At 44.4% G+C, this 144,179-nt stretch overlaps 5 protein-coding genes across 18 annotated transcripts in view; 2 read left to right on the forward strand and 3 right to left on the reverse strand.

The window, feature by feature from the left end:
• LOC308508001 (pulmonary surfactant-associated protein A-like) overlaps window positions 1-5,279 on the reverse strand; it is a gene marked incomplete at its 5' end in the record, with an annotated part of 7,821 nt that extends 2,542 nt beyond the window's left edge. Inside the window, 5 exons of the mRNA XM_081074146.1 lie at window positions 1-1,681; window positions 2,882-2,959; window positions 3,704-3,823; window positions 4,105-4,299; window positions 5,120-5,279. The exon at window positions 1-1,681 is cut by the window's left edge and continues 2,542 nt beyond it. Coding sequence (XP_080930272.1) covers window positions 1,305-1,681; window positions 2,882-2,959; window positions 3,704-3,823; window positions 4,105-4,299; window positions 5,120-5,279 — 930 coding nt within the window. The 3' untranslated portion in view covers window positions 1-1,304. The remainder of the gene's footprint in view (window positions 1,682-2,881; window positions 2,960-3,703; window positions 3,824-4,104; window positions 4,300-5,119) is intronic.
• A 15,086-nt stretch (window positions 5,280-20,365) lies between these two features.
• On the reverse strand, window positions 20,366-35,101 carry MAT1A (methionine adenosyltransferase 1A; the record flags this gene model as incomplete). Its single annotated transcript, XM_081075429.1, has 9 exons — window positions 20,366-20,468; window positions 21,137-21,270; window positions 21,599-21,781; window positions 22,901-23,119; window positions 27,265-27,408; window positions 27,833-27,945; window positions 30,824-30,946; window positions 31,743-31,820; window positions 35,008-35,101. The coding sequence occupies 9 exons, from the start codon at window positions 35,099-35,101 to the stop codon at window positions 20,366-20,368; spliced, it is 1,191 nt and encodes a 396-aa protein (XP_080931555.1).
• A 14,566-nt stretch (window positions 35,102-49,667) lies between these two features.
• DYDC1 (DPY30 domain containing 1) lies at window positions 49,668-88,820 on the reverse strand (the record flags this gene model as incomplete). 2 transcript variants are annotated; one of them, XM_081074323.1, is made up of 5 exons in its annotated part: window positions 49,668-49,836; window positions 72,090-72,194; window positions 75,694-75,774; window positions 88,119-88,220; window positions 88,674-88,820. In XM_081074323.1, the coding sequence occupies 5 exons, from the start codon at window positions 88,818-88,820 to the stop codon at window positions 49,747-49,749; spliced, it is 525 nt and encodes a 174-aa protein (XP_080930449.1). In that variant the 3' UTR covers window positions 49,668-49,746. The 2 variants fall into 2 exon arrangements, with proteins under 2 accessions (XP_080930449.1, XP_080930450.1); XM_081074324.1 differs by lacking the exon at window positions 49,668-49,836 and adding an exon at window positions 69,627-69,760.
• A 3,360-nt stretch (window positions 88,821-92,180) lies between these two features.
• Window positions 92,181-102,564, forward strand: DYDC2 (DPY30 domain containing 2). Its single transcript, XM_081074731.1, is given in 5 exon segments — window positions 92,181-92,311; window positions 98,185-98,339; window positions 98,685-98,804; window positions 101,833-101,965; window positions 101,968-102,564. Coding segments are annotated over 4 exon segments (456 nt in total). The 5' UTR covers window positions 92,181-92,311; window positions 98,185-98,192; the 3' UTR covers window positions 102,024-102,564.
• Window positions 102,565-125,871: 23,307 nt separating this feature from the next.
• Window positions 125,872-144,179, forward strand: part of PRXL2A (peroxiredoxin like 2A) — a 22,845-nt gene continuing 4,537 nt past the window's right edge. The window contains exons 1-7 of one of the 13 annotated variants that reach the window (XM_081074961.1): window positions 125,882-126,045; window positions 126,578-126,764; window positions 126,964-127,179; window positions 137,020-137,182; window positions 138,885-138,976; window positions 142,193-142,333; window positions 142,997-143,161. In XM_081074961.1, coding sequence (XP_080931087.1) covers window positions 137,038-137,182; window positions 138,885-138,976; window positions 142,193-142,333; window positions 142,997-143,161 — 543 coding nt within the window. In that variant the 5' untranslated portion in view covers window positions 125,882-126,045; window positions 126,578-126,764; window positions 126,964-127,179; window positions 137,020-137,037. Of the gene's footprint in view, window positions 126,046-126,577; window positions 126,765-126,963; window positions 127,180-131,287; window positions 131,457-131,655; window positions 131,754-132,189; window positions 132,377-137,002; window positions 137,183-138,884; window positions 138,977-142,192; window positions 142,334-142,996; window positions 143,162-144,179 lie in introns of those variants that run through there. The other 12 variants (XM_081074971.1, XM_081074969.1, XM_081074968.1 and 9 more) reach the window with 12 other exon arrangements.

A 144,179-nucleotide genomic window follows, 5' to 3' on the forward strand; every position in this document is an offset into this window, starting at 1 on the left:
AGACGTTGTCTGCAGCTCCCCATTTACCTATACAATCTGAGGGAGAAGGGCAGGCAGTCCCTTCATGAAAAAAGGAAGCATAATCTAAGATTGAATTTTCCTTTTTTTAAGTTAAGTGAGAGCTCTGAGCTAGGATTCAATATATGCATACAATTACAGAAATGTGATGTTTCTTGGAATCAGAGCAATGGAAGCTGATGTTCACACATTCATGATTTATTACCCTTAAATCATTTCTGTTCAGCTAGATGGTAGGGCAGGTATGAGTGGAAGCTTCAGGTTGAGGTTCAGAGGGGTTTGAATCCAGTCTCTGCCACTTCTTCATGTAATAAAACTCAAACATTGGACTGCTCTAAGTTTCAATGTTCTCATATGAAAACCAGGGAAAGTAATGCTGGTTCCTTGGCATTGTGTAAAGATATAATCATATTTTATAAGATGTATTAGAAGTGCTTGTCAAGGTGCCTGGTACATAGTATGTGCTCGATAAATACTCAGGGGTGTGAGGAGTGGTGTGAACACATCACTGAGATCTGAAGTGGTATGGAGATATACGTCCACCAGCAGGAAGTTACTTGAGTTATTTCTGGGGTGGGTGGGTGAGATCATCCTCAGAGGAATAAGCTAGCTGATTTAGGTCAGGGAGTTATTTGGCCGCCCAAGACTCAAGGAAGTGAATAATGCATGTCAGTCATTGTGGTTGGGTTGCAACCTGCCTCTACCAGGTTGGGGCACCAGCTGCCCTCTGACCTCATGGGGGAGACTGACCAGGGTTGCCAGATAATCGCAAATGCTCCCTTAGCTTCATACATTTGGAATTTCCCAGAAGTTTGCCTGCTTCTATCATTATGCTTGGCCAGAACTGCTACGTCTTGATGAGACTGGGGAGGCAGGTGGGCTGCAAAGAAAAAGTAGAGGGGTCCTGGAAACCGGCACCCTATGTGTGATTATGGAGGGAGCTTCAATCCCAATACCTCACTGTTGCCAGCTATAAATGAAGGAGTTGGACAATAAGAGGAAGAAGGAAGTCTTCATGTCTTGGCAAAGGGCAAAGTTAGAAGTGGCTACCTAGAGTTCAGTGCTGAGAAGGGGCTCCAGGAGGCGTGTCAGACGAATTAGACATCATGCAAAGGAGTCAGGGCCCCTTTGCGAGTGGAGTGGCTAAGAATGCCTCCAATTGGAACAGCCAGAAATAAATTTGGTTGAAAGCAATGATAGTATTTCATAGATCGGGTGGATCCGCATTTATGGGGAGGTTGAAAGGCAAGGCAGGACCATATCTACCCTGTGGCCTTGGTGCCTGTTCAAAACTCACAGATGGCTAATCGGTACTGCAGGCAGTTCTTGTCATTCCACTGCCCATCTGTGTACATCTCCACACACTTCTCTTTGCCCCGACCCCTGGGCTCCCCTTTGTACCAGTTGGTGTAATTCACAGGGGCCCCATCCAGGTAGTAGAAGTCTCCTGGGGTGGGGCCCTCTGCCAGGCCCAGGTAGGCATAAGTGTTGTGCTTCTTCACGATGCTTGCGATGGCCTCATTCTCCTCTGGACTCTTCGGGACAGCGATGTGGCCTCCTGCTCTGGCACATGACTCTCTAATGGCATCAAAGTTGACCGACTGACCATTGGTGGAGAAGACCTTCTCTCCCACTATCAGCATGGAGCCCTGCACACTGAGAACTGAGAGCAGGGGAAAGCGGGTCAGGTCACTGACCTCTTTGGCAGGTGAAAGGCATCCTTTCATGATGCATTTCCCCATTGGTCACAGCCTCTTCCCAGACTTTCTGCCCAAGGAGAAGGTCAGCACTGAAATCACAAATGGTGGCTGAGGTTGACTTGGCTCAGAGCACAGCTCAGGGCAGTAGGGAAAAACACCCTTGTCTGGGAACTGAGGACTCTGGAAAACAGCCCCCTCTCAATCGCCTGAGGCCCGCTCCTAGTCAGGAAGCACTCATCTGCTGTAGAGCAAGGCCCTGAAGGAGAGCCTGGCCTTTCCTGAGACATTCCAGCCTCAAAACAATCATCTGTGACACACTGTCGCAGTGCAGGTGGACATAGGGAAACATGCTTGGGCCCCACTTCAGGCTTGGCACCAGGACAAGAAAGAGGTACGGGCAACCATCTGAGAACAGTGGATGCTGAGAAAGGAGCAAAGATTCTGGACCCAGCAGACCTCCATGCAATGCTTCCCCTGCTACTTCCCAGCTGTGTGCCAATGAGTGAATATCTACAATTCCTGGACCTGTGTTGACTCACCTGTAAATAAAATAGGTATAATACCCACACGTAGTGTTGGTGAGAGGTTGAATGAGAAGCTATATTATGAGAAAGTGCCAATCTAGCACAGGCCCTGCTATACAATAAGTGTTCACAAATGTTTGTTCTCTTCCACCCTCCCGAAAACCTAGAGCGCCCTGAAGAAAAGGGTGAGAGCCACGCACACGCTTATTCTCTAAGTCCCTTTACCTCACTTGGGCTCTCAGCCTTTATGCTCTCTCCAATCTCTTCATCTTTGCCTCTCTGTGTGTCTTCCCTCTCTCTTCCAGTGTTATCTCCTAAATTCTATTAATTCATTCATCCATTTAACAACTACCTATTAACTGTCTTAGTATGTGCCAGAATCTGCAATTTCCTGGGATTCTAAAGAAAGGAATACAGGCAGAGAACTTGCTTTCCCATGACATAGAATGCTAGTCTGCGTCTCCTCTGTCATCTCTGGGCCATCAGTGTCATCAGAAAAGGGAAGCACTTATTCGTTACCCCAAGACCCGCTTGTCCACACCTGTTTGTCAAGTCTCTAGGTCCTGGAGCCTGGTGCTAAGGATGAGGAGAACATATGGGTGATCCCCTATCCTATAATGCCCTAAGAGGTTCCCTTACCTCCCAATGACTGCAAGATTTTACGTCTGAAGTCATGGAGTGTGCTTTGGAGCTCCTCATCTAGATGAGCTGGAAGCCCTGTAGAGAGAACCCCACGCAGGAGAAGGAGTAAGCCAACAGAGACTCCTCTTCCTGCCACGCAGCTGTGATGTGAGCCACAAGCCTGACACTCTGCCCTCTTCCTTCCCACACCCACTGCCCATGCCCCACGTGGTAAGGGTCCATGATATTGGAGTGTGTTTCTATATCCTCCCACCCTGTCCTTTCACATAGCCTAGCACTTGCTGAGCCCTTCCTTACTTTCCTCTCCTGCCATATGTTTTACCGGCTCTGTCTGCCCATTTCTGTGGGGTTTACTGGTTTCTGGGCAGGACTCCCTCTTCCATCCTCGCCCAAGGCCAAGTGTGGTTCTCTCTGCACTCTCCTGATGGACCTGGATCACTACTCGGAGCCTCTGCATGTGGGGCTCCCAATCAAACATCTGCCTGGATCCTTGGTCCACATAAGCCCGTACACATTTCTGAATGCTTCCAGAACTTCAGCCCTTGGAAGGGCCTGCCCTGTCTCCCCATGCTGCTTTGTTTCCTACCTCTGACACCCTGTGTCTCCCCACAGCCGCCGTGATATGTGGAGCACTTTTAACACCCATCAGTCCCTGCAATGTGGCTTACTACCCAGACCTTTCTGATTTCTGCTCAACCTCATATTCTACTTAGGTTGAGCAATAAGCCCCTTGTGGCCTCCACGGATTTATCTGGTCCCCCTCATCCCTCACGTAACAGTGCCTGTGTTGCCCCTGCCCACCTGCTGTACCCTGCTCACCTGGAGGGCCCCTCTCGCCAGGTTCTCCTTTATCTCCACGTTCACCAGGGGTGCCAGGGGCTCCAGTCAGCCCATCACGCCCAGGGAGACCTGGCATTCCTCCAGGGGGGCCCATGGGCCCTGCAGAGAGAAGGAGACATGGATGTATGGTATCTAGCACTCACAACTGGATTAGACTCGTGTGACTGGACCTGTATTGCCAGCTGGGCTGACTCACCTGTCACTTCATGGGCACTTTGAGGAGTGACCCTCCAATGCTGCTCCAGTCTAAGGCCCCGGGAAACTCTGCCCTGTCCCACCATCCAGCTGACCCTTGGGCCCAGACCAGAGCCCTGAACATATGGATCTTCTGAAAACAGGTCACTGTCCCTCAGCTGAGAGTAGGGTTTCCCAGCCAGTACCTGGAAGTCCAGGGTCTCCTTTGACACCATCTCTGCCATCTCTGCCTGGCAGGCCGTGGGATCCCGGAGCACCAGGGATGCCTGCGCTTCCAACACAAACTTCCTTCACATCGCACTCCATGCCAGAGACCACCAGCAGGATGAGAGAGAGGGCCAGAGAGCGCAGCAACATGGCTCTTACTCCAGCTGCTCCTCCTGCAGAAAGGAAGGGCTGTCAGTCCAACTGAAGCATTTGCAAAAGTCTTCCCTTCCGTTTGCTGTGTTTTGTCAAGGTTCAGGCACACAGCAGGGCCTGAAGGCCAGTGACGGCACAGACAGGAACTCTAGAAAGACCCAAACTATCCTGGGAAACTTCTGGCATCAGCTGGCGTCTAACGTGTTCTCATGCCCCATGGCTCTGGCTTGAGGCAAGTGAAGAGTATGGAGGTAAGAGCTCTGGAGAGTCAGAGGACCTTTCTAGTGGAGTCTCTGTTTGTGTGACCGTGGGGTACTCACTTCACCACTCTTAACTTCAGCTGTAACTTCTGTGCCCTGGAGACAACCCTGACCCATTCCCCAGGCTGTTGGGATGAGGGATGTGGTCACTCACTCACTCCATCTGTCCCTCATACTCTCAGCCACCCTCTTTTCAGGCTCTAAGCAATCATGATCCTGAGGGTGAATGAAGATAACCAGGGTCCAGAGCCTGGCCACTCCATCGTGGTCATTCATGGGGAGACCCCTGCCCCTGCTGGGGTGTTCCCTTCTCATTGGTTGGCTGTTCCCTTCCCCTGGCAGGCCCTGCTGAGTTCCTAGTGGGAATGGACCTGGCCAAGTAGCCCAGCAAAGCATGAGGATATTTGCAAGCCCATCTGTCTGCATCCACAGTTATGAGCCTGTGGAACAACTCAGTGGTGGGTGGGGAGGCCTCCTCCTTCCCAATCGGGCCCTTAGTTAAGCCTGTGACTGCTGGGTTGGTTCTCCCTGTCTGCAACTCATGCACTGGGGAAGACCCAGGGGCTGGGGCTAAACTCACCCATGCAAACAGAGCCCATGGATCTCTGCCTCCGGCTCAGAGTGGAGAGGTGGACAGCACCATTTATATGAATGCAGGCTACCAGGCTCTCTCTCCACCCTGGAGAGGCTCCTGTCACAAGGACCTCTACTCCGAGGACTTCCAGGCAGGAAACAGCCATCTTGTTTACACAGCACATTTCCTCACAGAGCACTCAGGCTGGAGGGGCACTTAGGAAACCTGCTGAAGAGAAACTCCAGGTCTGTAAGTAGGGAAATTTCCTGTGGGCTGAATGTCTCCTACCGTCCCCAACCAGCTTCCCTAGCAGTGCAGGGCCCCATGGAGGGACCTGGCAGGGGAATCCTTCCCTTTCTGGGCCTCAGCCCCTAGTCCTGGCTGGTGACACATTCTCAGTCCAGGGCCACCAACCCCAAACGCCCACCACCAGGAGAGGACATACAAAGGCGGGGACTCTTTTCCCAGGAGAGCAAAGAGACAGATCAGCAACATAGAGGGATATGTCCACGTGACTCCTTCCATTCCAGCTGCAGAGCCTCTTTAGCTCTTGGAAGGGTCCGTGTGGTTTCACACAGTGAAGAGGCCCTGGCTCAAGCTGAGGGTGGTCAGGTTGATCTGGAATAAACTGTCTCTCATGGGATCATGGGATATACCTCAGCACTGAGCCCCTCTGGCTTCCCAGCTCCTGCTTCTGCAGCTTGCTGCAGAGTTGGGTGGGCACAGAGTCACAGGTGATGACTGTGGCATTACAGGCAATGCATAGTGGACTTTGCTCTGCACAGTGGACTCAGCTGTGGGAAGGCAGGGCTGTGCCTGGAACATAGCAAGAAAGCAGCAGTTTCTGTCTTTGGCATGGGTGATGTCTGACAACTAAGTTCATGAACTCATCCTAGAAAAAGTGCTACCTACCTCATTGCTGAATATCACTATGGTCACCTTCGAAATACTCCCCTTGGGAAGCTATGCACCAATGCCAGTGCCTAGTCCACTCTTCAAAGCAATTTTGTTTTTTTTTTTTTTTTTTTTTTTTTTTTTTTTTTTTTTTTTTGGGGGGGTCAAAAAGAACACAATGCTAACATCTTTTCATTCTTCTTGTCTTTTTTTTTTATGTTTTATTACTTTTAATGTGTATTTTTAAATATACATAACAAAATTTACCATTTGAACCATTTTTAAGTGTACAGTTCAGTGGCATTAAATACATTCACATTGTTGTATAACCATCACCACCGTCCATCTGCAGAACATTTCTGCTCTTTTTTTTTTTATTTTTTTTTATTTTTTTATTTTTTTATTTTTTTTTTATTAATTAATTTATTTATTAGTTTCAGGTGTACAAAACAAGGTAATACTTAGACGTTCATCATTTATATCCCTCATACTGTGAACCCCCCTCCCCCCATCCACTATCCCTCCGACCTCACACTGAACCATCACATTATATATATAAAATTATAGTTGGCATTCATTAATGTTTAGCTTCTGATGTACAATGCCATGATCAGGTATCCACAGTATCCCTGAGGTGGTCTCCCAAATAGGACGCATGTCCATCGGATACCCAACAAAATCTTTACAACATTATAGAATACCTTCCCCAAATTAATTTTCAAAAGAAAAACCCTGAGGCCATCTTGTGGTTACCAGCTGCTTCCAAATCCCTTCACCTTCAAAGCAATTTTGGAACTCTTTTTCTGGAATGGCCATCAGAGCTGTCGTCATATTACCCTTGATGTCCTGAATGTCATCAAAATGTCTTCCTTTCAATATTTCCTTTATCTTCGGGTAAAGAAAGAAGTCACTGGGCGCCAGATCAGGTAAGAAGGGAGGGTGTTCCAATACAGTTACTTGTTTACTGGCTAAAAACTCCCTCACAGACAGTGCCGTGTGAGCTGGTGCATGGTCGTGATGCAAGAGCCATGAATTGTTGGTGAAAAGTTCAGGTGGTCTTTTTCACGCAGCCTTTTCAGCACTTCCAAATAGTCAACTTGGTTAACTGTTTGTCCAGTTGGCACAAAAGTCATCATGAATAATCCCTCTGATATCAAAAAAGGTTAGCAACATCGTTGCAGCAATTTCGTGAACTTAATTGTCACCCTTTCGTATGAACCTCTAATTGATGAGATCCCCTATTCAAGCACTTGATTAGGAGGGAATCTCAAACTATAGGAATGGTAACAATGGGGAACCAAGACAAGAAAACATTGCCATGCTTTCCTGTAAGTGGTTTGAAAAATCTTGAGATCCTTAGGAAGTGTGGGAGGATTTGGGGTGGAGGGGGAATGTGAGCTCAGCGGATGGAACCCCACTTTGAGGAGCAGGAAGCCAGCCAGAGCCTACTTGGTGTGCTGAGTGCTTTCAGCTGCCCTGCTGCTGCCTGCCACGTGGTCTGATGTGGGTGTTGGGCCTGGCGGGATTGGGGCCAGGGCCAGGGCCAGGGCCAGGGCAGGCCTGGGGTAAGTCAGGGAGCAGTTCCATCAAAAGGACTTCAGCGTGGCTTAGGGGAGGGAGGCCCGGTCAGCAGACGAAGGAGCAGGAACAGAGGTGTTCTTGGGCAGATTTTGAAGGGTGGTGGGGGAGGGGAGGCCGCAAGGATGTCCAGGGCTGTGTGGTTTGTGGGGGAGGGTGTGGATTTAAGAGTCAGACACACCCAAGTTGCAGTTTGTCGCTGCCACTTATTATCCACCCGGCCTTGGTCAGATTAGGTAATTTTTTCAGCCTTGGTTTTCTCTTTTTATTATTATTTGGAAGCAACATCAAACTTATAGAAAGGTTGCAAGTACAGTGCAGATTTTTTTCTGAACCTTGTGAGAGTAGGTTGCCAACATAATAGTCTATCACTGCAAATACTGAAATTTATATTTCACACAAATATATTGTTCTATCTAAGCACAGTATGCTAAAAACCAAGACGTTAGCACTGACTCTGATGGTACCTTTATTAAAAAGTGATAGAGTACCACGAGGTATTTCATTATTCCGTTAGGTCACCTGTTTGTCTAATCGTTTAAGGCACCCATGGAGCTTAACGGCAATATACAACAATGTGTCGTGTAAAATTCTAATAAAATAACTATGGCGTCAGCTACCTGGCCTTGCCTCCTTCCGCATCCTGGGTCCCACCACTCTCCCTCTGCGACCTCGAAGAAGAGAATGATCCGAGCGCACAGCACTGAGTGGTGCTTTCCGTGTCTCTCTCTTTTTTATATCATGAGTTTTCTTTTGTCTGGAGTCTTCTGACTGTCCTTTCTGCCACAGAAAAAAAGAAAGAGGGAGACAGAGGGAGGGAGAAAGGGAGAGAGAGAAAGAGAGAGAGAAAGGAAGAGGGAGAGAGAGAGAGAGAGAGAGAGAGAGAGAGAGAGAGAGAGAATAATTATCCAGGTCTCCTGTAATCCACTTTAAATTCTGTACCATAATTAATATTCCCACAGTCATAGACGAGTGCTCATCCTACGTGTACCCAAAGACAAAGGAATAAACAAGTCAATTTCCTGCTTATACATAGATCCAGATCTCATTTCAGGAATCTAGGGGGCAGCTCAACAACATGAAGGAAAAGGGAGACTTGAGCCTGCTATTCCCTGACGCAGTCAACTCATTCAATAAATAAGTACGTGTCACATCGGTGCCTCTCCAATAAATGTCATTTCATTAAAAAAAGAATCACATAATAAATAAATCTATTCTTATTACCGAAGCATGACAATTCGTTTAAAAATTCATGTTACTGGTTTTCCTTTTAATTTTTTTTTTACCAACTTTTTTTTTTTTTACCTCTTATCTTTCTCTCCACCTTAGCATTTTCAAGACTAACACTGCGTGCCTTCCAAACTCCAGAGAAGCAGTAGGCTTTTTTTTTTAACCTTTATTGACGTATACTTGACATAACATTGTGTAGGTGTAAGGTGTGCAACGTGTTGACTTAATACGTATGATTCCTACAGTAGTATTAGTTAACAACTCCATCGCCCCACATCATCACCATTCCTCTTTTGTGGTGAAAACATGTAAGATCTGCTCTCTTAGCAATTTTCAGGTATATAATGCAGTTCTGTTAACTATAGTCACCATGCCGTGCATTACGTCCCCAGGACTTACTTACCTTTTAACTGGAAGTTTGTTTGCACTGTTTGACAAGCCTCTCTCCCTTTCCCCCATCTCCTAGCCCCCGGTAACCACTACTCTGTTTCTACGTTTCGGGTTTTTTTTTTTAGATTCCACATATAAGTGAGATCATATGATATTTGTCTTTCTCTGTCTAACTCATTTCATATTGCATAATGCCCTCAAGGTCCATTCATGTTGTTGCAAATGGCAAGCGAGCCTTCTTTCTCGTGGCTGAATAGTTGTTTATATGTCATATCTTCTGTATCCATTTCCACATAGACAGACATTTAGATTGTTTCCATATCTTGTCTATCGTGAATCGTGCTGCAGGGAACGTGGCAGTGGAGATATTTGTTTGAGACCCTGTTTTCACTTCCGTACCTGGACCATTAGACTAGTTCAGCTGCCCTGGGCACACCTAGCTCTGCTGTCCTCAGCCCATCTTTGGGGTATCAAGGAATGTGATCACTTTCTGAAAAAACTACGACAAGGTCAGGCTTGAAGTCAAATAGCCTTCCAGAGTTTCCTGTTTCCACCAAGGAAAAAGCCAAATCTTCCTGTGTTCACAAGGGCTTGGTTACCTGTAGCCGCCATGTCCCTCCTGCCTCATCATCCCTCAATGAAGGCTTCGTAGCAGAGGGGATAAGAGAGAAGGCCACAGAGAAAGTCCAGGAGACTTCCAATCCCAGGGGGGGGAGCCGGCAGGAGGAAGCAATTCCCTGGGTGGGGGAAGTAGGGGTACCTCGCTCAGTCCTCCCACATCCGCGCCCACTTGCTCCCGCTGTGGTCCAGCTCTGGGCTTAGAGCTGGGAGGACCAGCAGGGGACTGGCGCAGAGGCCCTGTCCTGAGGTGTGAGTGTGAGTGGCTATGGCAGTGGGGACAGATGACTCAGAGAACGGAGAGGTCCATCCAGCTTGGGGGTGGGGGGGTAGGTGTGAGGGCAGCATCTCTGAGGGCTCCTCGGAGGGAAAGACGAGCTGGACTTAAAATTCAAGAAGGATGCAGTACAAGCGATGGAAAAATGGGCCTTCCAGGGGGAGGAAGCAGCCCAACAAAGGGCTGAAGGGGAGCTCAGGCCCTCAACGCCAGTGAGTCAGCTCTGGGAGTCTCCACAGAACTCTCTAGAGAGCCTTGCTCTTCCTGGTCCTACGTCCTGGGTATGTTTCATTCCTTCTGGGCCGTGCCCTTCTGTGAATCCTGTATTTCATCAGCACAGATTACAGAAATAATACCTGAGTTTATTCTTCCTGGGCTTTTGATTGATGGCATTTCAGAAGGGACAAAAGCCTCTCTTCATAAAGGCCCCCATGCTCAGCCCCCATGTTCTGGGATGTTGGAGCAATATCTCCTTACGCTGAGATTTGGGGCCTAATATTGGCTAAGGTCTGGGTTTCATTTTCTAAATGACTTGAATGACCAAGAAGAGAGGAAGTCCTCTGGAGCTTTCAGCTTAAAGGGGCTGAACAACGAGGCATAGCAGGCGGTCCCGGCCCCACTCACTCTGGCATCCTGACGGGCGGCTGGACCACAGGCACGAGGTTCGTGACCTTGGCAAGGAGGCTGCTCCCATCCTCTGCTGAGATGCAATAGGACCACCCACGCTCCGCAGGCAGCAGATGCTCAGGGCTACCTAGATTTTTGGGCATCACTATTAGAAATAAAACAGAAGCCATGCATATAATTTACATTTTGCTGGTATCCACATTAAAATTAAAAAAAAAAAAAACAGGTGAAATTTATTTGAATGATATTTAACCCAACATATTCAAAATATCACTTTAGCATGTCATCAGTATAAAAGCATTTGTTACCTAGTTTTTTCATTCATTGTTTTCTTACTAGGTCTTCAAGATACGGGGTGTATGTCACACCTGTAGCACATGTTGGTTTGGAGGAGCCATGTTTCAAGTCCTCCCTCGGCACAAGTGGCTGGTGGCTACAGGGCTGAGCAGCACAGGTCTGCTGAGCAAGCCTTGGCCCAGGTTGTGTTGGCCGCTCAGGAAGAAGCTAAGTGTCCTGGGGAAGAAAATAACCCTAAGGGACCAATGAACTGAGACCTGCAGGATGAGAGGGAGGCAGCCATTTGGAGAGATCATATGAGCTTCACCTACAAACAGAATGACGTGTGCAAAGGTCCTGGAACAGGACAAAAGAAGACCCAGGAGGCTGGAGTGTGGTAAGTGAGGGGCAGAGGAACCCAGAATGAGAGTGGAGACATGGGCACTGGTCAGGCATATAAGGCCATGAATGTTATTCTGAAAAAACAAACAAACAAACCTTGAGTTTATTGTATCAGATATAAGAGTGATCAGATTTACACTCATTTTTCACTGCTCTGCTCCTTCCCAGATCATCAGTGACATCCCACTGATGAATCCAATGGGCCATGCCCAGACCGCCCATCATGGACCATGAGCATCATTTCACATTGGGCCCTGGACCCCTCTTTTCTGGAAACTCTGTCCTCACTTCATCCAGGGCCCCAGACTCTCCTTGATCCTCCTGCCCACGGGCCATGCCCTCGTAGCCTCCTGGTCTCCTGGTTCTCCCTCATCTGCCAACTCTTCACAATGGAGAGCACTGCAGTCTGAGGTGCCGTCTGCCTCCCTGAGACGGAGGTGCAGCATCTCCCAGGCACACAGACTTTCCTCCCGCCAGCACCAGCCTCCTCTCCAGTCAGGATCCCAGCATCTTGACTGCATCCCAGCAGAGCCCACCATTCCCTCCTGGAGAGAGACAGAGAAAGAGAGAATCAGGGAGGGAGACAGCCAGCCATGGCCATGTCCCTGCTCAAGACATGAAGGGACACACTGGGCCACGGACCCCACACTGCCCAAGGTCAGGAGCCAGGTCTGGAGGGTCTTCCAGAGCCGGCAGAGCCTTCAGGATTTCAATGATGGCAGGTGACTACTATAGGGGTGCAGAGACAGTGGCCGCTAGCCACGTCTGCTTTTGCCAAAAAGCCTTGTCCAGGCAACCCAGCTGCACTGGCCCTGGGACATGTCCCATCGACAGGTCTGTTGATGCCTGTGTGACTTTCGTGTCTGGGAGGAGGGGTGGGTGGGCAGCATGTGTGTATATCACCGCTGTGTGTGTCCACATGTGTCTCTGCCTGTGTCAATATAGGAGTGTCTGGATGTGTATCCTATCCGTGTGTGTGTGTGTGTGTGTGTGTGTGTGTGTGTGTAGGGGCCAGTTTGCTAGGGAGGACCGCTAGCCTTGGAAAGGTGGTGCCACCTGGCTACTCTGAGCCTCCCGTGCCCAGGAGCAAACGAGAGAGCAGTGGCAGCCTTGCTGTATGTGTCATGGGGACCACATTTACCTGTCAGCCCACTGTGATCAAAGTGGACAGGTCAGTCCTGAACTGAAGATTACAGAGCCCTGAAAAGTGGGAGGCTATGCCGTGGTGGGGACATGGGTTTGCACCTCAAGCCAAAGGGTCCTGGGCCCCACGCAAAGGTTGCTTCCCAAACCTGCAACCCTTCCCCAACAAGAGGATTATTTTAGACTCAAAAATACCTTTTCCCAGACCAGTAGAGCCTGATGCAAGCCACCTATTCTCCTTACACCAGAGATATCCAGCCATCCTCCCCCTCTCCCTTCAAGGGCACCAGCCATTATCACACCAGTGTGAGGGGGTGCACAGAGAATGCACACACACATCGAATTCCACTCCATGTTCAACTGGGGCTTTGCTCCTCATTGATAGTGGTGACCCTCAATGGGCCTCAGTTTTTACACCTGTAATATGGGCATAAGGACAGCTCCTAGCTGATAGACACTGGCTGCAAAGGACCTCATGGGACAGCATTCATGTACATGATCCTTCCCCCCTGAGAAAAGTACTCCCCTAATAAAGGAGAAAGAGGTCCCTCTTTCTCCTTTATTGTGCCCCCTAGAACAAGAGGGAGCACAGGCTCACAAAAAACCTGAGAAATCTGGTCAGACTGATATGTGAACATTTGTCTTAACTGTACTTTCCTGTTCCGGAGAGATGGAATATTGGGGAAAGAGTCCTGACTTTTCAGGGGCTCTGAATGGCCTCTTGTACCCATGATGAGAGATGGGGGTCCCTGAGTTCTGAGGCTCATCATCATTCCAGTGGAGCACGCAGAACTCCCAAGAGGGAGCCCCTCTATTCCACAGGGAATGTCTGCGTCAGTTCTGCCCTCTGGTGGCTGCACAAAAAACTGCAGCCACCTGAGGGGATGTGCAAAGGTGACACATCACTCTCCCTGTTCATTCATTCATTCCACCTTCATGAGGGCTCCTTTAATCAGGTGCCATGATAGGAGAGGAGACACAGTTTAATCCTCTGAAATCGTGCCCCCCCCCAAAGGCTGTATCCACAAGAACCTCCCCCTGCTTCCCCTGCTCAAGCATGACTAGTCTGATAGATACAGTCTGTCCTATGTGCCTCCCCTTGTCAGGACTCTTTTGACTAATTGTCCCATCCCTGTTTGTCTACAGAGGCTGGCTCAGGGTTACCCCTGCAGAAGCCTAATGCTAACCACTCTCCATTCCTGAGCCCCTGCTAGGTACCAGGCGCCAGCCATATCCTTTATATCTACCGTCTCTCTCCCAGACTCACCGGGAGACTTACTCCCTTGTAACAGAGACTTAGTGAGGTTCCATAACTTAGCAAAGGTGGCACAGGCTGCAGGCTCCAGAACCTGGTTCAAACCTTCTTCCAGCTGACCCCGAGTATCTTAGGCATGGTTTCCCTGAAGAGCCCAGTGCATTCTCTGGCCACAATGCCCACAGCCATGGTCAAGTCCTGGAAGGCTCCTCCCAGGCCATCACTCTGCAAGCTGGACCTCTGGTAAGTCTCAGGTCCCAGAATTGCTCGCCGTATCACCCACAGGCTCAAGCCTTGCTCTTTGGCTGTAACCCATATCCAGCCCTAGACACGATTGACGGTTAGGCACAATGATTCACACTTCAACCCCCCAGTCCCAAGGCTGCAGATGCGCCAGAGCTTGGCACAGGCTGCCCCAAGGCCCTTGGCACATGCATTGTGTGCATTCAGTGGTGACACTGGGGCAGGCTCTTCACTCTAGAAGAAGAGACTGAGGGCCCCAATGGACCAGATGCCCTGGTAAGGTGGGGAGCAGAGCTATGAATTCCAGCCTGTACTTGCCTTCTCCTGCCCTGAGTAGCCGAGCTCAGTCCAGCCCTGGCCAGAGCCCTGATACCCAGAAGGCAGCAGCTCTGCTGGGCCCAGACTACCAGGACGCCCAGGGGCACCTCATTCTACACACCTGCCCTCCATACAATCAGCAGAGCCCAGCCATGCTTTTATTTATTTATTTATTTATTTATTTATTTATTTATTTATTTAATTAAATTTATTGGGGTGACAATTGTTAGTAAATTTACATAATCAACTACTGTTCATGGAGACCGTGAAGTAACCTCCACTGTTCTCTTATCACTAAGCAACAGAGAAGCATCCGCAGAGAGAAAGTGTTCTGATATTTCTGATATCTCTGGTGTTTGAACTGCTCCCAGATGATAGAATGTTGTTTAAGAAATAGTGAATTGTGTAGCCAAGATATGGAAACAACCAAAATGCCCATCGGTAGATGACTGGATTAAGAAGCTGTGGTACATTTATACAATGGAGTATTACGCAGCCATAAAGAAGAAAGAAATCTTATCATTTGCAGCAACATGGATGGATCTAGAGAACATTATGTTAAGTGAAATAAGTCAGAAAGAGAAAGACAAGTACCATATGATCTCACTTATATATGGAATCTAAAGAAAAGACTATGAATGAACTAATCAGAGTCAGTTTTGGGGACGCAGAGAAAAAACCGAGAGTGGTTAGATGGGTGTGTGGGAGGGGGTTGGGGATAAGGGGAAAGGTGAAGGGATTTGGAAGCAGCTGGTAACCACAAGATGGCCTCAGGGTTTTTCTTTTGAAAATTAATTTGGGGAAGGTATTCTATAATGTTGTAAAGATTTTGTTGGGTATCCGATGGACATGCGTCCTATTTGGGAGACCACCTCAGGGATACTGTGGATACCTGATCATGGCATTGTACATCAGAAGCTAAACATTAATGAATGCCAACTATAATTTTATATATATAATGTGATGGTTCAGTGTGAGGTCGGAGGGATAGTGGATGGGGGGAGGGGGGTTCACAGTATGAGGGATATAAATGATGAACGTCTAAGTATTACCTTGTTTTGTACACCTGAAACTAATAAATAAATTAAAAAAAAAAAAAAAAAAAAAAAAAAAAGAAATAGTGAATTGTGTGATCAAATTAAACTCTAAGTTTTCTAGAAATTATAACCATTTATTTACTAAATGCTATCCAGAAGTTTATATTACTGAGAAAAAGTAAAATCTGAGAAAATCAGAAAAAGTAAAACACTTCTGTGAAAGATTTTTAAACTAAAAACATATAGATAACTCAAAAACATGTTTGAACAAAAGGAGAGATTACATTGGGCCTCGTGGTGATTTGGGATTTGGACTCGCAAGAGCCAGGAGGCCACTCATTTCCGTCTTCTGGATGAGGCTGTCCAGGGAAACCCCAGCCTCTGAGGGAGGATAAGGCAATGGCCCCCTCATGGGACACCAGCTCAGGGCTCCCCCAGGCTTCCTGGAGGAAGAGAACATCTGCCTGCCACGAACTTCTGTATAGAGCATATAAAATGTATTATAGATGTTGGATTGAGGTTTGCAAAACATGTTGTTTACTTGTAGGGACAGGACTATGGCCGCACATGTGTGAGACTGATAAGCGTGAAGTAAAAAACATGTTTTTGTGTGAAACTGAGCATAACAAAACTGAGTGATAAACTTGTTCACCAAAACAACTTTGGTTCTCACCTAAGAACTAAACAAGCCCAAGGAAAAGAGGAAAGAAGCAGAACTCCAGAGCAATGCTGTGAGTGGTCGGACTGGGCACTCGGCTAAGACCCCTGCAAGGCTCTGAGCGAGACACTCCAGAACGACCATCCGGGTCCATTCGTCTGAGCGATCTGACAGAGTCCCCTGCGAGGTGCAAGCCGTGATACTCCGGGCCTCTCTGAAGTTCTTCCTTGCAAGACCAGCTCGCCTCAGACCCGTCGTGGGCCCAGTCACCTCTCCTGGACCAGGGACCTTCTCCACCTTCATGGACTCTGGGACTTGGTTCGTTAATAAATTCTATTCTGTATAACCTTCTGTTCTTACCAGAGCATTGGCCTCTGGAGGAACATTTGTTCCCAAATAAAGCTGTGTTACTCTATCTGAACCTGGGCGTCAGTACTTTGTTCCCCGCTTGTGTCACAAGTTCCACACAGGGACGTAGGGCCCTGCCGAGGGGTTAATGTCCCCTTGACTTTCAGGAAGAGACTGAAATGTGGTGACTGCCCTTACAGGTGCTCGTGACAACTTCACATCTGGATTCACTGGAGAAACAGCCTTTGGGAATGGAGGGGAGGAAGGGGCGGGGCGGGGGCGGGGAGCCTGGCAGCCGAGTGGGGGAGAAGCAGAGGGGAGCTCATGCTTCCCGACAAATCCGCCCTCTGGATCTCAGCCGCATGAGGGAGAACCCATGACCAGAAGCTCTGGTTTAATCACTGTTTCTGTTATTGTCTCAGGCCTGTCCCTCCTGTCTGGAGGTGAGGTCGTTTCAGCCTCCTGAACCCTCAACCAACAATCATGAACTTTCAGTTCGAGGGACAGGATCTGATTCTGAGAAGAAACCGTTCTTTCTAGACTTCCTTCAAGATCTTTGAATCACTCTCTGTACCTGTAGATCCATTCTAGACATTGTCCAGGACATTGCCCTATGCAAAGATCCAATATCCGGGACCTTGGGCAATTCTGGGCTTTTTTCTTCTTCCATCCCAGGAAAAAGTTCGACGAGAGCTTTACAGTTCTCTAGAACTGGTGCTGAACTGCTACTGGCATGTTCCTTGTCTCACTGTGTAGAATGTCTTTCTTTCACTGCTTGAACCCGTCCATGAAAAACAAGAGAACTATGGCCATGACACCTACCACGATACCCTCCACCATCTCCCCATTGAAATCCAGAGAGAGTGAAACTTGGTCTCACATCGTCAGGTTCTTTGGCCTTAAACTGAAGCACCCTCTGGGTTCGCTGCTGTGACAGCCTAGTTCCCCAGGCTGGTGAAGTACCTCGTGGCCACCATGGTAGCTGGGCCACGGCACTGGGGAGACCAGGGTTCCACCCAGCACCAAACCTGAACCCATTCCTTTACCACCTTCCCCCAAAGGCAAGCATTCCAAAGTGTTTCACGGGTGTCTTTTTGTTTGTATGTGTTCTTGTAAAATATGTATTCTTTTCTAGGAAAAATATCCCATTGCACAGTCCATGAAGTGGCTTGCCAAGGCGTAGATTCTGTTTCAAATAAGACTGCGGGATCCTGCTGCCTTTGGTCTCTCCTCTTCTCTTTGCCACCTTCCAAGGTTTTTGCTATACACCTGCCCTTCCTGGCACCTCAGGTCAGCCTCTCTTGGGTCAGGGTCTCACCAAAGCCTCCTCACCTGGGCTTTGCCCTCAGCCTGGATGGGGCCATTCCTCCAGAGCTGACTCCTTTCCCCACCTTGTGAAAGAGAAATGTGCACCTATTCAAAGGCTTGGCTCATCCCTCTGCACACCAACCCCTTCATTCACTCACTTCACTTACTCAGCCATTTGACAAACACTCCCTGAGCGTCCACCTCGTGCCAGTCTTACTGCAGAGACTATACAGGATGGGGCAGAAGAATGAAACATAGGTGTGGACGGAGGGCAACAGGCATGGAATTCGAGTCTTGGCAGCCAGGTGCCCTTGGTCGCGTTCCTTGCCCTCTTTGGGCCTCAGGTTCTCCACGTCACATGGACTTCCTAGGACTGTCTGCCTCAGCGGAGCATGGAGCATGGTGAGGAATGAATATGGTAATGCAGTGACAGCACAGCAGCTGACAGGAGAAAACCTCAATCCATGCTGGGTGGGCCCCATGTGGACGGGAACAGAAGGCCCCCGTTTGGGGGACCGCTGAGGGGAGGACACCTACTTTGCTGGAGGATGGGAGAATCAGGTGAGGCCACTCAGAGGGAAGGTTTCAGAGGGTTTGCAGACAAAAATGAAACGCAGAGATTTGCAACTTGAGTCTTTATTCACTGTCTAAGCAGGAACTATTAATCAATAAAGGCTCTATATAAACAATGTGGACAGAAAAAAGATCTTGTTTCTCTAGGAGTGGGGAAAGTATTAAATTCTGAATTTTCACTTAGAATATAGCTCGTGTTAGAGGAACTCAGCCACCTAAAAGCTGTGCCTACCTCTCCTGAAAATAACCTTAGATTTCCTGGGTAACCGGAGAGAGCAGAGCTTTCATAGCATATGGTAATTTGGGCTTCTTTTTCCACCCCTGATTGAAAGAGGAGCCCTAGGGTCTTTGTGCTTCAGGCCTAGAGCCCAAACGCGGGCTCTCTGCTCCCAGGTGAAGCTTCCTGTCCCAGCCAGAACCAGCACCGTGTGGCCCACAAAGAAGCCCAGTCCCCCTGCTCTCCCAGGGCCCATGGAGGCCCCCACCTGAGCCTGTGTCTGGGGAGCAAGAGAGAAGGTAGAGATGCTGCTGTCAGAGGCCCAGGCTGAGGACAGGTGAGCTGGGTGGTGCTGGACATGGATGGAAAGGCGGACGGATGTACAGCTTCTGAGACCCTGGCACCCTGAGGATGCCTTAGGCCCCTTTGGAGTAGACCCATCCCCCAGAAGCCACCCGGCAAAGGCAGAACTCCTGTGATATCTCAGCCAACTTGTCCACCACTAGGAGTCAAGCCCTGCCACCAGGGTCACCACTGAACATTAGATATCGTGTCTTAGGACTGGCCTCTCTAGAACAGGGATCTGAGGGGCTCACCTACTTATCGTGCTGTTGGAATAAGTAGGTGAGCCCCTCAGATCCCTGTTTCAGAGAGGCCAGTCCAACAGCACGCAGACTACAGGGGGTACAGTGAGAGAGAGACTTGAAGGACCAGGCTTCCAGTCCCTTGTTTAAGGGGCTGGCCACCTGTGCTAGGACGAGCTGCTCCAGGGAGCCCAGATGGGACTGGACCAGACTTGGACCACTTACTCGAGGCCCCCACACCCTAGCCATGCATGTGCCTGAGTGGGCAGGGGCTAGGGTTATATGGTTGCTTCTTAATTTCAAACTCCAGCCCAGCCAGGAGAGTCAGCTCACCCTGAACTGTCTTTGAAATAAATGAGGCAAATGGAACAACCCTTTGGTTCTGTCCTGACTGCAGCTCACTGCCTAGAGCTCATCGAAAGCCGGTGGGTTAGTCCCCTAATTCAAAGCAACCTCAGGTCTTTAGGAGAGAGGCCACAGCCTCCCTTTAGTCTGCTTTGTCACTGCACAGATTTGTTTCTGGCACAAGATAGGGGAAAGGGGGGGGCGTGTCTGGGTTCCTGAGTCAAAGCTCCTTGATTCATGTCTAGGCCCCAATACATGTGGCTATAGGACCCTGTGGACATTACCTAGATGGTCTGTGCCTCAGTCTCCCCATTTATAAACGGGGACAACAAAGGTGTTACCTCATCACATTGTGTGAAGAAGAAATGACATCAGTGACTAGCTCTGTCCCTCGCTCATTGTGGATGCTTAGGCCACGAAAGCCCCTGTACTTGTCCTTGCCGGAAGCCCAGCCTGGGAGGCTTTGTGAAGGCATTGGCTCAGGGCTCTGGCTGGGACCCTGTGAGACCCTGAGATTTGTGAGACGCGCTGACCTTGGCACATGCCTAGAGACGGGGGGTGGGGGGAGCTGGTGAGGGTCCGGGCTATGGGGGAGGTAAGGGGATTTACTCCTGACAGGTGGTTTTTCCACTACATTAACATCCCTTGGTCTAAGGGAGAGGCAGAGGGACACAGTGACTGTCCTCAGGAGATTAGACCCTCAGCACCAGGAAGCCACCTGCCTCCTGCCATTCATGATGACAACAGCAGAGGGCTAAATCAGAGGGCTTTGCCTGGGATGGGATGGGGGCTTGGGGGGTGGGGGAGAAGGCATGCCCCTGAGGGCAGTCAGCAGCCTGGGGTCTGTGGGAGAAGAGAGTTGGGATCCTGGGGAGGAGGGCTGTGGCCGCACAGGTGGCCCTGGGGCAAGGCCGGCCCAGCTCCACCAGCTCTAAAACACAAGCTTCTTGGGAACCTCCCACGGGAACTCGCTTCTTCCGAAATGGCCGTAGCACGCCGTCTTCTGGTACATGGGCTTCTTCAAATCCAAATCCCTGCGTGTCCAACAGAAGAAAGGGTCATTGTTAATGGAAAAGGAGCTGAGTTTCTATCTATAATTTTGGGCACAGGAGTAATTAACAGACTGTGATCGTCTCTATGTGGAATGTCACCACTTTCCCCCAGATTTCCTGCCTACACCACACAGAGCAATTTCCCCCAGATTTCCTGCCTATACCACACCATGTCTTAGAAGGTGACAATCACTGGCTCTTGGGAAGCAGGCTCAGAGGTTCAGGGACAGCCTGATCACACAGGAACCAGGAACCAGGAACCAGGACTGCACTCTATACTTGAGGTGCCTTTCTCCTCTGTATTGCACGGACCTGACCCAGACCAACGTCAAGTGGCCAGGCTCCAGGAAGCAGAGATGGTGTTAGAAACAAGAAGAAATGGGACTGGACTTGCCCATGACTCAATTCTCAGCCATTCAGCCTTATCATTATTTTCCTCCCCACCTGGAGTTAGCGTCTGCTGGGCCAGCAGGGATAGTACGCAGCCCCTTCAACTTGAAAACCGGAATCCTGCATTGGGGGCGTGCCCTGTGCTGGGCCCAGAGTTTGCAGACCCTTGTGCTTCAGGGAGGCTGACAACACTTCCTGTTTCCCTTGCAGTTGGGTTGAGCATCGGGGTGAGGGAGGAAGGATGGCCTGCCTACTTTTACCTGACAATGACGCCAGGCCGAAGGTCAAAGTTCTTATGCACCACATCTAGCAGCTCTCGCTCTGTCTTCTGAGAGGTTCCGTAAGTGAAGATGGAAATGGACAGGGGCTTAGCCACACCAATGGCGTAGGAAACCTTCCAGAAGAGACCAGAGTCAGGGACCGAAGCCACTGTGCAGGGCTCTGCCCCTCACAGAAACCTTCACGTCCTCAGGAAGGGCAGCTGGACCCACACATCTCTTGCCCAACACACTCCCACCACCTGTCTGCCTAGAAATCCCTGCCGTCTTCGTAGTGGGCAGTTTCTGTACATGCCCTTCTCCCTGGAGGATTTTGTTTTCCCTCTCTCGGGTTTTCAGGGCCACCGTTCCCAACACGACACATACGGAGTGACATCCTCTGGCCAAGTGTGTGGCCTGGCCAGCAGAGCTGGTGGGGTGAGAGTGGGGTGGGGTCTCACCCACCTGCACGAGCACTCTCCGGCACAGCCCTGCTTTCACCAGGGACTTGGCCACCCAGCGCGCAGCGTAAGCCGCAGAGCGGTCCACCTTGGTGTAGTCCTTCCCGGAGAAAGCCCCACCGCCGTGCGCCCCCCAGCCGCCGTACGTGTCCACGATGATCTTACGCCCAGTGACGCCCGCGTCCCCCTGCAGATGGAAAGGAACAGAGTGGGGAGATGGGAACCAGAGCCCCCGCACCCCAGGGCTGGGAGGAGGTGCCAGCTAAAGCACTGTGGTGGCTGCTGGACTACTGCTTGGAAAACGTACCCTGACGCTGCCTGAGGACACGTTTCGAAGGCTCTTTGGCTAGGAGTCAGCCAGACATCCTGGCTCTAATTCCAGTTCAATCATCGAGCAGTTACAGAAGTCAGGTAACCTGTCAGAGCCTCACCAGAAAGCGCAAATGACTGGCCAGCTGGGGTCATAGCTGCTCCTAATGCCTTCGTTTTTATGAGTCAGTCATAATAGGGAAATCCAACTGCAGGAAGAAACTGCACTGTGATCAATATTCCCTGAGCTGTGGCCCTTACTGGTGCCACCCAGGAAACGCCATGCTGCCCTTTTCCTCAAGGGTCTGCTCTGTGCAGTACCAGTCACTAAAGATGTTTTAAAAGGGGGCACGGGCTCTATGTTAAATGATTTGAGGAAAGGGCATAGTATAGACCCCTATTTAGAGATTCACAATTCACACTCATGTGTCTAGCCTTTGAGAGGTCCTGCAAGAAAATACAACAAGCTTGACCTTTGCTTCATCCAGTGTTTCCGTGCTACATTTGGTGATAGGACCTGTTACGGGGGCTTTGCTTTGTGGCAACACAGCTGAGGTCCCCTGGCAGTGGTCAGCAGTCTCTCAGAGGTGCTATGCCAGTCTCCACTTCCTCACTCCTGTGGCACAGGGGGGAGGGGCAGCAGGTGCCTACAGGGCTTGGAGGTAACCTGTGGCAAAGACCTGGTAAGTGCTGCCTGGGAAAGTCAGGCATTTGTGATGATAAGGCAGCAGCAGCCTGGGCAAGTCTGCCGTCCAGTGACAGCTGTCTGGAGTGGGAGGGCCAGGCAGCCCTCGTGGGAGAATCCTGGGGGCATGTCCCCAATTCCTCAGGGACTGACAGATACACAGCAGGCCCAAAAGAGAGTGAGCCGACTTCACATGTCACCTAGGGCCAGACATGGCTGAGTCACACAAAGCCACCTCCTGCAGTCTTTGTGCTGGAGGAGGTCAGCAACTCCAATAACCAACCAGGGCCTCGTCCAGAGACCAGGGCGTACCTGGGGACCGCCAATGACAAAGCGCCCGCTGGGCTGCAGGTGGTAGATGGTGTGCTCATCCAGGTACTTGGCGGGCACCACGGACTTGATCACCTGCTCCTTCAGGGCCTGGCGCATTTCCTCCAGAGTCACGTCCTCGTTGTGCTGCACGGAGATGACGATGGTGTGGATCCGCACGGGGATGACAGCGCCATTGTTCTGCATGTACTGAACTGTCACCTGTCAGAGGCAGGAGGAGCCGGCGTGAGGCCCCGCCCCGAGCTGCCGGCCACAGACACCAGGAGGCCGGCAGGGCTCCCAGGGGCCCTGCTGGGGGTGGGGGGCTGCGGGGTTGGGGAGGCCTCCTCAAAGGGCCTTCAGGAAAGTTAATCGGAGACATTTTGGTATTTGCATAGTTGCCCAGTGCCACGGGATGACTGGGCATGACACAAGCTGTTCCCACCTGTGACCACCATTAGTGCCACACCGAGCCTTGGGGTTTTCTCTGTGACCCGCCAGACTCCTCTCCTTCTCCCCTTGCCAAAGCCCCCTTTGACCCTCTATGGCCCAGGACCAAACTATCCTGGCTCCTACCAAGGACCCAGGAGTCCACAGGCTACATGCCAGCTGTCCCAGCCCCTCAGCGGAGGAGTCTAGAAGCACATGGGGCGAGAGGACTTACTGGTTGTAGGGACAGGGGGAGAGGACTGAGACCAGGATGGCTGAGAGGGAGGGAGCTGCCAGCTCTGGGAGTTTTGGTAAATGAAAGAAAAGCAGAGAGCATTTTGAGGGCTCGAACCTGCCCGCAGTACCCTGGCAGATCAGGCTACGGGGACAGATCTAATATCATTTCCATCCGCGTGGGTAAGTTCTCTGTCCATTCTATGCAAGATCAGTTAATAGTTAAGCCACCCCAGCAAGATAGGTATTATAATCTCCAATTTTATAAATGAAACAAGTCTATGAGAAGTGAAACAACTTGTCTGAAGTCACAAGCTGGTCAGTGAAAAGCCAAAGGGCCAAACCCTGCTCTGCCTGATCCAAAAGTTTGTGTCATTCCAACAGCAGCACAGACAAAATGCTTCTCCCCCATCGTTTACTGACACCTCCATGAGTGTAAGAGCCCGATGTCACAGCCTGGTCTGATTGTAACAAAGGAGGGCAGCCTAGGCACCCTGGGCTTGCAGGGGGAAGGAGACGGGCAGAAAGGAGGAGAGGCTGGGAAAAGAAACTGACTGTATGAGTGCTATATGCTAGAAACCAGGCCAAAAGCTATGAGAAGCTGTTACTGCCCCCATGTTAAAGATGAGAGACTGAAATTCGAGAACATAAATGCCTTGCTCAAGGTCACCTAGCTGGTAAAGCTGGGCTGACCTGGAGCTGTGTGGCCTGGTAGCTGGGGCTCTGCCCAGCAGAAGGCTATCACTTAACACCCTGAGGGCTACGCTGGAGCCACAGGCCCCATTGCTACTCAAGGCAGTGTGGACCCACAAGAGCAGCGGAGGGGTTATGGGGTGTGTGGGGCCTGCAGGAGTGCAGCTGTGCTGGTGGCCCTGGTGGGGACCCTGGCTGGCAGGCACCGCACTGCCCTCTACCCTTGGGCCTCGACAGGACCACAGGGCAGCAAGCCGTGCCTTCCTGGAGCTGTGCCTGCAGCAGGGTCTCTGCCTGCCCAAGGCCCCTCAGATAGCCATCAAACACTGGATTTGTGTCAGAATTCCTACTGCGTGTACTTCCTCGTCCAAAGAGCAACAGCGTGGGGTCAGGAGAAGGAGGGAAAAGAACGCCGCCCACATGGTGCCTGGTCCTAGTGAGATGGGCAGATACACACCGACGTCGGTGGACTGAGAACACCCCTTACGGCTGGGCTGTGTGAGCGGGAGCTGCGGCCCTGTGGCCGGCTCTAGGACCAGATTTGCCCCGTGAGGCCTGAGGAGAAGGTCGCGCGTTCTGAGCCGCTGCTGAGGCACGTCCCCACTGGCCCCTGCTCCCTCACCTCCCACTCGGCCACAAAGCCCAAGGAGCATCCAGGCAGAACCACAGAGCTGTGGTGAGCAAGGGGCCCAGAGCATCGCTCTGATCTCATTGCGTCAGCAAGATGTGGGGCAAAATATACCACAGGAAACAAAACTCCAACCAGGTACAAAAATAGCCATCGCGCTGCCACTCAGTTCTCCATATCAGTAGCAAGAATTTGTTCAGGTGGAAAGACTCATCTTGTTCACAGTCAATACTGGTTAGATGATGAAAATCCTTCACCAATAGGGTGCAGAGAAGGAGTAGCAGCTGCTCCTGGCACGGTGCCCCCGTTCCCACAGTGAGCTGCTCTGTGGAGGTGCTGGGAGAGGTCTGTCAGGAGACCCACACCCGCACCCTCTCACCCTCTCTGCTGCCGTGCCAGGCGGCTCAGGGCCACCTGTGGCAGGGGAGCGAGGCTGACTCTGGTCTCCAAAGTCGCATTTTTAAGAGAATTCAGTGTATCCTTGCAGAAAGGGAAACCCTGAGTGAGCCCACCCCACCCCTGGCTGCGTTTAGACTGGGAAACCTATTACAGAGCAAAAAGAGAATCTTTTCTGTTTCAGCTGGGCCAACAGGTGGGTTCCAGTCCTCATCTCACAGAAGGAAAAGAAAAGCTCAGTCACTCCATCACTTCCTCCCATCCCTGTTCTGTCTGGAATTTCCTTTTCTGTGAATCTCTGCCCCACAGCACAGCTTGGACACAGGATGGGCAGAGCATGCCAACATCTGCTTGCCCCTTTGATGTGGCACCATCACAACCTTTGCGTTTGAGCTCTCCTGCCCCACGACCTCAAAGAACAGCTGAGAAATGCTGCCGATTCCACCCCAGCGTGGGGCACATGGATGACACCAGAAGCCCCAAGGAGGGGTTTCCTTCAGGCCACAAGTGTGCTTCCTTGCCCCAGGTTCAGCCACCATGGGCCCTCTGCCCTGTGTGGCCTCACACTTGGGGTGAGGAGGGTGCATGTCTGCAGCTGCCGCAAGGGATGAGTCACGTGCACTGTGCTGAGCTATAAAACCACATGAGCGGAACTCCTACTGCGGGGGCAAGAGAAGGCCCTTTTTGGTGGTGCCCAGGGAAACCATGAGGAGGTGGGGACTTCCCTGACCACTGATGGACGGGTAGGAACCAGAGAGAGTGCAAGTGAGGTTCAGGGTGTAAGCACAGGGGCAAAGCCCCAAGAAACAAGGGGAACACCAGTGAACTAATACAGATTCAGCAAAGACTGAGGGAGGGGAGGCAGGGGAAGGTAATGTTAGAAGACCATAAAAGGCTCTGAATGCCAGAATTACAAGTGAGGTTCTTATCCCCCCTCCCCCCCGGAAGCAGAAAGTTACAGAAAATTCTGTGCGGACGTTAGAAAATTGGAAGTGAAGCCCAAAGGGATTAACTGGAGTTTCCCGACAGGGAAAACCCTTGAGTGGGACTGGCACTGAAATGGGCTGGAACAGAGGGATGCTCTATAAGGGAGGGGGGCACAGGCAGAGTGGAGACAGGGGCACTGAGCAGGACGGGCTGAAAGGTGGCACTCCAGCACACTCTCTTCAGCCCAGTGGAGGAGACAGTGGGTGGCACACAGTGGGCTCTTGTTTGTAGGGTGAATGAGAAATGGGGCTGGCGATCCGGAGAGGCCTGCAGGGGGAAAGTTTGGGAGCTGAGTAAGCGGAGGTGAAAACTGGATCCACCAGCGTGGTTAGAAGGGGACAGAGTGTTTAGAAGTGCCAAGAACCTGTTAGGAGTGGAAGAGGAGCCAGGGATGGAAGCCCCAAGGAAAGGGGCCATCAGAGAATCAGGATTAAACAGGGCAGGCCGTGGGCAGTGAAGGCGGACAGGACCCCAGGTGTGCTAACACTTGCTTGCATCATGGCGGCCTTTCCACACCGCAGGAAGCAGAGAGGTCAGGGCCCAAGGGGACAGAGAGGCAGGAACAGGATAAAGTGGTTTCATGAGAAGCAAAGAAGGGCCCTGCTGAGAGGCAGATGGCCCTTGTTTATGCGGAGCTCAGGATGTAGCAAGGCAGTGACCAAAAGTCTGAGGCCAGTTTGTGAGTAAGTTTGTGGCGGGAATTGGGGAATCACATTACCAGCATCAACACATGCAAAGGAAGCCAAAAAAAAATAAAATCTAGAACTGTTCTTCCCAGTTTTGGGGAAGAACATTTTATTATTTTTCATAATAAAATGGAGGCAGAAAACATCTAGAGCTGAAGATTTTTCAAATAAATAGTTTTTTCAAAATCAACAATTCTTTGAGTGCCCAGACTGAACGTTTCGATCTTGACACTAACAAGGATGAAGAGGATCTGGGGTGCTCACAGTGTGTGCCTGGAGCTCCCAGACAGAGGAGGGCAAAGGAAGAGGCTGACCTGAGTCTTCGAGTCAGGCCTCAGCCAGGGGAGGGCCCCGGAGCGTCTCAGGTCCGCCATGCGGGCGTTGAGCTTGTGAGCGAGGATGATGGTGAGGGGCATGCACTCTTCTGTCTCATCGGTGGCATAGCCGAACATCAAACCCTGGAGCAGGGCAGAGGGCCGAGGGAGCAACATCCATTTTAGACACAGGCAACGCTCTGCAGATCTAAAACTCTGCTGCTCTCTGCCTGTACTGGGTGCCTCTTGCATGCAACATTTGCGCTGGGTGCTTGTGGAAGGGAAGACATGGTCCCTCACGCCCAACGCTCCACAAGGGGCAGATGAGCCCAAGCTGGCATCAGGACCACAGCCTTCCACAGCTCTAAGTCGCTGCCCTGAAGCAGGGATACCCCGCTCACTTCTGGCACGTACCCCGCCCCTGGCGTTCCTCTAGGAGGAGGCGCCACCCCCAGTGGGATTCAGCCATTGCTCAGGTGCCACCCCAGCTAGCTCCTCAGCACACGTCAGAGCCAGGATGAGCCGCACTGGCGCCCGGGCCCAGCGCCCACACTCAGTGTTCACGCACCTGATCTCCAGCACCGACGTCCGTTTCGTTTCTGTCTAGATGGACACCCTGTGCTATATCTGGGGACTGCTGCTCCAGGGCCACCAGCACATTGCAAGTCTTGAAGTCAAATCCTAGAGAAAAGGGAAAGCAGGACTGAGTGGGTGCACAAGTGGGACAGAGGTGGCTGCGAGCTACCTGGGGGACTGGTCATTCCTGACATGGCATGTAGTGGTGGCGTGGGTGGTCCCTAACCAGCTGGGCTCTGTCTGGGCCCAGAGCTGAGGCCCAGGATGCCATGCGTCCTTACCACCACCTGGAACTCTTCAGTCAAAGAAAATCCTCCATCGTGAATTTCACTGTATTACATTATATCTTGATTAGAAATATACAGCCTACACAGAACTGCAGTCTAGAAACTAGATAACAGTATGGCTGCTCTGGTCGAAGAGCAGGTGGGTGACTCTTGGCCTTGCCCCTGCGGCCCCTCCCAGAGGCACCTCCCAACACCCAGGTTGGAAATGGAAATCACTGCACTGGAAACCCAGGGTCCTTCTCACACTGCCATTCAGAAGCCCAGGTGCAGCCTAATCCAAGTACAGACGGCCCCAAACTTGTGACGTCTGACTCAGGGTTTTCTGACTTCACAATGGTGCCTAAGTGATACACACTCAGTAGAAACTGTATTTCAGATTTTGAATTTTGCTCTTTTCCTGGGCTATCGATACTCAGTGCTGTCCTCTCTTGTGATAACTGGCAGCATCAGCGAGCCGCAGCTGCCAGTCAGCTACGCGATCACGAGGGTAAACAACACACACTGTACCGTGGATTCACTGTATGAGGTGATTTTACGCAACTGCAGGCTAATGTGAGTGTTCTGGGCACGTTCAAGTGGCCAGGCTAAGCTACGGTGTTTGTAGGTTAGGTGACTAAGTCATTTTCGACTTAGGATACTTTCAGCTTATGATGGGTTTATGGGGACGTAGCCCCATCGTAAGTCAAGGAACCTGTGTACTAAACGTACTGAATACGAACTATCCCCAGAGGCCCCCAAGGCCAGCGTCCTCTGCTCCTGAGACGTGATCCTGAGGGCCTGGAGCCAAAGGGAAAAGCCACAGCTCTGGAGGCCGCCGCCGGCTGCCCATCCTCATAGCTCAGGCACAGAGGTGGAGGCTGGTGCTCCCAGGCCGGGGAGCAGGCTGGGGACCGGCCAGGGAACCTGGGCTCGCAGCAGCCCAGCCAAGTTGTCCCAGGAGGTAGTGCTACACAGAGAGCACATTCTTCTCCCTGTCAGTCCTCCAACTGTGCAGGGCTCAGCTGCGGGGACTGTGTGAATAAGAAGCCAAAGTGCACAGAGTTCCCCCCACAAGGTCAAGGATGACTGCCATGCTGACTGTCATCTTCCTTCTAGTCTATTCTCTTACCCGTGCTGCCAGAGTGGACTTCCTAAAGCAAACAAAGAACAAACAAACCCAGATGTAACCTATTGTTTGCATACATGCTTCAAGTGGGGTCCTACTGCCAAACGAAGTAAAATTGAGCTCCTCAGTTCCACCCAGCCCCTGCGAGACAGACTCCTTCAGCCAATGTGAACTTGGGCTTGGCCTTAAACGTGACATGCTCTTCTCCCTCCACTAGGCCTCTGCCTGCTAGCTCCTCCTCTGACTCCTCTTCTCCACACCCAAGCCGACCAGCTTTCAGTAAGTGTCCCTGGACCATCCCGCAGCTCTTCCTTGCACACTATGCCACCAACTCCCTGCTGGGCACCTCATGGTGCCTCATTTGATGCCAGGAAATGACCCTACTCCGGGAGCATCAGGTCACCTCTGTCCTCTGCTGCCTCCTGTTCCCAGGGAATGCTTGTGAATGCACAAACCAATGAACAATCTTTGGACAGCTGCCAAGAACTCACCCATTTTGCATTAAACATTTTGCATTTTGCCTAATCACCTGTCTAAATAATGCATCTTCTTAGTGCTGAAAGTCAATCAAGGGCTTCAAGTGATTTGGAAAAATGGAGTTTAGGGGACTACGGGGAGAGGCAGGGCTTGGAAAGGGCAGTGAACTCAGCAGGTGTACAGCAAAGAGCAGTGAGCAGTGGTGAGCCGGAGTCCTCGCTACTGCGGCCATCGCAGTGCACGGCGACCCTTTTGGCACAGGCACACGGATCAGCTCGGCATGTGATGTTGGCAGCAATGTCTCAAAGCACCACGTGACCAGTGTGCCAACATCATACGGCAAACGTGTGACGATAACACAAATGTCACACAGCCAGCACATGACGATTGTGTGAAAGTTATACAGCCAACAGGTGACAATCCTGCAATGTCAGGCCCTCAGTTCTTTCCAGCTCTCACCCCCACCTGAGCACAATCCTCCTCAATTCCTGCCAGGACCTGTGCCCCTTCCCTGGGTTCTAAGCTCCCACATTGCCTGCCACTGGGGTCAACCAGGGCCAGACTGCCTCCCTCACCTGCTACCGGTTCTGGACTGTCATCTTTTTGTCTGCAATGGGAAGCAGCACTGTTTAGCAGAAAGCAAAAGAGTCCCAAATGGAGGAGCCACTTACTGACTGTGTCACCTTATGTAAATTATTTACATCTCTAAGCCTCAATTTCCTCATCCGCATAAGAAGTACAACAGAGTTCCTCAAACGATGGAGAGGACACATAACAAAGAGACCAGCACCAGTGCCTGGCAGAGGACATGTCCCCAACAGACAGCAGCTCCTTTTACTCAGCTTCTTTCTCTGCAAAGCTCCAGGAAGGCAGGACCTTAAATAAGACCAGAGTCAACAATGGACGGACCAGGCTGGTTCGGCGGGCACTGTCATATGGGCTGCCATGCTATTGCCAGAGACTTTGACGCCTGGTCCCTGATAGGTGGGCCTGGGACTACCCCTCTCCCCCAGCCCCCAGTGCTTCCAGAAGACCGAGAGCCTCAGGTGGGACCCAGCACTGAGGGCTCTCCCAGGACACCAGCATGCATTTCCGGCCCAGGGCCCGCCCTCACCCTTGGCAGAGTCGTCGTAGCCAATGTGCTTGATGGTGTCTCTCACCACCCGCTGGTAGTCCACCATGGCCATGGAGGTGATCTCCCCACACAGCAGCACCATACCTGTCTTACACACCGTCTCTGGAAGGGAAGGAGAAAAGGCAGTGGCCACGCAGCAGCACAGGGAAGCTCAACGGCTACACCTCCCCCGGGGCCGGTAAAGAGACTCATAGGAACCTTACCAGGAATGGATTCCCGGCAGAAACTAATAAGCTAATTAAAAGAGTAAATTCCAGCACAGTTGCTGGCCACCTTCAAACGCTGCTTGGAGAACTACGATTTGGAAAGAACCGGTCACACCTGAATTTTCACACCAAGTACTTACTACTTGTGTGATCTTGAACAACGTATTTAGCCTACGTCTGTTTCCTCAAATGTTAGATGAAGATAATAATAAGACCAGATTAAATGAGACAACGGTTGTGTGTAGTTATCATAAAGAGTGCAGTCAACATATGTGAAGCTCTCCCGTCCCCTATTGCTGAAACTCTACTGCAGGCTTTCGGGAGCGGGATCCTGAACAAAGAATCAAGGCAAGCCAACCTTCTCTCCAGCTATTTACAAAGATTTCAGGGTGACATCTACCCTCAGAGGGGCAAGGGCCCCCACAGTCCTCAATCCAGGAGTTAGGGTGCCACTGGAGAGGAAAAGATTGGTCTGTGCAGGAGACAGGACAGGGAACCGACAGTGAGAATAGGTCCGCACCCCTACCCCATCCCCCTGGCCAAGGCCCTGATTCAGTGGCACCCATGAAGCCCTCAGGGAAGTGAGAGAGCTAGACCTAATCACCTCTTCTGTGCTGAGCGCTGCAACACAGGGAAAGGGTTCAACTCAGCCCGCTTAGGTCTCCTGCAGGAAGGGCTGGGGAGTGTCTTACCACAGGCCACCTTGGCATTGGGGTCCTGCTTGAGATGGGCGTCTAGCACTGCGTCACTGATCTGGTCGCAGATCTTATCTGGACAAAAACAAGCATGTGTAAGAATCACAGAGATATTAGGTAGAACAAACTGAAATGTTAAAATAATTAGATATTTTGTCAGTTGACATATCAAATCTACCTAACAATTAGAGACACTTTTTTAAATATAAGAAGTTAGAAAATTTTGTTTCTTCCTGCTTCTGTCTAATTTTGGATGATGTATAAAGCCACACAAGTCCCTAAAAAAAGCAATATATTACAAAACCAGTTCCAAGAGTATAAAACAGTTTCTCTCTCTCCCTCCCTCCCTCTCTCCTGACTAAAAAGTCTCTCATTCCTCAACATATTCCCTTTAAACCTAATGTCTAGAAAAGTCCTGGACATAGAACTTAAAATGGCTAATAACATCAGTAAGATTAGTTGCCAAGACGTAAAATCAGAAGGGACAAAAGGATGCATTGTACCGCAGCCTCCATACGGCGCAGGGTGTATAAAACACCACACCCAGTCCCACGGCCCCACCCGGGGATTCTCTAGGAAGCTCCACACACCATCGCTGGTTTGCAGGACATCTCCATATGCAGCTCCCAGATAATCCCGCAGTCACTCGGCCTCCTGAAGGCTACATATTCTATTTTGACCTCCTCAGTGAAGGTGGGCCCGACAAGAGTTCAATATGACCTGGCATTTGACCTTATTCTATATTGCCTTAAAAACTCTATATGGTTGTGCACGTGGACCAATTCATATCATTGTGGAAAAATCCACTCTTGCTTTGGGGTTATGGGAACTGTCAATGCTCGCAAATTCAGAAATAAAAGTGACATCTGTGTACACATATTTTATTTAGTGTTCAAAATATCCAGAGAGTCTGTTCTTAATAGGTTAATAAGGTGTTTTTTTCTAGTTTATTGAGATATAATTGGTATACCAAAAAAATCTACCTATAAGTAATGTGTACAATTTGGTGAGTTTGGACATATGCATACACTCGTGTTACCATCACCACAGTCAGGGTAATAAACATATCTGTCACCTCCAAAAGGTTCCTTTTGTCCCTCTTACTTTGTTTTAAGTTTTAGAATTAAGAATCCAGATCCAGAATCAAGCAGTTTTGCTCTCAAAAGTGCATATCAAGTTCTGTAGTTAAAAATGTTAATCTGTCCTTAAATGCGAACTCCTCAATCTTTCCTTCAGAAACTGCTGTTAAACATGTATCTGAGTTTTTCTATCGCTCCTCCTGCCAGCGGCCGACCGGGGTGTAAACCCGTTTGTGTGTGTCCGTTGCCACTGCACATCCCTCCCAATGGAGGCCTCCTGCGGCTCAAATATCCACGTTAGGCTCTGACTATGGATGACTGTGCTTAGTTAAAGGACACACATCACGTGTTCTCAACACAGGGAAATGGAATAAGAGATATTGGGGATAAAGCTGGAGTTGAGCAAGGGTATTAAGATTGCTCAGCAGACTCCAACAATATCTAACAAGGCCCTTCCGGAACTGTTTCTTTAGGTTTTTGAAATTTCTATCGTAATCACTTAGTAGCCTTAAGATCGCCAATAGTTGGTTTTCTTGGAAGTTGAAAAAGAAGCATTAATTTTATCTTTCTGGTGGACAGGAATTCAGCCCTTAAATGACAAGGAGAAATCCTTATTGGAAACTGACTAACTTACTGGGACAATTAATTTACAGTGGAAGTGAAAGGAGAATCTGAAGGTCTGCCATTAAGTAGATAAAACATCCAACTGATTGGCTGGAATGTCTACGCTCTGTCCATTGAGCTCACTGCTGTGTGTATGATGGGACTATTGGCTGCTGTGTCTCAAAGTACCCACTTCCTCCAGGTGGAGCAAATCCTAACCTATAGATGGCCTTCATAAGCCATGGAGCTTTTCAGAATGTTCCAGACATAGCAAAGGATCTGAGGTTACAAGTACAGTAAACTTAGAACCTTTACATAGTTATGCACAATGAAAGAGGTGGTTTACATTGAATTGGGTTAAGTCACACACAAAATCCAGGTTAAGCCAAGGTTTCTCAACAGCAGCACTATTGACATTTGGGACTGGAAAATTCTTTGTTGCAGAGGGATGGTCTTGTATTTTCAGGATGTTTAGAAGCATGCCTGGCCTCTATCCACTGAATGTCAGTATCACCATCCACCCTCTCCCCACCAGTTGTGAAACAAAAATGTCTCTACCCATTATGAAATGCCTTTGGGGGAAAGGGGACAAAGTTGTCCCCAGTTGAGAACCACTGGCTAAAGCATATGGAAGGTGTAGTGCCTGGAGTTGTCTAACGCTGAGTCACAAGGTATGAAAGTTAAATCTCTTTGAGGAAGAACAAGGATGAGAACAGTGAAAAAAACAGTAGACTTGGTGATAAGTTACCCAAAACGTCAAATACTCAAATGAATTTTGAAGAAGTGGTTTTAAATACATAAACCAGTGTGTCTAGCCCCCAGGGTTTTCCTAGAACAGTGGTTCCCAAAATGTGGTTTCCACACCAGCAGCAGCAGTGGCTCCTGGAACTTACTAAAAACGCAAATTCTTAGGGTTTGGTTGGAGCCCACCACTCTGTTTTACCCTGAAGCCTGAGAACCACTGTCCTAGAACTTGAAGTTCTGATCACGTCACCACGGGAAGCCTCTCTCATTTCCCTATATCACAGTCTACCAAAAAAATGCTTGCATTTTCTCTCTCTTCAGGAAGTCATCTCTTAGACAGCATATCTGAGACCTCTAGGACCTAGAGATCCATCTCAGCACCTATTAGAATGTCCTGCTGTCCATTTCTAAACTACACATGCTTTACAAGCAAAACTTACTGATCCACACAGTCTTGAGGGAACATTCTCTGTTGACTTAAGTTGCTCATTGGTAATAAATAAAAGTTTTACTCAAAAAAAAAATATATATATAAAATGTTCATATCTGATGACACATTTTATATGCGTGGTATATTCAGCCAACCAGTTGCATGTTCTCTTTGCAGCCCCACCGTGCTGAGGTGCCGCTGGTGGCAGCAGCATAGACCCTTGGCTTCAGTAACTTACAATTTATCATTTGCCTAATGAGAGACTGTTCTACAAAGCTACACGTAGACTACAAAATACTTCATACTGTTCCTCCAGAGATCCCTTACAGTAACGAATACAAATGGTTTTAAGACGTCTAGAAAAAGTGACTCCCTCGGTGCAGGTCGCCATGGAGCCAGGACTTACCTGGGTGCCCCTCTCCTACCGATTCCGATGTGAACATGAAGTCTCCATCTTCACTTAGAGAATGGTCACACAAGCCATCCACGGGTCCATTCATCTTTTCACACTTCTCCACTCAGTTTCTTCAAGGCAACAATTTTAATATTGTGACTTCACGTTGATTTTTGTTCTTTTTTCTTTAAACCCAACAGGCTTGTCTTTGGCAGAACCACAGGGATCACTTCTGCCGAACTGCCTACGAGCATTCAAGAGTAAGGTGACGATGGGTGAGAAGGGAGGGACTGAACCTAGATGTGTCACTCCCTCTGACTGGTCAGAGCTTGCTCCTGAGTGACTCCTATATATGCAAAAGTGAAAGTGCCTGCATAATCATGTGAGAAAATTGGAGGAGTCCATTTCGCAGGGGTGGGGTGAGGGATTGAGGGGTAGGGGGAGTGTCTTCTTACCTTGAGGAATTGTAGTCCTTAGTTCTGATTTCCCAAGCCCTAAGCATCTGGTCAATGTACGGGAAAGAAGGCTGTAAAGACTGCAAAACTGAAGCTCCTGTGGGATTTTTGCTTCAGCTCTGTAGCTAATCTCCATATTGTTCCAAGGTTAACATCTTACGTTGGGGGGTGGGGGGACGATGGTTACCCAGGAATATAAACAGGCAGCAAAAAACTCTTTTCCAGAAAGATGCTTGGGTTAAGATTGCAACACAGAGTGGCCTTTGCTGTTGGGTGCCCCCTCCTTGCCCACATGCTGTCTGGATTTGCTTTTCCCCTTCTATCACCCTCTCGGTCAGAGCACGTACCTGTATGTACTCTGAGTCAACTTACATGTTACACAACAGATTCTTCGTGGAGGAAAAGCTTTTGAGTCCACATTTTTCTGCTAATAGAAATCACCTAAACTGTCAACTTCTCTAAGACATTGGCAGTCACATTAAGAAGCAAAATGTTAATAAAAATAAAAGTGTCTGGAAAGAGTACAGAGAACAATGTTTTTTGTACAGAGAACAATGTTTTTTGGAAAAGGACTCTTGAGAGACAGATTCATTACAGGGAAATTGTCAGAGTTCAGTTTCCCAAATCTTCCAGGTGATAAATTAAACTTGTACATATTCAGTCCTATATACTTGATAAACATCCCACTCACGTAACTCCTGCCTTATTTGTGCTTTGACCAAGCAAAGAAGTAGACAGGATTATATCTTTAACCAATTCATGCGCTAAATGACAGTAACTCTCACTTCATTCTCTCCCTCTCCCAGATCTAGCTGCATCCTTAGGCCCAAGGAACAATAGGGAATTGAGATCACAGAGAATGAGAATGGGTGGAGAAACCAGTTCCCACTAGAAAGCAATAAAAAGTAATCAACCCAAACCTGGTGAATCAAAGACTGGACTGTGGGAAGCAAAAGGTAGGATGTAATAGCCCCAATGAACAATTCTGGTGACCAAATCCCTCTTGTACTTATAACATGAACATTTAAAAATTTTTTCTGTGGCTCCAAATCTTGTGTTTTGCAAGTTGATCAGCTTAGCGGCACTACCCCTTCAGCGATTAAGCTATATTGAAGTGACCTTTTCTGGGATAATGTTAGAGATTTTACGTACACGTATTTAATCAGTGCCATTTAACAACGAGTGAGCTGGAATGCTCAGATACACACTGCTGAAAATTCCGAGAGGAAAAGCCCCCTGGGAAGGGATGGCAATACGAGGAATCAAATAGGGACTTTAGACGATATAGCCGAGTCCTTGCCAGCACACAGGAATCCTGTTTGCACTTAAAATATTTCAACATCTCTGTGTCTTTATAAATTTCTCCTGGGTACATTTGTTCCTAACCTGGAGGCAGTATGAGGTAATGTTTAATGTGAACTGCAGACCTAGGTTACCCTAGCAGTTAGAACTGTATGTAGCCTTTATGTTCTAAATGTGCTTCAAGAGCAAGGTGAAGTTTAAGTACCAAGTAGTCATCAAGGTTCAGAGAGCTAGCAAAAAGTTGGAAAACAAAGCAGGCTAACTGCCCTCTGAATGCCAAAATGAATGGCAGCATCATGGGTGAGGGAGGGGGTGTCCTATACAGAAAAGTGGCACTTTCAGAAACACAAATTCAGAGTGAGGGAACGATCGGGAAGACACCTAGTTCAGTACTGACCTCGTGTATGAGTCTCATATGACACCCCTACTAAGTAAATCCTAGGTTACTTTACATTCCTTTAGCAGATGCTTGTTAACAAGAAGCACCCCAAACCCAGCGGCTGGATGCAGGCTTCAGGCTAGAGTCCCAGTTTGGGGTCTAATCTACTGTACACCCTGGGGTAGGTTTATATGCTCTTCCGGCTGTTGTTTCTTCATCTGTAAAGCAATTAAACAAATGCATACCTACCTCATAGCCATCGTTGTGAGGACTAAATGAGCTCATTCGGGTATGTGAGTAATAAGCATAGCGGCAGCACAGAATAAGAGTTTAATGAATATCACCTATTATTATTATTAAGGATATTCTATGTACATATACATGATTTTTTTTTTCTGAACAAAAATAGCTCATAGTATACAGGCAGACCTGGAGATATTGTGGGTTCAGCCCCAGACCACCACAATAAAGTGAGCCCTAATGTTTTTTGCTGGTGGAGGGTCTTGCCTTCCGTTTGTAAAAAACACAACGTACGGTGAAGCACAGCAAAGCGAAACATAACAGAACAAGGTTTGCTTGTATATGTTATTTTGCATCTTGCTCATTTTCTTACAGTATGCTCCGGTCCTCTTTACACCTCTCTACATACAAATAGACCTCATTTTTTAGCGTTTGAACAATAGTCTACAATAGCATGTACCATAAATTATTGAACCATTCATTCCCTGATGTCTCTTTTCAACCTCTCTTTTTAATATCATTATCATGCTGCGGTGAAGATGGTTAGTCATGGGCACGCTTCTCTGAAAAGATAAAATGCAGGGCCCTGACAATGCCGAACTAGCCAAAAGATTTGCATTTTGTAATAAAGTTTTACCAGTTAGATAAAAGAAAGAACATCATAGCTTCCCTCTCCCTTCAGAAAGGACTGGCAGATCTTGGCAAAGATGGACTGGGAGAGTTGAGCACACAAGAACTTTGTTGTCCTAATTTGCCATCCTAAACTCAAAGCCTCCCTTACGCACAGACTATTCTCCCTCACGCCTAAGTTGTCCTAAGCCACCCTCCAGCCCCACTGACTACCTAAGTCCAATTCAATGGTCAAAGGCCCGCAATTGACCTCACTTCCAGAGCAACCTTTGACTCTGATATTCCCTGACAAACCTTTGAAGAAACTTGGCTTTGAAAATAAATCACTTTCAGTCAGATTTACCTCTCATGGGTTTCTGAATGTAGATTCCCAGATGGAAGCCTATGTTTCCAAAAGCCAGTGTATGTAAACCACACTGAGCAGTTTCATGCGGGAGCTCTGAGGGCACCTGATCCCAGGTAACACCGTGAGGCAGCAGAACTAGTGGGAAGCACCTGGCTGGATGGCACCTTTTGCCAGCCCCCACCCTGCCATGCCTGATGGCTGTGCCACAAGCAGCAGACAGGGCAGTTTGATGACCTCGGACTCTGGAGGCAGAAGTGGAATGTGCGTCCGCCTCTTAAATGCTGTTTAACTGCAAACTTTTCTAAACTTTGGTGAGAAGCTTCTCTAACTTAAATGGCGTAACAACCAAGTGGATTACTTTCAAGAAGATTTACTTCTTTGCCCTCATTATTTTAAGCACAGACTTTCCCCTATATGTCATCCTGGAACATGATTTATTTATGAAAGAACTATAAAATCGATTCTGACTGTACCCTTTAAAAATTTTAGGTAATTTAAGCAATATGTGATCTTCATTCAATAAAAAGTCCAAATAGCATCCCATCTATAATAGCTGTCAGAAAAGGAAGAAAGAAACATGGCAAAGCTTCATGGAAAAAGCAGAACTGGAGCTGGGCCCAAAGGAATTACAGAATCTTGAAAGGCAGCAGGGACAGGGAAGCTCGGTGCAGAGTGGGGGCATAACTACACAGGGAGGTGGAGGGCTGAGAAGCCAGACAAGCCAAGGAGCTGGGACCCAGAGCAGTACGCAGCCCTGCAGAGTTTCTGTCTGACAGGAAAATCCAAGCTACATCAGAAGAAGATTCCCAAATCAGAGAGAAGTTAAAGTTCCTGCCTTGCTCCTAGAATAACCTGAGGAGGAACAGACTCTGAGATGCTCAATGCTATATGCAAATCCTTTGGCGCATTGTCATTTTTCAAAACTTTTCTTATTAGAATCATCCCTTCCCCCAGACACACATAACCCTGACTTCCAAGGGTTGAAATCCTAGAGGTTATTTCAATTTCTGATCCTTTACCATCCATATCAAATTTCCCACAAAGCTTGTCCTCAATTCCTTATCAGTGGTGCCTTGGAATTCTCCCCGCCATTTCCATGGCCACAGACAGTCACCTGTGCACCCCTCCTTGTCATCTCACATAGGAGTTAGGGTTCAGCCTCCCACACCAACATAACCAGAAGGCAATGGAATGACATATTTAAAGTATTAAAAGAGAAATCAGGAGATCCAAGATGGCTGAGTAGATAAACACTGTGCCTCTTTCCTTTCATGAACTAAATTATAGAACATTACAACCAAATTATAGAACAATCAACCTGGAGAACCATCTGAAAACTGGCTGAACAGAAAGTTTATAACTAAGGATATAAAGAAAAAGCCACATCAAGACTGGTAGAAGGGGTGGAAATGCAGAACTGGCTAATCCCAAACCTTCGTGTGGCGACTGAAATCAGGAAGGACATCTTGGCTGCGGAGGTTCCCCCGTAGGAGAGAGAGACCTCAGCCCCACATCAGCCTCCCCAGCCCAGAGTACTGGTGCCAGGAAGAAGAGCCCTCACAACACCTGGCTGTGAAAAACATTGGGGATTCCGACCATCTGGGTGGGACAGAAGATGGCAGGAAACCCAGACATCCTCTTAAAGGGCCCATGCACAGATTCTCTCACTTGCAAGAACTCATCTTGACCTCTAGTGGAGGAACAGTAACTCAGAGACGTATGTGGGAAGGGGCAGACTGAGTTGTGTTGCTTTGGGTTGAAGGCAGGAAGATAGTCACCATTTCCCTGTGAGGGGGACCTCCTCCTGTGCAGCCAGCAGGTGGGCACCATCTTTCTTGTGTTGAGCCCACCCCCAGCACAGCCAAATCTGAATCTGATTGGTCTGGTGAACTCTGCAGCTCCACCCAGCTGACTCACCCCATCCAACTCCCCCAACCCTCGAGGCACTTTTTTCAAGAGCAGCCAGTCCCACCTGCATTGCAAAACTATCAGAGTCCTACAGACCCCAGGTGGGCAGCAACTGGCCTCGGTGTGTCTCTGAGACTTTTGCTAAGTAACTTCAGGCTCAGTGCTGGCACCAAACCGGAATTTTTATCAACCTGGTGACCACAACTCTTCCCACTTTAGTCATTCCCTAACCCTGCTTCACCTGACTTGTGTACTGCATGAGGTTTTATCAGTGGCTAAACCTTAAAGGAACTGGCAGGTGGCAGAAGGCCTTGGGGTGTCCTGGCATTTGCAGAGCTACCCTAGGCCTGGTACTGGTTGCAGACATCCTCAGTTAACAGCAAGGTCTCTCCCACACACCTCCAGGGTTAGCACAGGCAGCGAACAAACCACGGATCACTTTGTAGCTCCTACCAGATAGTCCTTGGCCAGTCACAGGCAGTGGGTGACTTGGACTTGCACTGGAGCCTCTCAAAAGAGGCTGCAGAACCAACATATTTGGAGGTTGGCTTCAGACCACAGCAGAGCACCACCCAATTAGCCCCACAAGCAGCACACACAAAGGGCAGTCTCAGTCACCAGAACCTGCTGGGGCCAATCCTATTCAGTGGGGTTAGCCTCCTGCACAGAAGCCTGTAAGCTGTGGATGTGGCCAAACCCCACAACAAATTAGCCTGAGGGTCAATCTCACTTACTGACATGCCAATAGCAACCAAGGCTCAACTATAACAAGAGGGCACATACAACCCACATAAAGAACACTCCTGGAGCACCTGGAGCAGGTGACCAGAAAGACTGTGCCACTGGGCCCCACAGGGCACCTGCTACATAAGGCCACCCGGCCAAGACTGGGGGATGCAGCAGACCTAATACTTGTGCATAGAAACAGAGAGGCAGCCAAAATGAGGAAACAAAGAAATACATCCCAAGTGAAAGAACAGGATAAAACTCCAGAAAAAGAACTAAACAAGATGGAGAGAAGCAACCTGCCAGATACAGAGTTCAAAACAATGGTTATAAGGATGCTCAAGAAACTTAGTAAGAACTTCAACAAAGATAGCAAGCATAAAAACCATAAAAAAGAACCAGTCAGAAGTGAAGAATACAGTTACTGAAATGAAGAATGCACTAGAAGGAAATCACCAACAGACGAGAGGAAACAGAGGATCGAAACAGTGATTTGGAAGACAAGGTGGCAGAAAACACTCAACCAGAACAGCAAAAAGAAAAAAAGAATCCAAAAAAAAATGAGGATAGTTTAAGAGACCTCTGGGACGACATCAAGCATAACAAAACTCACATCATAGGAGTACCAGAAGGAGAAGAGAAAAAGCAAAGGATTGAGAATCTACTTGAAGAAATAGTGACTGAAAAATTTCCTAACCTGACAAAAATTTGACATATAAGCCCAGAAAGTGCAGAGTCCCAAAAAAGATGAATCCAAAGAGGCCCACACCAAGACATATCACAACTAAATTGGCAAAAGTTAAAGACAAAGAGAGAATCCTAAAAGCAGCAAGAGAAAAGCAGTTACCTACAACGGAGCTCCCATAAGGCTGTCAGCTAATTTCTCAACAGAAATGTCGCAGGCCAGAAGGGATTGACACAAAATATTCAAAGTGATGAAAAGCAAGGACCTACAAGATTACTCTACCCAGCAAGACTATCATTTAGAATCAAAGGACAGATAAAGAGCTTCCCAGATAAGAAAAAAACTAAAGGAGTTCATCAGCACCAAACCAGTATTACAAGGAATGTCAGAGGGACTTCTTTAAGATGGAGAGAGAGAGAGAGGGGGGTGGGGCAGGGGGGAAAAGTGAAGGGATTAAGAAGTACAAACTGATAGTTACAAAATAGTCAAGGGGATGTAAAGTAAAGCACAGTGAATATGGTCAATAATATGGTAATAACTATGTATCATGCCAGGTGGGTACTAGACTAGTCAGGGGGATCCTTTCTTAAATTAGACAAATGCCTAACCACTATGCTGTACACCTGAAATTAATATAAAATAATAGTGAACGTCAACTGTAATTGAAAAATTTAAAAAAGGGAGGAAAAAGTGAAGGGGAATAAGAGATTCAAATATCAAGGTATAAAACAAATAAGTCATGGGGATGTAATGTACAGCAGAGGGAATATAGTCAATATTGTGATAATGTGGTACAGTGTCAGATGGTTGCTAGACTTATGGTGATTGCTTCTTTAGGTATATAAATGTTGAATAACTTTGGTGTGCACCTGAAGTTAATATAATATTGTATGTTGGCTGTATTTTAATAAAAATCTTAAATAAAATAAAATAAATTGAAAAAATGTAAATCAGATTGGAAAAAATATATAAAAAATTAAATATTAAAAGAAACTGTCAATCAAGAATTCTAATAAAAGTAGAAGTAGTTAGAGATTTCAATATCCCAGTCTCAATAATGGATAGGTTAACTGTACAGAAGATCAATAAGGAAATAGAGGACTTGAACAATACTATAAACTAACTAGACCTAACTGATGTATATAGAAAACTCCACCCAACGACAAAAGAATACACATTCTTCTCATGAGCACATGGAACATTCTTTCTCTCTCTCTCTCTCTCTCTCTCTCTCTCTCTCTCTCTCTCTCTCTCTTTCTCTTTCTAAGATTTTATTGGGGAAGGGAAACAGGACTTTATTGGGGAACAGTGTGTACTTCCAGGACTTTTCCAAGTCAAGTTGTTGTCCTTTCAATCTTAGTTGTGGAGGGCGCTGCTCAGCTCCAGGTCCAGTTGCCATTGTTACTTGCAGGGGGCGCAGCCCACCATTCCCTGTGGGAGTCCAACTGGCAACCCTGTGATCCAGAGCCCGCACTCCAACCAACTGGGGCATCCGGGAACTCAGCGGCAGCTCAGCTCGAGGTGCCATGTTCAATCTTAGTTGCAGGGGGCAGAGCCCACCATCCCTTGCGGGAGTCAAGGAGTCTAACAGACAAACTTGTGGTTGAGAGTCCACTGGCCTATGTGGGAATCGAACCAGCAACCTTCAGCATTAGCAGCACGGAGCTCCAACCACCTGAGCCACCAGGCTGGACTTTTTCTGTCTTTTTGATTTAATAAAGTTTTATTTTTCAAAATGTACAGTTGGTAGGACCTGTTGTTCTTCCATCTTTCCCAGCAGCTGAGGCTTCCCTACTCTTGGTATTTTTGGTGTAAATTACTTGAGTTCTGTGCTTTGAAACTAGTTTAATAAGTCCTTTACTAAGGAGCTCCTGAAGGACTGCCCTGGCCAAGGAACTGGAGATCTTCAGTTGTCTCTCAGAGACAACAGCTGGGGTTACAAGCTTATAGTTGGGAACTTCCTTGCAGAGTTTGTCATATGTCGCTTTGTCAAACAAGATTAGGATATTGAGCTTGTCCTGAACTTTGCCTTTGGAACACTTCTTTTGGCCTTGCCTCCAGATTTGTTCATTGGGTCTTTGTCTTTCTTGGCTGACTTTCCAGCATCTTTTTTCTTCTTGTCATCCTTGGGTGGCACAGCAAACCTTGGAGAGCAGCTGCTACCACTGAAGCCTCACTAAGATGTCGGACCTAAAACATTCTTCAGGATACACCATATATTAGGTGACAAAACAACTGTCAATAAATTTGAAAAGATTGAGATTATATAAAGTCTCTTTTGAAAACAATAGATCAAAGATAGGAATCAGTAACAAAAGGAAAACTAGATAATTCACAAATATGTGGAAATTAACCTACATATCTTGGACCAAAGTAGACCAAAAATAAATACAAGTAAATTTAGAAAATACTCTGAAATGAAGGAAAATTAAAGCAAAACATATAAAAACTTATGATATACAGCAAAAGAAGTCCTCAGAGGGAAATTTATAGCTATAAATGCTTACATCTTAAAAAAAAGAAAGATCAAAAATCAATAACAAAATTTAACACCTTAATACCCTAGAAAAAGAAGAGCATTTTAAACCCAAAGCTAGCAGAGGAAGGAAATAATAAAAACCAGAGCAGAGATAAATGAAATAGAGAAGAGAAAAACAAAAGGATAAACAATGTGAAAAGTTGGTCCTTTGAAAAACAACACAAAACTGATAAACATTTTAGCTTGATAGGCCAAAAGATACCAAAAAAAGGTTGAAATTATTAGAACCAGAAATAAAAATGGTGACATCACTATAGACCTTCCAGAAATAAAAATGATTTTAAGAAAATATTATAAGCAATTTTACACCACTTAGCCTGGATTAAATGAACAAATTTCTACAAACATACAAACTACAAAAACTGACTCAAGAAGAAATAGAAAATCTGGAAAGATCTATGTAACCAGTCAAGAGATTGAATCAGCAATTGAAAACCTTCCAACAAAGAAAAGTCCAGGACCAGATGGTTTCACTGGTAAATTCATCAAAATACTCAATTAAAGAATTAACACTAATCCTTCTCAAACTCTTCCAAAAAATAAAAGAGGAGGCAACACTTCCTAACTCATTCTATTTGGCCAGTATTACACTGGTACCAAAGCCAGATACAGACATCAGAATAAAAAAACTATAGACCAATATCCTCTATGAATATACAAGAAAAAATCCTCAACTAAATATTAGCAAAAATTTCCAGCAACATCTTAAAAGGATTATACATCATGACCAAAGAGGATTTATCCCAGGAATACAAGGATGGTTAAAAATATGAAAATTAATGTAATACACCTTATTGGTATTATAGAATTAAGGGCGGGGGGACATGATCACGTAGAAAAAGTATTTGCAAAATACAACTCTCTTTCATCATAAAAACACTCAACAACCTAGGGCTAGAAGGGAACTCCCTCAACATGATAAAGGGCATTTATGAAAAACCTATAGCTAAACTTATCCTCAATGGTGAATAACTGAAAGCTTTCCCCCTAATAGCAGAAAAAAGACAAGGATGCCCACTTTCACCACTTCTGTTCAACATTGTACTGGAAGTTCTAACCAGAGCAAATAGGCATGGAAAAGGAATAAAAGGCTCTAAACTTGGAAAGGAAGAAGTAAAACTATCTCTATTTGCAGATAACATAATCTTGTAGATGTAAATTCCTGAGGCATCCACATGCAAAAAATAAACAAACAATAAGAGCTAATAAGCTAAGAGCAAAGTTTCAGGATATATAACTAACACACAAAAATCAGTTGTATTTCTATACACTAGCAATGAACAATATGAAAAAGGAAGGAAATTAAGAAAACAATTTCATTCACAACAGCATCAGATACAATAACATACTTAGGAAAATTTTAACTAAGGAGGTTCAAGACTTGTACACTGGAAACTATAAAAAAATTGTTGAGAGAAATTAAAGAAAACCTAAATAAAAGGAAAGATATCCCATATTCATGGATTGGAAGATGACACTGTTAAGAAGGCAATACTACCAAAAGCAATCTAAAGATTCAATGCAGTCTCCATCAAAATCTCAGTGGCCTCTTCTGCAGAAATGTAAAAGTTTATCCTAAAATTAATATAGAATTGCAAGGGATCTCAAATAGCCAAAACAATCTTGAAAAAGAAAAAGTTGGAAGACTCACACTTTCAAATTTCAAAAATTATTGCAAAGCTACAGTAATCAAAATAGTAGATGGAACCAGCATATGGGTAGACATATACATCAATAGAATAGAACTGAGTCCAAAAATAAATTCATACATCTATGGTCAACTGATTTTCAACAATGGTGCCCAAACCATTCAATGGTGAATGAATACTTTCGTCAACAAATAGTGCTGCAAATGAATGAAGTTGAACCCTACCTCACACTATATACAAAAATTAAAATAGATCAAAAATCAAATAGATTTGATTAAAAATTTGATTAAAAATTAAAATAGATCAAAAATATAAACGTAAGAGCTAAAACTCTTAGAATAAAACAGGAGTAAATGTTCATGACTTTGGATTTGTTAATTGATTTAATTGATTTTTAATTGATTTTTAGAAATGATTAATTGATTTTTAGAAATGATTAATTGATTTAATTGATTTGTTAATTGATTTTTAGAAATGATATGAAAAGCACAAGCAACCAAAGAAAAAAATTAAAACACTTTATCAAAATTAAAAACTTTTGTGCATCACAGGACACTATAAAAAAGGAAAAGATGATCTAGAGAATGGGAGAAAATGTTTGCAAATCATATGTCTGATAAGGGTCTAGTATCTAGAGTATATAAAGAGCTCTTAGAAAACAGCAGCAAAAGGAAGGACGGATGGAGGGAGGGAGGGAAAGAGGGAAGAAAATGGGGAAAGGACTTGAACAGACATTTGTCCAAGAAGACATACAAGTACATACAAAGATGCTCAAGTCTAGATTTGTTTTTTCAGGTTCAAAGTGTGTTGGGAATCAGAATCCGACTTTCACCTTGTATGTCTTCTGTTCATTTGCTATGCCCTATTCTGAAACTGAGTCTCCAACTGGAATGCCTTTGAGGACAGATGCTTCTATGAGATCCTTTGACCTAATAATTTAGTTCAGCGTTTGTACTAAGTTTTATATCCATATCTGTTCAGAATCCTAATCATAGTCCATGAGAAGGAATGTGATGTTAATATTGGACTTTGCTGATGTGCTTGCGTGTCTGCCAGTTTTTTTTTTCCCTTTAAATCATAGCCATATGGTAAATTTTCTGTTTTGTTATGGTTCTCTTTTTATTGATGGGCATGCAGTGGGTGTTTCTTGGAAATGGCTGATTTTTATTAAAATATTTCTGGAAGAAAATTTAATATGGCAAAAAAAAGGTGCTCGACATCATTAGTCGTTAGAGAAATGTAAACCAAAATCACAATAAGATACACTTCAAAATCCAGGAGAATGGCTACAATAAAATAAAAGAAAAATAACAAGTGTTCATGAGGATCTGGAAAAATTAGAACCCTCATACATTACTGGTGGGAATGAATATAAAATGCTGAAGCCATTGTGGAAAACATCTTGGCAGTCCTACAATACATTAAATATAGACTTACATATTACCCAGTAATTCTGATCCTACTTATATATCCAAGAGAAATGAAAGAATATCTTGTACCTGAATGTTTATAGTAGTACTACTCACAATAGCCAAAACATAGAAACAAGGCAAATATCCATGAACAGACAACTGGATAAGCAAAATATCCATGCAATGGAATATTATTTAGCCATAAAAAGGAATGGAGTACTGACATGTGCTACACCATGGATGAACTTCAAAAACATTGTGTCAAGTGAAATAAACGAGACATAAAAAGACATATACTATATGTTTTCATTTATAGAAAATGTCCATTGAAAGTAAATCCATAGAAACAGAGAACAGGTTAATGGTGGCCAAGGGCAAAGGGAAAATGGAGAATGACTGTTTAATGGGAATGGAGTTTTGGGGGGACTGATGAAAATGTTTTTGGACCTCAATAGAGGTGATGGTTACACAATATTGTCTATGTACTAAATGTCACTGAAATGTATACTTTAAATGGTTAATTTTATGTTATATAAATTTTGCCTTAAAAAAGAAAAGAAAAAGATTAATGAACACAGGATTCAGAATTATGATTAGTCTGGTTGGAGGTATGATGGTAGATGAGATAGGAAGGGAAGGGACGGGTTACTGTCAAGAGTCAACTTATGTTCCCATAGCTAACATCATACTCAATGGGGAAAAGATAAAAGCATTTGCTTTAAGATCAGGAACAAGATATGGATGTCCACTTTCACCCCTTTTATTCAATGTAGTACTGGAAGTCCTAGCGACAGCCATCAGTTAAAAGAAATAAAAAGCATCCGAATTGGAAAGGAAGAAGTAAAACTGTCATTATTTGCAGATGACATGATACTAAACAAAGAGAAACCTAAGATTCTACCAAAAAACTATTAGAACTGATAAATGAATTCAGTAAAGTAGGAGGATACAAAATCAATATTCAGACAATAGTTGCATATTTATACACCAATAATGAACAATCGCAAAGAGAAATTAAGAAAACAATCTCATTTACAATTGCATCAAAAAGAATACAATACCTAGGAATAAATTTAACTAAGAAAGTAAAAGACCTATACTTGGAAAACTATAAGACATTGGAGAAGATACAAATAAATGGAAGGATATACTATGCTCATGGACAGGAAGAATTAACATTGTTAAAATGTCCATACTATTCAATTCAATCTACAGATTCAATACAATCCCTATAAGAAAAAATCAATGGGATTTTTCACAGAACTAGAACAAATAATCTTAAAATTTATACAGAACCATAAAAGACCCTGAATAGCCATGGCAATCTTGACAAAAAACAACAAAGTTCGGAGTATCACATTACCTGATTTCAAACTATACTACAAGCCTATAGTAATAAAAACAGCATGGTACTGCCATGAAAAGACACATAGATCAATGGAACAGATGAGAAAGCTGAGAAATAAACCTATGCTTATACAGTCAATTCATCTTTGACAAAGAAGGCAAGTATACACAATTTGGTAAAAACAATTTCTTCAATAAATGGTTAGGAAAACTGGACAGACACATAAAAAAATAGACAACTTTCTCATATCAAATACAAGAATAAATACAAAATTGATTAAAGACTTAAATGTAAGTCCATAAAACTCCCAGAAGAAAACATAGGTAGTTACTCGTTGACATTGCTTTTAGCAATATTTTTTTGGATATGTCTCCTTGAGGAAGGGAACTGAGTCTGGCTTTGGAGCTGTTTAGCAAGAGGTTCAGGGCACGCTGAGGCCAGATGTTGTTTGTTTGCGGTTTGTGAACTTTTGAGAGATTTTAGGGAAGTCTTTTGCATGAGCCAAGACAGGACGTTTGTGTGCAAAAACCACTGGAAGCAGCTTGAGTGGGCTCGAAAGTTGGGGTGGGGTCGCAGGGAATCACCAGGACGGGGGTAAACAGTGTTAGCCAGGTTGATGGACACTCAGATATGGGTCGGGGGAGGGCTCAACAAAGGAACAATGGCTTCTGTCAGCTCTTCTGTCTGGGAGAAAGCTACTCCTCCAGCCCTCGCCCTGCAGCCCAGACAATTCAGTTCCTCCTCGTATGTTCCTGGTGCCTTTCAAGCTGCTGTCCCAGGGCTGGGGCTCAGAGAGAGTTAGTACATCAGTGAGTAAGTCTATGAGGAGGCTGTTTAACAAGGAATGCCTGAAACTCCAGCAGTCTTCCAACTCACTTAGCCACAATCTCCAGTGGTTTTCACATCCAGAAGTTATGGGGACTTCTTTTCCTAGCACTGGAAACCTGGACTTGGGCGCCTGGTGTGGGATGGGTACCCCTTGATCCTCAGGGGGGACCTCCACCCGAGATATCACTCTTGATTTTTAACCACCCATTCTACCAGTGTGCCAGCCCATTCCAAGATTCTGCCCCTCCTATCAGTCTTGAGGTGGCTTCTTTGGTATATCCTTAGTTGTAGGACTTCTGTTCAGCTAGATGTCAGACAACTGTCCATGATGGCTGTTCTGTAGTTTAGTTGTAAATTTGATGTGGTTGTGGGAGGAGGCGAGCACAGAATTTACCTTGGCCAGAAAAGGGAAACAAAAGAAAAAATTAAAAAATGGGACTATATCAGACTAAAAATTTCTGCACAATGAAGGAAACCATCGACAAAAGGAAAAGACAACCTACTGAATGGGAGAAGATATTTGCCAATGATACACCCGTTAAGGAGTTAATATACAAAATATATGAAGAACTCATATAATTCAACACCAAAAAAAGAAACAATCTGATTAATAAGTGGGTAGAGGACCTGAATAGACATTTCTCCAAAGAGGACATACATATGGCCAACAGGTCTATGAAAAGATACTCAACATCACTAATCATCAGAGAAATTCAAATTAAAACTATAATGAGATATCACCTCACACCTGTCAGGACTATCACTAATAAATCAACAACTGTTGGCAAGGATGTAGAGAAAAAGGAACCCTCGTGCATGTGGTGGGATTGCAAATTGCTGCAGCCACTATGGAAAACAGTATGCAGGTTCTTCAAAAAACTAAATTAAAACTACCTTATAACCCAGCAATTCTACTTCTGGGTATTTAACCAAAGAAATCCAAAACACTAATTCTAAAAGATATATGCAACCCTATGTTCACTGCAGCCTTATTTACAATAGCTAAGATACTGAAGCAACCTAAGTGTACATCGACAGATGACTGGATAAAGAAGATGTGGTACATATATATGGTGATGGATGGAGAACTGACACTGACAATGGGATTTATAGATGATGTAATACAGAATTGTACACCTGAAATCTATGCAAATTTACTAACAATTGTCACCCAAATAAATTTAATTAAAAAAAAAATCTTACTATTTGCAACAACATGGATGGACCTCAAGGGTACTATGTGAAGTGAAATAAGCAGACAGAAAAAGACAAATACCATATGACTTTATTTATATGTGAAATTTAAAAAACAAAATAAATGAACAAACAAAACAGAAACAGACTTGTAGATACAGAGAACAAGTCTGTTGTTCTCTGTACAACAGATGGGAGGGAGGTTGGGGGGCTGGGTGGAAAAGGTGAAGGGATTAAGAAGTATAAATTGGAAGTTATAAAAATAGTCACGGGGATTAAAGTACGGCATAGGGAATACAGTCAACAAAATTGTAATAACTATGCATGGTGCCAGGTGAGTACTAGACTTATTGGAGGGATCACTTTGTAAATGATATAAATGCCTAACCACTATGCTGCACACCTGAGAGTAATATAAAATAATATTGAATGTCAACTGTAATTGAAAAAAAAAAGTACCACTGAAAAGGCTGTGAGGTTCCCAATTGTTTCCTCCTGTATCAATGGCCTAGACGCAAGGCAGCACAAAACCCTGAAGTGGGCACCAGGAACACACAGAGAAATCTCCAGGAGAGACTCTCTTGTTCTGACCCAAGAGCAGGAAAGGGGTTCCTAATACTTTAAGGGAGTGGAGGGAAATCCTCTAGTTCTTTTTCTATTTTCCATTTCTCAAGCCCCCGCATTCAGAGAATTCTGTGGTGATGTAATTGGTAAATGGGAGCCTGCAGTCACCTAAAATTCTGAAGAAGGGGAAACTTTCTCTCTGAGTGGAGAAGCTGTGACCTCAGGAAGGTGGAGCCAATGCTTGTTGATTTTCTACCACTTGGCTTCTGTTGTGGAGTGGAAAGTGCACAGCAGAGTGGGGTAACTGAAACCCAGCTTTCTGGACAAGTACCAAAAAGGGGAGGCCCAGAATGGGAAGATCACATAGGGAAGAGATCTCCTAATGTTGTACCACACTAATGTAAGATATTAATAATAGGGAAACTGGGTTCAGGGTATAAAGAAACTCTGTACTATCTTTGTAATAATTCGATAAATCTAAACCTATTCTAAAATTTAAAAAAAAATTTTAAACTAAATACTTACTTTGGTTCAGTCATTCCTGTATTCACTTACTTCACTCACTGATTTATTTGCTGAGCACCTACTATGTTCCAGGCACTGCTCTAGCCTCTGGAGATACAAACAGCAAAAAAAAACCCCAACATGATTCTTGGCATCAAGGCACTTACAGTGCAGTGGAAAATGAAACAACACCAAGGGTTGGTAAATCATAGAAGGAAGTAGTCAACTCTTTCAAAATTAAAAAATTGAAACACTGGCATGCCTGTGTTTGCCTCTACTGTGGAGGGCCTACCCTAATCCTGACATGCAGTAGGTATTTAATTCATGTTCAGAGAATGAATAAGTGGAAGGTGAGAATGGGAGGATGAGTGCATGAGTTGATGAGGGCATGCATGGACCCCTGTGCAGCTAGGGCAGAACCTGCACAGGGAGGTCACTGCTTTCAAAATGAAAAATGATCACCTTGAGACTTCATCACAGAAGGAAAATTTTTGAGAAGTTAAAGGCTGAGGCTGCAGACCATACAATATGGCAACTTGACAACCAACGAGCAGGATTTCAAAAAAAGGAGCAAAATGAAGCTCTGGAACCAAATAAGGCAAATCCCTAGCTGGAGGCCCAGACTTCTAGCCCCTGTAGGAGTAGCTGCCTGAGTCTAGGCTTACAGCAGGGGGCCAGGGTAGCTGCTGGTTCTCTGCAAACCAGATCTGTGCTGGGGGAGCAAGACGTGGATAGGAAGGCACATCCCTAACGGGATGCGGTCTCAGCCGTGGCTGTGCAGGCAGGAAGGGTAGATGGGCAACAAGGCCAGGACAGGCTCTACTCCAGATGCACAGGGATCCACACATTCATCCATCCTCCCATTACTCTCATATTCCACTCTTTCATTCTCTGAACATGAATCAGACGCCTACTATATGCCCAGAATAGGGTAGACCCTCCACAGTAAGGACAAACACAGGTATACCAGGTATACCAGGTGGGGAGAAAATGTTTCAGGTAACAAGAACACTTACTAAGGCTCACAGGCTGCAGAGCATGAAACCTTCATGACATTTCAAATGCTTCAGTGAGGCTGGGGCGTGGAGTATGGGCTGGGGGACGGCAAAACTAGAGGTGATGGCACAGGCCAGGTCATGAAGGGCTCTGTGGGTCCTCTAAGGAATTTAGACTTTTTCTGACAGAGAAGCCAAGGAAAGGTTTCAGGCACAAGATGTGCATGGATGGGGCAGAGGATCAGATATAGACATTTACAGAAGCCATTTGGCTAGCTGTGGCTATTGTGTGTGGACACTGGATTAGGTAGAGCTACCCTGGAGGCAAGGAGGTTATATCGTGTTGTCAGAAATTAGAAGTGGGCTCTGACACCTCACTGGATGTAGGAAGTAGAGGATGGGAGGATTCAGGGATGACTTCCAAGTTTCGGGGCTGGGAGAATGTGCAAGATGCCAGAGTAGACGAATGATGACAATAAACACAAACATTGCGCATTACCAAGATGTGTGAGGCACAGCCAGAGGTGAGGGAGTGCTGACGCCCTAGGGAAAACTGGGTGCTCTCCATGACCTCTTCTAGTCACCCACCCTGCAAATACTAGTGCTGCCTTTTTCCAAGTAAACAACTTGCTGAAAAGGTCAGGACATAGTAAATACAAAACCAAAAAGTTTAAACATTATTATAGATATAAACATGAAAATAAGTCCAAACCGTAATAAATAAAGTAATTTCTACAAGGATTATTAAAATAAAACTGTGATTCTATATTAAATAAGCAATATTCTGAAGGTTGTGGTTATCACTAAATAAACAGTACTCACTTTACACAAGCAAACACACTCACCAAGGTAAATATCCAACTGAAGTAAAAATGGAGACAACATGGGTGTGTTTAAAATTAACCAGTCATTTCAGAGGAAAAATCAGGAACTTGGGTGGGACAGAGGGGCAGCATATGATTGGCCAGTTGATCTCCCGGCAGAGGGTGGAGGGAAGGAAAGGGGAGCATTACATAAGCCCAACTATTGTTAGGTGGAGAACCACAAATGGTGAGCGCTCCTGCGGAATTCTCTGGTCAGCAATCACTCTACTGCAGAATGGCTTTTACATTAAAAAAAATTTAATTTTTCAATTATAGTTGACATTCAATATGGTATTAGTTTCAGGTGTACAGTATAATGGTTAAACATTTATATAACTTACAAAGTGATCCCTCCAATAAGTCTTTTTTTATTTTTTTAAAATTAAAGTTTATTGGGGTGACAATTGTTACTAAAATTACATAGCTTTCAGGTGTACAATTCTGTATTACATCATCTATAAATCCCATTGTGTGTTCACCACCCAGAGTCAGTTCTCCTTCCATCACCATATATTTGATCCCCCTTACCCTCACCTCCCTCCCCCCACTTCCCTTACCCTCTGGTAACCACTAAACTATTGTCTGTGTCTGTGAGTTTTTGTTTCTCATTTGTTTGTCTTATTCTTTTGTTGTTTTTGGTTTATATACCACATATCAGTGAAATCATAGGGTTCTCTGCTTTTTCTGTCTGACTTATTTCGCTTAGCATTATACTCTCAAGATCCATCCATGTTGTCAGAAATGTTCCTATATCATCTTTTCTTACCGCCGAATAGTATTCCATTGTGTATATGTACCACAACTTCTTTATCCATTCATCTATCGAACGACATTTTGGTTGTTTCCATGTCTTTGCCACCGTAAACAAAGCTGCAATGAACATTGGAGCACACATGTCTTTATGGATAAATGTTTTCAGATTTTTGGGGTAGATACCCAGGAGAGGGATTGTTGGGTCATATGGTAATTCTATTCACAATTTTTTGAGGAACCTCCACACTGCCTTCCACAGCGGCTGCACCAATCTGCATTCCCACCAACAGTGTATGAGGGTTCCTTTTTCTCCACAGCCTCTCCAACACTTGTTACTATCATCTTGTTGATGATAGCCATTCTGACTGCGGTGAGGTGATATCTCATTGTGGTTTTTATTTGCATTTCTCTGATGATTAGCGATGTTGAGCATTTTTTCATATGTCTATTTGCCATTTGTATGTCCTATTTGGAGAAATGTCTCTTCGGGTCCTCTGCCCATTTTTCAATTGGGTTGTTTGTTTTTTTGTTGTTGAGTTGCATGAGTTCCTTGTATATTTTGGATATTAGCCCCTTATTGGAAGCACTGCTTGCAAAAATCTTCTCCCGTTCAGTTGGTTGCCTCTTTATTTTGTCGATGGTTACTTTTGCTGTGCAGAAGCTTTTAAGTTTGATATAGTCCCATTCATTTATTTTAGCTATTACTTCCATTGCCTTTGGAGTCAAATTCATAAAATGCTCTTTGAACCCAAGGTCCATAAGTTTAGTACCTATGTTTTCTTCTATGCAGTTTATTGTGTCAGGTCTTATGCTTAAGTCTTTGATCCATTTTGAATTAATTTTGGTACATGGTGACAGATAGCAGTCCAGTTTCATTCTTTTGCACATGCCTATCCAATTCTCCCAGCACCATTTATTGAAGAGACTGTCTTTTCTCCATTGTGTTTTTTGCTTCTTTGTCAAAAATTATCTGTCCATATTTATGTGGTTTTATTTCGGAGTTCTCTCAATTCTATTCCATTGGTCTACGTGTCTGTTTTTCTGCCAGTACATGCTGTTTTGATATTGTTGCCCAGTAGTACAAGCTAAAGTCAGGGAGTGCGATACCTCTAGCATTGTTCTTTTTTCTTAAGATTGCTTTGGCTATTGGGGTCTTTTGTGGTTCCAAACAAATCTGATGAGTTTTTGTTCTATTTCTTTAAAAAATGCCATTGGGATTTTGATGGGGATTGCATTAAATCTGTATATTGCTTTGGGCAATATGGCCATTTTAATTATGTTGATTCTTTCAATCCATGAGCATGGAATGTTTTTCCATTTTGTTGTGTCTTCAATTTCTTTTAAAAATGTCTTATAGTTTTCAGCATGTAGGTCTTTCACATCCTTGGTTAAGTTTATTCCTAGGTATTTTATTCTTTCTGCTGCAATTGCAAAAGGAATTGTTTTTTTGTATTTCTTTTTCTGAGATTTCATTGTTAGTATACAGGAATGCAACGGACTTTTGTACATTGATTTTGTAGCCGGCCACATTACTGTATTCGTTGATTGTTTCTAATAGTGTTTTGGTGGATTCTTTAGGGTTTCCTATATATAGGATCATGTCATCTGCAAAGAGTGATAATTTAACTTCTTCATTCCCAATTTGGATGCCTTTTATTTCTTTCTCTTGCCTGATTGCTCTGGCAAGGACTTGCCATACTATGTTGAAAAGCAGAGGTGATAGGGGACAGTCCTGTCGTGTTCCTGAATGTAGACCACCAATAAGTCTTGCACCCACCTGACACCATACATTGTTATTACAATATTATCGACTATATTTCATAAGCTGTATTTTACATCCCTGTGGCTATTTGGTAACTGTCAATTTGTACTTCTTAATCCTTTTACCTTTGCACCCAGCCTCCCCAGGTCCCCTCCTATCTGGCAATTACCAGTTTGTTCTCTGCATCTATGAGTTTGTTCCTGTCTTGTTTGTTCATTTATTTTGTTTTATAGATTACACCTATAAGTGAAACCATATATTTCTCTGTATGACCTATTTCACTTAGCACAATACCTTCTAGGTCCATCCATGTTGTAATAAATGGTAAAACTTCATTCTTTTTATGGCTGACTAATATTCCATTGTATGTGTCCTTTCTCTTTATTTCTTGTATATCTCTTGTATACTTTTGGTTTGTGGTTACCATATGCTTCATAAATACCAAGCTGTATTTATAGCAGTCTATTTTAAGTTGATGGCCCTTTAAGTTTGAACACACTCTGTAATCACTACCATTTTTACTCACCCTCTCCACGTTTGTTTTTGTCATTATTTTTTCTTCTTTTTGTGTGTGTGTTTATGTTTATCCCTTAATTTATCTTTATATTTACATATAATTGTCCTACTTTTGCCTTTGAAAATTTGTACTAGTTTTAGTGTTGGTTGACCCACTGCTTTTATTACGTGTTTGCCTTTGTCAGTGAATGTTTTTTCTTTGCAATATCTTCTTCTTATTTATTTATTTCTTTTTCTTTTTCTTAAAGAAGCCCCTTTAACATTTCTCGTAATACTAGTTTGGTGGTGATGAACTCCTTTAGCATTTTCTTGTCTGGAAAACTCTTTATCTGTCCTTTGATTCTAAATGATAACTTTTCTGGGTAATCTTCGTTGTAGGTCCTTGCTTTTCATCACATTGAATATTTTGTGCCAATCCCTTCTGTCCTGCGAAGTTTCTATTGAGAAATCAGCGGACAATACTATGGGAGCTCCCTTATAAGTTACTAGTTGCCTTTCTCTTGCTGCTTTTAGGATTCTCTCTTTGTCTTTAGACTTTGCCATTCTAATTATAATGTGTCTTGGTGTGGGCCTGTGTGGGTTCATCTTGTTTGGGATCCATCTTGCCCTTCCTGGGCTTGTACGTCCATTTCCTTCACCAGGTTAGGGAAGACTTCTGTCATTCTGTCTTCAAATCGGTTTTCAATTCCTTGCTCTCTTCTCCTTCTGGTACCCCTATGATGCGAATGTTGGTACACTTGATATTGTCCCAGACAATATCCTTAAACTATCCTCATTTTTTAAAATTCTTTTTTTCTTTTTACTGTTCTGATTGGGTATTTTTTGCCACCTTATCTTCCAAATTGCAGACTTGATCCTCTGCTTCATCTAATCTCCTGCTGATTCCCTCTAATGTATTCTTCATTTCTGATTTTTTTGTTTTCTATGTTCATTTTTATGTTTCCTATCTTTCTGTTGAAGTTCTCACTGAGATCATTGAACATCCTTCTAACCAGTGTTTTGAACTCTGCATCTGGTAGATTGCTTAGTTCTTTTTCTGGAGCTTTGTTCTGATCTTTCTTTTGAGACATGTTTCTTTGTCTCCTTATTTTGGCTGTCTCCCTGTGTTTGTTTCTATGTATGAGGTAGATCTTCTATGTCTCCTAGTCTTGGTAGAGTGGCCTTATGTAGTAGGTGTCCTATGGGGCCCTGTGGCACAGTCTCCCTGGTCACCTGGGCCAGGTTCTCCAGGAGTGTCCCTTGTATGGGTTGTGTGTACTGTTCTATTGTTGTTTATTGCTGTTTGCACATCAGTAGGGGAGGGAGGACTGACCCTCAGGTTTACTGGTTGTGAAGACTGACCATGACTACAGTGGAGGAGCTATGTTGCAAGGGCTGACCTTATGGAGCAGGGTTCACTTTACAGGGCACTGGTGCCTACCTAGTCTGTCTTTTGGGTGTGTCATTTGTGGAGATGGCTGCATGGTACTCTGATGTGGTCTGAAGCTAGAAACCAGGTGTATTGCTTCTAGGGCCTCTTGGGAGGGGCTCTTTTGCAGGCCAAGGTCAGCCACTGCCAGTTACCTGCCTGGAGCCACTTGGTATTAGCTACAAAGCGATGTCTTCCACCCGCAATGCGCTTGGAGGTGCCTGGGAGAGCCTAAACTGCAAACAAAGGCCAGCTGTTGCTACTGCCAGGCTTGGAGCTACTTAGCAAGAAACACAGGCATGCTGAAGCCAGATACTGCTGTTTGGGGTTTGTGAACTTTTGACAGATTTTAGGAAAGTCTGCTGCATGAGCCAAGACAGGCCATTTGTTTGGAAAAACCACTGGAAGTGTTTTTGGCGGGCCCAAATGTTGGGTGGGGCAGGGTCTCAGGGATTCATCAGGACAGGGTGAATGCTGTTAGCTAGGTTGGTAGAGGCTAAGATATGACACCTTCCTGCTTGTGCAGACTGGGTGGGGGGGAGAGCCCAACAAAGGAACAATGGCTTCTGCCAACACTTCTGTCTGGGAGAAAGCTGTCCCTCCAGCCGTTGCCCTGAATTCCAGACAATTCAGTTCTTCCCTGTATGTCGCTGGAAACTCTCAAGCTGCGGTCCCAGCTCTGGAGCTCAAAGTAACTGAGTCTGTCAGCAAGTAGGGCTGTGTGGGGACTGTTTAATAAGGAATGCCTGAAACTCCAGCAGTCCTCTGTCTCATTTAGCCACAGTCTCCAATGGTTTTCACAGCCAGAAGTTATGGGGACTTCTTTTCCTGGCACTGGAAACCTGGGCTGGGAAGCCTGGTGTGGGTTGGGGACCCCTTGCTGCTCAGGGGAGACCTCTGTCCTGAGATATCACTCTTGATTTTTTTTTATTAGTTTCAGGTGCACAAGACAAAGTAATACTTAGATATTTATTATTTATATCCCTCACACTGTGTGAATTACCCTCCCTCCATCCACTATCCCTCTGACATCGCACAGAGCCATTACATTTCCACTGTCTCTATTCCTACTGCTGTACTCCGCTTTCACTCTTGATTTTTGACCACCCATTCTACCAGTGTGCCAGCCCATTCCGAGATTCTGCCCCTCCTATCAGTCTTGAGGTGGCTTCTTTGGTATATCCTTAGTTGTAGGACTTCTGTTCAGTTAGATTTCAGACAACTGTCCATGATGGCTGTTCTGTAGTTTAGTTGTAAATTTGATGTGGTTGTGGGAGGAGGCAAGCATAGAGTTTACCTACTCCACCATATTGACCAAAAGTTCCTGACTTGTAATATTTTTAAAGTAGAAAAATACTCAGTCAAACCTATGAAACAATTCAGAGCTATTAATGTCAATATTAAATACACTATACATGGTTTCAAGGAATTAACCATCACCTGTCAACTCGAAACCTCTTAACTTAGACGACAGCTTAGATGTAGACATCTGTCAGCATCTGTAACGATTACATGAAAGCTCATGACTTCCATTTTGAAATAAAATCATAATGGCTATAGCCAGTAAGTATCAATCAGTTTTATATTAAAAACTGAAGGTTATCTCTTCTGCCCTCATTAAACTTATAGAAATTTAAAATATCATGTCCTTCCATTTATGTCAACTCACCATAAATTCAACAAAACAGGTGGGAAATCTGGGAAGTGTACAGAGTGATAGAGAACCTTCTGATCTCAGTCCACACTTTACTGAACAGGGTAATATCATTGACCTAAGGTTTCACAACAAGGTTTCACAAAGGCTATGGCAGAGACAGAAGTCAAGTCCCATCTTTCCCAGAATACAATTTCTTCACTAAACAAATCCCCATTCCAAACAACGAAACAAGAAGTTAGAACATTTTAGAAGCAAAAATTGTGGAGAAAGAAAATTACAGTCATAAAGTAATCTGCCTTTAGTTTTCTCTTGATATTTTGTCTTTCCCTTATTTACCCTAGAAAATATTTTGATAATAATAAGTAGTGTCATTGGAGGTCTAAATATTTTAAATGAAATAAGAAGCCAAAATAATTATTTAGGTAATTTTGGCCAAACTGACCCTCCCATCCAAGCTTTTATTCCAAAAATGAACAAAATTGGGTCAGAAGTGTTTCATGTTTAGCAATGTCTATATAATGGCTCATTTGGGGGTTTCAGAGCAGTTTTTAGAAACATATGTTGATGCAGCGTCCCATCCCTACTCTGCCTCTGATACCAACTTTCCGCATTAATAAATACTTAGATGGAGAGTCTTGTAGTTTACAAGCACTTCTGCAAGTGTCAGCTCATTCAGTTCTCACAACGAGTCAGGCACGGTATTGTCCCCATTTAACGGAGGGGGAAGCTGAGGCCCAGAGAGAATCATTGATTTATTTTGGGTCATACGACTCGTAAGTGATACCACACTCAAACTCAGCTCTTTCAACTCCATGTATTGTCTCCTTTTCCCACATTGTGCTGCCTATTAAAACTGCTTCAGTTTTTTCTTAATTCTACATAACAAAAAGTAATTACCTATAAACTGTGGTTACTTATGTAACTGCTACTAGCTATTCTAAAGCTTTCTGCTACCAGAGCTTAGGAAAAACAGCCTTTCACAGCTTCATTTGCAGAAAGCTTGCCATTAGATACTCTGGAACTACACCCAAAGGGTTCTTGGACAATAAAACAAACCCATCTCTAATTCCCCTGCTCAGTGTGATCTGCTTCCACTGGCTTTGAACCCAGAAGGATCACTCGCACCACAATACTGTGTCCAGTGGACCATCAGACACCATAAAGGAGAAAGGGATGCCGTGCTCAGCCTGGACTCAGAACCTACAGCCTGAGCCAAGGGCCCTGCCAGCACTGTGCCTGCCACTCCCCTCACCGCCCAGCGTTACCCAGGCAACGCTGCACCACCTTCTTTGTAACCGGAGCACTCACCCAAGTGTCACTACTTATTTCCCCTCTGTCCCTTCTCCACCACACATACCCTCTGAGGATACTTGAGGCCCAGTGTGGTCCCCCAACTAACAGCCTCAGCATCACCTGCCCACGTTAGAGATGCAGAGTCTGGGGCTCCTCCCTAGACTACGAAATTAGAATCTACACTTTACCAAAATCCCCCCGTAATTTATAAGAAATTAAAATTTGGGAAGCACTACCCTAGGAAAAGGGCAAAGTAAGTGAACTTCCTCCTCTCTGGTTAGTCACCCCATGCTATCCTTAGCTACCAGTTCTTCAGGCCAAGTTCAAACCCTCCAGGACCAGCCCACCCGCTCACCGATTCCCCTAGCATATCCAATTCAGCTAGGTTTTATGGTTTACCAAAATAACTTGGGCTACTTTACACTAAAGTGTTAATAGCTAACGATGCCTACAAACAGTAGGCTCTGATGCAATGTTACTGAAAGAATACAGTGGTAGCAAGAAAAATTTAAAGTCAAAAAATCTGGGTTTGTATATCAGTTCTCTCAATGGTCAGCTTTGAGAATCTCAGAAGCTTAAATGACTTTCTGAACTTCTGTTTGTGCCTCTGTAAAGTGGGGATGGTATCTGCTTTACAAAGGGAGTAGACATACTGCAAAGTATCTTGCATACCATGCCTGGTACATAGTATGTGTTCTCTCTTCCTTTTGAATGAATGAATATAATGTCAGAAATAACTGAATTTCAAAAAGTGTTGATGCAAATAAATATCAGGTGGGTGTCACTCCAGCTAGTGTGGCCACATGGCAGACACTACGGGGTAGGTAAGCATTTCTTGTGACTTATCAAACTGCATCTGCCAAACACCATCAGCCTCGCTGGAAGTCACTCACTCTACACCTCCCACCAAGTAAATTCTCTTGCATTAACTTCCACTTCAGAGTCCTCTGATTCAAATGTTCTTTGCTTTTCCCCTTGAAGAAAAAGTTTAATCATCACATTAAAAAATCAAAAATATTAGCAGTGGCGGAAGTAGGTTGAGATGTTTGAACTGCAATAGGTTCATTTTTAGCACTTAAAATATCATTTCAGCATATCATCAGTGTGTGAGCTATGGGCTAGAATCGTTTTCATTATTCAATGTAACTGGTACAATTATGCTTTACCTGATTTTTAAATTGTCAGTTTGATTACTGACTTTACTTGAAGGAAATGAATATGAAAAAATCTAAATTAAAATACATGAAAATCATTTTAAAAGATAGTCCTTAAATCAGACTGGATAGCTTATAAGAATGATAATGTTTCATTACTTTATTGAACAAAAGACAAAAAAGTACAAAATATGAGTGAAAATTGTACATTTAACTAAAATAAAAGTTAACATTTTTGCCAAACAAGAAACAGCATAAACCAAGTTAAAAGGCAACCCACCAGCTGAGAGATTTCCCAACACATCTAGCCAACAAAGTCAATAAAAAAAAGACAAATAAATCAATAACGAATATAAGCAAATAATATGAACATGTAATTCTTAGAAGAGCAAACCTATTGTCCAATCAACAGGAAAAGATTTGTAACCTCACTAATGATCAGGGAAAATGCAAATTAAACAACAAAGAAGTTACCATATTACAGCCTGTTATGGGTGAAAATGTTGAAGTGTGACATTACCAAGTACCGGAAAGGAAACAGCATATTAGGAACCCTATACCCTCTGGTAGAATTGTCTAGTAAACTTACGCGATCGCGTTGGAAAGCAGTTTAGCACTACCTGGTAGCTTGGGAACAAGCACTGGGAAGTCACAGGTGGGCCTCATCCAGCCTAGAGCTGGTGGGCAACAGCAGGACACCTGAGGGCTCGTCAGAAATGCACACTGTCCACCCCAGACCAGACTCATGCCTTACTGGGGTGCAGTTAAGAAGCCCTCTAGCAGATTCTGATTCATGCTCAAGTTTCATAACCACCGCCCCAGAAAAACTCTCACACTTGAGTTCTCACCTGTTTCAACAGGACATGGTGTCAGGAACTAGAGATTCAGTCCTTGATACATTCTCTAAGAAGGCCATCTAACAGGCCTTGGCTCACCAGGACAGTGTCACTGAGAGTCAGGGACATTGTGCAGGCAATCTGATTTCCTCAATGTACACATTCGTACAAAGAGGTACATACAAGGATGTAGGTATAAAAATAAAGCATTTTAAAGTCGAAACAGCTGCCAACAGAAAAATGGGTACAATGGTACATTACACAGCAGTTAAAATAAATGAAGTAGATACACTTCAATCAGCAGGGATAAATCCTGAACTAAACAAAGCAAGTTGCAGAATGCCACCTATAGTCTGATACCATTTAACACTAAATTCAAATCTCACACCCCCAAAAAATTGACATTATTTTTGCACAAATAAATAAGCAAACATTTGTATGAAAACATCAGGGATGTATACCTGAGATCTATTGATCTCAAGATATTATCTGTGGGCATGAAATGAGAGGAATGGGATGGGGGAGTACAAAGAACATTAACTGTAAGATTTTCCTTTTCTAAAATGCTGTCAAATAGATGGTAAAATGTCAATATTTGTTAAATCTGAGTTGGGGTAAAAGATATTGCTTATATTATTGTGTACTCTTGTGCATATTTGGAATATTTCATTCTAAAAGTAGTATTTTATTACATTTGTGAATATTAGAAAATCTTATTTCTGTACAAAAAGAAATCTTTCAAAGCCAGTCTCAAGAAGTAGGGCTATTGAAAACTGAATCTTTGTGACATCTAGTGGTAGCAGAACTAGTTACAATTTAATACACAATTAGAAACAACCTTGATTCAAGGCATTATTAATATCTGAATTCTAGGTTTAATTGTCACAAACGTTAAAAGCTTGCACTTTTATTTTTATTTGTGTTTTCAGTGGTCCATACTTGAATATTTTTAGTGGGGATAACACTTTGGAATAGGTTATCTTGTATACATAACAGTACTCAGCCACTGGTCTCCTAAAAACTGTATCAATTATGTCAGTTCTAGTCCTCCAAACAACCACTGCCACACACACACACACACACACACACACACACACACACACACACACACACACCAACACCACCAACACCACCTGACCCTAGGTCAGTGTGAGCAGCAGGAAGGGGCTCTGAGCTTCTCCCTTACACCCTGCTACAGATCCAGGCTAGGCGTCCTTTCCTGTTCCAGACCTGCACCTCTGCGTGATCTTTCTAAGTTTCTGATGGCCTGGCCATTGTTCCAGATCCCAGGTTCTTCCAATGTCCCTCACATCTACACAGTCAGCTTCCAAATCCACTCCAGGTGTCACCCACCATTGTTTTCTTTACATCCCCTACTAAACTGTGACTGATTTGAGAGCAAGAACCATGCCTTGCACATATGTTCCCCATGAGCACCCACTACACTTCTTGGCACATAGTAGGTGCACAATAAATGTTCATTGAATGAATTTCCACTGCCACAATCCAGGCTCAGACCTTAACTACCTGAAGCCTAGACGATAGCGATAGCATTCGAAGCCCAAATCATCCTTCAGCGTGACAATCACCATTTAAGGATCTTAAAACATCTCTTTGAAATCTATTAGGTTGGTGCAAAGTTAACTGCGGGTTTTGCAATTATTTTTAACCTTTTAAACTGCAATTACTTTTGCACCAACCTAACAACATCCCTTCTCATCCCTGATTCCCAATGAAGTTGCTCAATGTACAATTTTCATTTCCATTCCCACTGTCAGCAGATACTGTCTCAACTCTTAGCTTGGAACTTAATAGGCTTCGCAATCTGGTCCAGATCGATGTTCCTGAACTTCCTTCTCACTACGTGCCTGCACAGATCTGGAGTCTTCAAGCGTCCTGCAGGCACTCGCACCTTTGTTTCTCTGCTCATGCCTCCTACTGCCCACCCACAATCAAGTCTGTACCTTTGTCCTTTGGTTTTTGGTGTGCTGTGGTGCCTCACTTCCCTGAAGCTCTGACCGACTTCTCTCCATGTGAAAAGTTAAGAGCACTAACTACCAAAGTGGTCACTGGGAGCTTGCCTCATCATTTACCTTCTTGCCTGTGCTCGAGCTCCCATCTAGAAGAGTGCTTCTCAGTGGCACTGACCAGCTCTCACACCAGTGTGTGCACTCATAAACTAAGTCCTCAGAGAGGAAGCAACCAAGAGAGATTTGTCAAGATGAGGAAAATCAGGTACAGGGTAGAGGCCACTGCTTGCAACTGGGATGAACCCTTATAATCTTTAATCTGAAGGTGGCTGGCATGGGAATCTGAATAATGTGTTAAGGCAAGCTGAGCTTTTATACTTTGACAAGGGACTGGAGACAGTGACACCAGGAAAGTGACTAGGAAACCTCTCTCCTGTGGCTTCAGAACATGAGAAAAAGAGGAGCAAGTATTAGGCTCATTGTATTAGACTAAAAGTATGATGAATCACAAAAGGTCAAGGATGACGCCCACACTATAAACAGGGCACTTGGACAATTATGAAGCCGCCTAGGATACCAAAGAAATAAGGAGGGAAAAAAGCTTTTAGGAAAATAAGTCAACTCTGTTTCAGACATAGCTATTTTCTAATGCTCTTAGTATTCCAAAGTATATTTACAAATTAAAATATGCCGCACAGAACTGGGCAACAATGCCAGCTCCAACACTTATTCGAAGAACAACTCTGAACAGTTACTTCCTGTAACTTCATTTGTCTAGACATTCAAACACAGGCTCATTTAAACAATCCTGTAAAATCCCAGTCGAGCCTTTGGCATTAATAAGAGGTCACTGTTAGTCTCCTTCCCTCTCTTTCGGCACCTTCCTGCCTGACCCCTCCCCACCCAGGCACAAGCCCCCTTCCGTCTTACCCGGGTCCTAACATTGTATGTTTTAGCTGGACAATGGGTATCAGCCCTGCTCCTAATTTACAGTCAAGCTCCTAGTTAGGGCCATGACCCTTCCTGAACACTGACTGCTCGGCTGGGCCAAATCTTTGCAAAATCCTGTCTCATGAGCTGTGCCCTTCACTGTCTCCTCTCCGACCTTGATCTCCCCTTCGTGCCACCCCACTGCTCTGTTCCTGGACAAGAATCAGCTTTGAATAAGACTACTCACCTCCTTCCCTAGAGACACAGTGCTGTCACACAACTGCTAGTGAGCATGGGGGCCTCCCACTCCACTGCTGCTCTCACTTGACTCTGCACCCCCTGGTCTGGTGACATTGTACCAGCCCTGTCATAGAGCACCTCCACCACCCACACTCGGCCTACCGCGGAGCTACTTGAGCACGTGATTTAAGGATTCTGATGAGGTCTCTGCCTACGTAGCACAGTCCCTAGCTGTGATCACAGTAGTAACAGCTTCAGTCTTTGTTGAGTGCTTGCTAAGTGTTAGGTACTGCCAGAAAAGCTTTACATGAATTAAGTCATTTAATCTTCACAAAAACCCTACGAGGCAGGCACTATTACTTTACTTGTTATACAGATGAGGAAATTGAGGCACAGTAGGCATTCACAAGTGTTTTTAGAATGAATTAATTTCAAGTGGGCCCACAGAGTTGTCCAACAATCATTTATTCATCCATCCCCTGCCAGATGTTTTAAAATCCATCCTCACTCGAGTAGCTGACCACCCTGTGCCCTTCTCTCCCTTACCAAGAGGATCAGAGGTGTATACTGCAGAGTGCAACGCACCACAATCCCAAATGTTCATCCTCTTCACTCAAAATGTCTTTCTCTATGTCTTCCCCCCTCCTGGAAGAAGGAGAAGGGGTTCCCACCATGCTTCCTTCCTCTGTAATTCTGTTCCACACCCAGTTCTTCTGGCGCCCCGCTCTAACCCTCCTGAGCCACACTTCAGTCTTCATCGCTCCACTGTCCAACGTTCCTCTGGCCAAAACACAGAGAGAGAAACCTCATTTCTCCCCATAAAGGAATCCCTTCTCAATCTTGCTACATTCTCAAGGCACTTTCTCTTCATCACCAAATCTCTGTAAGGAACAGCTTTGCCCTCTTTTTTTTTTCTTTACCAAAATTCATGGCCTGAATCCCATGATCTAAATTTCACCTCCATACCCTTAAGGAAAACTGTAAAAAGCTCTCAAAGGCCATGATGGGTCTTCGCACACATCAACCCCATGTCTCAGGTCCAGACCTTGGGAGCTGGAGCCGCCACGATCCAGTTCCTAACAGTCGCTCTAGGCCTCTCGTTGGCTAGTTTTCTTCACATCCCCATGGGTTTCACAGGTTCAAAACTTACCTCTCCTTGATGGTTCTTCTAAGGGCTTTCCCTTTCACGAAGCTTGCTCCTATTTGTGCCAGTTAATACTTCTTCACACATGATGCCCCCTATTATATGTGCACACAAGTTATCCTTCTTAACTATGAAAAACCTCTGTAGGGGTAAAAGTCATGCCTTCGTCCTCTATTCCCATAGTAACCAGCAGGGCCAGGATGAGCTCAAGACAAACAGGGTGCCTAGGGAGCAAACTCGGAGAGGCAGGCATTCTCAGGTTTGTGGAATTGCTGAGTGAGCACTTAAATTTCATACTGCCTTTGCTTCACCTGGCCCAGTCCTGGCAACTAGTGATGTCCCTTCGACATAGATTCAGAATGAATGAATCTATAAACCAATGATCAACAAGATGACAGCAGTATAAGTACTGTGGGTGATTACTCATCTTTGTTGAAAATGAGGTTGGAGACAACAGTCAGCGGTTCTAAGATCGACCGTGGTGATGGGTATTCACCTCTGAACGTACTAAACACCAATGCATTGTAAATTAGCTGTTTTAGCCATACCAGGGACCACCTGAGGGTGAAACCAATAATAGAGGAACAAGGCAGAGCCAAGAGAAAACCAAGCGAGGGGAGCTAGGACGCTGAACTACTTACCAAGTGTAGGCGTTGGCTGAATAGTAAGATTAACACTCATGTGAGATTCAGCTAAAAGTGTATTTATTGCTCTTGTATTGTGGTGATCTGGTATAGCTCACCTTTTGTAATGAGAAAATCTAGTTTTATTATCTATGTTTAGATCCTTCATATCTCTCCATTCTTTCATCCATTTCCTCCTCCTCTTCTATTATCCTTGTCTTTCACGAGACCAGGTTAGCAGAAAAATCTAGAACACTTCAATCAAGCCCAGGGTGGCATTTAACAACAGAACGTCTGCTGGAATAGGAGCCATCCCCACTCCTACCGCTGGATGGGTCTTGCTGCCATTGGCAAGAAACTGTAAGGCCTAGACACAGAGTCAGCGTGGCTGTCTGTCCACAGGCTACAACCTGGCCCCAGGCCCCACGGGCAGCGGGCTTCTGCTCTCTGAGTCATCTCCCACTGGACGGAGCCTCTTCCCACACACCAGCCCATTTCCCTGGTCCCTGATCACTTGCTGGATCTTCGTCAAGGGCTCTCCTCCCAGAGACTGAACCTGTTTTATTTTTTTTTTACCCCATTCTTTCTCCTCCCTCTGATGCCTAGCTCTGGCTGAGAGCTCTTCACACAACACTACCCTTGCCCCAGAACCACAATCCTTCACCCTATGACTATCTAACACTCAAAAGACTCCTGCTGTTCAATCCCAACAGCAGACTGCACCCTGTGGAGTCCGGCTGGGGTGATGCTGAGCCGAGAGCCCTGAGAGCCGCCCTTCCAGCCCCACCCCTGCACATGGTACCTGGGAAGGCTGAGGCGGCGGAGGCATGGACACTCCTGCTCCCTCAGACACTCCTGCCTGGTCATCCACGCTGCGGACACAGTGCCTGGTAGCCTGACTGACACAGAAGTCATCTCTCCAGGGCACCTTAGACTTTTTCTCATAAATGTACAGAACTGATATGACAAGATAATATTTCTTTTTAATGAAACCAACATTTTTCCCATTATGTTTTTGCCCCTTTTGTGTTTCCATTTAAGCAACTAGGCTGTTCTGTTCTCTTGCCTCAGGAAAGGTATGTTTATAACCAAACACAGCATTTTTTTTTTAAAGGAGCCTCTTCCTGGCATTTATATTACCATGCCTATACCCTTCCCTAAAGAACAGAAAAGACTCCTAATATAGATTTGGGAGAATCTTATAAAGGAAGCGAAGTTCTCCCTAAAGTTCAAGGCTAGACCTGAAACTTCCCAGGGGCCAAAAGTGCAGGGTCCACAGACCACGCAGTGTCCATTCAAGGCAGCACCTGTGTGGCCTGTACCCAGTGAAATTTCCCTCCTACGGTAGCACAGTACTTTTGCCCATGACTGCTCCAGAGGAAATGATGAGTCTGTATCCTTACCCATCCCAGCCCCATCAATTATCCTGGACTAAATGATACTACGAAAGATCACTTCCCAGCAAACTGGGGAAACCTTTGCCATTCACTCCCAGGAAGAAATGCCATATCTAAAGCATGTTGAATATTCTTAAGCCCTGCACGGTGACCGCGTCTTCCACTTTTCACAGACAGTCACTTTCATCTCAGGCACTCTTGCTCTCACTTAGACGCACACATTCTTTCCAGCTTGTCTCAGGTTTGCCCCTTGTGATTGCTTTGGGAAACTCTCGCTTCTGTTCGCCCAATGGAATCTACGAATAAGCAGTTGCACTAGGGACTCCAAAACAGTATTTTAAGGCCACGCTGGAAGCCCGTTTATAAAGTTGTCTTAGAGGGGGAAAAAAAGAGTTTAAGTTTAGAAGAAAAAAATACAATTGGGGACTTCACATTTTGAAACTTGAAACAATCAGAAAAATGTATTGCTCTTAGCTTGGATGATCCTACAAGTCTTGATCTATGTTTAATGCAACCTAAAAGCAAAATAAAAAGTAAATGTGCTTTAATACAATTAGAACTGTGAAAATGCACAAACTAAAGAAAACAGAGTTTAGGTGATTTCTATGTGATTATGTAAATGAAGCTTTTTGATTATTTCAAAATTATCTCAAATAAAATCCAAATTCAACCAAATCATAACTGTGTTCTCAATGTGTTTATAGGCCTCCTTTCTGCCACTTCCCTTTCTGTCCTTTATTGATATCCTTATCCTGCTTGCAGGGGTCCTCTTCCTATACCCTTAAACGTGGGATTTTCTAATGGCTTCACCCTGAGCCCCTCCCTCATTCTGCAGCTCTCCTCGTACTTTCCTCACTCTCCTCGCTTTGCTTAGCGTATATGCCCATGAGTGCTGGACTTCTCTTTTACCCTCCAGACCCCTATATATCAACTGGACTTTGGCCATTCTCACCAGCATATCTTAGAGTCATCTGAAACTCAACGGTCTAGAACTGAAGCCATCGTTTTCATAAAACCTACTTTCTCTTATTGTTCCTCAACAATTGGTAAAGCACAAAGAATGGTAGAGTCCAGTTGCCCAAGGCGGAAATCTGGGCATCAGCCTTGATTTCTTTCTCTCCCTTATCCTCCCAATCAATGGAATCCACTCAGTTCCCCCATCTCTGCTGTGTGCACCCTGGTCATTTTGCCTCTGGATGACTGTAATAATCTCCTAAGTCTCCTGTTTCCACTCCTACCCACTCAAATCCAATCTCCACTTTCTAAAAACACACATTTAATCCTTACATAAACCCTCTCAATGACTCCCACTGCACTGAAGTCCAAAACCCCTAACAGGACGTAGAGAACCCACTGTGATCTGGCTTTTATCCACTTCTCCAGCTGCGAACCACACTATTCCCCTAGCTCCATACAACCCACCCAAAATACTGGACTATTTCAGTTTCTTGAAAGCACCTTGCTCTCTCCATCTGCTGGGCTTATCTCAGGCTGATTCCTTAAACTTCACTTCCTCAGGAAGACTCATACAGGCAAGGTCAGGTTTCCCTGCTCTGTCCTCTCAGAGCACCTTTCCTATGGGAGCCGATGGCCCCCAAAGGGCAGGGACCCAGTCTGTTTTGTCCACTGGTATTTTCTAGCACCCTGGATAGTACCAAAACATAATACCAAGACATTTAGTAAAAATGTACCCACTGACTGATTAGCACCCAGCTCCACTTCCTGAACAGCTTTTAAAAACATCATTTTACAACTTCAGGTTGTCAATGTTATCCTGCCTAGATTCCTATAATGGCCTCCTAACAGTCTTCTCAAATCTATCACTCCACTCTCTTCTATATGCTGTAGCCAGATGGCCTTTCTAAAATACAGTTCTGATCATATTGACCTCCACTGCCTTTAGAATAAAATCTAAATGTCTGAGCACAGATTACAAGTCGTTTCATGGACTGGCCCCTGCCTTCTCCCCGCCTATTCTCATCCCTGACTGCTTTACACTCTCTGAGTCTTCATACTTGCTGTGTTCTCAGGCCCCCACCCCACCAATGACTGACAAACACCTGACTTCCTTCCGGAAGCCCTCCCTGACCAAGGTTCCTCAACTGGGCTGGCTGTCCCACCTGTCAGTGCACACTGATTAAGGTGCCTAAATGCACCTGTCTGCCAGGACAGTCCTGCTTTATGCCTGCTCATCTGCTTAGCTCCCCATAGCTCCTCCTCTCACTCTCCAAGCATACTGGTGTGGACAATAAATTACCTGATCACTCGAACAGTAACTATTAATTGCTTGTCCAATTGTCGGTTTCTCCCCTAGCCAAGGTCAAATTTTAACTATCTGTTTTATGCACCACAGCATCGGGCATAGTGCCTGGCATGCAGAAAACACTGTATGTTTATTAAATAAACAAATATACGTATATATTGTAAAAGCACGCACTTTGATTAAGACACTTATTTGGTTCGAGGGTTTGCTACTAAGAACCAAAATGTTGCGCCCCCCCCCAAATTGAAAGATTATGTGTTTCACCAAATGATTGTAAATACATATTTTGACAATTTCAAAGCCTAGCTCCAAAATATATCTATCAACTTCTGCACAAGAGGGCACACTGCTACATCAGCATGAGCTCCCAAGCTCCTTTTCCATGAGTGCTGACACATTTGTGAGGAGCCCTCACCGTGTGGCCAGCTGACACATTCACAGAAGGGCAAAGGGCCAAGGGAACCAGTTTGCTTTCTATGAAGCAAAAGGCCCATTTGCCAGCCAACCCTGGCCTTGTATGCACTAGGCTTTCCTGAAGTAAAAAGCCTGGTTTTCACAAAACACTCTCCAAAGACACTTACATCAGACAGCATTGATTCGTCAACCTCTTCCACTCTGCTCAGGTTAGGTGCCCCGTATCGGTCACTGATTTCAGCGAGTGTCTTGCCTGAGTCTGCTGCTGTAGCCTACAATTATAAAAATCATTTTCGCTTTTAAATGACTTCAAAATTACAACATTAATTTTCTTTTAGTTTTGATAAAAAAAACTTCTGAATTACAACATCAAAATTCAACATTGTTAATTAAAGGAGTGAACCAATATCTGTTAATGGCAAGAGAATTCTAGGAATAAATGCTAAAACTTGCTAAAAAAATACATTCAGAAATTTAAAATATATCATTGTAAGTAATCAAGTGGTCAATATCTCACAATATTCTGGTTTTAAAGATACAAACACAAACTGCATATCCAATTTTTATCCACTTTGAGATTTTGCTTTTTAAAGCACATCATGTTTGTGGCTTGTTATTACCAGAATATATATTTAGCCTTTCAATTTTGATAATCGCCTTATTAAAAATTTAGCTACTAATGTATCAAAATTAAGCTCTACATTCCAAAATTAAGCTCTATTCACATAACGTAGAATAACTTTTTCTTCTCACATCTAAATATGAAGTATCTTCACTCATAGCTGTATTTTCCATATTCATTCCCATCTACAATATATAAAAATAAAGAAAAATGCATTGAATATACTTTGCCTCTTAATTTTGTTTAATTTTCAAGCATTTTTATTTTTACATAATGCTATCTATAATCAATTTAACAGTGAAAATGTTATCACTCTTGAAGGAGTGATAATCTGAATCCAAATAATACAGAACTGCAGATCACAGTCTCATTTAATACTCTATACTAACAGAAGACAACCATGTTTTGTTTACAATTAAGTACAACTTTTTAAAAAATGAAAGGGGCTTATTAAACATCAAACCTCAAGCCAAGTTATTAGCAAATGTAAAAAGTGACAAAATAAAATTTTTAATGAATGCTTAGAGGAGAGGTTTTAAAGAGAACTTGCAGTTAAGTAGAAGTTTATACATAGCAAGAAAGATGTAACAAAATAAAATTTTTAATAAACGCTTAGAGGAGAGGTTTTAAAGAGAACTTGCAGTTAAGAAGAAGTTTATAGAAAGCAAGAAAGACGTAAATATTTCTGAAGGAACTTATCTGGCCCAAGTCACTAGCCAATGCATGAATCTTCTCATGGTACCCGAGCAATGCCCTCTATAGTACTCTGAAAACATGGGAGGCTTTGTTCTGACTGTGAAAACATCCTTCTAACCAACCAAACCTTGCTACAGCCTCTACCTTTTCATCCTAAGGCAGCAGGGTGACCTCACAGATTCTGAGCTGATTCATTTTGGCTGTTCCAAGATGAGTGATCTCGTGACCATATATACAGTCACCCTAATTATAGGGGACATATGTGGTACTGTTTTCTCAAGACCATTCCATTCTCCTGTAACATCTTAGCCCACCACCATATGGCTATAGTAGCCATATGAGGACACCATATGTCCCTGTTCTCATTGTCCCTCTCCCTCACCCACCGGATAGATACTTGACACGAACTAACCCAGTCAGAATCCTTCCCCAAGATGCTTCACTCAACTGAAACCAAAAAAGGAATCTACTCCCCTCAGATGGTAGGAACCACAACATTACAAGACCCAGGAGCCATGAAGAACCATGTCCCTAACCCATATACAGCAAATCAGGCCATGGTGACAGAGAGTGAAACTAAGGGCCAGAGAATAGCAGAGGTGAGAGCCCTGATAGTATTTGATTCTCTTGCTCCTAAAGGTCTGGAAGGCCCGATTGTACCAGAGCCCTTCACAGTTTAGTTATAAAACACTTTCTTCAAACCAGGATACTTCCAAGAAATTTCCTTTAGCAAATGATAGTTTAAGTTGTGTCTCTGCAGCTACAAGAAGGCCAGGGCAAGAGGACATACATGGACTCATATCTGAGCACTGGGTAAGGCGGGGGTACTTTGCAGGAGAGAAGTGAGGGGTGATAGGCAGCAGGAATATGGATTATTGTAGTTACTATGGCTCTGGTCACACAGTCTGATGATGCCGGCAGATAGCAAATAACATGAATATAACCTTCATGGAGCCATAAAACAGAGTCCAATCCCTCCTATAAATCATAGACTTTCAAACATTCAAACACAGCTATCAGGGCATCTTGATAAAAAGTACTCCAATTCTCTAATCATTTTAATCACTGTCTTCTGGATACATTCTGGTTTTTCTTCTTTCATTTTTGATCACTGAACCTTAACTGAAGAGAAAGGGAGTATGTCTTTATATGGATTTGTATTGTGTATGCATGTATTGTGTATGTATTGTGTATGCATGTATTGTGTATGTATGTATTGTGTATGTATGTATTGTGTATGTATGGTGTATGTATTGTGTATTATTGTGTATGCATGTATTGTGCATATATGTATTGTGTATGTATATATTGTGTATGTATGGTGTATGTATTGTGTATGTATTGTGAATGCATGTATTGTGTATGTTTTGTGTATGTATTGTGTATGTATTGTGTATGCATGTGTTGTGCATGTATTGTGTATGCATGTATTGTGTATGTATTGTGTATGCATGTATTGTGTATGTATTGTGTATGCATGTATTGTGTATGTATGTATTGTATTGTGTATGTATGCATTGTGTATGTATTGTGTATGTATGGGTATCCATGTGCCCCACCACACTCAGACTAAGACAGCATCGGTATTTTTTAAAACTATGTATAGAGCTTTGAATTTATCCTTTTCAAAAATCTCATCTTTTTTATTCAATTCACTCTTCCAATGTTTTAAAAATTGCTTTAAATAATGATACTCTCATCTAAGCCACTAATAAATGTATTCTATAAAACCTGTTTGTGTGTTTACTTTTAAGTATGGAATAAATAGAGGAGTAACATTTACGTAACAGGTCTGGCTATAAACAAAGAATATGAAATATCCGGTTAAAAAGTATAACTCAGACATCCAGAAGTTGGTCAGTACGACAGACACATTTTGGATACCTGGAAACATTGGCCAAACTCACGCTTGACATTATACAGACACAGTCAATGGAGACGGACTGTTTGATTTAAGTCACTGCATAGTTTATTTAATGAAAGACATGAAAAATCTCTATTAATAACATATTTTTAAATGTAAATTATTGTTGAAAATACATCTAACATGAAGAAAAGAGACGCACGACTCTCACAGAGATCAGAATATCCCCAACATTACAAAGAACTTAACCCTCAACATCAACCACCAGAATTAGGAACAGTTACCACATATCTAAAATGTTGATAATATCACCATCAGAGAACTTTCCTGTTCACAAACCAGTTTCGCATACACGACCTTATTTGATCCTTATAACGACCCAGTGAGATATTGCTAACAATACTATACTGTTATCCCTATTTTTATAAAGGTAAACTGAGACTAAAAAAGTTTCTAAGACTTGTTTAAGTCACACAGCTAACATGTGACAGGTCTTTAGACTATGAATCCCATGATACAACAGCTAGAAAAAGTAGCTTGAGGAGTCTAAGTTTCAAATAAAACAGGCATTTATAAAACTTCAAATTACCTTTTCCAAAAGTTCTTGAGCTCTCTGTAATTCTTCTAGTCTCTGTCTCTCTTTTTCTTGCATTTCCAACTCCAGTTGTTGCTAAACATTCAGAAATAAATAAGTCATGTTAGAGTCAGATCAATCGCAAGGAATTAACTCTATCACTCTGAAATGTCCCAGGATAATTAACTTTACACTCACCTTAATTTCAGAAACTTATAAAAATTAATGATCACAGACACCTAATACTTTAGCTTTTACAATATTTCCTGAAGTATAAACTAAGAAAGGAAGCTTCCTTAATTGCCAGTTGTAGAAAAGCACGATTTGTACAAAATCAAGTCATTTTCTCTGTTCTTGAAGCAACAAATGGTCATTTTTTTTTCAGATCCAATCTCTCTTAAGCATAGATGGGTCAAACCAGGCCAAACCTTGGTTACAGAGAGTGGACGAGAAAACCCTAAGTATATTATCTGAAACCATAGATAATCAACAATATATTTGGTCCCAACTCAACAAATATGTCACACTAGCATAGGGGTCAGCAAACTAAATTCTGTGGGCCAAATCTGACCCAACTCGTGTTTTTGTACAGCCTCCAAGCTAAGGACAGTTTTCACATTTTTAAAGGGTTGAAAAACATGAAAGAATAATAATAATGAAAATTATGTGAAATTCAAATTTTAGTGTCTATAAAGAAAGTTTTATTGCTTGATGGCTTTTGCACTACGGCACATTTGAGTAGTTGCGACAGAGACCATAGGTAGCACTCGCATCACTTTGCACCCCTGCTCAGCACCCCACCAACCACACGGTTACAACAGTTTTGGAGCGCCCCAGTATCACTATACTGTGGCACTTTTTTTCATTTTTTTTAACTTTTAAGTTTATATATATATATATATATATATATATATATATATATATATATATATAATTAGTTTCAGGTGCACAAAACAAAGTAATACTTAGACGTTTATCATTTATATCCCTCACACTGTGGACCCCCCCTCCCCCCATCCATTATCTCTCTGACATCGCACTGAGCCATCACATTTCCACTGTCTCCACTCCCAAAGCTGTACTCCGCCTCTTGTAAGTATATACATACATATGTATACATATATATATATATATATATATATATATATATATATATATATATATATAGTTAGCATTCATTATTGTTCAGCTTCAGGTGTACATTGCAGTGATCAGGCATCTACATCTTCCCTGAGGTGGTCTCCCAAATGGGACATGTGTCCATCGGATACCCTACAGAATCTTTACAACATTATTGATTACGTTCCCCAAATTAATTTTCAACACCCCGTGGCTATCTTGTGGTTACCGACTGTTTTCTAATCCCCTCACCTTCCCCCTTATCCCCACCCCCCCCGCCCATCTAACAACCCTCAGTTTTTCCTCTTTGTCTCCAAAACTGTTTCTGATTAGTTCATTCATTTATTCTCTTCTTTAGATTCCGCATATAAGTGAGATTATATGGTACTTGTCTTTCTCTGTGACTTATTTCACTTAACATAATGTCCTCTAGGTCCATTCATGTTATTGCAAATGGTAAGATTTCTTTCTTCTGTATGGCCGCGTAATACTCCATTGTATAAATGTACCACAGTTTCTTAATCCAGTCATCTACCGATGGGCATTTCGGTTGTTTCCATGTCTTGGCTATTGTGTATAGTGCTGCAATAAACAAAGGAGTGCATAAAGATTTTTGAATTGGAGTTTTGGATTTCTCCGGATAGATACCTAGGAGTGGAATTACTAGATCATAAGGTAGTTCCATTTACAGATTTTTGAGATACCTCCATACCGTTTTCCATAGTGGCTGCACCAATCTGCAATCCCACCAACACTGCACAAGCGTTCCCTTTTCTCCACATCCGCGTCAGCACTTGTTGTTTGTTGATTTATTGATGATAGCCATTTTGACTGGGGTAAGGTGTTATCTCATTGTGGTTTTTATTTGCATTTCTCTGATGATTAGTGAGGTTGAGCATTTCTTCATATGTCTGTTTGCCATCTGTATGTCCTTTTTAGAAAAATGTCTCTTCAAGTCCTCTGCCCAGTTTTTAATTGGGTTGTTTGTTTCTTTGGAGTTGAGTTGAGTGAGTTTTTTATAGATTTGTGATATTAACCCCTTATCAGATATATCATTGGCAAATATCTTTTCCCATTCAGTAGGATCCCTTTTTGTTTTATTGATGGTTTCCTTTGCTGTGAAAAAACTTTTTAGTTTGATGTAATCCCACGTGTTTATTTTTTCTCTTACTTTCCTCGTGCCAGGGGATATATCAGTAAAAATCCTATTCCGGGTAATGTCTGTGAAGTTTCTTCCTATACTTTAGGTATTTTATGGTTTCAGATCTTACATTTAAGTCTTTAAGCCATTTTGAATTTATTTTTGTATATGGTGTAAGGAGGTGGTCCAGCTTCATTTTTTTGCATATGTCTGTCCAGGTTTCCCAGCACCATTTATTGAATAGACTGTCTTTACCCTATTGTACACGTACTTCCATTGTTCTAGATTAAATGGCCATATAGTCATAGATTTATTTCTGGACTCTCTATTCTGTTCCATTGATCTATGTGTCTGTTTTTATGCCAGTACCATGCAAATGTTTTGATTACTGTAGACTTGTAGTATAATTTGAAGTCAGGTATCGTTATACCTCCCACTTTGTTCTTATTTCTCAAGATTGCTGAGGCTATCCGGGGTCTTTTATGGTCCCATATAAATTTTAGGATTATACGTTCTATTTCTGTGAAAAACGTCATTGGTAGTTTGATAGGAATTGCGTTGAATATGTATATTGCCTTAGGCAGTATGGACATTTTAACTATATTAATTCTTCCTATCTATGAACATGATATGTGTTTCCATCTATTTATATCTTCTTTCATTTCTTTCTTCAGTGTCTTATAATTTTCTGAGTACAGATCTTTTACTTCTTTGGCTACATTTATTCTCAGGTATTTTATAGTCTTTGGAGCAATTGCAAATGGGATTTTTTTTTAAATTTCTCCTTCTGATGTTTTATTATTGGTATCTACAAATGCAACTGATTTCTGAATATTAATTTTGTATCCTGCTACTTTACTAAATTCATCTATCATCTCTAATAGTTTCTTGGTGGAGTCTTTAGGGTTCTCTCTATATAGTATCATATCATCTGCATACAATGATAATTTTACTTCCTCCTTACCAATTTGGATGCCTTTTATTTCTTTTTCTTGTCTGATTGCTGTGGCTAGAACTTCCAGCACTATGTTGAATAGAAGTGGAGACAGTGGGCAACCTTGCCTTGTTCCTGATCTTAGGGGGAATGGTTTTAGCTTTTCCCCATTGAGTACAATGTTAGCTGTGGGTTTCTCATATATGGCCTTTATTATGTTGAGATATGATCCCTCTATTCCCACTTTCTTAAGGGTTTTTATCATAAATGGCTGCTGGATTTTATCAAATGCTTTTTCTGCATCTATTGATATGATCATGTGATTTTTATTTTTCATTTTGTTAATGTGGTGTATCACATTAATTGATTTACAGATGTTGAACCACCCCTGCATACCAGGGATGAATCCCACTTGATCATGGTGTATGATCTTTTTAATGTATTGCTGAATTCTGTTCGCTAATATTTTGTTGAGGATTTTTGCATCCATGTTCATTAGAGATATCAGCCTGTAGTTTTCTTTTTTTTGTGGTGTCTTTGTCTGATTTTGGGATCAGGGTGATAGTGGCTTCATAAAAAGTGTTTGGGAGTCTTCCCTCCTTCTGGATTTTTTGGAAGAGCTTGAGGAGAATAGGTGATAATTCTTTTTTGAACATTTTGTAAAATCCACCTGTAGAGCCATCTGGTCGAGGGCTTTTGTTTGTTGGGAGATTGTTGATTACTGATTCAATTTCCCTGATGGTAATCAGTCTATACAGGTTCTCTATTCTTCTTGAGTTAGCCTTGGAAGGTTGTACGCCTCTAGAAAATTGTCCATTTCTTCCAGATTGTCAAATTTGTTGGCATATATTTGCTCATAGTAATTTCTTAAAATTTTTTGTATTTCTGCGGTGTCTGTTGTCACTTCTCCTCTTTCATTTCTGATTTTATTAATTTGGGTCCTCTCTTTTTTTTAATGAGTCTGGCTAAAGGTTTGTCAATTTTGTTTATCTTCTCTAAGAACCAACTTGTGGATTCATCGATCTTTTGTATTGTTTTTCTGGTTTCTATTTCATTTATTTCTGCTCTGATCTTTATTACCTCCTTCCTTGTGCTCCCTTTGGGCTTATTTTGCTGTTCTTTTTCCAGATCCCTTAAGTGTGAAGATAAACTGTTGATTAGTGATGTTTCTTGTTTCTTTAGGTAGGCCTGCAATGCTATGAATTTCCCTCTTAGGACTGCTTTCGTGGCATCCCATAGATTTTGGGTTGTCGTGTTTTCATTTTCATTTGTCTCAAGATATCTTTTGATTTCTTCCTTGATCTCCTGCTTAACCCTTTCATTATTTAGTAATAAGTTATTCAGCCTCCATGAATTGGTGTGTCTTCCAGATTTTTTTCTGTAGTTCATTTCTAATTTCATAGCACTGTGATCAGAGAAGACAATTTGTATGATTTCAATTTTCTTAAATTTATCAAGACTTGTTTTGTGGCCTAACATATCTTGGAAAATGTTCCATGTGCACTTGAGAAAAATGTATATTTTGCAGCATTGGGGTGAAATGTTCTGAAAATATCAATTAAATCCAAGTGGTCCAATGTATCATTTAAGGCTGTTGTTTCCATATTGATTTTCTGTCTGGATGACCTGTCCCTTGTTGTCAGAGTTGTGTTGAAGTCCCCTACTATGATAGTGTTACTGTTGATCTCTGTCTTTATGTCAGTCAGTACCTGTTTTATATATTTAGGTGCTCCTATGTTGGGTACATAGATGTTTACTAGGGTTATGTCCTCTGGTCGGATCGATCCCTTTATTATTATATAATGCCCATCTTTATCTTTTAATATGTTCTTCATTTTAAAGTCTATTTTGTCAGATATAAGTATTGCAACTCCAGCTTTTTTCTCATTTCCATTTGCATGAAATATCTTACTTCAACCCTTCACTTTCAGCCTGTGTGTGTCTTTTGATCTGAGGTGAGTCTCTTGTATACAGCATATACAAGGGTCTTGCTTTCATATCCACTCAGCCACCCTATGTCTCTTGATTGGAGCATTTAATCCGTTTACATTTAAAGTGATTATTGATAGGTACATAGTTATTGCCATTTTTAAATCTGTAGTTAGATTGTTTTCATCTTTCTTCTATTTACAGAAGTCCTTTTACTATTTCTTGCAATGCTGGCTTGGTGGTAACAAATTCCTTTAGCTTATTCTTTTCTGGGAAGCTCTTTATCTCTCCATCAACTTTAAATGATAGCCTTGCTGGATAAAGCAATCTAGGTTGTAGGCCTTTGTGTTCCATCACTTTGAGTATCTCCTGCCACTCCCTCCTGGCCTTTAATCTTTCTGTAGAAAAGTCATTTGATAGTCTTATGGGAGTTCCCTTGTATGTAACCCTCTATCTTTCTCTTGCTGCTTTTAGGATTCTCTCTTTGTCTTTAAGCTTTGCCATTTTAACTATAATGTGTCTTGGAGTGGACCTGTTTGGGTTTATCCTGGTTGGAACTCTCTGCACTTCCTGGGCTTGTATGTTGGTTTCCTTCATCAGATTAGGGAAGTTTTCGGACATTATTACTTCAAGAATGTTCTCAATCCCTTCCTTCCTCCCTTCACCTTCTGGTATTCCTATGATGCTCATGTTGTTGCGCTTGATGTTATCCCAGAGGTTTCTTAAACCATCTTCATTGTTTTTCATTCTTTTTTCTTTCTGTTGTTCTGTTTGGGTGATCTCTGCTAACTTGTCTTCTAAATCGCTGATTCGATCCTCTGCTTCATCTAACCTGCTGGTAATTCCTTCAAGTGAGTTCTTAATTTCGGTAATTGTGTTCTTTAGTTCTAACTGGTTCTTCATTATGATTTCTACATCCTTCTTTATGTCTTCTCTAAGCTCCTTAAACATTCTTATCACCAGTGTTCTGAACTCAGTCTCTGATAGGTTGGTTACTTCTGCTTCATTTGGTTCCAGTTGTGGAGGTTTCTTCTGTTCTTTTATTTGGGACATGTTTCTTTGTTTCCCCATTCTAGCTGACTCTCTGTGTTTGCTTTGATGTATTAGGTAGATCCTCTAGAGTTCTTAGTTCTTGCTGGGTTATCTTATGTAGTATGTGTCCTTTATATTTGACTTGCACTACTTCGTTCTTCTCCTCTGCGTGTGCTCCAAAGGTGACTCTTGTGTTGTGTATATTGTCCTGTTAAAGAAGATCTTTAATTGCTTTTTGCTTGTGAATAGGTGTGGTTAACTCCTAGGCTGACTAGTTGTGAGACTTGGCTCTGCCCACTGCAGGGTGTTCTGCTGCGTAAGGATCGACCACTTAAATGTGGTTTGGCCTCTATTGGCTCTTGTGCCTGCAGAGAATTCCCTCTGGGTGTGTGACTTGTAGGTCAAACACTGTAGTACTCTGGTTTGGCCTAGAGTTGGCCTCTGGATATGTTGAATCTTGTGCCTCTTAGGCTGGGCCCTTCAAGTAATCCTTCCACGAGTCTCCTAGGAGTCTCTTAGCTGTTTTGTGTGATGAGCAAAGAGTTGTTTGATGGGTTATATGTCCTGTTCGTAATAAGATCCGGAGGAGAACTCAGAAAGTGCGCCCCGCTGCCCCCATTCCTATGACGTCACTCCCATTTTTTTAAATCAGTGCATACCTAACATGTTAAAACAAGAAGTGGATTTTGAAGGTGGCCTTTTAAGACACCATGGAGAATGGATTATTTAATTATCAAATTAAATTGCAAAGTATGGTGTTTATTCAGCAGTGACACTGTACTAAAAGAATACAATAAATATCAATATTACCAGACTAAAAACTCATCACAATATTCTCAACTCACATGAAAGCAATGGTCAGAGATATTTAAAAAAAAAAAGTAAAACAGAATTATTTCATCACAGCAGAATTGCTTCACAAAATTAAAAATGAAAATGAGACTGCAACAAAAGTTAAGTTTCCAAGTGGCTCATTTGTTATTCAAGCAAAGAAACACATTTTCCAATGGTGATTTAATTAAAACCTGTTTAATTTCAGTGTCCAGGAAAAAATAAGCTTATTTAAGATTATCAGCCTTTGGGGAAGAACAGTTGCTCCACGAATTGATGACACTGGGAGCAACATCAATAGTCAATTAAATACCAGGCAAACGATTCTGAGTGGTTTCCTTGTCTCTTGATGAGTAGAAAAATATTCCCAACACTGCTCAGTTATTGTTTATTCAAGGAGTCGATGCTGAGTTTGAAGTGGCTGAAAAATCAGCCTCTATGAATAGTCTTCATGGGACAACTACAGGCAAAAATATTTTCAAAGAAGTTGAGAAACACTAATTCAGTACAACCAGAAGTGAAATCTGCTAAGATGTGTTACAACTAATGGTGATAAAAATATGCGTGGAACAGAAAAAGGCTTAGTGGGACAAATTTACAAAGCTTGTGAAAATACAGTGGTTAAAGCCTATTCACTGTATTATTTGACAGCAGTTACTCTGTAGAAAATACTTGAATCGATCATGTATTATTGAATCAGTATTGTCCTTTATTCACTCTTATGAAGTTAACCATCATTCTGTCAATTTTGTTCAAAAATAGAAGCAGAATAAATCCTGACTTGTGTTAACCACAGCAGTTTTGTGGCTTAACAGTGGTAATGTTTTATTGTGAATTTTTGAGCTCAGGGCCAAGACAAATTTTTCTTAATGAGAAGAATTATTCTCAACCACTACCATCAAACATCAAATGGCTTTGGAAATTAGCTTTTGTTGCAGACTTAATAATGCTTTTTTAAATCAATTTAACCTAAAATTATAAGGCAAAACAGCAGGTATATGTAAAACTTAAACTGCGGGACAATCATTTCAACAACAATTAATGTTCTTTGAATCACAAAATCAAGCTGCTTTATATGCTTGCAGTGCTATCAAAAACTCAAACAAGAAACTAGATCTCCTTTCCCATACAAATTTGTAGCAGACCTGTCTTCAAGCTTATAGTTCCAGAGTGTTTTAGACCTCAATGTAAGTGCAAAGGAAATTTCTGTATTTCAAAATCCACTTAACTATGTAATTGAGAAACTTGTATAAACCTTCAATTGGAATTGATTCATCTACAACGTACTGAGATGCTACAAGGCAAATATCAAGAGAAAAAGCTCACAGAATTCTACAAATGCCTTCCAAGAGACGAATATGCCCAAACTTATGTGCACAAGGACTCAGCACCTATATGTGAAAGATATTTTCAAAGATGAAACATAAAATCTCATTTCAGATCAGCATTAACAGACAAACATTTTCAATCAATGTTGATGGTAGGGAACATTAACTTTGAACTCCAACTAAGTGAAAACTTATCTTTAAAAAAAAGAATTTAATTCTTCTCAGTAAGTGAGCCTGTATTACAAAAAATAAATCAAATTATTCAATTCTTATTATTTATTTCACCAACAAAACATTTGTGGAAATTTGTTTTCTCTCTTGCTACATCTACATGCTATATCTGCAGTAATACCTATATAATATCCATTTTGCCTCTATACTATCTAACTTTGCAGAAAGTTTGCCAACCCCCAAGCTAGAAAGTAATTTCTTACCATCAATCCAGTGCCACACCATAAACAAGCTAATAGACTCATCCCATTAAGAGCATTTTAAAACTACATTTTTAAAATACATTTTTAATTTTATTTATTTATTTTTTTAAAGATTTTATTGGGGAAAGGGAACAGGACTTTATTGGGGAACAGTGTTTACTTCCAGGCCTTTTTTCCAAGTGAAGTTGTTGTCCTTTCAGTCTTAGTTGTGGAGAGCGCAGCTCAGCTCCAGGTCCAGTTGCAGTTGCTACTTGCAGGGGGCGCAGCCCACCATCCCTTGCTGGAGGTCGAACTGGCAACCTTGAGGTTGAGAGGACGCTCTCCAACCAACTGAGCCATCCAGGAGCTCAGCGGCAGCTCAGTTCACGGTGCCGTGTTCAATCTTAGTTGCATGGGGCGCTGCCCACCATTCGTTGCGGGACTCAAGGAGTTGAACCGGCAACCTTGTGGTTGAGAGCCCACTGGCCCATGTGGGAATCGAACAGGCAGCCTGCAGAGTTAGGAGCACTGAGCTCCAACCACCTGAGCTATCGAGCTGGCCCACATTTTTAAACATAGCACATTTTGGGGCAGCTTGATAGCTCATTTGGTTAGAGCGCAAGCTCTGAGTAACAGGGTTGATGGTTCGATTCCCACATGGGCCAGTGAACTGCGCCTTCCACAACTACAGTGAAGACAACAAGCTGCCACTGAGCTCCCAGGCAGCTGGATGGCTCAGTTGGTTAGAGCGCGAGCTCTCAACAACAAGATTGCCTGCTCAATTCCTGCATGGGATGGTGGGCTGCGCCCCCCGCAACTAGATTGAAAACGGCAACTGGACTTGGAGCTGAGCTGCGCCCTCTGCAAATAAGATTGAAAGGACAACAACTTGACTTGGAACTGATGGGTCCTGGGAAAAAACACATTGTTCCCCAAAAAAGTCCTGGAAATACTCACTGTTCCCCAATAAAGTCCTGTTCCCCTTCCCCAATAAAATCTTTTTTAAAAAAAGTTAAAAAAATAAAAATAAAAAATAACACATTTTTACAAATAAAGAGATAATAGTGATTAATATTGATTCAAAAAGGGCTGTTAAAGGTAATTCCTTCATATTTCTATATTATCCCCACTAAGATAAAACTGATCAGGTAGGTAGATGAAATGTAGGAACATATCATTCAATCAATTTTCAGACAATGGTAGAGGAAGTGAAATAACTACTCTCAACAATAATGCAAAGTGCAGTTGTTAAATACCAACCACATTGGTCAACAATGTTTCTTAACATTTTTGGGAAATTTTCAAAACCCAATTCCTTTCTTCACTTAAAGGAAATAAAATCATTAGAAAGATATTCAAATCAATAAGCAAACAAAAAAGCTTCTATTTCCATAAGCTCTTCAGTAGAAAATAGCAATAAATCTAAAAGTACTACCCTGTTCACAAGGCCCTGGGCTTGCTGGAGACTGCCTAAGATTTGAAGGAGTTTCAAGTCATTTGTACGAGACTACCTGCCTTTGCAGTGACCAGAGTCCTGAACCCCCAGCTCTCTTGACTCAGGGGTCACAGAGAGGCCTCTCCGTGAAGCCTCTCCACGGAGAGGCTTCTCTAATCTCAGCCTCATTCTCTCTTACGCTCCTATCGGTTGGTCCATCTCTCCATATATTCCTTCTCCTTCTCTCCTCTATTTCTGCCCACCAATCCACTTCTTTAACTGGTCATAAAGTCTGTTGCAGAATATCATTACATCTTCCACTCTCAATAGAGTTCGATGCATAGTGGATTGCTTCACTGGCTAGGACGATACAGCTAGATAAATGTTTTGTTTCTAATATTGCCAAATTTTATCTAAGTAAGGTCAAGTAGATGAGTCCAAGAAAGTTAAGTATCTCCACATTTGTGGTATAATTGTCTTGGGGAAGGTGAACTACTGAGAAGTTCCGTTGACTCTGACAGACAGGGATAGACACGAGCCATAGGAGCTGTAAGAGGAAGGGCAGATCCTCACTCAAAGTTGGGGCTCTTGCAGCAGACACTTGCTGGGTGACTGTTTCACACCCACCTCAACACTTTGCAACTTCCCCTTAAGAATAAGCCAAATAACTGAAAAATGAAGATTCAGAAGCAATAAAGTTTTCAACAGTAATATCCATCTAAATGTTCTACCCCAGTATCAAGGATGGATAGAGACAGGTAGAGAATTTATTTGCCATGTCTATATTTAACTTTTTATCCCACACCCAAATAATTGACTTCTTTCCCTTTTTTAAATGTGTAGACTTGAGTCAAGACGCTAGAGTTAAGTTCTACATGGTAGAACTACAGGGGTGACTTAACTTAATTCAGAAACTCTCCATGAATTAAATTAGTCCAGAAGCCCTCTGGAACTTTCCCCTATCAAGTTTATCCTCCATGACCCATCCCCCAACTCTTACCAACATCTTCAGCTCCCCAATCCTGCTACCCAAAACCTACTTCAGTCAAAGGGTCTGCCTCTGACACTTCTTTACTCAGATACCTAGGTCTAAGTACAGAAAAATCACGTAATCACAAAACCAAATCAGATGGCAACATTGTAAATGCTTGGTCTCCAACTACATCTGGATACTCAATGTTACCAACCAAGTAATGCTGTTTCCCTGGTCAACTCTCTACCATTCTCCAAAACTACCATTTCAAACCTTCACCACTCTCCACACACCTCCTACCTCACCTCATTCTTGGAAGATGATTGTGGTCCCTACTTCATTCATAAAGAAGAAACAGTCACACAAGAACCACTTTCAACTTTGTGCCACGAAAACCTCTACACCCACATGTACCTGTGCCATCCTCTCCTCTTTCCTTGAATCAAAGATGTGCCCTAGCTGACTCTAGAAATCATCCCCTCTATTTCTTAACATCAACCACTTCCCCTCCCCTCCTTAAACAACAAAACAAAACAAAACAAAACAAAAAACTCCTGAGGCAGCTGGATGGCTCAGTTGGTTAGAGCGCGAGCTCTTAACAACAGAGTTGCCGGTTCGATTCCCACATGCACCAGCGAGCTGTGCCCTCTACAACTAGATTGAAGACAACGAGCTGCCACTGAGCTTTCGGAGGGGCAGCCAGATGGCTCAATTGGTTAGAGTGCCAGCTCTCAACAACAATTCCCGCATGGGATGGTGGGCTGCGCCCCCTGCAACTAAAGATTGAAAACAGTGACTGGATTTGGAGCTGAGCTGCGCCATGCGACTGATGGGTCCTGAAAAAACACACTGCTCCCCAATATTCCCCAATAAAAATTAAAACCCAAAAACAACAACAACAAAAAAAACTCCCTCCCTGAAAATCTCCTAGAAAGCATCACCTAAACTCACCATCTCCCCGGCTCTACCTCACCCCACCCATACTGCTCCCACCAAAGTCACCGATGGCCTTGAATGAGCACTTTGAAGTCCTGCTCTCACTCAACCAGCAACACATATGGTTGATCTCTGAGGTCTCACCCAGACACCCTCTCCCCCTGGCTTCCATGAGAGCACACTCTGGGTTTTCCTCCTACCTCACTGTTGCTGCTTCTACAGCAGAGAAGACACATACATAAAGATGAAAATATAAGGAAACCATACCTAAGTAACCAGAGATGGGGAGTTTTTCAACATTTGGGTTGTACCACACCGAGGTTAATACTGCTAATTCCAGTCTCCTCTGCACGCTCTTACTTGTCTCACCTGCTGAAACATGAGCTCCTCGGCTTTAAGTCTCTCCATTATTTCCTGCTCCCTCAGAGCAAGTTCTCTTTCACGCTCCAAGTCCACCATTTCTTTTTCTCTCTAGTATTGTTTAAAAACAATATCACATGACTCATTAGAGATAAAACCATTTGTGAAAACAATCTTGAAAGCATCTTAATCATCAAGAGTAGGGAAAAGGTTAAGCAAATTATAGCCTAGCCCTTTGAAAACTGTATAATAATTTGGGGAAATATGTGCTTTATTTGAATAAAGAGCACAGAACTAAAATTATTCATTGAGTATGATCATAATTATGTTTTTTAAAATCTACAGAGAAATCTGTAGAAAAAAGACTAAAGGAAATACCTAAAAATCTAAATAGAGGTCTTCTTCGGGAATTTTCTTCTTTTTACTTTACCATGTTGTCCACGTTTTTGTGTAACAAACATACTATTTTTATAACAGAAAGAAATAACATTGAATTTTTTTTTAAAGCAGACAAATTGGACCAATTATTTTACTCTAATTTCCTAAAAGAAGATTCATACTTACCAGTTTCTCCATGGTCACATTTTCCTTATACTTGTAAAGCCACAATGCTAAATATTCTATTGGATCCACTGGGCGAATTCTTGCTACTTCTGCAAGACCTTGAGTTAGACAAGCCCCAAGGTGCTTTTGAAGATATGCTGACTCCATTTCTAACTCCTAAGTTCTAAAAGATAAATGTTTTTGTATTAATGCAGGAAATTTTCAATTAAGGCACCATAAAAGTAGAGTCCAGAGAGGCTACTAGGTCATTACATCCTGTCACCAGTCATGGGCTCCCATCAGGGATGGCACAAGCAAGCTGGCCCCGGGAAATTTCCAATGGTTTCCAAAAAGGCTCCACAGAAGTCATTACAAATAATATAATTTCAAAATCCTGAAGGGGCCTCAAGCCCAAGAGTCAGAAAAGGAATACCATCATTATTGATTGTGAGAGGACTATATGCCAAGCAAGGCGTCTCACTTAATCCTCATAACACACCTGAAAAATGGCTATCAACATACCGTGGGCTCTAACTATACTGAACCATCCTGCCCTTCTGCTGACCACATCCTGCATGTTTCCATCTCCATGACGTGTGTACACAGTGATGCCTCACTATCTCTCAGCTTGGAAAGTATCTCACCTTCAAGATGTCAATCACCTCCCATTCCCTGAGCTTTCCCAGGCTATGCAAACAAGTCCCTCCTTCCCCAAGCCGCTCACACAGCACTTGTCACCCTAGCTGAGGATTATTTGTGTATGCACACGTCTGTCCTCCCACTAGAAGACAAGCTCCTCTAGCTCCTCAAGGAGTATTTTAATCACAAGGCTGATACAGCTGGCTTTCCATCATGGCAAGTGAATGAATTTCTTCACTCTCTCAGTAATGTGGCAGCCTGTTAGTTATGAAGATGGACAGGAATAACCTTACACCAGACTTTTTCTTTTTTTTTTTAAAGAATGACATGAATCAACCACTGTATCTCAGATGCTTTGAAAAAGCTGATCATCCTCAAATCACCCTTATGGAATCCAGACTCTTCTAGAGATATATTCTGAGTACAGTATATGTACACTGAGTACCTAGCATGTCAGGTATGAGCAATTATAGGGGGTAGAATGTCAGTGTGTCTAGACCTCTCCCTGGACAAACGCACCTAACATTCTGCTGAAAATTTTAAACACAATGACTAGAGGGTATTATGATAAGTTGAAATAAATCAGATAGAAAGACAAAAACCATATGGTTTTACTTATATGTGGAATCTAAAAACAAAACAAAACAAAAACAGACTCATGTAAAGAGATCAAACTGATGGTTGCCAGAAGGGAGGGGAGTGGGGGGATGGGTGAAAAAGGTGAAAGGAAACATAGTCAATAATACTGTGATAACTTTGTATGGTGACAAATGAGTACTAGACTTAGTTAGTATGGTGATCACATTATAAGGTATATAAATGTTGAGTCACTACATCATACACCTGAAATTAACATAATATTGTATCCCAACTGTACTTTAATTTTTAAAAAATGACCTTCTGAGATTCATCTGTAGACCCCAATACTGCTCTCTTTCATGCTATGGTGGTGAAGAGTACAAAATGGTATAATCCCTATAGAGAGGAATTACACAATATCTAGAAAATGACATCAATTTTGACCCATCAATCTCACTTCTAGGATCCTTTCTTGCAAAAATCTGAAGTAGCCATACTGAAATACCATCCAAATGTTCATCATTAAGGGATTGATGAGGTATAGCAACACAGTGGATGACTGTGAAGATACAAAAGAGAATGAGGAAGATCTCTAGGACATAGTATGAAGGGGAAAAAAGCAAGGTGCAAAAATTGTATATAGTATGCCATCTTTTGTACTAGCAACAGCAGTGGGGAAAGGAATATGTATGTATGAGGTCGGACAATTAAGTTCACAAACTCATCCTAGAAAAAGTGCTCTATACCTCATTGCTGCATACCACAATGGTCACCTTCGAAATACTCCCCTTGGGAAGCTATGCACCGATGCCAGCACCTAGTCCACCCTTCAAAGCAATTTTGGAACTCTTTTTCTGGAATGGTCATCAGAGCTGTCGTCTTATTACCCTTGATGTCCTGAATGTCATCAAAATGTCTTCCTTTCAATATTTCCTTTATCTTCAGGTAAAGAAAGAAGTCACTGGGGGCCAGATCAGGTGAGGAGGGAGGGTGTTCCAATACAGTTATTTGTTTACTGGCTAAAAGCTCCCTCCCAGACAGTGCCGTGTGAGCTGGTGCATTGTCGTGATGCAAGAGCCATGAATTGTTGGCAAAAAGTTCAGGTCGTTTTCCTCTTTTTCACGCAGCTTTTTCAGAACTTCCAAAAAGTAAACTTGATTAACAGTTTGTCCAGTTGGTACAAATTCATAATGAATAATCCCTCTCATATCAAAAAAGGTTAGCCACATCATTGCAACAAGTTGGAGAATTTAATTGCCCGACCTCGTATGTGTGTATAAATAAATGGAATCATAAAAACCAAAACTCTAAAAACTGGAAAAAAACAAACCTGATTCTCTATCAAGCTGGCACTGTTGTCTTAACCACACAAAGAAAAGAATTATTACAACTGCGGTTGGAACACAATATCTTCACTGCATTTCAATGGGATATACTCTAACGACAAAAATAACTACATTGACATATGTCAATGTAAGATAAAAAAGGCTATCTTATTGCTCCTGTTGCTCCTCCAGAAAGATAATGCAGGGGGAGGAGGACCGTGGTCCCTAACTGAAAAACCTCTGGCCTAAAGGTAGGGCCTCATCCAGAGTTGTCTCAGATCTACGGCCCGCTCCTGCATGGCATTAGCAGGGGGACCCAGGTGGGAGCTCATTACCTCGGTTGGCATGTTTCCTGTCCATGAAATGGTGATAACACCCATCTCACGAAGGTGTTGTAAGCAATGGGTTTTTTTTTGTTTTTTTTTCCATTTAGAAAGCCCCTTCCCACAGAAACAACTGCCTCAAGCATGGATAAGTTGTCACAAGAAACAGAAAGAGGTCCCTCACCCATGCCTGGGAGAAAGCCAGCCAGCCTAGTAGGAAAGTGGGGGCCATCCAGGTAGGGCGGCCAAATTCAGCAAACAAAAGGACAGTACGCCCCGTTAAATTTGAATGTCAGATAAACAACGAACGACTTTGTATTATACTACACTTATACCAAAAAGTTATGCCTTATTTCTCTGAAATGCAAATTTAACGAGGCGTCCCGTATTTTAGGTGGCAATCCTCCTCCACTCGGGGCGCTGGGGTTCCCCTCCCCCCCCCCCCGCCGGCCGACGGGCTCCCCTCCCCCCCGCCCTCCGCGCCGCCCACTGCGGACGAGGAGGGAGCCCGCCCCACAGGCGCCTGCCGAGCCCCGCGCTGAACTAACCCTCGCTGGGCTCGGGGAGCCGGGCACCGCCTGAGCCCTACACCACTCCGGTGCCCAACGGCCCACACCGCCCGCGCAGCCACACCCCAGCCAACCCCGAAGGCCCGTCTCCCGAGAGGCGCCTGCGCGCTCACACGCACGCCTGGCGCACGCGCCTACCCTCAACCTGCGAGTAGCGTCCCGTCGCTAGGCAACGAGCGCGCTGGCCTGGGGTGGGAATGGAGGCGCTCGCAAAGCACCGGCTGGTGAGCTGAGAGAGGAGGGTCGGGGCGTGGGGGACGCGCCGCAGAGAGGAGGGGGCTCGAGCGCGGGTGAGCCGAGGAGCGCGGGAGAGAGGGCGAGAACGCGCGGCGGGTAGGACTGGGGGCCAGGATAGGTGAGGAGAGACTTGCAACTATGAGGCTGTGAGGAGGGACCTTGAAAACAGGAATCGAGCGGGACCGGTAGGCGCGCGCGCCCTGGGAGCGGTAAGGGGGCGGAGGGGTCGTGGAGAGGAGACGCAAAGGGCTACCTGTCTGTGAATGGGGGCAGACCCCCCACGACCCCCGGGCCACAGTAGACAATCACTGCAAGTTCGATGGCCTGGTATTTTCACGACTTCACACCTTTGCACGTGCTGGTCACTTCTGCTTGGTGGCTTTTAGAACCAGCTCAGGCGCTCTCACCTCCCGGAAGGCATCCATCCTCTGCGAGGTCAGAGCCATTACAGTTTTCTCTGGCCTGGTCTTGTGCCCAATACTCTGTTAGTATATCCCGGGAGTGTTCTGTTTTAATTCATGTGCAGGGCAGGCAGCACTGGGCAGAAGATGCCTCACTAAACACTGGCTAAGGTAGGAAGTGCCAGAGTGGGCGCTGACTGAAGGGACCATGAGCTTATGTGGGGACAGAGCCAGGAGTGCAGTTTCCAGGCTCTCGGCCTCACGTGGAAAGGTGCTGGCTCAGGTAGCAAATGGCCATCAATTGTGATTGGATGGCCATCAGCTGTGGCTAGTTGGCCATCAGCTGTAACCAGTGAGCCATTGGCCACTGATACAACTGCTGTGGCTACGCTAACAGAAAATGGGGGCTAGCGAGAAGATGGTGGCTGAGCTAGCAAGAGCGGATTGCAGTTAGCACAGTGGAGTGCAGCTAGCAGGGCGGATTGCAGTTAGCAAATGGGATTGGTTGGTTGACAGAGAAGTGGACAGCAGGTTGCAGGACGTGTGGATCCTGTTTCCTGTGTCTCCAACCGAGCCGCCAGCGAGAATATAGTGGTATGACTCCCCTATCTATGGCCCCATATGTGTTCCTTTTTGGCCTCACCATGTCCTGCGTTCTTGTGTGTGGAGAGGGACCAGAGACGCCACCTGAAACCCTGCATGACAGCTTGTCTGGGTGGGCTCACAAGCATCAGAGCCCTGGCAGATGAAGAAGTATTTACTGAGCACACACTGTGTGCCTAGCACTGGGAATAGAGTGTAAACAACTTCCATGCTTATTGCTCTGCCTACTGAGTGCAAGGCCATGAACCAGGGGGACCCCAGTGTATGCACACCCTCTGAAGAGCTCTGGGAGATTCCAAACAATAGCCCCCTCCGCTTTGGTGAGTGTGCCAGGAGTTGGTCGGGAGTGGGCTATTAAAGTCCCCTTTGCTCCCTCCCTCTCCAGGCCGTACATTGTGGCCCTGTTATTGTGGCTCTGTGGCTCTGCTGTCTTTGCATCAAATCTTAGTAACTGTCAGATCAACATATTTCATTGAGACCATTGTTGAAAATGTGCAATTTGGAGCAGATGCTTCCTCCAGAAAGGGTGACAGCCACCCAAGGACCGGAAGTGAAGAGGCTTCCTGGGAATGCAAAATTGGTAATTCGACTCTCTGGGAAGGGCAGTTCTACACTGATAAAAGCAAAGTAGACCTGTGACTTCGAATCACCTGGGGATTTTGTTAAACTGTAGACTGAATCATTAGGCCTGGTATGGATGGGCCTTGAAAATCTGCATTTCAGCAAGCCCCCAGGTGGTGCAAGCCCCCAAGGGATGTAGAAGGTAGTTTATCCAAGTGCATTGGTTCAGGTGGGCCGCAGATTAGCAGAATGAGACAACGTACACCCCTGTCTCCAACTTCACCACTGTCCTTATGGGAGAGGAGGAAACTTTACCCTCAGGGTTTTTTCAGCTGGTCTAATAATCAATTAGATATGAGACAGACGAAGAGATGTTCAGTAATTAGAAGTTTTCCCTGCCCTACCAATTGGTCAAAAAGTGTTATTTCTGATAACCTCTTATTATGGGCAAGGCACCTAATTCAAGTTCTAGGTAGTTAAGGGGGAAGGGCGGAAGTTTCTCTTGAGCCCACAGGGTCTTGGTTGCCTTCAGCTCAAAACAGTCTGCATGCCACAGAGGCACATCTTGGGGTGACTCGTTCTGAACCCTTATACCCCAAACTTAGTGACTTCAAGCACATGTTTATTCTTTTAAAGTTTTTGAAGTCAGAAATCTAAAATGAGTCTTACAGGGCTAAAACCAAGGGCTCGTTCCTTCTAGAAGCTCTAGAGGAGAATCCATTTCCTCTCCTTTTCCAGCTTCTAGAAGCTACCTACTTTCCTTGGCTCATGGCTCCGAATCACATCACCTTTTTCTCCCTCTGTTTTGTCATCACATCTCCTTCTCTGTCTGATCTAACTGTGTCCCTCTTATAAAGACCCTTGTCATTATATTGGGCCTGCCTGGATAATTCGGATAATCTCCCTAAATCAAAAGTCTTAATTGAATCACAAATGCAAAGTCCTTCCATATAAGGTAAGATACATTCCAGGTTCCAGGTATTAGGACTTAGACACTTTTGTGAGCCATTTTTCATCCCTGTCACACTGTGTATTTCCTTAAATGAAGGACATTTTCTTACTCATATTTCAACTACCAAAACCAGGAAATTTGACTTTGATGCAATTCTATTACATAGTCTACAATTCATATTCAGTTTATCCAATTTTCCTAACAATGTCCATTATAGAATTTTCTTTTTTTTTCCTGGTCCAGATCCAATCAAGGATCATGTATTGCATGCCTACTTAGGCTCTTTTAATCTGGAATGACTCCTCCTCTTTTTTTGTCTTTCATGACCTTGGCATTTTTAAGAGTACAGGTCAGTTGTATATGTCTCTCAATTTAACTTTATTTGATGTTTCCTCAATCAGATTCAAGTTTTGCATTTGGGGCAGGAATCCACAGAAATGTATTATGTCCCACTAAGAAGTGTATCACATCAGGAGACACACTATGTCACTTTGCCCCTTATTGGTGATGTTTACTTTGATCCTTTGGTTAAAGTTGTGATGGCCAGGTTCTATCACTGTAAAGTTTCTGTATTTCCCTTTGGAAGTAATACATAATTTGTTGGGGAGAAACTTTGAGACTATATAAATATCCTCTTCCTTGTCAAATGTTCTCTGAGTTTTAGCCTTCACTGATAATTCTGGCTTGATTCAGTTATATTATGGTAGTCACAGTATGGTGATTTTTTAAAAAAAACTCCATTCTTTCCACATTTATTAGTTGGCATTCTACTTTAAGAAAGAACTTACTGTATATCACATTACGAACTTATTTATTCTTATGTGGATTCATGGATTCTTATTTTACTCCAAGGAGTCCTGATTTCTCTTAAGTGGTGACAGCTATTTAAGGAGAAGTTCTGAATGCTTAGTGTGCTCGCGGCTACTGAGGTGTTTTTGCTTCCAGGCCTTTGCAATGGGAAGAGCTAGGAAATATATATATTTTTCTATACTCATATCTATCTATCAATCATCTATCCATCCGTCTTTAAACTGAAAAATGCCTCCAGAAAATGTTGATTGTGTCGTGGCATGTAATTAACCTCTGGTCATTCACAAAAGGTGAAAGCATTCACAGACTCTACTACAAAGGAAGTTTTTATTGAAATTAGGGCAGAGAGAGAATGCCCATGGCAGTGTCCAAAGATGATTGCTGCCACAGGTTGTAAGAAGAGAAACACTAGCATGGTGGCGGTGGAGTGAGGTGTGTGTGTCACTGGGGTAGTCTAGAATCTGAGAGTGGGCAGCTGCCCCTAACTTCAGGTTAGCTTTTTCTTATGTAGCAAAGGTGGAGTAGGTTAGGCAGGTGTGGGGACAGAGCCCCAGAAAGAAGTTTCCAGGCTCTCGACCTCACATAGAAAGGTGCTGGCTCAGGTAGTGAATGGCCATTGACTATGATTGGATGGCTATAAGCTGTGGCTAGTTGGCTGTCAGCTGTAACCAGTGAGCCATTGGCCACTAATATAACTGCCGTGGTTACGCTAGCAAAAAAATGGGGGCTAGCAAGAGCGGACAGAAGGTCACACGTCGTGTGAACCCAGCCTCCAGTGAGACCATAGTGGTACGACTTCGCTACTATGGCTCCATGGGTGTTCCATTTTGGCCTCGCCATGTCCTGTGTTCTTTGTGGGGAGTGGGAGCTGAGACCCCAAGTGACAGCAGGTCCAAGGGCTGACATCCTTCCTGGGGTCTGGTCTGTTTAAAGACAATATTATCTCCGGACTGGGACGCGGCCATCGAGGCCTGGGACTTTAATGCGTCACCAGTAAAAACTGTGAGGGAGTTCTCAATTGGATTCCGGTGTCCGGGCGCCTGAGGATTAAGGAATTGCCCTTTCCAGGTTGGGATTCTGTTGATTAAATGGATTAAGGAGGTATGGGTAGCCTTGAGAAAGGGAACAATCAGAGTTTTTCAATTAATCAGTGAGGGGAGAAACAAGGAGAAAACAGCTGAATATCAGGATGGATCAAACTGCAAACAAACTAAGTGTAATTACAGGTGGCTGGATAGTGAACTATGTGGTGAGTTAAACTGCAAATGAGCTAAGTCTACTACATTATTGATTCCCTAAATTTCACCCTTACAGATTGGATCTGAGCTTTTATTAGTCACTTTATCATTAGCTCTTTTGGAGTTAAAAATATGTAAACTTCAGGAATATGGAGTTGGTGAGGAATAGGCCAGATTTTAGGGCATTTCGTATCACGATATTCCACTGTAATAGCTAATATTTATTAAGCACTTACTATATGCCAGGCTAAGTGCTTTACACGCATTTATTATCTCCTTTAATCCTCATAATTACGAGGCACATACTTTTGTTCTTCTGTTCTACAGATGAGAAAACCAAGGCTCACAGAAACTGGTGACTTGCTGAAGATCACACAGCTAATAAATGGCAGAAGCAGGAACTTGGTCTGTCTGATCCCAGAGTCTGTATTCATACTGCTGCACTGTACTGCCTCTCCTCACTGTAGTCTAATGCAGGCTACACTGCCTCCAGCTCTTGAAATCTGAATAATAGTGAATCAGCTCAACCTAAAGTAGTTTCTTGCTTAAGCAGTAGAGAAGAATATGGTGTTTAGTGCTGGTAGAGCCCCTGACCAGCAGTAGCTACAATGCCCAGCATTTCCCATCCCTCTCCTCCCCAGGGCTTCTCAGTGGTCCCTTGTGAAATAAATAAGCCTATCTTATCTAGGTCATAGATGACGATAGCTCCCAACCTCACAAGAGCACAGCTTGCTGGGTGTTCAGCCCCTTCAGGACCCATGCCTTCTCCGTTATTTTCTCTCCACTCAAGGGTAGAAATGTGTGGGTAACTGGAGGCCTTAGCCACCCTTAACCACCAATCTGTCAAGCTCCTGTCAGGCCTGATGACCCCTAGGACCTATTATTATCTGACCTAGGATAATTTCTACCCTTGAGTGGAGAGGAAATAACTGAGAAGGCATGGGTCCCGAGAGGGGCTCTGAGCACCCAGCAAGCTGTGCTATTGTGAGGTTCGGAGCTATAGTCTCTATGACATAGGTGAGATAGGCTTATTTATTTCACAAGGAACCACTGAGAAGCCCCGGGGAGGAGAGGGATGGAAAATGCTGGGCATTATAGCTACTGCTGGTCATCGGCTCTGCTAGGATAGCTGGACAGCTTTAGAAGAAAGTCCACTTTAGTGTAAGAGCTATTGGTGTGTATGTATTTATTTTTTGGTGAAGGGTGGGATCCAGAAACGTCTCATGGAATGTGTTTATTTTTAAAATCAAATTAGATTTGTAAAATAGTGTGACTCTGTTTTGATATGTCCCAAGCCCACAAGATGGAAACTGACTACCTGAAGAGGTGCTTTGGAAATTGCCTGGCCCAGGGACTGGCAGAGGTGGCGAAGATTCGGCCCAGTGACCCCATAGAGTACCTGGCTCACTGGCTTTATCATTACAGGGAAATCACTAAAACAAAAGAAAAGGTGGGTGTGTATGTGCACTGGGTGGGCTTGGGGGAGGGCTTTCCAGCTTTGCCAGAGTAGTTTGAAATCCAAGGCAGGATTCTGGAGCTGTCCTGGGGAGTTTCTTGATTTATTCAGCTCGTGAGGGTAGCTTAGGCCCAGATATGCTAGAAGGGCAGGGAGCCTGGGAGAGGCTAAAGAAGGAATCCAGCTCACAGGAGTGATAGAATTTGTGGGTTTGGAGCTACTAGCAGGCTAAAGCTAGTTACAAAAGCAGACTCAGGAAGCCTGATGGGCCTGAGGCCAGTCCCAGTGAGAGGGGCCCTTTGTACATGCTTCTGATTCAACTTTGTCACATCGCCCCAGGATAGACAAGAGAAGATCCAGCTGAAGGAAGAGGATGACAATAACCTCAAGGAAACCCAAATGGCAGAAATGCTGAAGCAAGAAGAATGTCAGATTCAACAGAAGTGTGCAGAGTCACAAGGTAGGGAGAAAAAACCCAGCATTGGCCACACACATCCCAGTGATGGATTCTAGGTAGTCCATCGTCACCCTGACCACCATGCAAAACACACTGAAGCCCCCATTAGCCTACTTTTTCCTCCATGTTCATATGTTTCTATATAAACCAATCTTATTGACATGACATGACAATCTTTGCCAATAAGATCATTGTCAATGAAAAAGAAAATGTTTAAAGGCAATTCCATTGCCTTTGAGAAGGAATTTAGAGTTTAGGAAATACCTTTGATGTTACTGGTTTAAAACAAATCAGATTTACAAATAATCTAATCTGTCACTTGGAACAAATATATTTTTATACAAGATCCTTTGAGCCCTTTTCAGAAATTATTCAGTATTTTTCAGAATCCAAATATGGTTATAAGTATATACTTCAGGTATATTATTTTATTTATTATATACTACTTACTTATTTATTATATGCTATTTATTTATGCATAAGCCATAGATACCACCTCAGTGATGCTGTAATAGTGGTCATAAATTATTAACTTGGAATAGTTGGAGACAACTGAGCATTCATTGGTCTGACAGGCATCCCTTTCCTATCCCATAATTTTTGCCACAATCTTCTGATAAAGGTGTTGTTTCGCGTTTCCTACAAAGGACATGCTATCTGGACAGAGAATTGACTCACTGGGCTTGGTATGTGACATCTTCATAACTGTCACTCTATCCCATGCATTAAAATCTTTAATGCAGTTTTATACAATTAACTAGCTTTTGCTAGTTTCCAAAGCCCATTTTGATGAGACATGAAAATATTAAGTTTATTTACATGTATACAAATATGCTCAGCTTTCCTCATAAACAAGTAATAGATTTTTTTAAGTCTGGATGTTTTATAAATAAATCAAAACAAAGATTGTTTCATGCTATTGTTAGACAATAGCCTAAGTGAGCCCTCCCTTCGGCATATTCTTAGAATAGTTGTTGGGAGAGGGTAGAGGTGAGATCATTAGGCAAAAGTTGGCATCACGTTGCTGCCCACTCAAATCGTTTTCTGACAACATACTGTACTGTTAATAGAAATAGAAATATATAAGGCAGGGAGAGACTCCCAAAACCCCACCCTGGTTTTATGGTGCTCTTATTAAAGAAAACTTCGTTCACATCAATATTTTTGAATTGTCCCTTTGTGTTGCACTCAAGAGGTTTTATGTCCTGTGGCAATATCCCTTAGCAAGAAACACATGAGTAAAATGTATGCTATTCTTTGTCCAAGTGTGAGACAAAGTCAGTTGTAAGGGAAGATGGAAAATGAGAGTCAGCATGATGCCTGCACTATGTGCAAGTTCTCAGTTTTAAGAAAGAGTTCATGTCCGAGTTGTGGTTATGATTCCCTTTGTCAGAGGGAAATAGAGAGAACCCAACAGTGATATAAAACAAAGCTGAATTTATTGCTTACTTGGCCAGGGAGAGCCATGTCATTTAACTGCAAGTTACTGTGCTAGTATAAATTGAAAGCTAGATAAAGGGCAAAGAGGTGGAGGTACATCACGTTAGACAAGATTCTAAGTTCTGGTTTCTTGGTGGCTAAAGGTGAATTGCAAATTATTCCTTGTTATTGATCACCTTCAGATTTTGTGTCACTGGTGCTATAAAACCTGGTCTTAAACAGACCCAGGATGGGTTGCAGAAGATTTCAGCAGACCTGCTGATTTCTCTGACGGGCCTATACACACATAGTCAAAGCTTTACAAGATTTTTAAAAATATCTTTGAACCACCATTGCTTGCTTATACCTTAGAAAGTCTTTGAGTCACCCAGATTGAATACTACTGGTCCAGTGGATATGTCAAAAGAGGAGTAGAAACAGAGCACTATGTGTGGTAGAGGTCATATCCAATTATGGCAATCAAAAAGTGATTCACAGAGGAGGTGGCATGTGAGTCAGACCTAGAAGAAAGCTGGCTTAAGTTGCCCTTGTCTTGGTTTCTCTACATTAAGCAGAGGCATATTTGAGCAAGTAAACCATAATTCTGTTTCTAAATCTGAAAGCAATCCCTTTGTTTATAAAGATCTGAGCCATATAAATGTATTAGAAATGCATTTCTATAGAATTAGTACACATATATGCTGCATAGACTCATAGCACTTTGAAGTTAGAGGGGTCTTAGAGGTTATGTGGGTAATCTTCACAGACTTCTCAGCAGTGCCCCACGGAGTCCATTGCAGAATGCTCTCCTGCGGCTTCTGGGCAAAGAGGGAGGTAGAGGTGTCCAGTACAGTTTAAGCTCCAAGGATTCTAACCTCAACTGGGGACTGAAATTACATGGACATTAGACTGCTTGTTATTGCCTCATAGGTCACTGAGACGATGTTTATTTTTCAATCTTTTTCCCTCTGTACCTCAGTTTGGATGATTTCTATTGATCTGTCTTCAAGTTTACTGACCCTTTCTTCTGCAATATCTGATACCCTATTTAGAAATTTGGTGAATTTTTTTCATTTTGGATACTGTACTTTTCAATTCTAAAATTTCTATTTCCAATTGTTTTCTACTGATATACCCTATCTTTTCACTCATTATGTTCATTTTTCTCCTTTTAACTTTTGAAAGTATTTGTAATAGCTGTTTTAAATCTTTGTCTGCTAATTCCATCATCTTTGTCATTTTGGGGTCTCTTTCTATTAAATGCTTTCTAGATTATGGTTCACATTTTTCTACTTCATTACATGTCTGGTAATTATTATATGGATGCTGAGTATTGTAGATGATACTTTGTAGGAGTCTAGATTGTGTTTTCCTTTAACAGGTGTTGAGTTTTGTTCTGGCAAGCAGTTAAATTATTGCTGAGTTAAGCAGTTAAATTATTGCTGAAAAATCTTGATCCTATCAGATTTTTGTTTTATGCTTTGCTACAGCATGTCTGTTTCCATTTTGTCTTTAGTCTTGGGTGTGAAAATGGCAATATTGTGTTCTTGCCATACCAAGTGTGTTTTAGACTCTGCTACTGACTTTTTTGCTTTTTTGTTCTCTATTTAGCCGCTGATATCTGTAGCTAGTTCCACAAAGACCATCATCATGCCAGAGAACACAAAACCCCTTGAAAAGGAGGTCTTGAAGCAGGAATCTCTGCCAGGTACTTCCAATATGCTTCCAGGAATGCCTCAACAGAACGTTCTTCTGACTCATTTGGACAGACTGAGTGGAATGTTGAAACACACAGGGAGTAAATTACTAGGCTTTACAGCATGAAAGTGCTCCCAAAACGCATCATGGCTCCAAATCTCCTTCTTAGGTTATCAGAATCATGAGCATCATGAGTTTAATGATGCCTCTGTCAAAGCTGCAAATCTAGAAAATGGCCATCTAGAAAAGCTCTGAAGTAAACATGATAATTATGTGGATTAAACCAAGATTTGAGGGGCTGTGGAAGGGGCAGTGTCTGCAGGGACTCTCCACCCCAAGTCCTGATGTGATAGCCATGAAAAATCCTTAATCATGTGAAAATTTGAACTAGTTATAGGATAAAATAAACTCATAATAAGGATTTAAAGTAAGTAAACTGATGATACTTTTTCCTCTTGTTTTATCATTTTTTGGCGACTAGACAGTGAAAACATAGTCATCTCATGTGTTCCTGTCTTACCTTTAGCTGAACTTTGCAGTCAGGCCCCTCAGAATGTTACACATGTCCTAGAGTATACCTGTATCATCGACTATAGGTATTTTGAAACAGCTCTAGTGTCAGTAAAAGTCAAAGGTTTGAGCATTTAAAACATTTATTTTCTACATACAAATATCACTCGAATATCATCTACAAGGTCTGACAATTAAGTTCGCTAACTTGTTGCAACGATGTTGCTAACCTTTTTTTGATATTAGAGGGGTTATTCATTATGAATTTGTAGCAACTAGACAGTTAACCAAGTTTACTATTTGGAGGTGCTGAAAAGGCTGCGTGAAAAAGTTAGACGACCTGAACTTTTTGCCAACAATTCATGGCTCTTGCATCACAACAATGCACCAGCTCACACGGCACTGTCTGTGAGGGAGTTTTTAGCCAGTAAACAAGTAACTGTATTGGAACACCCTCCCTACTCACCTGATCTGGCCCCCACTGACTTCTTTCTTTACCCAAACATAAAAGAAATATTGAAAGGAAGACATTTTGATGACATTCAGGACATCAAGTGTAATATGACAATAGCTCTGATGGCCATTCCAGAAAGAGTTCCACAATTGCTTTGAAGGGTGAAGTAGGCACTTGTGTAGGTGCACAGCTTCCCAAGGGGAGTATTTCGAAGGTGACTATAGTGATATTTAGCAATGAGGTATGTAGCACTTTTTCTAGGATGAGTTTGCGAACTTAACATTATTAGTCGTTAGAGAAATGCACATTAAAATCCCAATGACACCTCATTACACATCTTTCAGAATGGCTAAAGTTAAAAAATAGTGACACCAGCAAATGCTGTCGAGGATGAGAACTAGATAACTCATACTTAGCTTGTGGGGAAGTAAAATTCTACACTTACTCTGGAAAATAGTTTGACAGTTTCTTATAAAACTTAACACGCCACTGCCATATAAGCCAGCAGTTGTTCCCTTGGGCACTTGTCTCAGAAACATTAAAAACATGTTCACACATAAACCTGTATACAAGTGTTTATAAAAACTTTATTCAGAATAGGCAAAAACTGGAAATAACTCAGATAATGCTTCAGTGGGAGAAGAGTTAAAGAAACTGTGGTACGTCCATACCATGGAATACTACTCCACTCAGCAATAAAAAGGAATGAACTATAGATACAGAGCAACTTGGATGAATGTGAAGGAAATTATGCTGAGTGGAAAAAGCTAATCCCAAAAGGTTACATATTATATGATTCCACTTATATATTAATATTAATAACATTCTTGAAATGACAAAGTTACAGAGATGGAGCCTAGATTAGTGATCGCCAAGGTTTAGGGAGAGGGGTTGGGGAAGGAAGGAGATGGATGTGGTTATAAGAAGGCAACAATAGGGATTCTTGTGATGAAACTATTTCATATTTTGATTATGGTGGTGGATACACAAACCTATATATCTGCAAAACATTGCTTAGAATTAAATACACAGAGATACACAAATAAGTACAAGTAAACTGGGGAAATCTAAATCAGATTGGTGAATTTATCAATGTCAGTATCATAGTTCTATAGTTTTGCAAGACATTGCCATTTGGAGAAAGTAGGTGAAAGGGACATGGGATCTCTATATATTATTTCACACAAATGCATGTAAATCTAAAGTATCTTAAAACATTCGATTTTTTAGAAGTTGATAAAATTCTTACCATATATACAGTCCATTTTCAAACAACCTCAATTATCCAAATAATGTACTTCAGTTTTTATTATTTATTTTACAAAGAAAATATTATTTTTAATAGCAACCGCTTTTGCCAAATTGTCATCTGGAAAGGCTAGACTAATTTACATGCCAACATGAAAATAGCATTTCTTTATACTCTTGCCACACTGAGCTAGTTATCTTACTTTTATTTTCTGCCAATCTAATACAAGAAAAAAAGTAGAGATCTTTATATATATTCTGGATACTGAATCCTTATCAGATACATGTTTGCAAACGCATTCTATTATAATCCCCATTTTACTGATGAAGAAACTGAGACACAAAGACATTAGGTAGCCTGCTGGAGCCCGTGTGGCTACAAGGGAGAGGGCCAGTGTTCAACTCCCAACAGTTTGGTTCCAAAGTGAGGTCTTGAACTCACTCATCAGTTGGGCTCTCAGAAAAGAAGCCCTGGGAATCAAATGGTTAAGGGCACTTGGCTCAGGCAGCCCAACACATCCCACTCCCACTGGGGATGGCCCTACCCTGCGGTTCAGGACAAACCAGTCATGCCTAGTTACCAGACTCTCACAGATTTTACCAAGGGCTCATCTTGCCCAGGACCTGAAAATGCAAAGTAAAATGACCAAGTCCCTCTTCCTTCCCCAGGGCAGTGCCTGGAGGTCACTCCCAATGCATGTGCTGTCCCCTTCTGACAGATACATTCCTTCTAAAGGGAGCTGAATGCCTTCACTCAGGGTATAGTGTTTCTCATCTCTCTAAGGTGACTTTGTGTGTCTCACCTCTGACCAACCTTGCTTTGTTCTTATTGAGCAACTGAGACTAAGCTGAAGCAAGACTATCTTATTTTCCTCATCTCCAAGGTAGTTCTTGTGGTTGACAGCTCTCTTCATCTGTGCTGGCTACCGATTAAGGGCAGCTGTGATGGGCAGGAGCCGTAAGAGGTTCAGTGCTGAGCACATGGGAGACGCTCAACGACCGCAGCAGGAGTCCAGTGCAGGGAGAGATGATGGCAGAAATGAAAGCAGGTGAAAGACACCACAAAGCATCTCAGACCAGGAGAACGGCATGTGCAAAGGCATGCAGGCAGGAGGGAGTACTCACTAGACTGGAAGAACTTCCAGAGAGACTTGGCAAGAAGAATCCACAGCGAGTGGGAGGGAGAAGTCTGGAATGGATCCCAGCTTTTACTTGTTCAGAGGGAAATTAAGGGGTCAAGTAAATTTACCCCAAAATATGCCTGATTTTGAAGAGACTGTAAAATCAGGACCATTCCCAAAGAGCTAGGGTCTAGGATGGAGCACATCGTCCCCCGAAGCTTGTGTGCTCATCAGACTGCCTATACTTCCCTAAAGGGCACACGGAAATTCCCACTTACTATTCAAGTTGATTCCTCCACACGTATGTAAAGAGAAAAAAAAAGACATAGTTAAAAAGGATTATCTTAGTTTTCAATGAAAATAATAATAATAATATCTGACTTATGCTGGATGTTTAATGTTTGCCAGGCACTATGCTAAATGCTTAATGACATTATCTCATTTAGTTCTCACCGCCCTCCATGAGTTGGGTGCTTTTATAGTGCCCATGTTATGGATGAGGAAACCAAGGTCCAGAGGTTAGTGGCTAGCCTAAGGTCAGATGGCCAGGAGGTGGCACTCCAGGATGTCTGTCAGAAGCCCACACACTGACTGCCAGGTGGTATTGCCTAATGCTTTCTAATAAAGGAAGTCTAATTCCCCTGTCCACATCCCTTTTGCTCTAAGTCAGTTACATTCTTTTTCTTACCTCTTAGATGAAATGGATTTTTCAAAGAGCTTTCAAATGATCGTTGTTATCCAGAAACATTTAAGCTCACTCATGCATATTTTATTGTCTTGATTATCCGCCAAAATTCACCGAGGCTCTAAGCATCTATAATCCCAAACAGGATACTTCAAAAATTCATGTTAGGTCTTTTAGAGATACTGTTATAACCATATAAGTGATAAGTACATATATTGAAGTTCTTCCCAATGACGGAGTAATATCTTCCAGTAAAAACATTCTTTTGAATAATTAGTACTGAGTGATATCATTCTTATATTTTTATGCAGATTGTAAATATTTTTTCAAAAGGTTGAATATCCTGTGGGGAAATAAATCGCTTTTTTCTATCCTTAGAAATGGAATAAGAGGAATGACTTTTGGGAAACAAATACAAAAGCTGTGATATCACAGCCAGATATTTTTAGAATATGAGAATGAAATGGCTTATATCAACTAAAAATGTAACTTGTCAGCAAAGAAACACTAGCGAGTGATTTTCCTGGCAGGATTAAAATTTATGATTCGTATGAAGACAGTTTAGTGCTGGAGCCAACAGTTCCTCTGAGATTGCTTATAGCTAAGTCATATTGCATGTCTCGTATTAGTAAAGGGAAGGTTCTCAGGGTCTTTCTGCTTTCATGTTCAAGTTCTATTTGTCAAGAAGAAACTTCATCTGATGTCTTTCAATAAAAGGCAAGCCCAAATGTCATAGAAGAAAGAGAATCCCAGTAAGTGTTCCCAGAAAGCAGACCTTTGGAAGCCATGGTGAGAAATCACGCTGGCACTAGATGGGGTTTCTTGCGTCTACCGTTCTCTAGAGTCATGGTCAAAAGATACCCATTCCAAAGAAATTATTAGAAAAGAAAGAGATTCTTCTTTTGCCATTGCCAAAAAGGATGACTTCCAGGAATAAAATTACAAAATCCAAAGTTATCACTGTCTGAAAATATCACACTTGTGGTTAAGTTTAGCCAAGGTGAAATGGAATAATCAAAAACATCAAGAGAAATACAGGTCACAGATAGGGGTTGTTAGGGCAAAAATTGCTGCACAAGAGGCACCAGGAAAGAAAGAGTCCACATATGATACCAAGAAGTGAGAAACGGATAAGAAATCATTGCCCCTTATGATGAAACCCAGTACTATTTTCAGTCAGAATGCAATTATCCATTCCCTCCAAAAAACAAAGTTGCCACTAGGAACATATTCCAAGACCATAATGGGCCAGAATGAAAAATCTCCAGATCATTTGTCTGAAGAAACCGTCAATGCAAATAGCTGAGGAGAAACTGCAAGAATTATCACCAGGGGAGATAAATTCTACAGGTGAGTCTGGCCAAGGAAAACCTTTCATGAATAATGACCAATAGAAAGCAACTTTGTGAGTAAAGTTAGCCAGAGAAAATTCCTCACTATCATAATCAGTGCATAAAAGCAGTATTTATGAGACTTCAAAAATCAGTTGCTGAATAAACAGATTCCATGAATAAAATTAGCCACGAAATAATTAGTCCTTTGAAGACCTGAAATCCTTGGGTAAAGCTATTCAAGACCAAGCTCTTCAAAGCAATGCTTAAATATACCTATAAATATAACTATATAATATATATTTAATTTATATGATTTTATTTATAATTTATGTAATGTTATTAAATATATATATAATTTAATAAACATAAACATATGTAAATATGTATTTGACTCATTATATAGGAGCTCATTAAACAAAGGCTATAGGGGGAAATTTACTCAAGTGACATCAATGGATATCTCTTCCATGGACAAATGGGACTGGGACCCAATTCCCTAAACACTTTTTTTTCAGGGAGGTTACCGCATAGAAAAGAGGTTAACCAGGACACGATTTCTCACACGTCTGTTTAGGAGCATTTGAGTCATATTCCACAGGGAAATTCCCCCCAAATTCTGGTCTGGAAGAAGCATTTCCAGTGCTACAGTTAGAACAGAATTACTGAGAAAACGGCTTGAGAAAGAGAGGCTTCCGCTAATAGTATTGGCCAGAACAGAAGATGTTCAGCTTTATAAAGAAAAATAACGCCTAACGATCAAGATGTTCACCACAAAACCTCAAAAGAGATCAGCTCTGAAGGATGGTGTGTTGACTCGATGAGAAATGATAAAAATAAGCAAATCTTGAAATCAGGAGGAATTAAACCAATGTATGAGGGCAAGTCCCAGGACAGTTTCTGGAGATTACTCTTCAGGAGTAGAGAAAGGTTCTGTAGGGTAATGTTCCTGAGAACATGCCTCAGGCACACTGATATCTATCTCCAGATCCCTTCAAAACAAAATACCAAAAGAATTATCATTGTCATGGGTAAAACTACTAAATAAACAGCCCTAAAGAAAGAGCAAATTTCTCAGCAAATGTCACCACAGATAATAGAATATAAGTCTAGTTAAATAATGCCATCTGGACGGGCCAGCCTGGTGGCTCAGGCGGTTAGAGCTCCAAGCTCCTAACTCCAAAGGCTGCCGGTACGATTCCCACGGTTCAGCTCCTTGAGTCCCGTAAGGGATGTTGGGCAGCACCCCCTGCAACTAAGATTGAACATGGCTCAGTTGATTGGAGCGCGTCCTCTCAACTTCAAGGTTGCCGGTACGACTCCCGCAAGGGATGGTGGGCTGTGTTCCCTGCAAGTAGAAATGGCAACTGAACCTGGAGCTGAGCTGCGCCCTCCACAACTAAGACTGAAGGGAAAACAACTTAAGGCTGAACGGCATCCTCCACAACTAAGATTGAAAGGACGACACCTTGACTTGGAGAAAAAAAAAAGGGCCTGGAAGTACACCCTGTTCCCCAATAAAGTCCTGTTCCCTTTCCCCAATAAAATCTTAAAAAAAAAAAAAAAAAAAAAAAAAAAAAAAAAAACCTTTAAAAAAATCCTTAAAAAAAATGCCATCTGGAGATAAAAAGTTTCAAGTGTAAGATTAGTCAGGATAAAAATCTTCCAAGCAATTCTTTAGGAGAGGAAAAGTGATGAAGGCTTTCAGCCAGGGGGCCGCCCCCTCCCGCCCCCCCTCACCCCCGCAAATGCTGTCAGAAAAATCTATGGAGAGAATCCAACTCAGTGAAATTCCCTGGCAAACACTATCCAAAGGAAGAAAATCTTTTGAGAAGGATAGACAAGGCCAAATGTCTCAGGACTCAGGAGTAGTTTAAAGCAACGCTGAGCTGGCACTGAGCTCACAATGCCATTTGTTTGTAGCCCACCGGAAAGAAGTGCTCTGCTTTCTCTCCTGCAGAAATTACCTCTCCTGCGGTACGGTCCGTTATCTCAATTCATCTCTTTTCAGAAAAAACAGATAACCAAGGTAAAGTAAATCTCAACCACACAGTCCCACAGGTATCATCTTGTAGTGCAAACTCTGTTGTCAGTGTGGCCCAAGCTAAAGTCTTACAAGGTCTCCCGTCAGTATTCTTGACCCCTTTCTAGATAGCCATGATGGCGTGAAGATTTTCTCCACCTCTAATTTGCTTATTTTCAGTGCCTCAAGAATACAAGAATACACTAGTCTCTTCTTATCCATGGGGGATATATTCCAAGACCCTTAGTGGATGCCTGAAACTGCAGAGAGTATCGAACCCTATATTACTATGCTTTTTCCTATGCATACGAGTATAATACATACCTATAGTAGAGTTTAATTTATATATTAGGCACAGTAAGAGATTAACACCTGCAACTAATAATTAAATAGGACAATTATAACAATATACTGTAATAAAAGTTATGTGAATGGCTTTGGGGTCATTATTAAGTAAAACAAGGGTGACTTGAACACAAGGACAATCAATCTAATAACCAAGAGGAACAGGCAGGGAGCATATACAGTGTAGATACACTGGACAAAGAGATGATTCACGCTCTGGTCAGGCCAGAGCACAGCGGCATAGTGAGAGTTCATCATGCCACTCAGAATGAAATGCAATTTAAAAGGTATAAATTATTTATTTCTGCAATTTTCCATTTAATATTTTTGAAAATATTAAATTTCTGCAATTTTCCATTTAATATTTTTGAAACACAGTTGACTGAGGGTAACCAAAATCACAGAAAGTGAAACCACAGATAAGGGGAAACTAATCTTTTCAAGTTTTCACAAGAGACAACTCCAGACAAAGATTAACAAAGACTATGTATCTCAGCAAACAAAAATGAAAGTCAAATCATCAAAGAATAAGGTGAATCAGGATGAAGTTACCCAAGGAATGATTCCCACAGACCTTCCTTTGGAATGTAATGAAGTTCCCAAAGTGTTTCTGCCCTCAGAGACAAGTCAGCAGCTGAGACGGGATGGTTACCAAACTGCCTCTCCAGGAGAGATGAATGTTGAAAGTAAAGCTGGTGAATAGACACCACTGAGAAGATATAAAAGAATCCAAACACACTTCACGAGGGTTTCATCACAAGAGTCAAGTTCCCTGGAGGCTATTCAATTAATCAAAATTGAATTGCTCCTGATATTCCCCAATCTGAGCCAAATTCCTTCTCTGAAGAGTTTATTTTATAGGTAACCATACATTTCCCACCATGGTTAAGTGATATTCTTTAGACATGAATATTGATGGTGAAATGATCTAAGAAGCTATTTCTCAAGAGATTATCAACCAAAAATATAAAAAATGTATCATGTCTAAAGATGCATCAAATACTTCAGAGAAACTCCAGAAATGAAAAGAAAATGACTATATGGGTAACTAATGGATAAATGAGAGGAGTGTATCCACTTAATTCAATGAAGAATGGAGACAAAACAAAAATAAAGAATTGACAAGATTGTCAATTTCAACTTGATTTTCCCATAAGTGAATTGTTATTCAATTATAAAGCAAATAGCATAACATAAGGATTAAGAGCAAGAATTTTGGCTTCAGCAAATCTGGGTACAAATCCAAGTCCTGCCATGTGTCGGCGTGGAATTAACCCCTGGTCATTCACAAAAGGTGAAAGCATTCACAGACTCTACAAAGGAAGTTCTTATTGAAGTTAGGGCGGAGAGAGAATGCCCATGGCAGTGCCCAAAGATGACAGCTGCCACAGGTTGTAAGAAGAGAAACACCAGTGGGGGGCGGGGGTGTGTGTCATGGAGCAGAGTCCAGAGTCTGAGAGGGGACAGCTGCACCTAACTTCAGGTTAGCTTTTTCTTATATAGAAAGGGGGAGTCGGTTAGGCAGGTTTGAGGGCTGACATCCTTCCTGGGGTCTGGTCTGTTTGAAGAAGATATCATCTCTGGACTCTGGACGGGGACTCGGCCATAGAGGTCTGGGACGATGCGTCACCAGTAAATACTGCCAGAAGTTGTAGATTGGATTCCAGTGTTCGGGCTCCTGAGGATTAAGAAATTGCTTTTTCCCAGGTTAGGATGTTGTTAATTAACAAATCATGGGTTTACTTGAGAAAAGCAACAGAGTTCTTTAATCAGTGAGGGGAGAAACAAAGAGAAAACTGATGACTATCAGGATGGATCAAACTGCAAACAAAGTCTAATTACAGGTGGCTAGAAAGCGAGCTATGCAGTGAGTTAAACTGCAAATTAGCTAAGTCCAACTGCCCTACTGATTCCCTAAATTTCACCCTTACAGCACATACTAGCTGTGTGGTTATGAGCAAGTTTCCTAACCCTCTGTGTCCCAGATGCCTGCCTCCCCTAAAGTCAGGATACTAATAAACTTTACTATGTAAAGTTGTTTGGGCGTTTCCATGAGACAATAAAAATAAGTGCTCAATAAATAGTAGCTATTTGCCCAGCTCAACACTGGCTTCTGAAAAACATTGCATTAAGAGTGATTACCTGTATTTTAGTGGTCTTATTCCACCTATTAGTTCAGATTCTTCCCTAGATTATTTTTGTCATCCCTAGTGGACAGGCCATGTGAGCCTATCAGGATGTCAGGTCCTGCCTGGTCCACTCGGAGAATTTTCTCCCCAGGCCTCTGCTGTCTGAGCAGTGGTTTGAAGGTGCCTGCCACCAAGCAGTCACTACTCCCGCCCACCTTCATGGCTGCTGCTGCACTGCTCACCCTCCAAGGGCCAAAGAGGCACCATGTTCCCCAGAGGCAGAGCCCTGAGGCTACGGGGCATTCTGGTAGAAGTAGGGAAAAGAACCTCTTGCTACTTTGTGCCACTGTTTTCACCAGGCCATGAAAACACAGGCTGCCCCCAGGCTCAAAGAATTCTCTGTAAATAACTGAAAATGCTCTTCCAACTTCTGTTTGCAGTCCCTCTGCTCCCACAAAGGAAGTCAGGCATGAGAAAGAGCTCTTTGACTTAGCAAGGTGTATAAAGATGGACACACAAAGTTGTTCATCAAAATATGTTTACAATAATGAAAACCCCAAAACAATCAGAATGTCCACCATTGGGAGAATGTGGTACGGCTAAGTGATCATATGATTTTGTTATGCATATGTGTATGAGTGAGTGAGTGAGTGGGTGAGTGTGTGTGTGTGTGTGTGTGTGTGTGTGTGTGTGTGTGTGAGAGAGAGAGAGAGAGAGACAGAGAGAGACAGAGAGAGAGAGACAGAGAGACAGAGAGACAGAGAGACAGAGACAGAGAGACAGAGAGACAGAGAAAGAAGAGGGATTTGGAAGGATGCAATAGAAAAGATTGGGTTCTTTTTTATCTTATTCCAAAACTATTTTTGTTAGACTCAGCATCTACTCAGGGGTGTCAAAACTGCGGCCCGCGGGCCAACTGTGGTCCGCAATCCATTGTTAATTAGCCCGCAGCAAATTCCAAAAATATATTTAGTTTACTTAAATAAACCAGGTGAGGCAATACGTACTTCACCTCGAGTGAGTGGCCCAACTGTTTGTGTATTTTACCGCATATGGCCCTTGGTGAAAACCGTTGAAAAAAGCTTTGACACCCCTGATCTACATGATCAAAAAGAAAGCTTCTCTCCCTTTTAGTATTTCTTCCTCCTGCCTAAGTAGTGCTTTTCCAGTAAACAAGAGAGGGGAAAAGAAGGAAAAGACAAACAGGACTGGAGGTTGCTGAGCCCAGCCTTGACTGTCCACCACCACCACCGCCACCAGGGGACAGTATCACAGAGACAAGGGCAGATGTACAGAGAGAGGTTCCAAATGTAGTGAATTTTTCCAAGCCCTGCCTGCCTGTCCACCCCTCTAAGGGTTTTGTTTTTACATAACTGGCAGAATGAACTCCAGAATCTTGTGGTATTCTGTCCCAGGTTCCCATCTGCTTAGCATTTAAACCTTAAAACAAAGATACGAATATTGCCTGAACAACTTCACAGAACAAAAACAAAAAGACACAAACATAGACTTGACAATAATTTTGAGAGCTGCTAATTTTGATCTGGTATTTAATTTATATTTCAGATAGCTAGCTAGATAGAAAAAACAAGAGGCATTACTGGAATTCATCATAGAAACATTCCACAACACTATTATGCAGCCATTAAAAGCAATAATGTAGAAAGATATGTGATGGCATAGCAAATATATCATCTCAGAGTGTGTGTGTGTGTGTGTGTGTGTGTGTGTGTGTGTGTGTGTATGCATAGTAAGGTATATAGAAAAATAGTCATTTGAGTGATAGGATTGCTGCTAAATTTTAATTTTGTTTTTGTATCACTTCAACGTCTTTATAATGATTGTGAATGCTTTATCAAATTAAAAAGAAATAGTTATTTTTACCAGTGGGGAAATAAATTTTACTTATTTTATTCTAGAAGAGAGCAACTCCACTTTATTTACTTTTCAATAAGTTTAAATCCTGAGGAGTACAGCATTACATGGACTCTGTGTCCTATGGCCTTAGCAGGAAGGTGGTTTCGGAATTCGGCACGAACCACACCCCTGTACCTTGCCCCAGATTACTCTGGTTTGGTTCGGTTTGCCACCAGGAGTCACTGTGTTATTCTTTGCCTTATACACATGAGCACATCTCCTGCCTAGGTAGAACTCAGTTTCATCTCGAGTACAAACACCTTCAGTTTTAAGAAGAGCTGTGTGCTCTCTCTGTTTCTAGAGACCCCACTGACAGCCAGCACAATGGCCTGGACCACAGCCTTCGGACATATTTGTTGTTTCAGAAGTCCTATTCCCAGCAGGCCTCCACAGGCCCCAAGATGGCCTAAAATTTGTTATTTTTAAAGTAAAATTTATCCATATGAGTTCAAGCCGCTCAACTTCTTTACTTTAAAGAGTATGAAATGTACATTTGTAGCTTTAGCTTTCACTGTGACTGTTGGATAGTATGTTTAATTCCTAGTCTTTGTGTTTCAATAGGATTCTTCTACACCAGCCTCCAGAAAGGGACAATAATTCTCTGATTACTTTCTGCACCAGTTCTTTCTCTAGGAGGAAAACTGACCTCTCTACTTGTTGAGATTGTTAAGTGCTTGCTAGTCTTGGGGTCACATTTCTTTGCTGGGTAGACCAAACATATTAAATGTCATACATTTTTTTCCCCTGTTGGTCTCTTGAACCTGTCCTTAGGTGTCAGAGCTCAGCAGGTTTTCAGGCTCTGAGTTTCAGCTTCTCCACCTGCAATTTGGTGGGAAAGTCAGGCTTGTGGTGGGAGATAGGAGATACTACCACATTCTTCATTTTAGCTGGTTACCTGTCTCTCTGAACATAATCCTAAAAAAAACAATTCTTGGGCGGCTGGTTGGTTCAGTGGTCAGAGCTCAGTACTCATAACACCTGGGTCTCTGGTTCAATTCCTACATGGGCCAGTGAGCTGCACCCTCAACAACTAGATTGAAAACGATTTGACTTGGAGCTGAGCTGCGCCCCCCATGACTAGATTGAAAACAACGACATGTTGCTGATGGGTCCAGGAAAAACACACTGTTCCCCAATAAAAAATTTTAAAAATTTAAAAAAAATCAATTCTCCACCAAAATACAAGAAGAACCTACTGAAACTGCTCTCTTATCATAACACTGCCCTTCAGATCATAATTATTATAATGACCTTTCCAATTTCTGTTATCCATTGCTCATGGCTAGTCTTATGATCGCAAATATAACCATCACTAGCTAAATGCTTCTAACTCTTTCCTACCAGGCATAGTCTTTCGGGTGTCTTATACTCAAGAAGTCAGGGATTATTCTACCCATGAAAATCCACCTCTTTCCTTCCACTAGCCCCTGTGACACTTAAATGAGTTAATTCACAGAAAGCACACAGAGCACTGTGCCAAGGACATAGAAAATCCTACATAACGTCGGCTGCTGCTATTATCATTATTGTTGTTGTTGTTATCATTATGCTAGACCCACATAACTTTAAACCTGGTTTTCTGTTACTTCTGTGGGTTTCCGCCAGTTGCCCACCACTTCCACCATTCTCTCCATATACTGACAAAAGCCCCAGACTGTGTTTCCTCTTACAGCCATGTGGTGTCACCAGCACTTCATAAACTTCATCTAAAAAAGCTGGTTGTCAATTTCAGGAGGCCTTTCAGCCGCCATTCTGATGGGGACCACATGACCCCTTGTAGAGAGAGTCAAGCCTGTAATGATGGATCTTTCCACAGATTGCAGAAAGGTTTCCTTTTTGTGTTTATTGTCATGGAGGTTTACTTAGTACTTAATTTTGTGTGAAATACACTTGCTTTAGCCTCCATGTTTCTCATTAAGTATGCTAAGAAGAGATAAGTAGACCCAGGGACAACTTGAAAATGATAATGGTTATTTATTGAGCACCTACCAGTGGTAGGCACTGTCCTTGGAGAGACAAAGTCCCCACCCTCCTGGAGTTTGCAGAGCAAACTGAGGCCAACCATGAAGGTGAAGCCAGAGAAAGGACAGTAGCTCTGTGCAGATCATCTTGTATAGTCTAGGACCGTATAAATGTGGGTCTGGACTGATGGCAGCTACCAAACAAGTCGCTGACATCATGCTGCTGGGCCAAGTCATCTGAAGGAAGGCAGCTGTCCTCAGGCTTGCATGACTGATTTGATGTGGAAATTTTGCAAATGCAATGACGTGTCAATGTATGTGTGTTTCACTTGGTCATCCATGCATCTATCCATTTATGTGGAGATGAATGAAAACCCCACCTCTACCTTTTCTTTGCTCTGTGATCTTGGCCAAGTCTCTTATCCTCATCTTTCAGAGAAAGACAGTAATGCTTTCTTGACAGAGCTAATGGGAGGATTACCTGAGATAATATACGTAAAGCCTTAGCACTAGGCCAGACAGACCATGAGCATATAATAATTGGTAGTTATTATTTTCACTATTATTACAAGGAAGTTAACACAAAACCATTATGTACCAAATATGAGCCAGGTATTATGCTTAGCTCTGAACACGGTAGAGAAATTGGTCCAGCATAATCTTTGCCCTAAAGGAGCTTCTAATCCAATAGAAGAGCAAATCATACATGAAATAATAATCACACAAGGCTGAATGGAATCATGTCCCAAGAAAGGAACTATTTAAGTCCTAAGAGAATCCAAAGCAGAAGTTGCTATGAATGTAGGAAAGGAGAATTAGCCTAGACCTTTGGATCCAAACACAGGTAGGGGATAAAGGAACAGAGATCAGACCCTTGGATCCAAGATGGTGTAAAGAAAGCCAACCCCATCCCCCAGGCTTCCATTTACTGAGTAAATCAGAACACAACCTGTAGCCTGGCAGGAGAGCCTATGAAATGTCCTCAAAAAAGCCTCTTTCTTTTCCAAGGCTTGCAGTAGCTGACAAACTGGGTCATAAATGTACCTCCCTGAGGTCTCACAGACTTCCTGTGAAGGAAGGAACTGTGGGGTCTGCTCAGAGAAATTTCCAACTTTTGCAGAGAAAGACTAAGCACCTATCTCAGGTCCTGGGGCCTCCTGCATTCCGTGGCCACCCCTGGGGACACATCAGCAAGACCCATCTGTAACACAGTTTCCTTATGGCTGCATTATAGCCCAGAGCCACCCAAATCAATCTCTAGTACAGATACTTTCCTGCTGGGAGTGTCAGTGAAGGCTTCAAAATGAGGATGGCACTGAAGTGGGTCTTGGTGGGATTTAGGGAAGATGCTTTAGGAAGGGAGAAGAGTAAAGCAAGACTGGGGCAGAGATTGAAATGCATAGACCATGTCTAAATCTGGCAAATGAGCCTATAATGACAAAAGCTCGAAGAGTACTTAGAATGCACAAGGCTGAAGTCTGGAATGCATTATCTCCTCAAATCCTCACATCCTAGACACTGTTATCTCTGTCTTTCTTTAAGAAAGGCTTGCTGAGAAGAATGACTATCTAAGGTTACAGAGACAAACTCTGTTAAACTAGAATTCAACCTTGACCCCAAGTCCAACCTAAGTCATCATGTAATGTTAGCTCCCAACGAGATAAAATTGGAAATGTATATTAGGTTTGGGTCAGAGAGGGCCTTGAACACCGAGCAAAGAGTATTGTATTCAACAGCATTAAAGATCTTCAGTGAGAACATTTTGGAGGCCTTCTAGTGTCTAGCAGAGTCTCCTTAAGCCTGACCATACAGGTGCATGCAGACCCAATTCAACAAACAACCCAACTTTGAGGCCAGAAAAACTCTGATGTGAGACAGAGCAGTGTCTGCTGGGAGTGTGACTGCAGATCCGGGGCCCGGGAAAAGTCTCCCCAAGTGCTGGGTGTGCTCACTCCGCCGTTCTTTGGCAACACTCTGGGCTTCTGTTATCTTCAGGACCCAAGGTAACACTTGACTTGTTTTCACAGTTCTACATATTTGTGCCCAGTAAAAATGAGCAACTCAGGAAACTGCTGATGGTCTGAGAAGGAAGAGAGTGAGACTGATGAGAATTCAAGCCCCTCTCCCACCCCCGACTGCCCTGGCTTTGCTTGGGTGGACTACAGGGTCTTGGCCTCTTCCTTTCCCAGGTGGAGGAGGAGGAGGAGAAACTCACCAGAACTGCTGGAGAAGCAGGCGGCTGAAGCATGAAAAGCATTCAGCCATGAGTCAGGTCACCTTCAATGAATGGATGATGACTTTGGGGAAATCTCCGTGCCATCTGTAAAATAGTAGGACAGGGCAGGTGACCCTGCAGAGAATCTGACTATTTTAGATATGTCATATAAGCAGAATCATGTAATATCTGTCTGTTTGTGTCTGGCTTATTTCACTTAGCAGTGTCCTCAAGGTTCATCCATATTACAGCAGGTGACAGATTTCCTTCCTTTTAAGGCTGAGTAATATTCCACTGTATGTATAGAACACATTTTGTTTATCCAGGCACCAGTTGAGGGACACGGGTTGCTTCCACATTCTTGGCTATTGTGAATAGTGCTGCTGTGGACACATTGGTGTGGAAACACCTTTCCAGAGTCCAGAGTGCTAACCATTACACAACGGAACCGAAAATACCTTTTCAAGACACTGCTTGACTCTCAGGTTTAAGATGCAATCAGTTCAGTTGCGTGTTTTATTACTGCTTTATTTAAAAAACAAACGTAGCTTCTCGAAGAGTAAACAACTTGAAACGAACACTTCAGATGCTGCTGGGTGACATTCATTTTGGGAAGTTTGGACAGTCAAAGCTGAGATTTTGTCACTCAACCAACTCCTTAAAACTGCACCACCAGAAGGAGCTAGAACAGACCTAAATTTGGGCCTTGTGGAGAGAGTCCTGGGACTCTATAGTCCCGGAACTCTACCCTACAGAAGTAGTGTAATTTTGAACTTTAGTCACAATATTATCTAGGAAATGCTTTTAGCACAGATAATGGGTATCTATAAATACAAATCGTTTGCTGAATGAGCCATGCATTGACTTGTTGGAAAATATGGGAGATTACATGCCAGGTGTGCAGAAAAACATCCTTCAAATTCAGTTATGGATACCATAACCCCAGGGGAAAACATTTAGAATCCATACATTTTCCTTTGAAGAAAAGGTTTGCTTTACTCACCAGAGGGGCATGGTTAAAAGGTCTGGCCAAGGATCAGGTATGCAGACATGTTACTAAATATTGGAACCCGCCCTTCCAGTACAGTGACTCAGTGAGGTGGAGAATGATTAATTTTTTAGTATAGGTGTGCCTGCTGGTTGGGGTGCAGAAGTAACTGAAATCACTAATCATAGAATTCTCTTTAGAGAAAACTGTAGTGCAACCTGGCTGATTCATTGAAACTTTTCTCTCTGGGTTCCATTCCACATCCTATCTCAAGGTATGGGGCGAGCCAAGCCATTCTTCTTAATAATGATCACCAAACCCTTGTCTGGGAGTATGGATGTGATGAACAGTCTCTCCCCGTGAGGTCCTTGTGCAGTGGGGGAGGCAGAGAAGAGGTCGTGTGTGGTAATAGAAGTAGGAACGAACGGTGGGAGCCCAGGGAGGGGAACTAGATCAGGCAGCGCTGAGGAAAGGTCTCTCACAGATGATGTTGGACCTGAGCATCAAAGGATGAGGAAGAGTTTTACAGGCAGACAAGCACAGGGAAGGGCAGTGTAGGCTGGAAGAACAGCATGTGCGCCAAGATATCTTGATGGTTGGAAATGTGTGAGAATAGCAGTGTAGCTGGATAAGAGAGCGCATGTGAGCCTTTGGGAATGTTTGTTAGTGAAGTGTGACTACTCTGGAACAGGGCCTCAGTACCCCAGGGACCCCTGCCAGCAGCCCTGGGCAGATCCAGTCCCATTCCTGGTCTCCCTGGGTGCCCACAGTGTCTGACCAGAGAGAAGCCACAGCTTTTATAGTGAGCCTGAGTGCCCAGAGCCAAGGATGGAAAGTAGGTATTATTCATGGGTGGCCCAGGTGACACTTTCATGGCAACTTGGGGGGAAGGGGAAGGGTGTTCAATCACCAAAGAGGAGACCTTGCCAGCTGTGAGCTGATGTTTCCTCAGGCGAGGCTGAGGTGAGTGTGCAGCTCCTTCCTGCAGTAGCCAGGACACACCAGCCTCCGACCCAAAGCTCATCAACATCCCTGGGATGCAGAAACAGCATTCATTGGCTCCAACCAGGTCCCTAGGTGTCCTGGCAGTGTGCCGGCGAGGGGACGTTGTTGATACTTTGAGATATCAGCAAGAAAACATAAAGCAAGTTGACTGGAAGGGGCGGGGAGGCTTTTGTCTTCTTTCCGAGCGACTAGCTTGGTGGCAACATGTTTTTGTCAAAAGCAAGTTATCTGTGGTTTCAGAGACACTGATTTTTATTGTCCCAACCAAGGCTCTTCTGTCTGGGACGCATGCTATACTGAATGGGACACTAGGAAAACAGCCAAAAACGTAGACATTGTTAGGCAAACCTAGACTCTGTCTGAGATGCTCTTTCCTCGAAACATTTTTAGAATGAAACTGAGAGTCTTTTGGAAGACTCTGAATGCAACAGGCTGTCTCTCTAGACAGATTTCTCTTTTCTTTTTAAGGAGCTCTGAGTGTCTCTCCAGCCTCAATGAAAGTGTAGATGATTTTTAAAAAAAATAATAATTAAAAGAAAGATGAGAAGACCTGGGAAGAAGTATCTCCCAGAGTGGGCTGGGGTGCCCAAGATATAGAGTTTGGGGACACTTTTATTTTTTAACATTGTAGCTATTTCCTTTTTAATTACATTGCTTTAGAAATACCAAGAGGAGTCTATGCATTGAAAAGTAAGTCCCCTCTCATATTTTACCAATGAGCTTCTTCCAAAAAGATAAACATGGTTATCAATTTGCAGGGTTCCTTCTAGAACCTGTTGTAGGCTCATACAATGTCAGCATGGCGATACGGACCTACACATAGTCAGACATAGACAGAGAGAGACAGGACCAGAACTGGGATAGAGGCAAGCATAGAAACACATCTGATATCAGCTGTTTTTCCTGTTCATCAGGAACAAAGAAGAGTTCAGCTCTTGGGAACAGAGAATGAGGAGTAAAAGTTTTCTGTTTCCAGCCAGCTGAGTGAAGTTTCATTGGAGCTTCCCCTTGGGAAGGAGAAATAAACCAATATGTTGGGCGGGGGGAGTCTGTAAAGCCAGGCCCATGGGGATGTTTAGATTTTGAAGACTAACAGGAAAGATGGGATGAGGGGTACCCCCCTGATGGAAGGGCTGAACCCTCTTTGTTCCTGGATTGCTGCAGGATCTTATGCAGCAATGTGCACTAAAGTATTGAGAGTGGTTTCAGCATCTAACGGCGAGGATGCTGTCAGCGGAGTAAACCACAGTGAGCAATTGACAATATCAAATATTGGTGGGGATGTGGAGCAACTGGAACTCTTACACGTTGCTGGTGGGAATGAAAATGGTAGTCACTTTGGAGAACAGTTTAAGATTGTCTTAGAAAGTTAAACATACACTTACCGTATGACCATTCCTAGACATTGATCCAGGAGAGAGGACAACATGTGTACAAATGTTCCTAGCAGCTTTATTCATAAGTGCCAAAAACCCAGAAGCAACCCAAATATATCCATCAACTGGTGAATGGATAAACAAATGGCATGTCTGTACAATGGAAGACTTCTCAGCAATAAAAAGAAAGGAAGTGCTGATACACATAGCAACTTGAAGGAACTTCAAAAACATTATTCTAAGTGAAAGAAGCCAGACCAAATACTACCCACTGCACGATTCCGTGTATATGAGGCACTTTACAAAAAGCAAAACTCCCTTTTTGGGAGAAGGAAGAAAGCAGAGTAGTGGTTTCCTGGGGCTAGGCGGAGGAGATTGACAACAGAGGGGTATGAGAGAACTACTGGGGGTAATAGAAATTCTCCATATGATCATTGTGATGGTGGTGGTACAGGACTGTATACATTTGTCACAATACTTCAAACTGAACACTTAAAATTGGTGGATTTTGCCTTAACTATAACTTAATTAAAAATTATACTTTACTAATGTTTACATTGTTTTCAATTAAAGCCAAAAAAGTGAGAAGGAAATTGATATTAGGATTGAGGAATGGGGTATAATTGTAGATAAAACAGAAAATCATTAAGGAACAACTCTAAATAAATACACCTTAAAATTTAGTTGAAATGGACAATGTTTTATAAAAATGTAGTTTCATAAACACAATCAACAGAAAAGTTCTTAACTGGTTTTACTATGCTAGTATAATCCAGATGCCCCCAAACCTATCAAAGACAGTAAGGAGTTTGAGGGAGAACAGTTCCCAAGACTACCCTCACTTCTGATACCAAATGCAAGTTTGGGGTCCCCAAGACCACACTTAGGCTTGATAACTCACTGGACAAATTCATAGACCTCACTGAAAGCTGTTATGTTCATGAGTATAGTTTATCATAAGGAAAGGAAACATTAAAATCAGCCAAAGGAAGAAGTACGTAGGACAGAGTCCAAGAAAGTACCAAACTCAGAGCTTCTCGTTGTTCTCTAACTGTGGTCATGAATGTGTTACTTTTCCAGTAGCCATGTGTGACAGTACATAGAGTATTGGCAACCAAGGACGCTCACCTGGGCCTTGGTCTCCAGAGTCTTTCTTGGGACTCAAACATACAAAACTCACTGACTGCCCATATGGCCGATATCAGTCTGCCCACCCTAAATCACACTGTTGGTGTGGTTCAAAGCCCCCACCCTGCATCACATCATTATTATCTGGCTATACCAATATCATATTAATTTGAATTACAATGACTTTATGGATTATTTTGATATTTGGTGAGGCAAATTTCACCTTTTTGTTCTTTCATGTTACTTTCATAGCTACTCTCAGACATTTGTGTTTCCTTATAAAACTTGAATTCTGTATTACTTAAATTACATTCAGTTATAAGTGCACATTGTTTATACTCTGTGAGTTGAGTTGAATTGCTGTATAAAAATCTTCTCAAAGATTACATTATGTTTTGGCACTGAAATGAAAAAGTTATTGTAAATGCAGAAATTCATGGACACAATGGAACATAAATTTGATATTATGTTAGTAAAGGAAATTTTGTCATCAGAAGAATGATTTCATTTTCCTATTTTTTGCAAAGCAGCAATCGAGCTTTATAAAACTAAGAGAGAAAGCTTTATAAAACTAGAGAGAAACTCCCCCGAATGAAGTCTATTATGTTTTGCTACTAAGATACATACAAAAGGATCGTAATGTAATGGAAAATTTGCCAAATCTCTTGAAATAGATAAAATAAATTCCAAAGCAATGAGAGGTTAGTGTCATCAATTTATGTGTTTTGAAGGGCTATCATTAAGATGTCAAATATCTATTTATCAAAACTTCCTGCTGATTTTGAGTACAAGACAATAGTGGAGCACTCTAAGAAATGCTGCGTCACCAGTGTTCCTAATAGCCAAATAATAACATTGTGTGACAAAATACAGATGCACTGACTCAATCCAAAAAAATAGAGAAGAGTTGGACTTTGAATGTGAAGATATCTTTGGAACATCTTCACACGTTTATTTCATTTTTTTTCCTTTTTTAGTGTTTTAGATGGGAACTAACACAGACTTAGACCAATCAGAGTGTAGCAGTACTTTGGCCACAGCGATTGGCCAAGCAGAGTGAGGCTCAGGGCTTTGTTCTCTCATTGGTCTAACTGCCCCCCTCTCCAGGCTGGATCTTGGAAGCCATATTACGACCAAGAGGAACTAGCCTTACCTGGAAACCAACATATGGACAACAGAGCAGAGAAGCAACAGAACCTGGATCATTGGTGGCATTATTGAACCACAGGATCATCTCAGGCAGTTTGGGTGGGGTTTTCTGTTATTTGCAAACCAAAGCTTCCTAACTGAATGGAGGCTCAGTAAATGTTAACGGAGCAATGATGGTGCGTGAGGACGCTTGAGGAAGCTTTACTTCCGCAACCTGGGGCCAGAATGATACCACCATCCAGCCCCCAGTCAGGTATTGATTCACCTGGTGAACCATTGGTTGTGTCTATGAAGGGCTCCAGAAAGAAGACCCTAAAGGTTTTGCTGTGAGGCACACTAAAAGTAAGAAGAGTTTAATTCAGGGTTATCAGCAACTTGGAAAATATCTGGAGCTGGTCTGTGTATCTCTATTTTTGTAGTTCACACACATCTTTAGATTTTGATTTGACTTTCACTCGTCCACAGAATGGGGATGTAGGCCTGTGATAATGAAGTCAAGCACTGTTTTTACTTTGTTTTCACTTTGATGCTAGCTGCTTCCTGAACTGTTCCCACTGAGCCCAAACACACTATGGGACCGTCAGCTTAAAAAATCATGTTAGCTGCTGGCATGGATCACTGCTGAGTGAGTAGATAAGGCTGGGGGGGGGGCTGTGATGCTGAAAGAATCCCAAGACTTGACCCACATCTGCCTCGTGCTAGCAATGTCTTTTGCTTGCCCCATGGTACTTGTGAAGGACAGAAGAGTTTCCCAGCCCCTGTCAAGAGGGTAACATCTACGTTATCTAAGTTGTCACAAAGCTCCCAGTTGACCTTAATTTCTACCCTTTTAAATTCAAAATGTAGGTTATTCTATGGTTTTTACAACACTAGAATTACTTTTCTCTTTAAAACTTGGCAGATTGGTGTCTTTGTTTTTAATCCTTGAGCTTTGTAAGTTTTCCTGTGCCTACTTGCCCATAACATATTCCTATCTCATGATTGCTTTTTAATGAGTTCAGCCTGTGCCTTCTCTGACAAGTTGGGAGTATGTGTGTGTTAATTAGCTATCAGATCTAGCCTGGCTTTTGAAGTCCAGAGCTTTCACAAGTTACAAAAGTATAAATATAATCATAGGTTTTTGCATTTGGTAATTATATCACAGCTGAAACCTCAGGGAGCCTCCCACCTCAGGATTCTGCTACCCCTGACCCCTGAATGGTTCTGTCATTAATAGTCAGTCTCTGGGGACCCAGACCCAAAGGAAATGACTTCCTGTTTTGTTCTAAGTGGCCATTCTTCCCTGAAACCTTCCTCACTGTTTGCCAAACATCCTATTTCAGGATGGAGAGAATGAGCCTTCTCCTCTTCCATTTCACAGGGTAAGAAGGAATGAGGCAGGAGTGAGAAAGGTCCTCTTATGACTACATCCTTATTGTACCAAATTATATAAAACACTTTGGGGCCTTCACATCAAATACCTGGTCCTGCAAGAAGCCTGCATGATCACACAAGCTTATCCTTCTCACCTCCAATCTAGAAACATCCTCTCTTTCACCACACTTCCCACGTACATCTCAGTGCTGGCCCTGGACCAGGCTCTGGAGTCCCAAAGGTGAATCAAAGGATCTCACAGTCTGGTTAAGCAGAGACCTCTTGAATACACTCTGTAGGTCCATTAGTTTACAAGGAGCCTGACGTCTGAGTGGGAGGTCAGGGAGGTAAATGAGGAAAGCCTTTGGACTTGTACACCGGTAGGCAGTTCCCAGGTAAAGTGGTGGGAGGGCATTGCAGGCAGATGGCCACCTGTGACCAGTGGACTGACACGTCAGCTCTGCCCTACTACTTCATTGCAAACTGCCCTGTGAGTGATCAAACTGTTGTCCCAGTCATATTTTAAGTGTTGTATTGTGGGTCTGTTCTTCCTATTTCTGAAAAGGTGTGTTCTCCTAATCGCCTACTGGGATCAGTGGCTGTCCATTCAGAAGCTGTTCCTAAAGCTTGAAGTGTCACTCATCGGAATGCGTTGGTCCTAAAGATTCCCCTTCACTATGTAGGCTCCCCACCCCCCGAAAAAAACTGCTCAAAAACTCGCCGAGGACTGAAAGGTGACTATCCACGGGTACAGAAGTTTCCAGATCCAATTAAAGCAGTCCAGAGCCTCCTTTTACTCGAGAAAGCGTCCCTAACGAATCAGGAGGCTAGGGTCACCGTTCGCGAAGGACTGGGCAAAGCTAGAGCTGTGACAACCAGGGACCACAAGGGAACCGCTCCAGGGCCGCGGAGACTGGGCGCGGCGCTCCGCAACCACCGCAGAGCTAAAGGGCTACGGGGCCGAGAGCCGGAGCTCCTCCCACCGGGGGCGGGGCGGGTCAGGTGGGCGGGGCGCGGCGGCCGCGCCTGCGCGGGGTCCACCCCTGGACCCGTGGGGCGGGGGAGAGTTCGGTTCTCCCGCCCGCTGCGTCCCGCACTACAGAAGGCTGGCGGGGGGCAAGCGCGGGCCGGATTTGCTGCTCGCTGGGGCACGTGAACTCCTCGAAGGCGGGCTCCGCCTCGGCGCAGGTGAGGAAACTGAGGCAGAACGTGGTACGCGGATTGGGTGGCTGGTTTATTAGGCCCGCCCCGCGGGTGCGTCCGGAGCCGGCGAGAAGCGCCTTCCGAGCCCGCCGGGCGCTGCAGCACCTGCGGGGCCCGAGGCCGCCCCCCCCCCCCGCCCAGAGGACGACGCCCCCTCCCGGCACCGCGCCGCGGTCCGTGGAAAAACCCCGCGTTTAGGGTCAGAGACCCGGGGCCGAGACCCAGGGCGGGACCCGCCGCGAAGCCCCGTCCGCCGCGCCCCAGGCTTTGAGTGAGGCTGATGGCACAGCCCCGCCTGAATCGTTGAGACAAAGAACTGGGAAGAGACTTCTGTCCTGGAGCGTCCGTCCCGGGGGACTGGGGGGGTCGGGGGGGGGTCCCGGAGCGGGGCTGCGCCTGCCGGCTGTGGGGGGCGGGGGCGGGACGCGTGCAGGGGAGCGGGTGGGGCTGAGGGACCTGGCGTCCTCCGCTCTGCACCTCCGGAGGGTCACGTGTTTCATGGGGCCACGATTGCTAGCTTTTTCAGAGTTTCGTAGGCACCTGTTTGCCTCCCAGCCTTCCTTCGCCCCCGCCCCCGCCCTGGTTACAAACTCCTGACAAAACTGGGACGAGCCCAATTGTACACTTTAAAACACTGAGCTGAAGTCTGGGCAGGAGAAGGCGGACAGAGCACTGACCCTCGAGATCGTCGCAGAGGCCATGAGGTGAGGGAGGTGGAAGGGTCGTTGAGGGTTAAGGGTAGAGAGCGCACCGGGGAGTCCAAAAGCCAGCGGGGTCAGGCCCGGGTGACTGAGCCTCTTTCCCTTACCACGCGGGCGCCTTCCACAGCGCAGTTACCGAGACTTCACTTTGGATTTAGTTTGTTGTTGTTGTTGTTTTAACCTAAATGTATTTTCCTTTGAGCTTGGCAGATGAATTAAGAAAGAACACTTAAGATTTATTTTGAAAAGCGTTGTCTGGGAGCCAGTTCTTGGATGCTCCTACGCTGGCCCAGCCCTGGACACTGAGAATGGGGATTCAAAACGTGAACCCCAATTCCATGGAACACACCCAGTCATGAGAAACCCTCCATTTCATGTACGATCAACATTTTAGGGGCAATCACCAACTAATCTAGAAGTGAGTAAGAATTATACCTCATATTTATGTCACGCTTTGTAAAGTAGCTTGCCAAGCACCCCCAATACATTTAATCCTTTGCTTCTTGCCACTCTGTGGAAAGTAATTGGGGAATTATTCCCATTTTACTGATGCAAGAAAAACCAAACCGAAACGAAAAAAACAACACAGTGTCTTGTCCAGGTTCTTACAGCGTGTAGCATTTGAATTCGATTTTAGTTATTGGTCCGACCCTTCACCATATCACCTTTGTAAAGCATGCCATTTAGTTGGGATCTTCAGCATTGTTCCCGCGGGATACAGAAGAGGTTTCTGATGAATGTTTTAGCAGCTTGGGTCACTTCAGTGGTGCTGGGAATGTCTGGTGAGGACTGGAATTCTGGGGTTTGAAACCCATGCTTTGTCAGTATCCCAGAAATAAGCCAGCTCCCATGCCAGCTGGGTACTTGCGTCTTTGTGAAATGTTGGGCAGAGTGTCTCCAAGTCTTCCTCTGTGGAGCCTTGTGTGGCAAGAATTGTCTGGAGGCACTGGAAGGGAACCAGCCTGACTTCTGAGCTCAGTGGCCCTGGCACAGGGAGATCACAGCTGGGCAGTGCCCTTTGCCTTCTCTGGTGCTGCTAGTGCAGAAGGCGGTGTTGGCAGGTTACAGAAGGGACACGGAGTATGAGGTCTGACAAGTTCACGAACTTGTCACGGTGTTGCTAACTTTCTTTTTATATAAGAGGGATTATTTATCATGAATCTGTACCAACTGGATAAACACTTAACCAAGTTCACTATTTGGAAGTGTTGAAAAGGCTGCGTGAAAAAGTTAGACGACCTGAACTTTTCGCCAACAATTCATGGCTCTTGCATCACGACAATGCACCAGCTCACACGGCACTGTCTGTGAGGGAGTTTTTAGCCAGTAAACAAATGACTGTATTAGAACACCCTCCCTACTCGCCTGATCTGGCCCCCACTGACTTCTTTCTTTACCTGAAGATAAAGGAAATATTGAAAGAAAGACATTTTGATGACACTCAGGACATCAAGGGTAATATGATGACAGCTCTGACGGCCATTCCAGAGAAAGAGTTCCAAAGTTGCTCTGAGGAGTGGACTAGGTGCAGGCATCGCTGCAAGTAGCTTCCCAAGGGGAGTACTTGGAAGGTGACCGTAGTGGTATTCAGCAATGAGGATGTAGCACTTTTCCTAGGATGAGTTCGCAAAGTTAATTGTCGAGGTCGTATATGTTGGGGAGTGGGCGGTCAGGCCAGAGCTCCCTGCAGACCTAGAACTTCCACCCAAGAGGCAGGCCTGCAGTGACACAGCTGGAGAAGTTGTTCAGTTTTTTTAAGTTTGTTCTTCAGTTGTCCTGCCATCATAGGCGAATGAATGAATCCAAGCCCTGCAAAGAAGAGAAAGATAATGTGGCCTTACAATTCTGAAGTGCTTTCCTATGTCCACACTGCTTCTCATACAGTCTTCCTGACAGCCCTTCAAAGTGCCCTGTTTTTAAGACAGTCACAAGGTGACTTCTCAGAGTCAAAGAGTGAGAACCCAGGATGTTTGTCCTGAGGCCCCGTGTCTTTTGTGGTATCACCTGTACCTTCCCACCCACACCCATGTAGCGTGATAGAGCAAGTGTTCTGAGCCTAGTCAGGTGGCTGTGCAAGCGAGGGGCAGAATGGCCAAATATTTTGAGGGTCTCTGTGGCTTCAGGATCATTGATCAGAGGAAAGGACCTCTCACAGCCCCCACATTGCTCACCCTCGGCAGTGTCTCAGCGTTTCCCAGTCGCTGATTATGTCCTCTTGCTCTGCTTCCAGCATCTGTTTGGAACTTTCTGAATCTGGCATCTGAGACCAGAGCTAGTCAGCTCATTGCATGTTCTGTGGCTCGTTCTGTGGTACTTGATGACAAGGGTAGGTGGGAGCATATTCCCTAGTGCCCCGGGTGCCCCTGTCACCAGGCTGCTAAACTGGCATTTTCGAGCATGTCTCATTCCTCAGAATTGACAGAACCTTGTTACTGTGGTGCAGAGAGGTATATAATGGCTTCTCAACTGAGAATGGACAATGTGGCCCTTAAGAAAACATTTGGGGGCTGGCCCAGGGGCTCAAGCGGTTAGAGCTCCGTGCTCCTAACTCCGAAGGCTGCCGGTTTGATTCCCACATGGGCCAGTGGGCTCTCAACCACAAGGTTGTTGGTTCGACTCCTCGAGTCCCGCAACGGATGGTGGGTTCCGCCCCCTGCAACTAAGATTGAATATGGTACCTTGAGCTGAGCTGCCACTCAGCTTCCAGATGACTCAGTTGGTTGGAGCGTGTCCTCTCAACCACAAGTTGCCAGTTCAATTCCTTGACTCCCGCAAGGGATGGTGGGCTGTGCCCCCTGCAACTAGCAACAGCATCTGGACCTGGAGCTGAGCTGTGCCCTCCACAACTAAGACTGAAAGGACAACAACTTGAAGCTGAATGGCACCCTCCAAAACTAAGAATGAAAAGATAACAACTTGACTTGGAAAAAAAAGAAAACGTCCTGGAAGTACACACTGTTCCCCAATAAAGTCCTGTTTAAAAAAAAAAAAAGTACGCATTTGGCTTGGGATTATGAGCTGCTTGCAAAGCACTGGGCTTGGGAAGCAGTGCTCTCTCTAGCCACCAGATTCCCAGGCCCTGTTCAGGAGCCGTTTTGCGTTCATGTTCAGCATTCTACAGGCTATCAAGCAGACTTCAGGACCTGTAGGCCCCCTGCTTCCTGAGCCCCCCACCCCCACCACGCACGCTACTGTTCCAGGCTTTGCAGGAGTGTCCAATGCAGAATAAGTAGTCATGGACTGGGAGTGAGGAGACCCAGACCTGAGTCCCAGCGTAGCCACTGAGCAGCCCTCCCCGATGTGACCTTGGACTAGCTAGCCCCTTCTGTGGGCCTCAGTTTCCTCATTGACTCAGTGAAGAAGGGGCTGAACTAGAGCTCTGAAGGGAGGAGAGCGGACTAGAGGAGAGCAAAGGAGGAAGATGAAGCATCCTTTCCGGCCTTGTTCCCTGAGGACGAGAGGCGAGGACTGTAGTTTCCTTTGGCTCCCTTTCTTCCTTCTGCCCTGGCCCTGCCTCAAGCCAGCTCATCCTGAGGGGGCAGGATTCCCTGGGTGGAGCTGGACTGGGCAGGCGTACCCTCAGTGTTTAAATGTGATGCTGTCTCTACGTGTTTGAGGCATGAATTAACCCACCCAGTGATGGTACTTTGTTTTATTAGGAGTTATCGGTTTCTGCCCAGAGGCGGTTTCTTGAACCGGGTGGAGTTGGGCTTGGGAATCAGGGAGTGAGAATGCAGACCCAGCAGGACAGCAGTAGTGGCAGGCGTCCCCATGGCATTCTGAATGGAGTCGCAATCACGCAGTACAAGTCTTTGGATGCCAGGGCTGAGACAACCTCATAGGCTTTCTAGTTCCTCTGTGTACAGGTGAGAGACCTAGGCCCATAGGCCTTTACAGCTTATGTCACATTGCCTGCCGGGGAGCAGTAGAACTAGGACCCAACCTAAGGTTACCTAAACCCCAGGCTTGAGTGTTTTCTTTAAGGTCATGCCAGCACTGTCCAAAATTACCTTCCATACTGAGCTGAAATTGGGTGGTTATGAATTAGCCCCAACTCTGCCTCACTGTGGAGTGTAAAGAGTAAAATTCATATTCTTTCACTAAACATGTAATGCCTGCTAATTACCAGGATTTATATTCAGTGCTGGAGATGCAGGAATGAATAAGACAATGGCCCTTGCCCTCAGATTGCTCCACCATATTGTGTAGACAGGCCTGTAAATACCTCAGATACACTAAGTCCATTTGCTAGTGCAATGTGCAAAGGTATGTGTGTGCACATGCATGCATGCTATATAATCAGAGGTCAGTTGTCGGGGCTTTCCCGAAAGGCTTTGGCGAGAAAGTGTGACTTGTGCTGGGCCTCTACCTAGTTGGCATGGGACAGAAGGGCATTCTGGGTGAAGGAAACAACAGGAGCAGCAGTGCGGAGCCTAACAAAACATGCTCTAGTCCTTGCATGTTGAGTGGCCTGGCGAGGGCACTGGAGTAGCAGGGATGAGGCGCAATGCTGGGCTGGGAGGGGCCCCGTTGATGTGCTGAGGAGTTGATTGTGGGTGAGAGTCCAAAAGTAAGGGAAGGAGGTTTCAGGGCGGGTGTGTGACAGTTGCCGTGGCCACAACGTGAAGAGCAAGCTGTAGCAGAACTGACTAGCGCAAAGCCAAGCTCAGGTCTGTGGTTACTGAAATAGACCAGGTACGGAGTATTTGGGGCCTGGGCATGGGCTGCAGCTCTGAAGTTAAGAAGATGAGGGTAGCAGACGCATTTTCCAGAATGATTAGATGTGGGCAGCAAGGGAGAAAGAAGAGTAAAGCAGGACTCTGCATTTCTGGCTTGAGCAGTTGGCTGGATGCTTGTGTTATTCACTGAGCGGGGGAACTCTGGCAAAGAAACTGACTTTAGTGGAGGTTACTTCTGGACCTAGTGCAGCAGAGAGAGCCTGCAGAATCCCCAAGTGGAAACTGAGTCAGGAACAGCAATAGGAGCCTGGAGGTCAGTACCAAGGTGGTGCGTGAAGTGCTGGAAGTAGGTGAGGTCGCCTAGGACGGGAGTGTGGGTTGAGAGGAGCCACTTCAGTGGCAGACAATAGGGGAAGGCAAAAGGAGGTAAAGAAGAGACAGCTGGTGAGGGGCCTCAGTGGTGCCAGCTGACTTCCTGGATGTGGGTGAAGAATGGGGCAAGGGGCCGGCTTGGAGAAAGCAGCCACGGAGAAAGGGACACCTTCCTTTGATTTCAGTTAGTGTGACCCCTGGGCTGTGTCAAGGACTTCACTTCATTAGTGCACACTGGATAGCAGAGAGGGAGACTGTTGGCACCTGATAAATGTTATCTGCATGATTGCCGATGACTCAGACTTTGCTCAACTTTTTGAAGGGCTAGGGGGCCTTGGCAGCTTTCCAATTTGATGTTTTCTGGAAATTGACTACAGGCAGATGAAGGAGCGCCAGGGTTTCTGGGTGGCTGGGTCCTGCCCAGGGAGGCAGTGAGCTAGGACCCTCGGTGGTGGTGGCAGACTAAACCCCGCCCTCCATCCCGCCCTGCCGCCTGATTGGAGCCTGCGGGCAGCTGGGTCAGCCTGGCAGCAGAGCCGGGAGTGTGGACGCTGTGTGTGGATGGTGAGTGCTTTGTTCCCAGGTTTGAACTGCTCAAGGATGGGGGGCAAGGGGCCCTGTGTGGGGGAGGGAAGGTACCTCGTGAAGTTCTGGGCTGCAGGGAAGGAACGGGAGAAGCAAGTAGAGTTATGATGAGGAACCAAAAATGTGCGGACTGCAGAGTAAGCTGTTTCTGATGGATGTCGCTGGGGTGCTTTAGGAATCTTAGAATTAACTTTGTCCAACCCCCTCATTTTGGCGTTGAGGAAAATGAGGCGGGGGTGGTGGAATCAATCCCACTTGGCCCAGGGAGCCCAGCTGGGTTTTCTCTCCCCAGCCCCATGCTCTTCCGAGAGCAGAGCTGCTACTCTGAGCGGACACAGCTGTTGTTGGTTTGTGGTCTTATCACGCTTCACCTTCTTGTGTGGGAGAGGACGGATCAGATGAGTCCCACAGTGGGGAACTGAATACTGTAGCTGTGTCAGGTGGGGACTGGCTCTTCTGTCAACAACCTTGCTATTATCTTTCAGAGAACCTGACCCTTTCCTTAAGGGAAGGGGCTAGAAAGGGGAGGAAACAGAAAGGGACATCTGTCATATGGTAAATTTCCTTTAGAGTAAATGTGCTTTGACTATTTGATGACTGAAAAACTAAGATGAGCTACTTAAATTTTTTTTTTTTAAGACAAAAGTGATCATACCCCTTGATCACCAGAAACCCACAAATGAACATGTAGGAGGCAAGATGTGACAGTAGAAAGACTACAGGCTTTGGAATCCTAGTGACCGGGGTCTGGGTTGCAGCACTGGTGCCTGCTGGCTCTGTGACACTGGAGAAGGCACTGACCTCCAGTGTTGTCAGCTGTCAAACAGAATCATCTCTTCTCCCTTGTACGACTGTTGAGTGAATGAAAGTAGGCCACGCATGTTGAATGACACTAAATAAAGGCTGGTTTCCTGGCCTCCCTATCTCTAGTTAGTAGCCTTGGAGACCCATGTGAAAGTGCATTGTCCCATTTAGATATTGGGGCTACTTGTACCCCCTCCCCTTTTTGTGGATGGGAATAGCTGGGATTTGGGATTCCGAGTAAGGTGCATCAAGTACCTGCTCCAAGACAGGCCGGGAGCAAATTGCTTTGTAGCTCAGGGGGGCTTGGCTGAGGGGCTGGACCTACACACTATACTCTCCATAGGTGTTTCCGAAGTCAGTTTTCACTGCTTCCCACTGGCAGCTGTTAGCGGCCCACCAGGGTGTATGTTCCTGGAGAGCCTGCCTCTCGCATGTTGGTGCCAAAGGCCTGAGGGTGGGGTCCGTGCTCCCCAAAGGGGTGAGTCTCTGCCCACACTTTCTGATCATAGCTAGGGTTGGGGTGGGGTAGTAAACATGCTCCTGGTGGTTTTGCAGTCCACAGCTTATACTCCAGCTCTTGAACTTGAGGTAGAGAACGAGGGGACTTTGGGACATGGACATTTGTATTCTCAGAGTGCCTTCAGTGCTGACAGTTGCCCCAGCCAGCCTGCTGCTGCCCAGCTTTATTCATTCTGGGCCTGACCTAGCTCTTCCCCCAGGGTCCTACATCGGCTCCAAAGCCACTTCCTTCTGGGTGCTTCCATGGCTGCCCAGAGCAGATGTAACTAGCTCTCAGCCTGCTCTGCCATAGCCGCATGTTCATATGGCTGCCTTGTACCTCACCTTTTGTTCACCAAGCTGCCTCACCTTTCCACGTGAATTTTGTTATCTGTGTACCAGGCCTGTATCTCCTTGAGCACTGTGTATCATTTAGTTTTATGTCCCCCTAAATGGCCATTTATTGGACAGGTCAGTGCTGACAAATGTTTGGATAAATGTTGAGTCTAGTCGAGTCTGATTTCCCTTGTACTCTTGAGCTAGCAGGCTGGATGACGGCTGCTGGAGCCTGTTCGCCTCTAAGAATCGGCACGGTGTGTGGGAGGGCTGTGGCGCTGGCTGTAAGGGTCGCTGGACTCCCTGAAGGGCACTCATGTGTTCCAGGAGTTGAAGCAGTGCCTTTTGTAGGGTAGATGTACGCTGGCCTTTGCGTACTGATGCAGAAATGTTGTCAGGTCTGTGATCAGAGCCCACGCCATGTGCTCCTGCGTCATACACACATTTTGGAAATCCAGGGACGTTGGAGAAGTGCATCAGGGTACAGAAATTGTTTCAAGCTCTGGGGAATCTCTTGTTTACAGCAGGCAGGTGAGAGTTGTGGTTTTCCTCGTAATTGTTCTGTTATCCACACATTACTGTAATCCAGTAATGAGTAACTTTGCCACGTAAAAGAATTGGAAGCCAGCCCGTGGAAGGTTCCTTCCTGCTTGACCCAAGAACTTTGGTTCTCCAAAGTTGTCATCTTCATCATTCAGTTCTGCTGAATTCGTCTCAGCGCACATTTGTGGAGAATCCACTGTGTACCAAACAGGCACTCTCCTAGGCAGGGGAGAAATTGAGGAACAGAGTCAAAGAAAAGAAAACTGGCAGATAAGTCCAAATCTTGTGTTGAGCACATTAGAAGGCTCATGGGTACAGTTGGAGCACAGTACCATGGCGTGGACAGGCAGAACGTCCAGGAAGACGTGGTGAAGGGGAGTCTGAGCCTTGAAGAATAGAACGAATGGGGTAGGACACTCCAGGCAGAGGCGAGATGTGTTCCATCTTTGACTCCCGCTGTCGCCGTTGCTGCCCTCCCACAGTGAGCTGAGGGAACAGAAGCGGGGCCTGGAGCAGGCCCAGCTCTCCAAGGCCAGCCTGCCCTCGGGGCCAACCAAGCACAAAACCTGGAATTCTTTGCTCCAAAACAATGCGTCTCAGACTTCAGTGCGCATGTGAATTGCCTGGCAATCTGATTGAAATGCATTTTATGATTCCTTAGTGAGACCTGAGATGCTGCATTTCTACGTGATGCCAGCCCCGCCAGTCTGTGGGACCACGTTCTGATAGTGAGGTTACAGCTTGAGCCCGTCACAGGAGAGATGCCACACACTATCCCTTCCCCGACACACAGACCAGCCTCCCTTTTTCCTCTTCCCTAATACGCAGATGCAAAAATTCCTCTTTCTTAAATGCTGTTCTTATTTGGTCACCCCACCCGCGCCCAGAAGTTCCCTTTTATTTCTTAACTCACATCTTCACTGCCCAGGCTGGCTTAAACACTAGTCTGGCCTGCCCTTCTCTTCCCTAAGTCATCACCACCAAGTTATTCCCAGTCCCCCTCATGGCAGCCCCCTCTCCCTTGGCAGTGACATGCAGGTCGCCAGACTTTTGCTTAATTTGGAGACGTCCTCTCCCCAGGCAAGCCCTCCTGGGGAGAAGTAACTCTTTGGTGAGGTGGGACACACACACACACACACACACACACACACACACAGCCTTGTGCCTGGTGTCTCAGCACACAGAATCATGCTGGCACTTATCGGGAGGAGGGCCCCAGTGTAAGTCAGATCCTAGGATGGTGACAGGGCCAAGTGCAAAAATAGGTATTGTCAGTGGTTGTCCGTTGAAGGCATGCTGGTGGGTACCTGCTGCTGTTACGGAGAGCGGCTGCTTCCAGGGGCTCCCACCCAGAAGCACAAGGCTTCCCAACTAGAGAAGCCTCAGTGAGGCACCGCGCAGGAGCTTGGAACAAGTGTGGACTTGGCTCTGCAGGACCCCCCTGCAGCTCTGCTGCAGTTGCAGAGCCCTCCCCCCCCCCCTTGATGCAGACATCTTTTGCCCAGCCCCTCCGAAACAGACGCCCCTCCCTGCATATGCCTACCCTCTGTCTCTACCCCCTTCATTCAGCAGACACCTGTGTCGTTCTATTTACAGGAGAAAAATACCAGATTAGACACTGGTGTTTCATAATGGCCATGTCTGTTCAGCTGTATAATGTAGGTGGTAGACGTTCGGAAGACATTCACTTTCTTGTTGGCTATGGTTTTAGGCACTGCTTCTTTTTCGGTTTTGTTTTGTTTTCACCGTGAGCCTGTTTTATTTGTTCAATGAGTAAAAATTCAGCTCTTCTCAGTTGGGAGAAATGTGCTGAGATGGCCTGCCTACCATAAGTGAGGTCCTGCTGGGAACCGTCTGAGGCTGGATGAGTAGGATATGGTCTATTTCTAAGGGATTCACAAACTAAAGAGGAAGAAGGGTAGGGTAACAGAACAGCATGCTGGGCGGGATGAGGTAAGTGTACTCTGATCACAGAAGAGAAAGCTGCCGTCCCCGGGGAGATGATAGCTGAGACTCCGGGTTTGTGAAGGAAAGACCGGCATTGACGAGGAGGGGCAGGAGGCCATAGTCTGCCCCCAGGGACACGGCATGGGTGAGCACTACGGGCTGGGGAGCTACAACCTTGGGCACGCGAGAGGGAGCAGCAAGAGAAGCAAGCGTCTGCGTCTGTTCTTGCTGTCATCGCTCCTGCCTCGCTGGTGAGCTCCTGGGCCAGGAGCCGCCGTGCGTCTGGTGTATGACCACCTCTTGCAATGCCAGGCGCCCCACAGCCCTCGTTCAGTCCCACCTTGGACGCTGCTGCTCCGCCTCCCCTGCCTCTGGCCTCCTGGTTGGCCGCCCAGCTAGAGCCTTGCACTTTGGGAGATCAGATTCCAGCTGTTTTGTGAGAGCAGTAACGTGGTCTTCCTTCCTCTCAATCTCCAGAAATGTCTTTCCTCCAGGATCCCAGTTTCTTCTCCATGGGAATGTGGTCGATTGGTGCGGGGGCCCTGGGGGCTGCCGCCCTGGCACTTCTCCTGGCCAACACAGATGTATTTCTGTCCAAGCCCCAGCGAGCAACCCTGGAGTATCTGGAGGAAATAGACCTGAAAACACTGGGGAAGGGTAAGCAGTGACCCCCTGGTCTCAGTACTTTTCCAAGGCGCTGGGATGCAGCCTTGCTTATTTTTCTCCTGTATAAAAAAGGGCTATTTCTTTTTTAATTGAAAACGTATTATAACAACATTAGGAAACATTTAATGATACTTGTTAAATGACTGATAATTCCATTCCCCCAACACGATAATCATTTTTATTTTTGCACATTCTTTTGCATGTTTACATATTATTATATAGTTGTGATCGTGGTGTACGTGATATTTTACATTTTCACTTTTTTTTTTTTTTTTACCAAAAGCATTTTTCACTTTCTATTGTTGTCCCTTTAACTGCAATGATAATTGCTCCATAGTATTTAGTAACATCATACCACTGTTTACTAAGCTGACCATTCCAGAGAGTTTTCTGAGGACTTGGGCCTCTGGATCTGAGAAGCACTGTGTCTCCACGTCCGCGTTCCCGACGCTCACTCAGCACAGGGTTTGCTCATTGAAGGGAGGAGTCTGGACTGTCACTGGCATGGGCATAGCCAGCCCTCACCTGCGGTGCAGCTGCAGCACATGGGGGAGCACAGGTCGCACTTCCAGAATGCATCCGCCTGTCTCCCCCTTCTTGGGGAGCCCCCTGGAGTCCCTGGTGGGCGCTGAGAGCCACACATTAGTATGTGCGCCTCTGTTGCCTCACTGTGCTCTCAGCATTGGAGCTGGAGCTCGGGGATTTCTGTCGTGCTGTAGTGTGGGTACAGTTGGCATGGGAGTTTGGCTCCTTAACTGGGCAATCTCCAGGGTGGCCTCTCAAAGGAAAGCCATCATCGTCTGTTCAGTAAGTGAGGGAGCTTGTCCAGGGAAGGCAGGAACGTGACTGCAATTTATGAAGGAGGTCACCTTAGTCAGGAAATAGGAAGCTTGCAGAGAGAGCCCTGTTGTGCTTTGTTTAATCCAGGGATTCCCAATCTCAGTCCCTTCCCCCCCCCCAATTTTTTTTGGTGTTTTTTTCCCGTATAACATCCCACAGAGATATGGATTCCTCTCAGAAATATTAACATAATAAGGGTTTATACGTACTAACCCCTCACTAAGTCTGTATTTCCAGACACTGTGGTGAGCATTTTTCATACCAGTCTGTTACTACTCCCTGCAGCCCAAAGTGGAGCTGCTAGACAGCTGCGCTTACAAAGGAGGAAACAGGGCCAGGGGGAGACAGCATGCCGAGGCCACAAGCTGCAGCGCTGTCCTGCCCCACAGCACTTCCTGCTTAGGTGTCATCTACCCTCCCCTGTGGATTAGATTGCAGTTAACATATTTAGGGTAAAAATAAAATTTAATTCCTGTTGACTTAATCCCTTTGAGTACTTTTTTTAGGAGTGGAGGTTTTCTTGGCCAAAGTACAAGATCTCTTTCAGGTTTTGGCCATGTATCTGCCCTAAAGGATTGTTACAGTCTGTTGATACCAGCAAAGGAATTTGCCATTTTTCCAGAAATAGTTTAGCTTGGGATGTTCATGTTTGCAAATAGATTTTCATGGGGGAGAGGCCTTTGGGGTATCTGGTAGGATCCTGCGAGGATGACTGTTTCCTGTGTGCTTTCCCCCTTGTGAAATGCCTGTCCAGGCCTCCTGCTAGGTCTGGTACCGTTTACCCACTGCTGAGAGGGCGAGGTGGGGTGGGGCTGGCTAGAGATGATACTGAATTCCCTGTTCCTTTCCCCAGAACCAAGAACTTTCAAAGCAAAGGAGCTCTGGGAAAAGAATGGCGCTGTGATTATGGCGGTGCGGAGGCCGGGCTGCTTTCTCTGTCGAGAGGTGAGTGCACTGAGGATCTGCTCGGAGAACAGGGTCCTGGCAAGTGGGAGCCACTGCCTTTCCCTCCGGAACAAGGACCCTCAGGCCCACGCTAGCCTTTCCTTAGCTCTGGCCCGTTCTCTGGTACTTGCTCTAAGTATTTCTTTTGACTTATTCTCTGTTTCATTTATTTAACCACCCACCATATCCTGGGGTTAGCCATGTACCTGACTTCCCTTTACTACTCTCAAGCCCTTTCACCCTTGGACTGTCTTCCCATTTAATCAAGGACGAGGACTAGGTCCACGTCCATGTTCCCGACGCTCACTCAGCACAGGGTTTGCTCATTGAAGGGAGGAGTCTGGACTGTCACTGGCACGGGCATAGCCAGCCCTCACCTGCGGTGCAGCTGCAGCGCATGGGGGAGCACAGGTCGCACTTCCAGAATGCACCTGCCTGTCTCCCCCTTCTTGGGGAGCCCCCCTGGAGTCCCTGGTGGGCGCTGAGAGCCACACATTAGCGTGTGCGCCTCTGTTGCCTCACTGTGCTCTCGGCATTGGAGCTGGAGCTCGGTGGGATTTCAGTCATGTTGATGGTGTGTGTACAGTTGGCATGGGAGTTTGGCACAAATTGGGGCTCCTTAACTGGGCAATCTCCAGGGTAACCCCTCAAAGGGAAGCCATCATCGTCTGTTCAGTTAGTGAGGGAGCTTGTCCAGGGAAGGCAGATTCAGCCTTGTCACTTTATAGTTAGGTAAACCGAGGCACAGAGTGGTTTGGTCACACAGTCATTTGGTGGTAGAAGACCTAGGTTCTGAGTTCGCTGCGCTGCCTTGCCTCGGGGCACCTGGAATGACAGTGCTGCTCTGGAGACACCTTTGCTTCTAAGTAGTGGCCGTGGCCCATCCACGTTGTCATCGTCACTTTTCTGCTTGTCCTCCCTGACCCTCAGGCATTTCCTTCCAGCCTTGCAGGTCTCGTTCCTGCTTGGTGGTTGGGCTGGCAAGGAAGCTACTTAGTGACATGATGCCCAGCTGTCACTTACATTCAGGGCACTTTCATGCTTGTTGTCTCATTGATCCCTTCCTATATCCCTGGAAAATACAGCTCGTTGTTGTTATTCTCATTGTGTAGAGGAGGAAACTGAAGTTTAGAGGGTGTGACACAGTCACACTGCTGTGGGGAGGTGTGTTAATTTCTTACTGCTGCTGTCACAAATTGTCACAAACTCAGTGGCTTGAACAACACATTGGTTGTCTTACAGTTCTACAGGTCAGGATTCTGAAATGGGTCTCATTGAGCTCAAATCGAGGTGTCAGCAGGTCTGCACTTTTCTGGAGGGTGCAGGGGTAAATAATTTCCTTGCGTCTCCCAGTTTCTGGAGGCCGCCTGCATTCCTCGGCACGCAGCCCCTTCCTTCACGTGGAAAGCCAGCAGTGGTCGGCCGCGTCTCTTGCTCACATGGCGTCCGCTGTGACACTGACTTGTCTGCTATCCTCTTCCACATTTTAGGATCCTTGTGATTCCACCTGGGAACCACCCAGATAATACAGCGTAATCCCCAGTAACGTCAGCCAAGGAGCCGTCCAAATTTCATCTGCTGCATTCATTCCCCTGTGCAGTGTAACAACACGTCTTCACAGGTTCCTGGGGGTAGGAAGTGGACGTCCTTAGAAGGCAGTATTCTGCCTGTGACAGGAGCTGAAGTTTACACTCAGGGCTTCTCACTCCAAATCTGCGATGCTTCCATACACCGACACAGAAGCCTGCTGTGACATTGTTAGGACACCGACGTAGAAGCCTGATGTAGAAACCTGCCGGGACTTGATTTCTCAAGGCCAGTTAAACCCAAAAGGTTCCCAGAGCCACTGCTCGAATTATAACCTGTTTTCCAGTGCTTTGGTCTGTGCCCTGAAAGAGCATTTTGTGGCACCTTATATTTCTAACAGGACGGTCAGATGGCCATCTGGGCTATTTTGAGTGGCCTGGGGAAGAGGTATGTGACCAAGTGTCCACTTCATGGCTTTGTACAGTGACTCACCCAGAGTAAAGAGCCCAGGAAAAGTGAACAGAACCTTTCATCTCACGCATGGGTGGTCTTTGACCACATCAGACCTTGAGTCCTCTCTAGAGCGGTTTGCCACTCACTGAAGCTCTTCGTAAAACCATTGTAATGAATTCTGCTTCGCCAGCGCTCCTTTTTTGTTGTCGTTCTAGAAAATAAATGAAAAATGTAGTTGCCATTCTCCAGCAGTTTGTGTATATTGAAGGAGAGTGGGCTGCATTTGAAAGGATTTCCTGCTATTTCTTTATTTCTGACACCAACTATGAAAAGGGATTTGTTCTTAACTTGGAAGCTGTACCATGACACGTGTGGTTTCGGTTAGTCATTCAGCACGCGGCTCACGAGTCAAGGATTTCTGTGCTTTTCAGCTTAGCTGCAGTCTCCCCATTTTCCACCTTCACCTTCAAATCTTTCCACCTGGTCTCTAGTACCTTCTGACTATCCAGCCGTGTAAAGCACTGAGGGACACGAGAAATGGAAGACAAAGTTTCTAACTATGAGATACACTTGGGAACTCAAGGGACAGTGCTTAACTCAGTGGTGACACGCAGACCAGTACAGAAAAAGTCACCAAGCAGGAAAGATTGGATATGCACAAAGAATCGGGCTTTTATTCCAGGCTGGGCTAGCTAGGGAGAACTTGATAGAACAGGGATCCCTTTCTGGAGGGTAGGGTGTGAGCTGGAGAAAGAAGGAACGTTCTTGTAGCGAGGGGAAGCCAACGCAGCGAAGTTGTGGAGGCAGCTCTTCACGTGACCTGTGTGGGGTTAGGGCAGTAGGTGCTCTGTTAGTTTGGTCTAGTGTAGGGGAGAGGCCAGGAGATGAGGAAGAGAGAAGCGTAGTAGCTAGGAGAAGAGGACACATTTTGGTGCACTCTTAGTTGCTGGATGCTGCCCGGGCCATGGTTAGGACACCCAGAACAGGAGCCTGGCCTCTCCTTCCCACCGGGGAGAAGATGAGAAGCCTGGCTGACCCGACGCCCTATAACGGAGCCTTGTGCCATGCTGGGACATTCTTATGCTGGATTACACAGGCCTTAATTATTTCTGGCATTTTGTCACCTTTGTTCTTCTGCATTCAGTGCCAGCCGCACTCTGGGCCTGTAGGGAAGAGGGTGTCAGGTGGCTGCAGAGCACAGGAGTTTGTGCCCCTGACCTCCCTTGTTTTCTGCAGGAGGCTGCAGACCTGTCCTCGCTGAAGCCCAAGTTGGACGAGCTGGGTGTCCCCCTCTATGCAGTGGTGAAGGAACAGATCAAGACTGAAGTGAAGGACTTCCAGCCTTATTTCAAAGGAGAAATCTTCCTGGATGAAAAGGTGCGTATGCCGTGAGCGTGTCAGACACAGATGGCTGAGGGTTGTGCTCAGCTATGGATTCAGTGGCCCAGGTTGTGTCTGGCCGGGAGCTGGACACTGAGCTCCCTTTCAGCTACCCTGAACTCACAGGGGCTCTCCCAGTCCTCTGAGCAGAGCGTGCTTGGACACTAAAAATACCGCCCTCTCACTTACTACTTGAGCCCTTGCTGAATTGTCCACCTGGGAACAAGAGCCTAGGAAATAGCTGAGACTCCATCAGGGTTCCCCCACCATGCATTTGGGGGCCCAGCATAGGCTCCTGTCCCTTAACTCATGGCAGCCATGTTTCTTTCCCCTCTGCTCTCATCTGTGCAGGATGTAGAACTGTTATCACCCAGCAGGCATGGCAACCCTGTTCGTCTTTAGCAATAGGCTAGAGTCAGAGCTCAGGTCTAGGTCTGTTTCCCTAGGTCAGGCCTGCCTTGAGATCGGAGGCTTTGTCCCCGGGCAGTTGTAACTGCCCCTGGCTGGGGGCTCTGTGTGTGTGTGTGTGGATGCGGGGAGGACATGAACCGGCAGGCTTTGGATCTCTGTGTGAAAACCAGCGCCCTGTGCGCAACCTTTCCTACCCGGGGGAGGCAGGCATACAGGCTACTCACATGGGGTCTGTCCTCACTCCTACAGAAAAAATTCTACGGTCCCCAAAGGCGGAAGATGATGTTTATGGGATTTGTCCGGCTGGGTGTCTGGAACAACTTCTTCCGGGCCCGAAACGGAGGCTTCTCTGGAAACTTGGAAGGCGAAGGCTTTATCCTCGGGGGAGTTTTTGTCATGGGATCAGGAAAGCAGGTAAATCCCTAGTGTTCACTTGTGAGTCTGCAGGTGTCGGTGTCTGTGAGTGTGAGACCCCAGTGTGGGCTGACTCTTCCTACTTGGAGTCTCCCAGCCTTCCTTCCAAAAAGCCAGGGAACATGGGGAAGGGGGAGAGAGGGAAACCGTCCTTCTCCCCCGTCTCCTCACAGTAACATCATAGACAGTCAGAGTTTGGCAGGTGAGGTGAGCGACGGCACGGGCAGCACGGCTCATCAGTGGCTCTGCCGGGACCTGAACTCAGGTTTTCTGATGTCAAATTCTGTTTTCTCGGCGTGAACAAAAGCATAGTCATTCCTCTATCAAGAATGTACTTCTTTGCAGTGTTCCCAGGTCATCAAGGATGATTAGCAGAGAAAAGTGAAGGGGAAAGAAGGATTAAAAACTGGTGCTTTCCTTAGCGGGGTCCTAGGATCCGGACTGTCCGCAGAGGGTAATAGACTTCTCATCAGACAAGCTGCCTTGGGCCCTGGAATGAAGATGCAGCGTAGCATGGGGACCCTGGGGAAAGGTGTGCAGAGCTGAGGAGTCTGTGGGCCCAGGAGGCTCCATGTCAGACGGCAGGCAGCCTCAAGCCATGGTGATGTCCCCGCACTGGAGGGCAGTGCCAGCAGCGGCCACCCGGACTCAGAGCGGGGCTGGGGAAAGTGGATGCCAGCTCAAGGGTCTGGCAGGGAGCCGTAGAGCCGATCCCGACTGCTAGGCCTGTCTCTCCAGCCTCAGCGTGACGTTCCACTTGGCCTCATCTGTAAAGAGACAGGCTTGTCTGCCTTGGTGGATCTCACTGCTAACACTGGTAATTGCACAGTACTCTTTGCAATTTGGGAGGAATAAAAGTGAATCGGAATAGAAATCCTTCCTTTTTAAGCTTCGTTTCTAACCTCTTTCTTTTAAACCTTGGCAACTGCTTTTGCTTGCCTATGTTAGAATCTAGCACGAATTGTTATCTGATTTAACATAGACCTCTTTGCTAACTTTCTGCTAAATATATCAAAGT

The sequence above is a fragment of the Rhinolophus hipposideros genome (genome assembly GCF_964194185.1).
Source record: "Rhinolophus hipposideros genome assembly, chromosome: 15".
NCBI lineage: Eukaryota > Metazoa > Chordata > Mammalia > Chiroptera > Rhinolophidae > Rhinolophus > Rhinolophus hipposideros.